Source organism: Oxyura jamaicensis, chromosome 21 (assembly GCF_011077185.1).
Source record: "Oxyura jamaicensis isolate SHBP4307 breed ruddy duck chromosome 21, BPBGC_Ojam_1.0, whole genome shotgun sequence".
NCBI lineage: Eukaryota > Metazoa > Chordata > Aves > Anseriformes > Anatidae > Oxyura > Oxyura jamaicensis.
The window spans coordinates 5,403,486-5,541,003 of NC_048913.1; the positions used below are offsets into that span (position 1 = coordinate 5,403,486).

General features: G+C 49.3%; 6 protein-coding genes and 2 long non-coding RNA genes across 20 annotated transcripts in view; 6 read left to right on the top strand and 2 right to left on the bottom strand.

Annotated features, from left to right (window-relative positions):
• The first annotated feature begins 13,098 nt into the window (after positions 1-13,098).
• On the top strand, positions 13,099-54,460 carry DISP3 (dispatched RND transporter family member 3). 3 transcript variants are annotated; one of them, XM_035344610.1, is made up of 22 exons: positions 13,298-13,433; positions 24,994-25,370; positions 32,683-33,619; positions 35,334-35,553; positions 37,169-37,305; positions 37,735-37,869; positions 38,102-38,262; positions 38,650-38,789; positions 39,550-39,695; positions 41,202-41,363; positions 41,776-41,937; positions 42,385-42,507; positions 43,124-43,260; positions 43,907-44,088; positions 44,503-44,633; positions 44,743-44,918; positions 45,507-45,633; positions 46,140-46,285; positions 46,606-46,765; positions 47,166-47,279; positions 48,286-48,452; positions 49,193-54,460. In XM_035344610.1, the coding sequence occupies exons 3-22, from the start codon at positions 32,692-32,694 to the stop codon at positions 49,553-49,555; spliced, it is 4,017 nt and encodes a 1,338-aa protein (XP_035200501.1). In that variant the 5' UTR covers positions 13,298-13,433; positions 24,994-25,370; positions 32,683-32,691; the 3' UTR covers positions 49,556-54,460. The 3 variants fall into 3 exon arrangements, with proteins under 3 accessions (XP_035200502.1, XP_035200501.1, XP_035200500.1); XM_035344611.1 differs by lacking the exon at positions 24,994-25,370 and having other exon boundaries at positions 13,099-13,433; XM_035344609.1 differs by lacking the exons at positions 13,298-13,433; positions 24,994-25,370 and having other exon boundaries at positions 44,746-44,918.
• Positions 54,461-56,527: 2,067 nt separating this feature from the next.
• Positions 56,528-73,466, top strand: LOC118177159. 4 transcript variants are annotated; one of them, XR_004755694.1, is made up of 4 exons: positions 56,528-56,565; positions 56,729-57,339; positions 63,691-63,856; positions 63,944-64,596. It is a non-coding gene; the product is annotated as an uncharacterized LOC118177159 (long non-coding RNA). The 4 variants fall into 4 exon arrangements; XR_004755695.1 differs by adding an exon at positions 73,169-73,466 and having other exon boundaries at positions 56,535-57,339; positions 63,944-64,118; XR_004755696.1 differs by having other exon boundaries at positions 56,535-56,873; positions 57,253-57,339.
• A 9,891-nt stretch (positions 73,467-83,357) lies between these two features.
• On the top strand, positions 83,358-88,657 carry LOC118177238. 2 transcript variants are annotated; one of them, XR_004755717.1, is made up of 4 exons: positions 83,358-83,437; positions 84,995-85,126; positions 87,281-87,391; positions 87,886-87,939. It is a non-coding gene; the product is annotated as an uncharacterized LOC118177238 (long non-coding RNA). The 2 variants fall into 2 exon arrangements; XR_004755716.1 differs by having other exon boundaries at positions 87,281-88,657.
• A 12,499-nt stretch (positions 88,658-101,156) lies between these two features.
• FBXO2 (F-box protein 2) lies at positions 101,157-106,586 on the bottom strand. Its single transcript, XM_035344465.1, has 6 exons — positions 106,419-106,586; positions 104,755-105,030; positions 103,938-104,064; positions 103,737-103,832; positions 103,200-103,335; positions 101,157-102,780 (listed from the first exon to the last, which is right to left on the bottom strand). The coding sequence occupies exons 2-6, from the start codon at positions 105,002-105,004 to the stop codon at positions 102,646-102,648; spliced, it is 744 nt and encodes a 247-aa protein (XP_035200356.1). The 5' UTR covers positions 105,005-105,030; positions 106,419-106,586; the 3' UTR covers positions 101,157-102,645.
• Positions 106,587-106,681: 95 nt separating this feature from the next.
• On the top strand, positions 106,682-110,838 carry LOC118177077 (F-box only protein 6-like). 2 transcript variants are annotated; one of them, XM_035344464.1, is made up of 6 exons: positions 106,682-106,699; positions 106,836-107,157; positions 107,795-107,921; positions 108,641-108,736; positions 109,064-109,199; positions 109,888-110,838. In XM_035344464.1, exons 2-6 carry the CDS (start codon positions 106,899-106,901, stop codon positions 110,032-110,034), a joined length of 765 nt encoding a protein of 254 aa, XP_035200355.1. In that variant the 5' UTR covers positions 106,682-106,699; positions 106,836-106,898; the 3' UTR covers positions 110,035-110,838. The 2 variants fall into 2 exon arrangements, with proteins under 2 accessions (XP_035200355.1, XP_035200354.1); XM_035344463.1 differs by lacking the exon at positions 106,682-106,699 and having other exon boundaries at positions 106,809-107,157.
• Positions 110,839-111,289: 451 nt separating this feature from the next.
• On the bottom strand, positions 111,290-117,066 carry MAD2L2 (mitotic arrest deficient 2 like 2). Of its 2 annotated transcripts, none has more exons than XM_035344467.1 (9): positions 116,843-117,066; positions 115,183-115,234; positions 114,838-114,956; positions 114,325-114,396; positions 113,381-113,481; positions 113,163-113,257; positions 112,974-113,047; positions 111,966-112,058; positions 111,290-111,800 (listed from the first exon to the last, which is right to left on the bottom strand). In XM_035344467.1, exons 2-9 carry the CDS (start codon positions 115,220-115,222, stop codon positions 111,759-111,761), a joined length of 636 nt encoding a protein of 211 aa, XP_035200358.1. In that variant the 5' UTR covers positions 115,223-115,234; positions 116,843-117,066; the 3' UTR covers positions 111,290-111,758. The 2 variants fall into 2 exon arrangements, with proteins under 2 accessions (XP_035200358.1, XP_035200357.1); XM_035344466.1 differs by having other exon boundaries at positions 116,854-117,002.
• An 89-nt stretch (positions 117,067-117,155) lies between these two features.
• On the top strand, positions 117,156-130,681 carry DRAXIN (dorsal inhibitory axon guidance protein). Of its 3 annotated transcripts, none has more exons than XM_035344470.1 (7): positions 117,156-117,385; positions 124,071-124,549; positions 126,013-126,200; positions 126,715-126,826; positions 127,204-127,293; positions 127,531-127,620; positions 129,647-130,681. In XM_035344470.1, exons 2-7 carry the CDS (start codon positions 124,093-124,095, stop codon positions 129,757-129,759), a joined length of 1,050 nt encoding a protein of 349 aa, XP_035200361.1. In that variant the 5' UTR covers positions 117,156-117,385; positions 124,071-124,092; the 3' UTR covers positions 129,760-130,681. The 3 variants fall into 3 exon arrangements, with proteins under 3 accessions (XP_035200361.1, XP_035200359.1, XP_035200360.1); XM_035344468.1 differs by lacking the exon at positions 117,156-117,385 and adding an exon at positions 117,594-117,743; XM_035344469.1 differs by lacking the exon at positions 117,156-117,385 and adding an exon at positions 121,117-121,171.
• A 5,884-nt stretch (positions 130,682-136,565) lies between these two features.
• Positions 136,566-137,518, top strand: part of AGTRAP (angiotensin II receptor associated protein) — a 9,404-nt gene continuing 8,451 nt past the window's right edge. The window contains exon 1 of one of the 3 annotated variants that reach the window (XM_035344460.1): positions 136,566-136,754. In XM_035344460.1, coding sequence (XP_035200351.1) covers positions 136,728-136,754 — 27 coding nt within the window. In that variant the 5' untranslated portion in view covers positions 136,566-136,727. The remainder of the gene's footprint in view (positions 136,755-137,518) is intronic. The other 2 variants (XM_035344458.1, XM_035344459.1) reach the window with 2 other exon arrangements.

Here is a 137,518-nt window from a genome sequence, read left to right on the forward strand (position 1 = left end):
TTTTTACTTTTTTTTTGACATCTTGTCACTGACAGAGCTGAAACGTTGCACATTGCTGAGATTTCAACCTTTTGCAGTCCTTCCCCTGTCAGTAACATAATCCCCTCACGCATATTCAATTGCTGCCTTGGGTGATAATTTCCTTGCCTTTAATGTATGTGCACATAGAGGTTGAGTTACAGTTGCTGTGGGAACCATAACTTTGAGCTTCATGATTTAAAAAGAAGAAAAACTGTATTTATAGACTTTATTCATTTTGCTTATGAATCAACATGTTAATATTGATGCAATACAAGAAGAAAGAGAAACAAACTTCTAAACAGAAAGCATAACATCGAATACTGATCTGTTTATTTTCCAATCTCTGAAGTTCCCTTAACAGGCAGAATCCCCAAAATAAAAAGGGAAAAATTACGAACAAGGAAGCAGACAAGGGGGAAGAAAGAAAGCAGCAGATAGCTGAGAGGTTAAATTAAGTTGTTGAGAGATAAAATGTGTACATTTGCCAGCCATAGATCACGACGTGTTGGGAACCTCTGTTTAAAATCACTAATTTGAGACACTGAGATCAGCAGAGCTTAGACCTTGGTGCAGGCAGATTGAATCACTCTGTTGTTCTGCAGGAGGTTTGTAGGGAAACAAAACAAACACTGAAAGTACATGGAGAAACCTACAATCTGTGTATGCTGTCTCTCCCACTGCTCTAGGGGAGCTCGCAGGTTTACCAATTGAAAGCAGCAAGGTTTGTTCCCCACAGACCGAGAGGAGCGGGAGGTGTTTGTTGCAGACCCTAGCAGGCGGCTGTGGCGCCCACCCTTTTGCCCTATCTCAGAATGAGGAACCCGGCCGTGATCCCGTGCCGGTGTAAGTCAGAAGGAACTTCATTCGGGTTGGTGTTAGATGGCATAAAGCAGGAGTAATGGGCAGAGCCAGGCCCTGTAGCGTACTACACCGGTGTCTCACTTCCCAGCGGTGGCCAGTGCTGTGTCCTAGTCACACGCTAAGGATGATGCAGGAGGCTAAAGTGCAGTCTGTACATACTAGTTCCTTGCCAGCATGGCTACTTCTGATGAAGCCCCAAAGTTATCTTCTTTCCATTTCTCTTTAATTTTAAAAAATACAAGCCCTTTTCCTCTCGCAGCCTACAGCCACTCTTCCGCTGGTCTCACTGCTTACCGTGGTTTAATTTGTTATTGATTTTTACTGAGGTGGTGGCCGTAATGGAAGCGAAGCTGCCCAAGTCACAAGTCACTTTTGAAAAGTGTGACCTGCCTCTTGCCAGCCCGAGAAGAAGATGATTGAAAATGACTGGAAAGGCAAAATCAGTCAGGCCCCTTCAGAAAGTTGTTTGGGTGCACAGAAATAAAAAAAGCGAACATTAGCAATATTAAAATCAGATTCTTTCAAAAGCTTCAGCTGGGCTCCTGGCTGACAGAAATAGCATCGGTTCCTAAACACAGAGCAGGGATTTATTTCCACAGCAGACAGTGGTGGCTGAAGAGGAGTCACCGTAATGTGTCAGATAAATAACGTGTGTTTCTAACATTATTTTGCACTCTAAAGCCCACAAAAGTCATAACGACCGTCAGCACAATAAATCTGGAGAGTAGGTTATAGATTTAACATTTTAGCTCCTGGATAGCTACTGCAAAAGAGATATTAAATGGGCACTCTGATGGATCAATGGGCTCTCAGGAGACACGTGTCCCTGCTCGGGCAGCCTCTGACCTGCTCTGACCAAGGCGCTCAGCAGACTCCTGGGGAGCTCATTTATAGCCCCGTGCACTCACCTGGGACTGGCTCCAGCTCTTGCTGGGGTAAAGTGAAATTTCAGTGATACATTCACGGGGTCACCGGATTCCTAGGAGCATGGATATTTACACATATAACCTCAGAGCAACCTGTCGGCAGCAGTGATGTGTTAGCATACCCATGTTTTCACCAGGGAGCAGGCATTATGTGCCTTACCTGGTGCTGCACAAGAGTCTGAAGCAAGGTAAGCCCTCACATGGCAACTTCTGGTGTGCCAGGGAAGTGTCTTGGTTTTTTTCCTTGAAAAAAAATGGATCAGTAAATTCCTTAGAAACTTTGGAAATTCTCCCTCTGGAACCTCTCAAGCTATTTTCTCGAGCTGCCTGTACCCGAAGGAGAGAAGTAGCAGTGCTTTCTATGCAACACTCCTTCCCCGAGGCAGACGGACAGGCTGGGGACCGTGCTGCTGTCTGCTGGCAGTGCACAGAATGAGCCCGCTCTGGGGAGAGAATGCTCCTCACAGGCCTTGAGAATGGGATTAGCGATGAAGGCTGTGCTTCTAGAGCTTCCCCTCCACGAAACATAGAATACCAGATAAATTATGAAGAAACTTACAAGGAGATAAACCATCTGATAAGCAGCCCAATGTCTCACTCAGCACTTGCCGTCGAGGTCCTCATGGGCCATAAATTGGTCTAACACCATCAAATCCACTGGCAACACACTCACCTGCACCATGAGGGTTGGGATTTTGGAAGCTGTAGTCTCAGGTGGGGTTACCGTTGTTGCTGACTGTGAGAGGTATCTCTCCTTGGGCTGGGCTGGATGAGATATTGTGGTATGCTGAAGGAGCAAGTGAGGGGTCCAGCAACATCTCTGCATCTCCTCTTGCCAGGCATGAGCAAGGTTTGGCCGGGGCCATTTCTGTTCTTGTTTGCCAAATGTGCTACTTGTGCATTTCCATTGCAGCAATTATAGCCACAGCAAATATTTGATTTTGGTGAAACGTGAAAGGAAAGGAAACTACTGTTCCTTCCTGGCTGCAGGTGGGCTGGATGTGAGCTGGAGTAAAGATGTGGAGAGAGCCGGGCAAGCAGCTCTCAGCTAGTGGATGAATCGACATGAATATGTATGAGTCTGTAATTGGCTCCCACACGTAACCAAGGTGCCTGAAGGCCCAGGCGTCCTGGCTAATTGTTGTAGACAATTAATAACTTAGATTCTGCTAATTCCATATCGTGCTGTGCAGCTCATTACAGGAGCACAGAGTGAGACTCTCTGCAAAAGCTGCTTGGAGACAGCGTTCGGGGATCCGGGCTCAGGGGCAGAGAAGGTCACAGCTGGCCTGGCACCATTCGTGCCTCAAACAGCACCGAAGAGTGGTTGTAGATCACAGCCATGGCAGGAGACAGTGACCCTCAGCCCGTCTGCCTGCCCTTGGCTCCGTTTTGGAGTCATGGTGAAGGAGAGCTTCTTGTGACAATCCCATAAGTAATGAGACTCCATTGTGTCCCACCCACAGGGGTCTCCTCCCAGCTGGATGACTGGTGGTGGTGTACGACTTCCTGAAGCCCGTTGCCACTAAAACCAAGTCTCCTTGAGAGGAAATACCAAAAATTGTAGGAAGGGGATGTGGCAGCTCCTCGGTTTGCTCTCTGTTGCAGGGCCTGGAGTAGATCAGACAATGCATGTGGGAGGGCTTGTGCTGGTGTAAGCGAGGCCTCCTGCATGCCCAGGGGAAGGCTGCTATTGTTCTCAAGCCAGACAGTTTTATAAGTAGTTTGAGTGGTGATGGACCGTGGTTTTCAGAATCTAATAAGGCTCACTTTGCTGGGTTTAATGCTGCATGTGTCACAGCAGCATTCATCAAAAGCAAACAGCACCTAGGAGAGTGTGGCTCCCTGGTGCCAGAGCGCCCAGGAAATGGATGATGCTCCGGGCTGGGACTCTGCAGGCAGCATGGCTCACATTCGGTCTGGGAGTAGCTGGTTTCTTACAGTTTTTGAACAAGCATCTCCATTAGCCACCTCTCCTGGCCCCTGTCTCTGGCGTTCGTACGCCTGGGCTTGCTGGTTTTTTAAGTGCACAACTTCAGTGGCTTTCCGTCTCCTATTCCTACTTTAACTTTCTCTTTTTTCCATCCTAATTTTTTCCCCAGAGTTTCATGCTAGATATAAGATATTTCTCCCTCTGCAACTTTTCTATCCGGCTTGCTCAAATCCTTCAGCAGGGATTATGGGGGCTGGTGCTGTGCTCTAGCTATCCTCTTCTGCTGTACCATTTTTAATCCCCTCACTTCTCTCCTTCACTCTTGTTCTCTTTTGGCTGTACTCCCTCCTGTACCCACAAATCCCCTTGCTTTTTCACTTTCCTTCCTGCTCTTCTGGACAGTCAGACCAAAGCAGAAGAGGTTCTGCAAGACCACAGTCCTACCTCTGAGGGCTGCGATAGGCTCCGTGTCCCACAGATTGGTGCCAGGGCTTGGATTACAAAGAGGATCCCGAGTAATGACAATTCTAAAATGTAACTGCAGGGAGAAATGGGAAATAATTATAAATGAATGAATGTAACAGACTGCTGATGGGCACTGGTAGAACTTTAATCTCTGGGCCTTATTAAAGTAAACATCCCCGCCACCCACCAGTTCTGGCCATTCTCGCTGCTTTGCCATCTGTTGTGGGAAGGCTGGCTGGACAAAATGTCCATAATTTGCAGAATGTCCTCACGCGAAGCACAGTAAGAAGGCCGCTGATAGTTTTTGGTCTTCTGGCTGTGAGGAGGCAAAGCTGGGCTCTCACTACAGGGCGGAGATCTAGACGACTTCCTCTGTAACTCCTTCTCTTTTGAGTTTCAGAATTTGTGAAACTTTGACAGGATTTTATGAAGCTCTCCTCATTTTTCCCTGGGGACGATAAATTTCCAAAACCTCCCATGGACTGCAACTTCGACAGAATAATTCTCTGCCAGCACCTAAGGCAGTCGGGGAAGCAAAATAAACAAGTAAAACCCAAGCCACACACACTGCCTGAGCTTAATGCAAATAAATCACAGAAGTATTAAGTTCAGTTCTAAATCTCTCTCTCCATCTTCCTGTTTTTCATGCTGTCCGTTTCTTGCCTAAGAATATTTCATCAATCTACCAGTCTGGGTTTATCTACAGTTCAGCTTTTTCCTGTAGCTCTGTTTTGTCTGTCTGTCTGCCTGCTTGGACTTCTCACTTTACCTTTCCACTAATAACACCGTGTTTGGAAATAGGGGCACGCCACCGAAAGCAACTACAAAAGATATTCCCCCAGCTTCACCTCCCAAAGGACACCTTTTCCATTTTCAGTGACCAGGGGCTGTTCTGCAGTGATGGTTTGAGTTCTCAGGTATGTGCCCTGCCTTCGGCCAGCAGTCCCTCTGTCCACCCTGGAGGCAGCACAGCTGGGTCTGTCCCCAAACTGCTGTGGCCCCAGTTCACAGCCAGACATACGGACCCAAACCCACTGACACGGGTGGGACAGGCTCTAGGAAATGAGCCAGAGCCTGAAGCCACCCTCTTTGGCAGAAACCAAGCCACATCTCCCCTCTGCCTGGGCTGAGATGCTCAGATACGTGCATGGCCCCTGTGCCAGGCATTTTCTTTGTCCGTGGGAGAGAACCAGCACAAGCACTAGCTTCCTCACCCATGATATTCAGATATATCCAGGCTGATATTCAGAGGGAAACACCTGCATGAAGCAACGTACAAAGCGCTGCTGTGAATAGGTGGAGGGTTTCAGTTGTGCTCCCTGTTTGCTTGGGGCATGAAAACAGCACAAGTTTTATTTCTGGGACAGCACCTAAGGCAGGATGCAGAATGCTAGGTGCAAGGGTCCGGAGATGAAAGAAACACTTAGCTGCTTAGCTTCCCAATGTATAAATAGCTGATGCTGAGATAACTACATGCACTATTTTAAAGTGGGGACAAAAGATGTATTTGCCAAGCGGTTACCGTACAGAACCCCCTACCACTGGGTGTTTGCATATTCAGCCATATGCTCCACTGCTAGGAACCAGCCTACCTGTCTGAGGTCAGAATGGAAGGGAATTGATTTACAGCAGCTATGAATCTGGCCCGTGTTTCCCCACACACACTTTTATTTTATTTTTTTTTCCAAAGAAGTGACATTAACAGGAAAAATACCTGATATAGATGTGTGGAATTGGAGTGTCATCTTCTCTTGCATTAATCATTAGGCCAGAATGTGCCCTGGGTTTGTACGTGCGTGCTGGAACATTTCCCACACACTGCTTATGGTGATTTACACCAGGAGAAAAAGTTGCTGCTTTCCAGAAATCGTTTTCCTTGCTAGCAATTTCTGACCTAGAACCTTCCTAGGAACATTTTGTTTTCCAGGAATTTTCTGACCTAGCCCTTTGCTTTTTTTTTTTTTTTTCTGGGAATTTTTTCTGTTTTATAGGCATTTTAGCTTTCAGGTAATTTTCTTACCCACAGTCACCTTTGCAGGCTCTCCTGGTTCTCCAGTAGCCAAAGAAATTGGTAACATTTCCAAAGCGGCAGTGGGTACGCGTCCTTATTTCAGCATGTGAATGGTTTAGTTTGATTTCTTGTCCTCCTTTTTCTGATTCTTTTTCTGTTCTGGCTTCCTGAACTGGGCAGGTCTTCCACCTCATTCTCAGAAGCATTTTTATACAGCCACTGCCACTATGCAGAGCCCGCTGATTGTCCCCACTGCAAAGCTGGTGGGAAAGGAGTAAGAAAGTGCTTTGCTTAAGCATATTTTATTTTTATTACATCAGGAAGTAATATCTGAAACCCCAAATATTTCAGCTTAAACTAATATATTTTGGGTTCCAGACAGTGCTTCGTAAAGATTTGTGTTTCCTCTGAAGAGTTGAATTTTTTTGCTGGCACAGTAAAGCATTTCTTGAGAAGCTCTTTATTCCCATTTAGGTATTTGGAAACAAACGGCCAGGTCTGAAAAGCTTTGAGCACTCAGAAATTCTGTTACAGGTGATGGGAGCTGCAGGCCTGATGCTTAGGTGTTTAAATATGGATTTGAAAAACTACCTTTGGGCATCTGGATTTGAAAATATTGGCTTTTTATTACCAGAATGCCCTGACTTTTCCCCGGTGTGACTGCTGCTCCTGTGGCGCGTTCCTCCTGCAGGATTTTGCCTTCAGCTGGCTGCTGAAATGCGTCAGGGCACAGAAGGCTTTGCGTGACTTCTGTCAGTGACACAGCCGCTGAGGGGACCTGCGAGTGGTGCTACACGGAGGTCAGGCAGCTGCCAGGGCAATTTCTGTCAGCAAAAAGCGGTGGAAGAGCTCAGCTAACAGTGCTCCCTCCGCGGTGTCAGGGGACTGGCAGTGGAACACGGCGCTCTTTGCCTCTCCTCACCGGTTAATATTCCCTCTGGTGAGACGTAAGTGAAGGCTAGTGCGAGCTGGCTGTGATTTTTGGCCTCTTTGAGGTGACCTTGCAGAATGAAGTGAAGTTTCTAAATGCCAGATTCTGCAGCCTTCCCTCGGTGCTGCACCCAGGGCAGAGCACGGCTGAGCGCAGGGGGAGCAGGCACCTGCAGGCCGCGGGTGGCCGAGGGCAGCTCTGAGGGGGGACATTGAGAAAACAGCAGCTTACCCTTTAGGGCCGAATTCACAGACGCTGGGGGCTGAGAGTGATGAAGGCAGCTGAGAAGGAGAGGCAGCAGTGAACAACTAAATGGCAACCCAAACCTCCCCCACCACCAGGCTTTAGGGAAGGGAGCAAAAGGCTAGAGGAAAGCTGAGGCAGAGAGAGCCAGGGTGACTTTTTCAAGGTCCCAGAGGGGATCTATGGCAGAGCAACAACAGGAATAGAGGGGTCCTCTGACTGTGATGAGCCTCAGACCATCCAGTCTACAGTATAGACTATTGTTTTTATGTATATCATTATTAATTTGAAGAAAATCCATCTATAGTAAAAGATCACATTATGTCTCCCTTTCTATGCTCAACTCCTATTATGATTTGTATGGTAGAGTCTATTTAGGAAGAGCTCTTTAACTAAGGGGCAGGTAAAAGGGTATTTGGTGCTCTACAGGTGGACGTGAAGAAGAAGAGAACAATTGTGGAGGGCCTTCTGCATGCTCTGGGGATCAAGGAATAGGAATAGGAATAGGAATAGGAATAGGAATAGGAAAAGTGGAGCAGCATTCATGAGAGGAAGGCCATTAAGAACAAGGCAACACTACCCTGATTCATGGGTCCCTGCAGGGAGACAGCTTCTGCATTTGTTCTGCTGGCTTCCACCTCGGAGTGACCTGTAATGTATAACGTCACCAGGAGGCATAGAAATGGCCTCATCCCTCTCCCCTTCCCTCTGTCCTCTGATGAGGACACTGAAATAAAGGAAAAGATGTCGTGTTCAAGGTTGCATGGTGAGTCAGTGGCAGAGCTGGCTGGGGACAAGCCTCAGGACTTCTCGAGTCCCTGACCTGCATCCACTGTGCATTCACTGGCACGAAGCAGCTCAGCAAATCCCGCATTCATTACAAGACAATAAAGCTTTGCTGCATGGGCCTTTTTTTTTTTTTTTTTTTTTTTTTTTTACAATGTCTCTCAAAACCCAGGACTGATTTGCATTTTAAAACCACCAGTTACAGCTCAGGAAAATGCTGTTCAGTAGTTCCCAGAGCTCAGGAGTAAAGATTCTCTCTCAGTTGTTCTCTCCCAGTTCTTCTGCCTAAAATATGTTTTTGTCCAAATTGCACGATACTCATTGCTAATGTTTATATCATGAATATTCAGGACATCCTGGGGCTTCGGGACTCTAGTGGAAAGGTGAGCACAGGAGGCACGGCTGCCCTGGTACTCCTACACTCAGGGTAGAGATGTCAGGGTGAGAAGACTTGTTTGGTTAGGATGCGAGCTCGGGGATCCTAATGCAGTCTGCGAGCCTTTGGGGAGTGCTGGTGAAACTCCATTAAACAGAGCAGCGAAGGCCTTTTAAACAAATAACTTCCATAAAACCATTAACTTCACTTAATTGCAAGGAAAATGCCCCACGCTCAGTGGGGGTGCCGAATACGCTTCACCTCTCTTTACTTCTCTTTCTCTTTTCTTGTGTAATCTGCAGCCCAGCTTTCCTTCCCCAGAGACCTTCCGAACTGGGGCAGCATCCTGCCCCCAAAGCTGCGGGGCTGCACCTGTCAGCAGCAGCAATTTAGGTCCGCACGTGCGAATTCCTGCTGCTGCTCAGCTGCAGAAAAACCTCACCCTCCCGTGCTGAGCTGCACCCCGAGCCTGTCGGGCAGAGCCAGCCTGCAGCTGCGCTCCCTGCCCAAGCCAGGGCTGCTGTGCATGGGGCCGGGGCACGCTTCCCTCCCTCTGCTGTGGCTGAAGGCTTCCTGGCTCACTGCTGTTCAGATGGTGCCATCTGGCTCTCGTGAAATGCATGAGAAATGGTATCCAATAAAAGAGGGGGCTGGCTGGCCGCGTGCCTTCGCCGCTGCGCTCTTTGGGGAAGGGATTGTTTCTGCATCTGGGAAATATTTAACATCATTCCGAGCGCTGGTGTTGCCTGAGGAAGAAAGAAGCGGCTGGCAGTTTGAATTCGGGCCCGACTCAGTGGCAACCAGAAGCTGTTTTGCTCGCTCAGGTCAGGGCTGAGGTTTATAAATACAGGGCCCACAGAAACAGTTGGCTTTCCCTAACGGTGCATGGGAAAAGGGAGGAAAAAGGTCTGAGTTCTTGACAGGAAGGCACTAGGAAACAAACAGCAGCACTTCAAAAGGGCTGCAGTGTGAGGGATATCTCCTACAGAGCATTTTCCCTCTGAAAACATGGTTTACCTGCTGCTGAGCATCTTTTAGGGACTGCCTCCAGGAGCTGCGGGGTGAGGGACAGACCCCCAGGTTCTCCTGGGACACAGCTGGAAACTGGTGGAGCAGAACCTCTCTGGCTTTGGGGGCTAATGCCCTTTCTTCCTGTTTTTTTTTTTTTTTGTTTTGTTTTGTTTTGTTTTTTTTTCCTTATTTCCTCCCCACTTTATTAAGCTTACTGATGTAGCCAAACAGCCTTGCTTTGAGCCCTGGCCTGAACTCCAACGTAAAGCAGGCACGTGGAGAACGCTGCTCCAGAGAGGAAGGTCTGAACTCAGCGGGCTGATGCTGTTCCCAGCTTTGCCACCTTAAACCCCGCTCATCCCTAAGCGCTTGATGTGCAGTGACATTTATGGGGTGAGCCCAGCCCCACAGATCCTGGCCCTCGCCGTGTCCCTGCTCCCACGCCCTGGGATCCTGACATTCCCCCTGCCAGCCAGGCATGCACATCCATTTACGCAAGCCCTGGCAGCCTGGTGTAAGCTCCAGGGATGTGCTGGCAGCCTCTGCCTGCACTCACACACACATTTCACCTCGCTGAGCCCAGCTCCCAAGCCAGCAGTGGTGCCTAATAGGAGTTCAGTTACACAGCCCCTCTGCATGGCGTGCCGTTTGGTGCAAACCGGGAAGCCTTTCAGGCAATCAGGCAGTAATAGACCTTGAAGATGCTGAAAGTCCCCCAGATAAAATTTACAAGGCCTGAGAGAGCCTGCCTGGCATTATTTAACGCTTTAGTAATGAGCACCTGAACAGGCAAGATTGCCTGGGTAGTTTTATTCTGCATAGATGAGCAGTCAGAATTTCAAAGAGGGGCCATAAATACAAGCGTGCCGAATGGCCGATGGTGTCTGATTTTGGCGTGGAAGGCGGTCGTGCTGAGGATATGAGAAGGTTAGAGAGTGGGAATAAAGGGGAAGACATTTTCCCTCAGCTTCCCGACTCCAAAAGACTTCTGTTAGCCAGGAATGCCGTTAGGTCCAGCAGCAATCCTTTTCCTGCCTGCCTGTGACCGTGTGCCTCTGCGCACGTGCCCAGGCAGTTGTGAACACGCAGCTTGCTCAGGCAGGCTGCAGAGCAGCGCTAATGCCTCCCGGTGCCACGTGTGTGTTGGTGTCCCCGCGTGGTTAATGAGGATGTGCATCCGTCTGCGCGCTAGGTGTTCGCCTGTGCACATCGCGGGGTTACTGCAAGCCACAAATTATGCTAATTCTTTGTATACGCGTTTGTATTGTTAGCAGAAGCTGTAACGGAGCCGTGAAACCATTTTGTACGGGCATGAACAAGAAATGTAGCTGCAGTTTGGTACGGGCTGTGTTTATGTGCACTGATATTGCCGCTCATGTATGGTTCTAACGTGGCTCTGAGTAAAACACATTCGGCGTTGCTGATGTCAACCAGTAATGATGCACTTTTTCATTTTGGCAACACACGCCGTTTTGTTGAACATGTTTGTGAGGCCCGAGGAAGGGAAATGATCGTGGTTAGAGGCTGACGCTGTCTGAGCACAGAGGGGCAGGGATGGAAGCGTAAAGCCCGCTGTGAGAATTTCCACTTTTTGACAATACGCGCACCATCCGGCATCTCCCATCTCCAAATATTTGAAACCTTTCCTGCCAGTGCAGAACAGGAAGAGACCAAAATCACAGAAAGGGCCATAGGGTGGGACTGGCGACCCTCCAGTCAGCCCCCTCCCATCCAGGTCAGTGTTCCAGTACGGGGCTTTTTGAGTGTTGTGAGGACTTCTGTGTGTTCCTGGAGGGACATTTAACAGTCGGCTGGCGTTCTGAGTGTGCATTGACAGGGAAGGGCATGCTTTTCATATAGGTGCTAGCACAGCAAGAGAAACCTCCAGTCCAACTAAGGGCTAGCATAGCTCTGTGGCATGAGTGTGGCGGAGGAAGGTGCCGTGTGCGTTCATGCTGTAGGAAAATCATGAACAAGTTCTAAAAACTAAAGCTGTCAAGTCAGCGTACTTACGTGTGCGGAGAGGAGAGTGGTACGGATCGTGTGTAAGGTGTGCCGGCACCGTTGTGCCTGCTAGCCCGTGTGGGCATTGCGGGACTTCGTGCAGCACGTGCTTGTGCGATGAGGGGAGCAGGAGCTGCCGTGGGTTCACGCCTGCGCCTGTCTGTGCCTGGAGGGCTGGCGGAGCGCTGCCGAGGAGAACGGTGTTATTGTCTGAGTGCTCGCATGCCAGCACCGACTGATAACTCCCTGCTGCTTGCTGGCTCTGCCCTGTGATTGATTGAGCGCTGTCCCTCACATCAGCGTGGGCTCCGCTCGCATCACTGCCAAAGTTAGGAAAAGCCATTTTTGCCTTTACTGTACACTTGCAGTTTCCAACAAAATTGCTAACCCCTCACCACCACCTTCTCTGCAGAAACCCCCGTCATTGGCAGAAATGCACTAGGCTGGTGGAATGCAATTTTCCTTCAGGAGCCTCATTAAATTTGTATTCCTTGGAGCCCTACAAGGAAGATGATGGTCTGCCTTTGTCTGCCTGGCTTCCTGCTCTCTTCAGTTGATGCATCAGGATGAACACAATGCCTCTGGCACCAGCCGCCTGCCTGGAGACAGACGCAGGTGACAGGCCTTTTTGCTGTGCTATCCCCTATTTGTTATTTAATTGACAAATCTGTCTCAAAACCGGAGGTTGGGTGGGGGGGACATTTTTCCTAAGCACCACCAACACTCAAATAATAAGCAAGAGAACTGGGCAAAGTGCCCTTAGGTCACCTCCGAAAGGCAGTCTGATTAAAAGCCATTCCCATCAGGTGGTTGTTCAGCAATTTACCGACATAACCCAGCGCTTGCAGGGGTCCACGCTGCGGTAACAAGGGGTCACTCGGGCGAACAGGGCGAGGATGGGGGAGCTGACACTCGGCTGGACTCTTCTCGCCTCCAAAACCAGAGTGAGTCACAAAGAGCGCACGATAAATAAACGCCAGACCAGGTTTCCAGCAGTCATTAGAGACCTCCTGTCAACACAAAGCGAAGCCCCCGCAGTCGGGGATGTCTTCATCGAGGACTCTTTGGGAAGCCGAGGTCTGTAGTCCCGTTAAGAGGTCCGGCTGTGCAGAACACCTCTGTGTATTAGGGCCAAGCACGAACACAGAGGAGTTTCCCCAGCACCCGGTGGACAGCCCTGCCACCTCCCATTTAACCACTCCTTTAGCTCAGGACCACAGCCCAGCACAGCGCACCCCGCTGCTCCCCACCCGGAGCACCCAGCCGGCCACCACCAGCCCCAGCAGCACCGCTCCCGGCTCGGGACCGCCCGCGCCGCTTCGGGGCCGGTCCTGCCGCAGGGATCCGGGCTGCCCGTCCCGCTGCCCCCCGCCGGGACACCCCGAGCCCCCCCGGGTACCGCCGGGCCCCGCAGCCCCTCTCTCTCCGGAGGCCGCGGCGGCGCCGTACCGGGGCCGGGGCGGGCGGGGGCCGGGCCCGGGGCCGGGTTTTATAGCGCGGCCGCAGCGCCGCCCGCAGCCCGCAGGGGCGACAACGACGGCGGGCGGCAGCGGGAGGGGAGCTCCGGCACCGCTCCGGCACCGCTCCGGTACCGCTCCGGGTTCCGCTCCGCAGCCGCGGGGGCCGGCGGCCGCCCCTCGCCCCCCGGGGGGGTGGGGGGGCTACGGCGGAGCGGCGAGAAAAGGCGGCGGGGTGAGGGCTGCGGGGTCGGGGAAGGCGGCGGACGGACGGACGGGCAGACAGACACACAGCCGGACAGACAGACAGCCGGACAGACGTGGTGCTGCAGGGCGGCCACCCGGCCCCGCGGTCCCTCCCCGGCATCGCTGCGAGCCCCCGGCTGCCGCCACCCCCCCTGGGCGGAGGTGAGTGCTGGGGGACCGGGGGGGGACCGAGGGAACCGGAGGGGGACCAGGAGGACCGGGGGGACACCGAGGGGACTGGGGGGACCGGGGGGCAGAGCCCCCTCCCGCTGCCCATCCATCCCCTCTGTGCCCGTGCGGTGCCCCCCCGGGTAGGGCCGGTCCCGGGGCGCTGCTTCCACTCGCTCCACTCCCCCCCCCCCCCCGCCCCCTTCCTCAGTTTACTTTTTTATTTTAACCCACACGCACTTTTTTTTTTTTTTTTTTCCCTTTTTTTTTTTTCCCTGCGAATACAACAGATAAATCCCTCGGTTGTGTGTTTAGCCAACTCTCCCTGGAAGCTCTGGAGAGTTCATGAATATGCACAAAGGAGAGCGTTTCCCGGGGAGGCTGCCTCTATAATGAGCTGATTGAGCCGTGCCTGCAGCAGGGTTGTTCTCCTGGGGGAAAAGTTGGGCGCCACAACTGAGCAGCTTTGTGTCCCCGGCTCTGGGGAGGGTTGGCCTGAGTCCCTGCAGAGGAGCAGAGCCAGCGGAGGCGTCCTCCCTGCTCGGGGGTGTTAGCGCATCCAGCCCGCATCCCATCCCTCACAATAGCTGGTGTCGAAGCTTTTTCCAGAAGATGTGTAGAGAATTGTGTACCACGTGCATGTAAGGTAGCCTTTCCGTTTCATACTGGCTGGTTTAGAAATTGCCTTTTTCCTACTTAAAACCCCCAGGTCACTTAGCAGGGGCACCACACGGCTTGGCAACAGTCCCCTCTGCAGCCCAGCCCAGGACCCTTCTTGTTCCAGGTGCTCTCCAAACACACCAGCAGAAAATGTCCCAGAGAAAAAACAACCACGTTCCTTCCTACTCAGCGATGTGATGGCCAACCGCACGAGCAGGGCATGGTGCCCCTGCAGACAGATCTGAAACCACTTCAGGCACTTGGACAGGGTGGGAACTGCTGGGATCTGAGTGTTACCGAAAATCTCAGGGACAGAGGAATAAAGGTGGGAGCTGCAGGTCCCTCGGGCAGGCACAGGACCTTGCACCTGCGGTGCCTCCGCATCCTGTGTCGCCTGCACTTTTGTTTTGTGCACAGGCACAGCAGTGTGCTGGTTAGCAACCCGAGCTTATGCAATTATTAGGATAGCATTTTGACAGTTGTGCTGAGTCTGTTAAGATTTAATGTAATGTGCAAGCAAGTTCTTTTAAAACGGGGCTGATGCATGCCCGCTTTTGTGGCACAAGACAAGCCTCCAGTTAAGTGGGCTGAGGAGCTGTGTACTGGAAGAGAAGTCCTGTTACAATGCTAATGATAGAATAAACACACAGACTCTGTGCCCACGAAGCTACGCATGCATACACATCAAGGCCGCTACCCAAAAAGCTCGGGGTTTTTTTTTAGAACAATTTTCCCTTGAAAATTTGGGCGAGCTTTTGAAACTAGTTTTCTATTCTCACCAGTAAAACTTTGCTCAGGGGACCCCTCTCCCTCTCCAACAACCTTATGAAGTGTTGATAAAGATATTATCCACAGCATCAGCTCCCTTTGATTGCTCTCTTCAGCTGTGTGTCTAGATGGAAACCTAGCAACACAATAACTGTATTGAAGGGAGATGTTTCAATAGCTACACTTCTTTTATCACGTTGGATGCATCTTCAGAGGTTAGAATCATCAAGTCAGTCTCTTTACCCCTTTGGAGCCTTGTAGTTTGATGGGGCCCTGAGCCTGAAATAAAACAGACATGAGCTAGTGAGAAAGACAACCGAAATGGAAAGGAAATGCTTAATATGATAAAAAGATCCATCCCCCTTTTCCTCCTGCTGCCCCTTTGAAAACCTGCTGTATTCTCATGTGGAAAACACTCCTCTAGGAGGGGAGAACGCCCGTTTAATAGGAAGTGATTCAAGGGGAAACTCGCCATCAGTGTTTGTGACTGTTTCACCTTTACACATGTGGGGAAAAGCTGAAGGACAGCTGGCCCAGAGCAGTTTGTAGCAGCACGGTGTGGGAGAACCAGCCTGGCGTTGGGGAAGGAGCATCAGCATCATTCCAGCCAGCCACTGGCGTGAAGTTTATCACTCAGTTCCTGCAAAGTACAGGGCCAAATTCATCCTGGGGTTAAATAAATACATAAACTAAAGGCTAGTCTATCTAGCTTTACCTCGCTGGCAGTATTCTGGTGGTCTTATCTCTGCTAACAAATGCTCTTGTGATGCCTGCTGTCTGTACAGCAGTGGAGTAAGTGACAATATCTGACTGGCCCTGTGTGTTGTGGGGGACACAGAAATGACGGGCTTCAAGCTGGTGACACCTGTTAGTTTTCAGGTGTTTGGGGAAAACGCCTTTGCTAGCTGTGAAAATTTCTCAAAATACCCCATGTTTCCATGGCTGCTCCTCCCCAGATCTTGTGCTTTTTAAGCGGTAATGAATTAAACATCACAAATACCTTTGTCAGACCGAAAGAAAAAGTGATTCTGCTACAAGATAACTTTGAACACTTCTGCATCTGTCATTCCTGAACTGTCAGCGAGAAGTGTTTTTAACATGCTGTATTGTGCAGGAGTTTGTGGGGGCAGCAGGGATATGCGGGTACGGGTATGTAACTGTAGAGCTTGGGAGCGTGGTAGGATGTGTGCATTTTGTATGGCACTGCAGGAGGATACGAGTACAGTGTTACCATTCTGCATCCCAAAAAAAACACGGCACATCTGAAATCCTCTTGTGATGCCAGTGCTCTGAGATAAGTGCTGCTTATACAAGACTTGCCTGTTGGGTACGAGTACTTAGTAAGTAAGCTTGACTGAAACTGGAGAGGGATCAGAGTTCATACCCTGACAGCATATGGAAAATCTGGATAAGCTGTGATTTTTATTTCTGAAGTTTGAGCAGGTCCTGCTGTGAGTCCCAGGGCCTCTGGGTGATGTTGCCGTGATCTCCACGCATACCAACATGCAGTAAATCCTGGCAAGGCTCTCTTTAGCACGGAGCGTTTAGCATTCAGTTGGTTTAATCCTCTAATCTTATCAAGCACAGACATAAATGAGGGCTGAACAGATTAATTCATTTGAAAAAATCAACCCCCATTTTATTCCTCCATGTCGTGGACAAATTTCTCCTTTCACTTACCTGATTGGCTTTTTTTTTTTTAAAGTCATTGTTTGTGAAAAGTCTCCAACTATAGATTTAGGATCAGTGGTGAAAGGTACTCAGTAATTGGCTCTCCTGCGACGTGACTTTATCTGCTGTCTGTTTCTGTAGCCTCGGGGGATTTCAGGATCCGGCCAGCGACATGGTCTGGGAGCCTTGGTGCTGAGAGGTGCAAGGCTGGCACAGGAGGGAGCTGCTGGGGTGCGTGGGCACTTGTTACATCCTCAGTGCATTTGCTGTTAGGGCCTTTGGTGCCAGTGAACAGTGGGATGTGTCCTTTGCCTTCCTCCTCCTGCTCTCCTCCTGTTCCCTGTGCGAGGTGTGTGCAAGCTGCCATCCAGCTCCGTGGATGTGTGGCCAGGGGCAGCGTAATGTGTTTCCAGGCCTTGTGATGAAGCTGAACGATGAAATATTAGTTTCTAGCGCTCCCTTACGTCTCCCCTGTGATACCACAGAACAGGCTATCTCTTTAAATGATTGATTTCACACAGATTTACTCGAGTTCATTCATCCCGATGCAGCTTTACCAGGGTGGATGTTCTCTGAGGTCTAGCCTCACTGCTGGCTTTTGTACGGGCTGGGTCCTGCCTCCTTTTCTGTTGCAGAGGAGGGTTTCATGAATAGCTGTGCTGCATTCAGTGAGATTGTTTAACTACAGTGCTGTGGTGCCTGTGACTCAGACTAATGCAAGTCAATTTAAAGGACAGATTAAGCGCAGTGTGGGTATGGATTGCAGTGTCTGGCCCTTGATGAATAATTCAGGAGTGTGGAGGAGACAGCGCAAGAGTTAAGTGCTTCATCCAGCTGTAGGTGCAGTCAGCAAGAGAGTTTCCACTGACCCCAGTCCATAACATATTTCAGCTCGTGGTAAACTGCGAGTTGAAGTTGTCCTACTGATGGCAGTGAGCTTCGAGTGCCAGCTACACCCGCCTGGATTAGCACCCGGCAGAACAGTATTTCTGACCCTACAGCCGCTCACGCTGCCATTAGCTGTCCTCTGCAGCACCAGGAGAGAAGTTTTGAGATCTCAGCGCTGCTTCTGAGTCATGCTCTTCTAGTGTTGAAAAACAGGAAAGATTAATAGTGCTGGAAATACAGATGGGAAAAAAAAAAAAAAAAGTTTGGCAAAGCAAGTTGCAGAGGTGTAATGTTTGTTGCTCGGGGTTGTGGGTGATGTCCTCCTTTCGCATGAACCAGGCGCTTGGGTTTCACCAGACCTGGCTGCACTTTTACACCCTAGGGTCCACTTGTGCCTGTTCCTGCCAGGGGCTGAGTGCAGGCTGCCTTCCTGGGGGGTTCGCTTTGCCCTGATCATAAGCAATGCTGATTTTTTTGATGTAGCATCACTGATTTTTTTCTTCCCTTAGAGGGTCAGAGCATCTCCTCTTTCCTGCTGGAACTCTGGAAGCCTAAACCCCCGGGCAGTTCATGTTCTTGCTCTCAGCCGCAGCCCCGGCAGTGCAGCAGGGCCGTGGGGACACAACCCCTGCAGCACCCAGATGGGGGCTGCCTCCCGCGCTGCGAGCAGGGCCCACAGATGGCTGCAGCCTCGAGCACCCGGCCCTTTTTCCTGTTTTGAGCTCTCTCTGTTTGCTGGGAGAAGAGATTTGGGGAACAAGGCTGGGATACTTTCCCCGCCATCTGCCTTAAGGCAGCAGGCTTGCGAGTTGGCACAGTCGGTTCCCGATCTTTGCCAAGCTCTGTTAATAGAGGAGGACTCCTCCGGAATAGAAGGCACGTTGCAGAAATAGTGCAGGAGGGGGAGAGGCCAATGTGGTTGGAGGGGGGTGAAAGACATCCTGACAGACGTCTGGTTTTTCAACTGCTGCTGCTCCTGTCTGTCTGCTGCTTTATGTGGGAGAGTCAGAGGTGAGAGTCGTTTATTTTCTGCCTGGACCTCAGGGTGCAGATGTCATTGCTGCTGGGGTCTGGCTCGGTGCTGTGAGCTCACTCCCTCTGTGAATGCAGTCACGACAGTGAAGTCACTTTGCATTTGTTGCTGGGGGCACCAGCCCAGGATCTACCTGCTCAGATGACTGCATGGATGAGCTGTGGCAGGTTCCAGGGCATCCTGTCAGCTGCTGCCACACGTTTCATTCCACTCTTACTTTGCACAGCAGGAATTTCTTTGACTTGAACACAGAGTAAACAGCGTGCTGGGAGATCTTGAGTTTTACTGTGAGCTCATTTGGCTGGCTGATGTTGGGCTATCAAGTCAGAGTTTCTGCTTATTCATCTATACCTAGCAATATCTTTTTTAAAAATAGTAATAATACCCTGCATTAAATTGTACTTTCAGTTCCAGGATTATTTGGCCCAATACGTTATTTCTTTCAGTCTGACTACAAAAATACATTCTAGCAGCCCTGTTTCCCCCTGCTTCCCCATGTTCTTAATAGATCTACGTCTGCAGACCAACAGCGAAGAAGGAGGTTCATGTGTCAGCACTGGACTCCACTGAAGTTCTCCCTACTGAGCATGGGAGGATCTGGGGAATCTGGTAATCATAGCAGGAGATTGGGAAGAATTGGGTCTTGTTTTTGCTCTGCCATGAATTTTGTGACTTTGAGCAGATCTGGAAGGTCATAGCAGTAAACATGACTGGGTTTTGGGTGCTTCAGTGTCTGGGTGCCCAGCTTGTGTCAGTGTTTGCTGGAGACCCAGGAGCTATTTAATGTTAGTTGTAACTTGCCTGGTCTGTATTTAGCTTCTGTTAAAGTCAGCAAAACTTACGGCTGAATTCCAGCAGAGCTGGAGCTAGATTGTAGAACCTTGCTTAATTCATTTGTAAACTTGCATATAATCCGACCCATTTCCCTAGAGGAATGAGAGAATTGGATCTGATAGGTGTTTGCTAAGGCTTTATGCAAGCTCTGAGGGAAGCCGGTATGATGCGCAAATGCAAAGTGCTCTTTGTTCCTAGGGGGATGTGCTATATGTTGACTTGTTTCTTGACTCTGTTGTATACCCAGGAGCTGGGAATGAATTGCTTTTGAGTGCAGTATTAAGGTCTGTGGAGACAATTAAAAAATATATATATAGAAATCCTAATCCCCTCTACTGCTTGGGGTACTGCTGAACATGCAACACACCTGATTGCCTGAATCAAATCATTTGTCTTTTTGTACCTCTTTTTAACAAGGCAAATGAATTCCCGAAGAAGATGGGGCTGCAAACTCAGATTTGAATTAGAGCCCAAAGGGGCTTTTTAACTGTGTCTGAGAAAAGCCCGGAGCAGCCCTGCCTCCTGCCTGTAAATCAAACCTGGACATACACTCTGTCCTCACATTTCCTCTGCTGCCTCTCCTCCCAGCCCTGCACACCCTCCCACTTGCTTTCCAACTAACAGCTTGTGCCAAGTTTCATCTCCAAGCCAATTTTTATGGCTGAGCTGAAATGGAAAGGTGGTCAGGCCCACAAGAGCGTGAAAGTGACTCAATAAAACAGTGGGTTCCATTTAAACTGAGGGTTGTGAGTCGGGACAACATAGACAACAGCTTGTTTTGAAAGCTAAATCTATGTTGCTGGAAAGGCTGGGCTAGTTCTCGAACCATGCAGAACGCTGCCCTTCCCAGTGCAGCCTGCCAACAGTTGCAGTTTCCAAGCTCAAGGCCCAGGCACTGCAACCTGCGGTTTTGCAGGACCCACTGAGCATTTGTCAGTGCTTTGCACTCCACTGACTGTCAAATCTGCAGGTGTGCTTTCAAATGGAGTGCCTCAGAAACTCATCTATGTGCTTAGAGCCATTTTTTTCCCACATCAAAATTGAGTTTTTATTTCCCAAGCCACTCCTTCTCCCCACCCTAACCCTTACATCTTAGCTCTGATGGTTCCTGTGGGGCTTTTTGGGACAGGGCAACTCACCTGTGATTCTTTGGTTCCTTTCTTTTTTCCGTCACTGATGTCAATATACTTGTGCACAGAGCATGGTAGAAACATTGCAACCTCATAGGGAGCTATAAAACACTGTCCTATGACAACTAGGAACAAGATCCATCAGCATGTAAATGTTTCATCCCCTGTGGCACTGCTTAAACTGAAAATAAGGAGCTTCGTTCCTGTAAATCTGCTACATGGAACCAATTCCTTGGTGAGAATTGCCCTGCAGTGACTGCAGAGTTCATAGCTTAGGTTTCTGTGTAAGTGGTAAAGCATTGACCCTATTTAAATTCCAGTAAGAGGGAGCTATCCTGTAAGCAGCGGAGACAGATTAAGTTAAGGCTGTGATGACTTTTCCTTTACAGACCTCTCGCTATTCCTTGTGTTTCTCCGGTAGCATACAGTGATGTGTTGTGGGGGAGATATCCCTTCTGGATCCGAATCTTGGCACACACGAGGCCAAGTCATCCTGCGTATGCACCACCTGCCTACATTCCCATCAAGTCAGCTCTGCTGCACGCCCCGGTGTGTTTGCATTTCCATGCCTCTGACTCATCTGGGAGACGACTGCAAAAAGTTTGCTCTCGTACTCAGCCAGCTGGGCCAAAGGCAGTTTCCACAGGACCAGAGGCAGTTCCACTTCAGCATGGGGCAGCGGAGCTGAGTCCCTCTGGAAAGCATTTTCCAAGTGCCTGGGCAAGAACAGACCATGGTTGTTTGTGGAGGGGGATCCCGGGAGGCTTCAGGACAAAGCCTATTGTGAAAGGATGGAAGATCAGGTGTCTCAGGCTGAGGGATGCGAGAGCCATTCTGAAGCAGGTGATGTGATTTGCCCCAGGAAAGCTAGAAAAGCCAATTGCCAAGACACAAATCCTTCCTGCGATTTTGTCTTGTTTTAACTGCAGGACTTGCTCCTGCAATTAGCACAAGTAACATCTCAGCTTGTGAACGTCTGGCTGAGAAGTGAGGGAGGCAGTAAGGAACTGGGAACCACTGCTTAAAATGCTCTGATCATTTGCCAGATGGCAATCCCTTGGTAGCCTTTGGGCTGGATGATTGCCCTTCACAAGTTCCTGAGCTCCTGCAGCCTGCACGGCTGATACTCTCTGAATTTCTGATGGCACAAAGGGACAAGGGTGGTGTCTGCCCCTTTCTGAATGCCTGTGCATTAATCACACTCCTCAGGGTCTGTGCTGGGAGGGAGAAGGGGGGAGAGAGAAGGGACACTGCCACTGCCAGCTCTGTCCTGGTGGCCTACATCTGTATCCTGTACACACAGCTTCGCTGGCAGCTGCTGGCAGCAGTATTTCCCTCCATTGCTCAGGGACTAACAGGAACCAGCTCTTTGTTGTGGCTGCTGTCTGCATTAGGAAGCATCCTGGACTCTCCCTGAGATTAATGTGTCATTAAAGCCTGTTTGCTTATTCCGAGAGCCTGCCCCCTCCTTTGCTAACGGTCTGCAGGACTGTGCTCACTGAGCTGTGGTAACATTTAATGTGAGTTTCTGCATGGTCGGTGCAGCTGGCAGCACGCTTTAAGTCCCTGTACTGGCAGGGGACCTGCTGACGTGCTGCTCAGGCACGGAGGCATCTTGTCTCGTCTTTGCAGCCTCCTCTTCCCCGCAGGAAGTTTTCCCCCTGCTCTGAAAAACCTTGTGCTCACCCAGGTCCTGCTCTGGAGCCGTCAGCTCTGGCACCTGCGACTTTTACAGCCTTTGGGTTTTACATTTCTGCTTCCAGAATCCTGGGAAGATGAAAAAGCGGTGCTAATTAATCTCGTTTCAGAAGCGCCAGGTTTCAATGGGGGGAGAGCAGTTGGCTGCATACATTTCAGGGAAATGGAAGTGAGGAAAGTAGGAAAGATGTATACCTGTTGAGATCCAACTTTCAAGCACCTACCAGCAACTTTGTGAGTCCCTCCTGATCCAGCAGTAACTGGTACATGAATGGTACATGAATGGTACATGGAAGGTACATGAATGACCTAAGTATGCCTTCTGCTCCCTCTTTTTTTATGGAGGAGACTACAGCAAGGCTCATCCATCTTTCCTGCCGCTGTGTGGAAAGCCCTGCTGAAGAACTAAGTCTGACTGAAATGCCGTGTTGCCGTGTTCCCACCACAGATGGCAGTCCTTACAGCCTTCCTGTTGTGAATTTGGCATTTGCTGATGTCAGTAAATTATAGCAGCAAAAAGGCAAGACCTTTAGATCCACCAGGGTGAGGCAAGGAAGCATCTGGCGCGAGGCACTCTGACCCATATGGCTGGGACATGTGCAGATGGGACTTTTTGCCTACACCTCCTTTTCCCTAAAGGCCAGAGCACGGCGAGCAGAGCTGGCTGAGGACACTTCAGGTAGAGGGGAGTGCTCCTGACAACACGTTCTTTTAACCTTAATTGTACTTTTTATGTTGGAGGGGCAAGAAGTGAAAATAAAATAACTGCATGGTTGGCACGAAGGGCTGGCAGCATAGCTTGGTGTTCACGGGGCTACTTTTCATCGTGCTGTTCACACAACCATGAATGGGCAGAAGGAAATCTCCTTCCTTCTCAGGAATGAACTAGCAGCTTATGGGAGACTGGCGAGGGGCCTTTAGGAGCGTTTTGCTTAGTCCCAGCAGCACAGCGCGCACAGGCGTGCTATTGCTGAGGAGCTGCAGATGGAGCAGAGCGCACAGCCAGCCCTTGTCTTCAGGCTTCCTCCTGGTGCAAGGAGCAGCTGTGGGGAGCAGGGGCAGAGCTGGGATCACGCAGCTGAGCACAGAGTGGTATCAGTGCCCACAGGGACGTAAACCGGGGAGCCTGAGCGCAGGGTGGGATAATAACTGAACGGCAGGGGCTGACAGCAGGACCGTGGTGTGGGAAGCTGGAGTTTATAAAAGAGCAGCACACAAGCTTTGGGGGTAGCAGTTTATTCCAGGGGCTTGGGAACTCGTGAATGCTCTCTGTGGTGTGAGATTCCTTCCTGGAGCAAGTGATGCTCTTTAGGATACTAATACAGGGCCCTGGTTTGTGGCAGCCGTCTGTATTTAATGATCTGTGAAGCCTTTGTTATGAACACAGGTGCTCAGTGGCAGACAGCGGAGCATGGACACCCCCCCAGCTTTAACAAGCTTGTTATCCTGGGCCCCTGGTCGGTGGGACCCAGGGTGCTTCTGAACCCTGCATCAGGATGCCCAGAGGCACGCAGCGCATCCAGAAGCCAGCCCTTCACTTAGCAACAAGCGGCTGGGGCTCAGACAAAATCTAAGTCAGATCTGTAGTGGGTAGGGAAGTCCTGAATCATATCAGAGTCTCAGCTTGCTTGGTGCCAGTGTGCAGAAACCTGTAAGTGCCACATGCCTGAGTGCCAGCAGGGCCTTGTCATTAGCACAGGCAAGTAGCTCGAGTGGTAAACGTGGTACCGGGCTGCAAGGCGTGTTTCATGAGATTGTAAGCAAGAAGCTGTCTTCCAACACACTCAGTCATTAGTTACTATAATCAGGAGGAAATTATTTTATCAGGAAATGAGTTTTCTTCAGCATTGCCATGCATGTTAGCCACGTTCTTGTCTAGGTTTACCTCTGCGGCAGCCCTGGGATGGCAGGACCCCAATACGTGTGGTTTGATGCAGACAAACCTTGGTGACCTTTTTCTTTAAAAAGGAAGAAGTATTTTGGGCAAATTTTTATGTATTTTTGGAGTTCTTTGAAAACTGTTCTGCGTAGTGCTTCTTCCTGGAGTCATTTAGGAAGCAGTGTCTAGGGCAGACCTCACAGATGGTACCTGCTGGAGCCCTGGTGAGGCTGCCTTGATTTCCCAAACCAGTACCATAAGGTGTCCTCTAGCTCCAAGGCAGTGGGACCGCCAGGTTTCCTCATTAAACCATTCAGGAAAAACGTGGTGTTAAAGCAGGATACTCAGGTGGCAGAGCTAGTTCGTATTTGCAGTCATCTTACTCCTGACGAAGCACAGTGGAGTTACTGATAGCTGAAAGCAACAAAGCCTTTGCTTTCGCTGTGCAACCCAGTGTGGATTCCAGCCCCAGTGCTACCTAGCTCTTCTCTCCGCTTAGGCTGTTCTGCATGCAGGTAGTGGCTTCTCACATAGCAAACAGCTTGTAAACCTCTCTGCTTTTTCCCCAGATGTTGATCTTGCAGTCCCTTTCTCCAGCCTGTTCCTTGCCCACGTGGCTGGGCTGGAGGTAAAGAGAGCTGAGGGAGCTGATGGTCCTTGCTATCTCTGTCACCGTTAGGCCTTTTGGAGCTATCCCAGGTACTGGCAGGCACGCCGGTGGTTCACAGTTTGCATGAAATTGGCTCTCATTGCAGAGGTTGGCTTTTTCCAGCACAGAGGTTATGTTGCACAGCACTGGATCTGCCTGATGCTACAGCTCAAATGATGCTTGCAGAACAAAGTGGAGTTTGCAGCTTGTTGCACACAGCCCCCATCTGTGCCGTTTTGTGCACTCTAAGAAATTAGGTATTTTGCTTGCCTCAAACGAGGCACCAAAATAAGTGTCTGTTTTTTTTTTTTCCTTCTGATCTCCTGAACACCTGCATCTGTCAGATGGGTACTGCACCACCCCCTCCTCGGAGATGCTTGGGGAAGATTCAGCTCAGCCCTGTGTGTTCAGCCCTCAGACGCTGTCGTGACAGGCAGCGTTGAAAAGCTCATGAGGAAATTAATAATTCTGCCTCTGAGCGCCAGGCTTGAGCAACGTGCAGGAAATGAGGCATGAGACCACACGCTGAACAATGAGGAGAGAACAAGGTAGCGAATTGCTGCTGGGTTGAGGAAGCATCATCCATCGCATGCACTGGCAGAGGTCAGAGTCCTTGTCTTTGGATACTGGGCTTGGAAGAAAAACTGCACTGCAAAGCATTTACAGAAGGAGGGCAAATTAAGGATGCTGTGTCAGCCCTGAATTTGGCATTTCCTGACTGGTGAGTGCTTGACTTTGCAGCTAATCTTTCCACGCTGTTTTTGGCATGTAATTATGAGTAGACCTAATCAGTGCTTGTCAGACACCTGGAATAGAAGGCAGGTGCAGGCAGGAGATCCTCGGTGTCAGGGGCTGAGAGTGCTCCAGCCAGCCTTTGTGCCTCTGAAAGCAGGTCAATAGATATGACCGGCTCCTTCCTCTTCCAGCTGCTCTCCTCTTAGCCAGCCTGAAAGTGCCTGCGAGGGTAAAGAGGGGCAGGACAATCGGCAGCCTGAAAGAGGACACCTCAGGAGTGAGTGTGCATGAATGTACTTGATCTCTTGCATAAAGCTGGGGAGCTCAGCCAGTCCTCCAGCCTCTGTCTATTGTCCTGGCTCCTCTGGGAATGTGAAATTGCAGAGGATAGAGTTTTAATATACATATATCTTTAAAAACAAAGAAGTTGAACCTTTTTTTTGTTCCCTCAGCAAACATATTGACATCGTTGGAATGCAATTCCAACAGCACTGTGCTGCTGGAGCGTCTTATGTCGCTCTGATCTGTGAAGTGCCGGGGGTCTGGCAGTGGTTTGGTGTGTCTTTCCAAAGGAGCAAGTGGGAAGGGAAATGCCAAGGGCCCACAAAGAAACTAGATTAAAGCCTAGCTGCTGCATTGTGCTGTACAGCTGGAAAAGATTTGTTTGGTTAATAATAGAGGAGCCAGCCCAGCCAGCAGTTTAAACCCGTACCTTTAAGCAGCATGTGCATCTCTGGGCTTGTGTCCCACTGAAATGGGTTCTAAGCCGTGTCCTCAGGCAAAGGGCAATGGCTGAATTAAGTCAGTGTTTTCAGAAGGGTTTCAGGACATTTGGGGTCGGGTGCCCAGACTGAGGTGTCCTGAGCCTGCTCAGCTTTTCCAAGAGTGCAACGCCTTTGAAAGTCAGACCTCCAATTAGGGGCCAAGAATTATACCTAATACCTCCTGCCGCTTCATTTTTCCCCCTCCTGAAAGGCAATGAGACTTGTCTGCATTGGCAGAGGGCAACACATGGCTAACTGTGCGCTCAGTTACAGCTGTGTTGATAAAGAGAAAGCAGGGACTGGAGACAGCCCTTCGTTGTCTCTGAAAATGGTACTTTTGGACTGGTCTTAGGGATTCAAGTGCAGAGGAGAGGGAAACTCAAGGTCCTGAGCCTCAGTGTTGCTGTGGAGCACTGCTGTAGAGTGGATAACGTTAATGATGCCCTCCAGCCACGTTACATGGCCAGGGCTATGTGCAGCATTCCTCAGCATGACAGGGCCTGGGAGCACTTTGTCCATTCCCACTACCAAATGTACATCATTACAGAGATGGGGCTTTTTACAGGAGCTGGATGCTCTTAGGATAATTTTGCAAGCACAAAGCCCATTTCTCTCCCTCTTAGAGGAACTTTATACAGCTCATACAGGGGCCAAAAACTGCCTTTGGTAGAAACTCCAAGAGTTTTCAGGAACACAAAGAGGATCACAAAACTGCTAGCTCTGCTTTGAAAGCTTTGCTCATGGGAGAAACAAATGTGAAGTTTAATTATTTTGTCGATAGGAATCTCCCATATTACAGAAAATGTCTTTTCTCCCCGTCTAGCCTTGTGCTTTCTTTCCTTTTTTCTCTCTAGCTTGCTGATGCACAAGGCTTCCTTTTTTTTCCTGTAAGAAGGAACAACTGAGTAATTGAAATGGAACACTAGTGAGGATTTTTTTTTTTAATCTGAAAGTTGGCATTAATTAGTCAGGTCGGGTGTAATTAGCTTCCTCATCTGTCACTGCCTCTCCCCAGCTTGTCAGTGACTATTTTCTATCCTGGAATCCAGCAAAAAGAGAGCTGTTTGGTGGGAGCTGCATGGCTGTTGTGCCTGGTCGGGGTGCAAGTGAGTGATAATAAAAAAATCCTCAGGGCTGGTGGGGTCTGAGCTGGATACCACCTTCTGCAGTCAGGAGCAAAACTCCTGTTGATCTTGTTGATAAGGTCTCCCAGGTTTGGCTCTGTCCCTTCACTTTTGTTGTATGCTAGGCTCAAAGGAGTTATAATTATTCCTACCCCCAGCCACATCTCTGCAGTGCTGCTGTGGCCTTGAAGAGGCAAAACAAGTCGTCAGCTGGGTGCTGGCATTGTTAGCCCCTCTGTAGAGCTGTGTGTGTCTGTGCCAATGGAAGATGTGAGTCTCTTCATGGCTGCGTGTCTCCTCGCTGTGGTGGTTTTTTGGAACTCACATCTTCAGATTAGGCTTTGTAGGCGTCCTGGGAGGGTGCTAAAACTGCCCAGAAGGCTAAATGGGAAAGGAGGAGGGTTTTTTGTGTGTACTGTACTACAGACTCCTCCTTCCGTTTCCCTCCTGAATCCCCCTCCTACCCTCCCTTTCCAGCTCCATTAGTTTTCTACAAGGTCTCCCCAAGCTCAGCAGTGCTGCTGAGTCAGCAGCTCGCCTGCCTCTCCCTCTTCCCTTCCCCATCCCAACCGCAAGGGGTTTTCTGCCGGCTGAATGAGCGAGGCAGAATGAGCGAGGCAGCACGGACAAAGATGCCAGGCTCAGAGGTGGGTGAGCTGAACCCGAGCTGTGCAGGCCCAGCTCTTCCAGAGGGATGCAGGCTCTGTGGTTCCTCTGCAGCCGTTAAAAAGCTTGAGATGTGCCCCCTTTTGCTCTGTGTAGGCAGCTCTACAGACCCTGCTGGTGAGCTTCACCCATGCCCTGGCAGCACGGGGAAGGGAAAAGGCCCACATCGTCCCCATGCCGGGTATCCTGGGGAGACCTGCCCGTTGTCTTGCCCCCGTTTCACTCTGTGAGCGTGTCCCACGTGCGCAGCCTGCCCACACAGCCTGCCTGGGCTCGGCCGTGCAGGAGGCAGGAGCGGCTGCAGACTGTGTGGGCAGGCCCGCGAGGCGAGGGGAAGGAAAGAATCGTGATGGAGGAGGGATGCATATTCTCAGCAGCTTACGAGAGGCTGGAGGGGTAGAGAGAGAGCTGCCGGCTGATCAGGGAGCCTGGGGCTATGGCTGCACTTCAGCACTGAAAGGTCTCCTTGAGACCTTTGTGGGTTAACTCAGCAGTTGTTCAACAGCTGCTGCCGGGCTTCCCCTGCAGCCCCTGAGCTCTCCGTGTTTGAGAAGCTGGTTCAGGCTCCGTCTTTCACTGGGACTGCACACTGATTTTATGCTCCTTGTGGAAAACCCCAAAGGCAGCAGGACAGGGTCCCTGCCGTGGGGCACCCCATGGGACCACAGCTGGGGCTCTTGCTTCTTTCTGGGACCAGGCAGCATTGTAGGGTCCTGCCAGCACTGGCTTCGTGTGGTGCAACTCGGGAAGCAGAGGGTTCTGAAACAGAACCTGCCGCGGAGGGGGTGGTGGAGGTTTCCAGTTAATGTACTTATTTACTAATTACTTTGCCCAGTTTCTTTTAACTTCATCTGACTTCATAGGAGCTATGTTTGTAGGAACACCTTAAATACAAGTGAGCAACCGTCTTCACAAGATGTTCTGCCACCCTACAGAGCTGTGGCTGTTTCTGACCAGGTGTGAGCCTCTTTGCTTACGATGGGAGCCCAGCAAACCTGAATGCCTACCCCAACAGGCTGAATGGGTGCCTCTTCTGCGAAGAAGTGGATCCAGGACTCCTAGGAGTGCTCTTCTCCTCTACTCCTTCCGACCTGGAGCAGGCTAAGCGTGCTCAGGAGTGAGACAGAGCTTTGGTTAGAGCAGCAGGATTAGGTCCACTCTGCAAATCCTGGAAGTGGAAAAGTAAATGGGCCATGCTTCGGTGCTGGGAGACCCTGGGTAGTATGGGAGGTGGTGGAGGGAAAACAGGCCAGCCTCCAGGTAAAATTCAAACAGAGAAAATGCATTTCACTCCCATCCTGGCCGATTTCAGGGTTTATCTCCCCCAACAATTCAGCTTGCTGTGGTTTGGGTTGGATAAGCTTTCATCCTGACCCAGGCAGGATCTGACGAAGGCAGTAAAGCCTGCCGAGTCCCAGGTGCAATGCGAAGCGAGCTGTGTCTGGCTTTGCAGCCAAATCATGTGGTAAACTCCTCAGAAGGGAGTTCGGAGCTGTGGTGGAACTAGGGCAGGAGGCACACACCTGCTTCCCCCACACGCAGGGGGAGGCTGCCACCCTCACAGACCAGTGTGGCCCAGGGGTCTCCCTCCCTGCCACCTCCCTGCCCTCGTCCTCCTGCCTGCCCCACATCTGGATCCTTCCAGAGCCCTGACTTGGGCCTGATGTGAGAGCAGATGAACCTGGGGCTTTTCCAGTGTTTGCTGTGCTGGGGTTTACACCAGAGTTTGTGCACAGTCGTGAGCTAGGGGATAGCATGCCTTCGCCTTCACGTATTGTGGGGCCCATCTGTTATAAGGCAGATAATGTGACCGCCATGAGAGTGAAGAGGAGAACCACAGGGAAATGCCTGAGGTCTGATCCTCTTCCTTGAATTGAGGATTTAGGTTTTGGTTAAAAAAGATGATGGTATGATTCTTTTTTCTACTGACTTAATACTATCTCAGTCTCTCTTGCTTCCCTTTCTTGTCACGTGCAGGCTCTTCTGTTTCAGGATTACAATCTTCTTCCTCCTTCTCCTCAGTAGCTCAGTAAATGGGAAATGATTATGGCCCTTTACCTCTCTTTCCTTCTAAAAGGTGACTACATTTGCTTGGTCACAGTGACTCCATTCTCTTGAAGGGGAGCCCAGGCCCGTGGGAGAAATAGCAGCTGGGTGGAGCAGGAGTTCCCACACGAGCACAGCACCCAGCCCAGGTGGGACAGGCGAGGTTTGCACCTAGGTCTGTGCAGCACCCGTCTGCGCTGCTGGTGTCAGCTGGAGCTGATGCTTGGCTGTCTTTTTGTGTGTGCTGAGCGTCTGGCTGCAAAGCCCAGCGGTGTGGGATGGCCCCCGAGCTGGGGCTGGCATCAGGCTGTGCGTTAGGGGCTGGCGTGCCAGTGGGCCTCGGACAATGGATGACGTTGCTGCCATCCACTGCTTTGTCAGCACTGGTGGGATTGTGGCAGCTCTGCAGGGAGGGCACAGGAGTGCTCAGAGATTGGAAGAGAAGGCAGGACTGCAGTAAGGAACAGCTGGGAGGGGATTTACATGCAGACACAGGCTTGGGAAAGCCTCCTCTCTGTCATGATGCAAGTGAGGCTCTCTGTAACAACAGCAGTGCACCCTGGCGCACGTGCCCATGAAGTCAATGCACCTGCACACCAGTAGCTGTCCTGGGCGGCATTGTTTGTAGGCTCTTGGCTCATGCAGTGATGCATGGCTGTTCAGGGAAACCTTGGGATGCTTCCTGGCTGTTCAAGATTATGCATCCTGAATATTAAAGGAATCTTAATGGAGCCTAAAGCCAGCCAGCTTCCTTCTAACCTTTCTAGAGACCCGAAAAGACCCCCCTCTGCTTTGTTCTTACTGTGTGACAGCCCTCCATGTGAAGGGGTAAACAGCACAGCAGAGTTTTGTGATCTGCCCTCTCCTCACCCTAATTCTTCGCCTCCTGAGGATGTGGAGATCTGGCAGCAGAGGGACTGTGGCCATCTGCCATCAGTGATGCCCATCTGTTTTCACACTGTGAGGCTGCAGAGCAGGAGGAGGATTCAGCACAGGCTTACATGTGCCCGCCCGCACAGCTCCCTGCAGCCTGGCCAGGGTGGGTGAGGCAGCAGCAGGAGCCTGGCCCACGGTGAGGCGACAGGGACAGTCCCTGCTCTCCTGCTGCCAGGAAGGGTGTGATATCCTGAGACAATTCCAACTACAGATTAAAGCCACTGATGAGCATCTGCACTTTCCTCGGTGTGGGCAGGAACACAGGGACCAGAACTCAAAGGTTCTCCCACAGCGCTGGAGCATTCTGTCCAGCTTGCTGGCACGGATGCTCTCCAGGCCAGAGTAAATCCCACAGGAGCTGCTGTGGTCAGTGTACAAAGCCACAAGCTTCACCCGGGGTTACCAGAGCCAGGGAGATTGCTGTGACCCTTGTCACATCACTCCTCTGCCAGGGAGTTTTTCTGTCCCCTTGCTTGGCCTCTTGGCCCAAATTTCGGCAGCCCCCGGGTCTTCTGGGGACCTAGAGTTAAGGGGCATTGGCAATTCATCTTTCTGCAGATAGAAGTCCTGTTAAAATAAAACACTGGCTAGGAGTGAAAACTCTCATATTGCTTCTGGCCTGCGTGTAAATTGCTCGCAGCTATCAGGGTCAAGCCATGAATTGAACATGTTCATTCGGGAGAGGGGGCTGCAGGCTTTGCTGCTGGAGACGTAAAGGCAGCGACCTGTGCTGGCTGTGGAGCTGCTGGGCTTTGCTTCAGGGACCACCACCTGGACTTCCCAGCTGGGGGGCTCCCATGCGACAGCAAAGAGGGGTGCGTGGAAAAGCCTGAGACCTTAGCAAAGGAGAGGAACTCCCAAGCAGTCTCCCTTTCTTTCCTGCCCAAGTGTGAGCTGATCAGGGAAGGAGTTTCCTCCTCTCCCTGGGAGCAGTATCTGCTTTCGCATCCTGGTTGTTCTGTGAAAACCAGGAAAACCCACTCCATAAACAATAGCCGTAAACAAAAGCAGGGCTGAGGTGCTCACACAGCTGGGGAAGCACTCGAGGCACTCAGAGCGGTCACCCCAAGCACCAGCGGACTGCACTTGTCTCTGGGAAAGGTGAAGGACTTCTGTGGAAGATCCCTGCCCAGTCCCAGGGCTGTTGAGCCCTTCCCCTTCCCATTCTGGTGGTGGATGGCCCTCCAGGGAATAGGGCAGGGTCAACAGTCAGTGCTCTGTGGGAATTGGCATGTGCAAGTGCATGCATACGTGTGGGTCTGCAAGCATGGGTGCTCGGTGGTTCTGTGTGTGCATGCATGGGAAGATAAACACAGCTATAAATACCTGGGGGAAAATCTATTGTCAGTTTTAATGAGAGGAAGATAGGGTCTCTTGGATTTTCATCTGGTAGCTAATTAAGTGTTCCTGCTGCTGTGATCTGAGGCAGGGCTGCACAGTGTACTGCAAATCCCCTGCTGTCTCCATGCCTGGTGCTCCAGGAGTCCCCAGGGCACCTGGCTCTGTGACTGTGGTTTGAACTTCTCCCCTCTGTGGTTCCTCTGCCAGGCGAGGTGTGGGATACTCCATGAGGAGCCCGCCCTTTCAGTAAATGTAAATCTGCAGGGTCCAAAAGGAGTCATGCATGGCTGTTGAGAGGGCTGGAGTGTGCCTCCCACCCCAGCTCCACCACTGAGACCCTTGGGTGACTGCTCTGCATCCCCAGCTGTGCCTCGTGACACCCAGAGCCTTGCTAACTGCTTTTCTCTCCCCCTTTGTGCAGGCACTGGACATGGACACGGAGGATGACCCCTTGTTACAGGACTCCTGGCTAGACGAGGAAGATGAAGAGGTTGCCTTCAGCTCACGGAAGAGGCAGGAGGGTGCTCTGTTGTGTGGTAAAAGCCCATGCAGAGCCAGGCCACTGCATGTCACGCTGCCGGTGACTGGCTTCTGGAATATTGTTGGCTGGATATTCACCAACCCGTACTGCGCCAGCTTCATCCTTTTCCTTGGCTGCGCCATCCCCGCTGTGCTTGCTGTTGTCATGTTCCTCCACTACCCAGCCCTGGACATTGACATCTCCTACAACGCCTTTGAGATCCGTAACCACGAGTCCTCCCAGCGCTTCGATGCGCTTGCCTTGGCCCTCAAGTCCCAGTTTGGGTCGTGGGGGAGGAACCGCCGGGACCTCGCTGACTTCACCTCTGAGACCCTGCAGAGGCTCATCTTTGAGCAGCTCCAACAGCTCCACCTCAATGCTTCCCACCTGGGGGGTGGTGCGCGGGCCAAGCGCAGCACCCCACAGGGCAGGACTAGCCCCTCCAAGCCCCATGCCCACCTCAACCTGGGAAACCAAACTTCCCGAGTGGAGAGAGGCGCCCCGCGCTGGGACTACTCGAGCACTTACGTTAGTGCCAACACACAGACACATGCGCACTGGCGCATTGAGCTCATTTTTCTCGCTCGGGGGGACGCCGAGAACAACATCTTCACCACCGAGCGCCTGGTTACCATCCACGAGGTCGAACGCAAGATCATGGACCACCCTCGCTTCCGGGAGTTCTGCTGGAAGCCCCATGAGGTCTTGAAGGACCTGCCCCTGGGCTCCTACTCCTACTGCTCCCCTCCCAGCTCCCTCATGACCTACTTCTTCCCCACTGAGAGAGGAGGGAAGATTTACTACGATGGCATGGGACAAGACCTTGCAGACATCCAAGGTGAGCTGAGTGCTGTGGGCCGGGGTTGGCACTTTTGAGGCACACATCTACAAGTTCAGGCAGTTACTTAGAGCTGTGCAGCTAGGAGGGGTGGCTGCCTTGTGTGGAGAGGAAGATGCTGCCTTGTGGTGCCTTGAGGAATTGTCTTTTCTGTGCTGGGGCTCCTTTTCCACCCTTGTAGCAAAGCCCTTTCTGCAACACCAGCCATGAGTCGCGCAGGCCCTGACAGGTGAGCATCAGGGACAAGTGCGGGGAGTTCTGCATTGTTCAGACGCCTTCCACTGGTCCTTGGCTCCTGCGAATGACTCTGATTCATTAGAAGAATGTCAGGCCTTGGACAGACAATAGGGATGAGCTTTCCTGCACTTTGGAGCAGATGAAAGAGGTTTGTGGGCTGCTCTGGAGCTTGAAAGGCAGCTTGTGAGTCACCAGCTGGAAAGGCTTCTATAAGGAGAAGAGGAGGAAGGCCCTGCTTCCTCCTCCCAGCTCTGTACCCTGCATGATGTCCCTCCAGAAGAGCAGAAGCTCTGTGTGGTGAAGAGGTGAATCATGAGAAGTCTGTGGGTGAGACGTGGCTGTGGGATGAAGCCTCCATCTGTCTCCCCAGCGCGTGCTTTAGATGATAGCTGTCCAGGAGCCACACTGGGAGCAGGCAAAGGCTTAAATGCATCTGCTCCAGTGTTATAGCTCTGCTACTAAAACAAGAAAGAGCCTGGTTTCTGAGTTCTTCTGGCATGAACTCAAGGGAACTTGGATTTTGGGGGCAGATAGGAAGTGTCTCTTACTGAGAACTGACTGGCTCTGGTCTTTATGGTGTGCTTAAAGAAACTGAGTCTGCTCATTAACTCCATGGTCTTCTGCCTGTGCAGGTGATCATCTTACCATAGTCAGTGACTTGTTGCTTGTTGGCCTGGTAACTCTTCATATGCATGCTGTTTGCCTGCCAGGAGTAAGAGATCAGCTCATGTGCTCATGTGCCTGCCTGCAGCACTGGGGAATTCAACTCACCTGGGAGTCTGCTGAGCAGCAGTAAACAGTGCACTTGCAATCACTTCTGTGTGATTTTGCTTATCAATATGCATAGGAACGCAGAGTTCTCTCTGCCTTGAAGAGAGCTCAGAACCTTCTTATTGCCATGCCAAAGCCAAGACAGTTGGTCACCGTAAGTTATATTGCATGTGATGGTACTGAGGGTGTTGTTACAAGCATCTCTTTGAGGAGCGTGTGCTCATCTCCTTGTCCCTGACTCTGTCAGATGGCAGGGCTAGCAGGTCACAGCAGCACCAGGAGTCCTCATCCTCCAGGGGTGTTGTTTAGCTCTTGTGCTTCCCACTGTGATATTTCAAATATTGTCCCAATATAAGAGAGCTAAGCGCGTTCTGCAGTGGGGGTGTTGATGGGGGTGTCGCATGCATTGCTGCTGTAGCTCAGATGCGTGCGTGCAAGCTGTGGCTGAGATCGCAGTCAGGGGAAGATGCATCCCTGAGGGGGATCTGCACATAGGCAGCATTGCAGGCAGAGTCACAAAGCAGCAGGGCAAGGTGAGTCTTTGCAAGCCAGCTTTCCCCAGCCCTCCTTGCTCCCTGCAAAGCAGCAGCAGTCAGCATCGCTCTGAAAAACAAGATAACTCCCGGCTCTCCTTTGTCAGACTGTCCCTGTGCCTTGCCAGGTCAGCTAAGCAGGGCCTAACAGAAGTGGCACTTTTCTCCTGCAGGATCCTTGGAGCTGGCCATGACCCACCCGGAGTTCTACTGGTATGTAGACGAGGGCTTGTCTGCTGAGAACATGAAGAGCTCCCTGCTGCGGAGTGAGATCCTCTTTGGGGCGCCGCTGCCGAACTACTACTCGGTGGAGGATCGCTGGGAGGAGCAGCGCCGCAAGTTCCAGAGCTTTGTTGTCACCTACGTGGCCATGCTGGCCAAGCAGTCCACGAGGTGAGGGTGTGTTCAGACAGGGTGGAGATGAAGGCAGGAAAAAACAGAGGCTGGAGAAGACGGTGCTTGCTATGGCACTAAAGGAGTGGCTGGAATAGATCCTTCAGGGTGTAAAAGGTTTACAAAAGGGCCTTTGTAAAGGCCCCTGTGGGACAAACAGGTCTGCTCGATTCTGATAACCCTGAACCATCCAGTCTCACCTGGAAGGCTCAGAAGGTTTGCCATGCCAGCTCAGACTGCTGGTCGGTCTCAAACAGTGGCCAGGGTGGAATGCTCTGGAGGAAGGAGAAAAAGGATCTTCAAAGCCGGGCTCTGGCACAATGCTGTGAATGAAGGTGGGGGACATATGGCAGAAAACCACTCATATGCTTCCCTTTAATGTCACTTCCTACTGCAGCAACATGCCAGAGACATCAGTAGAGACACTGATAGGAAGCCAGAGATGGAATCCAGTGCCTGTCTTTCTGCTCAGTCGCTGTCTGGCATTGGGTCTGTTTGCTTCCATCTCACAAGTCCAATTCCACTGTCTCCGGCAGAGCTGTGGCTCTGCCTTCCTGGTCTGAGTTTGGCCCCAGCTGATGTGGTGCTGGGAGTGACATGGCCCTTATTCAGGGCATCAGCCTGTGCGTCTGGTTCTGCTTTTGCTCATGCCAACAGAAATCCTTCCAGAAGTGTCCACTCTATGCACAGAGGGGTGAGGAGGGGAATGTAAGAGCAGAATCAGTTTCAGGAAGTACAGACTTGTTTCACCATCTGGTCTGTATGGCGCTTGTCAAATAGAGCTTTGCTCAATGCTTGTGGAAGTGAAAAGGTAAAACAGATCAAAAGGAAAATGTAGCCCAGTACCCAGAGAGCTGGGGGAAGGCAGTACAGTTTCTCAGTCCCCAGCTCTCTGCTGCTCTGAGTCTCAATAGGTCCCAGAATGAGAGGACACTGATCTTCAAAAGCAGAGTGAAGTGCAGTCAGCCCTTGTTAGCCCTGAAAACAAGCATCCACCGAGTGTTTGTTCTCAGCAACAGGCTGGCAGAGTGGGCTGCAGCTCTGAGAAGTCAAAAGGGAATTTGGGGCCAAGGCTCAGTTCTAAAGCTTGGATTCCTGGTAGTCTCCTATGGTGCACAGCTATTGTACTCCTGTTTAAATTATCTTGGATTACTTCCGCTCAGAGTCTGCTTCCAGAAGCAGAGGCTGGTAAATCATATGGCTCCTGATAAGCTCTAACTCTGCCTGCATCCGTTGGTTATTACTTTTGTGCTTAATACAATAAGCAATGATTAGGATTCTAGATGGAATTGCCTTTTGAGGCTTCAGAAGCTGTTTGCTGACAGCAAGAAGTCTATTAGTGTCACAGACCCATCATGCACTGGAGGAATTTTAAAAATATTGGACCTGCTCTTTTATTTTTCTTCCTTCATGTGTGAACTTCACCTCCAGTAGCAATCTAGTTCAACCTGCTTTCGCTGCTCTAGGTTCTCCGCTTCCTCAGAGAACTGCCAAGTTTGTCAGAGCAGTGACCTCCTTTGGCTCTGGGGGTGATGATGTGCTTTAAATCCCCTGGCTCTGCTCCCTTTACACTCAACGCTGCCTACTCTTCTTCCTTCGTATCTTCCCACCCTAGCAAAGTCCAGGTGCTGTATGGAGGGACGGATTTGTTTGACTACGAAGTAAGGAGGACTTTCAACAATGACATGTTGCTGGCCTTCATCAGCAGTAGCTGCATAGCAGTGCTGGTCTACATCCTCACCTCCTGCTCAGGTAGGCTGCAGTCAGAGCTGCTCTGTTCTCACGTAAACCCAAATGTGCCGTGCCTTCCCCTGTCTGTGGCCAAGCCCCAGGAGAGGCTCTGATGCCCTGGCCCCAGCCTGGCTTTGTGGCACAGCAGCGAGCAGAAGGTCATGCAAGTCTGATTCTGCAGAGCAGAGCTTTCTGGGCAAGGTAGGGGGAAAGCTCACAAAAGAACAGGAATGAGATATGGGTTCCTCTCTTGCTAACTCTGGTGTAAAGCTGATGTGGTTTCGTGGATGGGGCTCATGGGAAGGAGTCTTCAAGCTGTACTCCTACAGCCCTGAGCTATTCTTTCTCCCAGCACACACTCCTGGGAGCCAGTAGCACAGGTGGGAGGTGTCTGTTCTCCCTGAGGGTGGCCAGCAGTAGTGTTTTCTCCACGTTTCTTTCCTCCTACAGTGTTCCTGTCATTCTTTGGCATTGCCAGCATCGGGCTAAGCTGTCTGGTGGCTCTGTTTCTGTACCACGTGGTTTTTGGGATCCAGTACCTGGGCATACTTAATGGTGTGGCTGCCTTCGTCATCGTGGGGATCGGTAAGCACATCCTTACTCAAACCTACCTGGGTTGCCTTGCCATAACTGCTGCTTGCAGGAGAGAGGAAGGTGAAGGTGACAAATGCAGATGAAATTTTCAAGCCTGTGCCCTCCATTGTCTGTAAGGGGAGGATTTTCAGATCAGAAGCTCAGGGGAAATTAGATTTTAGATTAGATTACACGTGTCCCTAGTGTGAGTAAAGTATCGAACTCCCCTTCCTTTTTTCCCTAGGGGTTGATGATGTCTTTGTTTTCATCAACACCTACCGCCAAGCCACCCACCTGAAAGATGTGCAGCTGCGCATGATCCACACCATCCAGACAGCGGGGAAGGCCACCTTCTTCACTTCCCTGACCACAGCAGCTGCATATGCTGCCAACATCTTCTCTCAGGTATGCTGCAGTTTTGGGATTTGAGGCTTTCTGTTTTTTCCAGAGGCCCTAAAAGAGAGTGAAGCTGCCAGTATCATCTTTTTGCCCCTCTGAGCACAGGGGCACACCACACTTGCTTTCCCTAGATGGCCCTCTCTTGGCTGCTCTAAGGCAGTACACACTCTCTCTCTATCAGCATCCATGCCACTATTTCCTGTGCCATTGATCAAACGGAATCTAGTGGCTGTCAGGCTCTGACTCAACTCAGTTCCTGCCCGGTTTGCTGACTACCATGACTGAGATCAGTATGAGCTATTCTCAGGTTCCTCCAGATATCTTTCTGTCTGTCTAGGTCTCCTGTCCCAGCACTTCTCTGATCCCAACCCCATGTTCTCTATCTTCATGCAGATACCAGCTGTGCATGATTTTGGACTTTTCATGTCACTGATTGTGTCCTGCTGCTGGGTAGCTGTGCTCTTCACCATGCCAGCTGCTCTTGGAATATGGACCCTTTATGTGTCCCCACTAGAGAGCTCCTGTCAAACCAGGTGAGTTCTGGAGCCTCCATTTGTCAGCGGGAAGTTGTGGCTGGAGCCCATGGCCAGAATAAATCCTTGCCCAATCCTCTCTGTCATCCTCATTCCCCCTCAGATAGCTTGGTTTTGCCATTCTCTGTTCTCTAAGTGTAGAAAATATAACTGCTGCCCTTCCAGATCAAAGCAAAATGGAAGGGCCAGGTCCCAGTCTCATTCCCCCTGCTGGTGCCACCCAGCAGACAGACTCAGCAGTATCAGTCATACCTCTTTGTTGAATCCCATGAAGCGCTGGAGCCCTTTGTGTCCTCAGAGCACTTACTGCACAGCCACAATCCTCAGGCTGTGCAGACGCAAGCCCAGCAGACGGATCAACATTGCTCCTGCCTGCAAGCACAAGCAGTGCATGCAGCTTTGTGTTTGGAAGTCAGCACATTTCCCTTCCACTGCTCTTTAGCAGTGCAGATGACCTGGCCTGATTTAATTCATTAGCAGGGATATGAACTGCTGAAACTGCCATCACTCAGTGCCCAGTGTTTGTGGCTCAGCCCTGCTCTGTTTATTCAGCCCAGCCTGCTACTGCTTTGCCATAGCAGCTCAGCCCCTGACCTCTCAGCACTTAGCAGTGGAAATTGCTCACGGCACTGCCTGTTGTCTTTCCACGTAATTGGAGCAGGCTGTTGCTGCTTTCCTTGTTGCTGAAGGAGACCACTGATAACTTCAGGATACATGACTTAAAGCTCATTCCTTTGTTTCCTCCTCTGCCCCAATCTAGCTGCAGTCAGAAGTGCTCCAAAAAGAGTGCTTTGCACCTGGCTGAAGATCTCTTCATTGCCTCCGAGGCCACCTCCAGGGCAGGCCGAGAGACACTTCCCTATCTCGATGATGACATCCCACTGCTCAGCGTGGAGGAGGAGCCTGGTATGCGCCTGCTGTGTTGTGCCTTCAGGGGGACCATGCTGTTCTGTCCATCCTGGAGCTTTTCCTGTCCATGCTCAATTCAGCTACTTTTAAGGAGGAGGTGATGCTGTCACAAAAGTTGTAGGTAGAAGTCTGAGTTCACTGGTGGCTGCAGGACGCTTTGAGATCTTCAGTGGCTGCAGATACGTGCTTGCTAACTGCTTTGCTAATCTTCTTGGGTCTAAAGTGGATTGTACTTGGTGTTGGGAATCACTAATTGACACATGGATGTAGCCATGAAACATCAAATCCGTAGCACCAGGACAGCTCACCTTCAAGTAGAGGATGTTTACCCTTCTTCCCTGCCATTCAGAGCACTGCATTTAGGAAGCAGGCGAGAGAACACGCTGTCATTCTCCAGCATGACCTCCTCAGAGCACTTCCTCCCTCGTGGCAAGGAGGGGGCAATGAGTTGCCTGAGACGGCACAAGCAATCTAGAAAAAGAGCCCAGAAATGCCCTACCACTTGTTAGCAGGAGATGTTCCTTCTAGCTCTGATTGGAGATATGAGTGCTTATGGGCTCATGCTTAGAAGCATGTTTTTAAAAACTTGCTTCTAAATCTTCCTTGGATCTCTTCCTTTTAAAAATCACAATGGGGGTGGGTCTGGGCAGAGTAACTTTTGGGCCTAGCAGCAGAGTGGAACTGGAGGCAAATATATCCCTGGCTGAGGGCCCGTCCATCCCATGGCAGTGCCCAAACCTTCCCCCTGCAGGGTGGGCTCCGAGCAGCATTTGATACACAGACAGTTAAGCATGGCTCTGCACTGCAAGAGCTGTCTTCTTAGTATGCTGGGGACACATGCGATGGTAATGTATGGAAATCACTCCTTCCCCTCTGAGCAGAGTAAACAGCAGGATGCTTTTCTCTGGGGGCCCCTGGGCATCAGGTAACTCGTGAAGTAGCAAAGCAGCTTGTTACAGCTGGTGATCAAGCATGGTTTGCGGGTCAGCTGTACAGCATGCCAGGCATAATTTGACTCCACTAGAGCAAGTGAGCACTTCTCACCTGCAAAGAGGGCAGTTCCCTGGGCATCCCTGAGCGTGGAGGGATCATGGGAGAGCCAGGCTGTAGTCAGGAGGAGGTGTGCTGTGTGTCGTTAGCTTCAAGATGTACTCAGTGGGACAGAAGGACAAATTTGGCTTGGCTCAAGAAGTGTGCAGTGTCCTTGTGCCCATATCCACAATGTTAGTGGGATCTGGCAGAGGAAGAATAACCTGAAGCATAGGCTTTCAGCTGAGCCATGGATTTAGAAGTGTAGCTGTCACATGTCAGTGAATGGCCAAAGGTGCTTCCTATTGCATCCTGGGCAAGTCACTGCCTCTGCCTGGGTCTTATCGCATCACCTTAGCTTGACTGAGTTGTGCAGCACCTCGCAGAAGGAGATTTTATGAAGGAGAGCAGGAAGCTACGAGAGGCACTCATGAGACTGATTACTGAGACTGTCTTTGATTTCTCTCTTTCTAGTCTCCCTGGAAATGGGGGATGTTCCCTTGGTATCTGTGATGCCAGAAAATCTGCAGCTCACTGTGGAGAAGAGCAACCGAGGTCACTTGATAGCCCATCTGCAGGAGCTGCTGGAGCACTGGGTGCTGTGGTCTGCAGTAAAGAGCAGATGGGTGATTGTGGGTAAGCAAGGAGGGGGGATGTTCCATCTGCATGGGTTTTAGAGGGTTTGACAGCATCTTAATCCGTCTCCAAGCTTTGATTATTAGTGACAAGAGACTGAGAAAGGGGTGTAATAGATGGCTTCTAACACAGTTGATGAGTATCCCCAGAACAGATGGTCCCTAAGGGGACTGCATGAGGAACTTGGAGATTTTTCCATCCCTCTCCTTTCACTCAGGTCTGAAATGACAGGTCCTGATGGGGTTATCCAGGCATGGGGCTCAGTACAAGAAAGCCCAGCTGCCACTGTGCTTTAGGGGCTGTTCCTTTCTCCTCTTAAAAATAGCATCCTTCCTCCATGCTCTTGCTGACTATGTCCTAAGAGCAAGATGGTCGCAGGGTCCCATACACTTACCAGGGCTTCTCCTTGCAGGGCTCTTTCTCGTTGTTTTGCTCCTATCCATATTCTTTGCCAGCCGCCTCCGTCCAGCAAGCCGTGCCCCAGTCTTGTTCCGGCCAGACACAAACATCCAGGTGCTGCTAGACCTGAAATACAACCTGAGTGCTGAAGGCATCTCCTGCATTACCTGCTCAGGTGAGAGTGCTGGTCCCCAGAACACAGGGGCTGCAGCCTGGCCCAGACCCTGAGCTGGGGGAGCTAGAAAATGAAATAGAGGACTAAAATTCTAAAAATATCTCATTGGATATTGGATGGATCCTGCTGAAGGAAGGCACATACTGGGAGTAGGATGGTGGAGTTGTCCGTAGGAGTAGAGTACTTTGAACAGCTGCTTTAGCCAGGAACTGCCTGAGTGTTTCTGCTAGAGCTAATTCCTTTATGGTCTAGGAACATGATCTATTTTTACTCATAAGGGACTGTGCCAGTGACCAGCTTGGGGTCTGTGGCTCTGTGCTCAGGGTTTGGTGTTAGATGGCAGAGTCCCTGATGTGTTACCTACTTCAGTGAGTGGCATGTGCAGGGCTGGTAGGTCTCTTTGGCTTGCCATTCACTCTTTCCTCCCTGAGTAACCTTGTGGGACAGGTTTGTTTCAGGAAAAGCCTCACAGTTTGCAGAACAACATCCGAACTTCCTTGGAAAAAAAGAAGAGAGGCTCAGGGTCACCTTGGGGAAGCAAAGGGAGCATAAGTGATACAGGGCAGCAAGGTAAGTAGGACATGATGACAGATTTTTGTCCCCATCTTAGAGGAAGAAAATCCATAAAGCAAATCATATGACCTCTGATGAGGAATAATTTTCTTTGAACACAGCCCTGTTGAGCCCTGGTTTGGTGCTGGATATAAGGGTCATCATGACCATCCCCCTTCGAGTGAATGCCTACTGTTCTCCAGGACAGGGCCCTATAGTCCAGGTGGCAATACAGTCTAGCGACAAATCCCTCTGGTCTGCCTAGTTTGAGCACTAGGAGGACTAGTTTGAGGGCTAGGAGCTCAGAGTTTTTGTATCTCTGTCCTGTATCACAGCCTTGTTGGCAGGCCATGAGGAGAGTAAATTTAGCCTGCTTTGCAGGGGATTTTGAGAATAAAAGAGTTATTGGGCCAGTTCCTGAGCTGACATGAATCAATAAGCCATCAGGAATTACTGCAGCTCAGGATATATTTATGAAATCCTTTGAAATGTGTGCTGTGCTGCTAGAAGGCAGAGGCTGTGCCTGCTGCCCCAAAGGAGACAACAGACCAGAGGAACCCTCCTTCCCAAGTCTGTAGGATTTGCTGATTAAGAAGTACCACTGGCCCTCATGCCCTCTTTCTCTTTGCTCCAGATCTGCAGGGGACTGTGTATATCTCCAAGTCCAGAAGCAAGGGAAGGCCAGCCATCTACAGATTCTCTCTCAACGCCAGCGTCCCTGCCCCCTGGCAGATGGTGTCACCAGGAGACGGGGAGGTGCCTTCGTTCCAGGTGAGTCAATCCAGGGATGTTGGACCCCTATATCAAGAGTGCAGCACTCAGCAGGTGAGCACAAGAGCCTCCTGTCTCTCCACAGGGCCCTGGGTAGCTCAGGGTGAAATATCCAGGGCATTGCAGTAAGGTAGCTAACACAGAGGGTGCTATACCTGGCATTGTTAGAGATTATGCCTTGCACTGCCACAGTACTGTCAGCAATAGGAGAAGTGTGGGCATCTCTGGGGATCAGCTGAGGCCTGCCATCACCAGCTGGTCTTATTTTAGTAGAACTGCAACTGAAACAGCTGAATTCCCACTGCCTCCTTCTGCCCAGATAGCTGGTGAGCAGGAGACACAGTTCACAGGCCACGTTGGGCATAGGCACCCCCAGCAGAACTGCCTTTCATGTCACCCTCACCCTGGACAGAGCAGCCAGCACCCAGCCTAGGCCACAGAGAATGGGGGTGGCGAGGGGCTCCGTCACACGCTGCCCAGCACCCTGGGAAGGAGGCAGGCTGGGGACTGGCTGGGTTTGTGCCTGCAGCGCTCATTCCGTGTGGTTGTGTCAGTGCCCTGGGAGGAGGGGAGTGTGTGATGCTAACATGTGACAGGCTGCAACCTTGTGGAGTTAAGTGTCTGTTTTCATTAATCCATTGCTTAGGTGTATAGAGTGCCTTTCGGTAACTTCACCAGGAAGCTGACAGCTTGTGTGTCCACAGTAGGGCTGCTTAAGCAGACGAGCCCCAGGAAGTGGATGATGACCACCTTGTCCTGTGATACCAAGAGAGGCTGGAAGTTCGACTTCAGTTTCTATGTGGCCGCCAAGGAGCAGCAGCGAACGCGGTAACCCTCCCAAACCCACCCAAGGCCAGGCAGCAAAAGCAGTACAGCTGAATGGCTGATATGGGATGTGTAGTGTCCAGTGCCAGTCCTGACCTCAGCTGGTGGCATCCGTGGCCCTAGGTCTCTTTGCACATGTGCCCCATCTTTGTAATGTTATTTTTCAGGCCCATAACATCATCAATATGCCAGGGGCTTGCCAGATGCAGAACTGTCACTGCGGGATTCTTTGGGTGGCAAAAAAAATTTGCTGGTCTTTGTCTTGCCCTTACCCACCTGAAGTTTTGGGCTGAACAGGCAGCACACAGCACACAATGGTTAGGGATCCAAGCCTGGAGCTGCTCACCTTTTCCTTCCCTCTGTCCCCAAGAACGTATTACACCTGCCTTCCCGTAATGAACTCTTTTTGTTGCACAGGAGACTGTATTTCGCCCAGTCACACAAGCCCCCCTACCATGGCCGAGTGTGTGTGGCACCTCCTGGCTGTCTTCTCAGCTCTAGTCCAGACGGACCCACCAAAGGCATCCTTTATGTTCCCAGTGAGAAAGGTAAGGCTGACGAGTACCTGTTCAGCCACGTCTTGCTGCTGACTGGGCTAGAGTCAGCTGGGTTGTTGCCTTCTTCTGATGTAACTATTCTTTCTTCTGTATTTGATAGCAGCACCCAAAGCAAAGCTGTCAGCGACTTCTGGATTTAATCCTTGCATGAACACGGGCTGCGGGAAGCCAGCAGTGCGGCCACTGGTGGACACAGGAGCCATGGTGTTTGTGGTCTTTGGTATCCGAGGGATTAATCGCACAGGACGCTCAGACAACCACGTCATTGGAGACATGGTACACAAATCCTGGCATGCCTGGGGCTGATGGGTGAAGGAAGGTCTCACTGGATGGTATCTAGTTAATCTCTGCGGCCCAGGTAGTATGGTCCAGCAGTCTGGGCAGATGGAGTAGCAGAGGTGGCAACTTTGTGATGAACCAAAAGCACATTTCTGTTTAGCAAATTCCTGAATAATGGGGTTGAAGAAGCCCTTTACTGAAATCACTTCAAACTTTTCAGAAAATCCTTTTCTGAGCACAATATCTACCTTCTAATTTTTAGTCTAAGTCTGGCTTTCCTGGGCACTGCTAGGGAATCAAAAATTCTCCTTCGGCAGACCCTGATGTTTTGGGGCATGCCCTGGTAGCCACACACTCATCAGTGCTTCATTAACACAGACTCATTATTTTTTTATTATTTTTTAAGTAATTTTTCCTGGGTTGTCTGGTGAGGCAAAGATCTCTGATGTTCTTTTCACTATAAAAACCTGTGGTCTGTATAAGATGGTCCCGGGCCGTGTGCCCAGGATCAGGTTCTGCCTTGTGCCGGTTGCTGTGTACATGCCTCATGTGTGGTGCTCTTGTTGTTGTGTCTCCTTGTGAAAGGGCAGCGTTATCTATGATGACAGCTTCGACCTCTTCAAAGAGATTGGCAACCTGTGCCGCCTCTGCAAAGCCATCGCCAGCAACACCGAGCTGGTGAAACCAGGAGGGGCTCAGTGCCTGCCCTCTGGTACGTAGGGTCCTTGGGGAGGTCCTGGGTTCCTGGGCACAGACTGCTTCTCAGCCTCCAGTCTGCGGAACATAGCAGCGAAGGACTCTTAAATGTTCAGATTCCAGCTTGATGAAGCAGGAAAAGGAAATGAATGCACCAGTCAGTTATAAATGCATACGGTGCAGGGAGGAGAGGGATTTCTCAGCAGTCAGCTCTCCTGAGCTGCCTGCAGCATGGCTCTGCCTGGCTGTACTGCTTCCTGACAACTGGGGACAGCCGTGGGCATGTCCTGTTTGGTGCTGATGGCACCAAGTGTGCCCTCTCAAGCTAGCAGCAGCTGAGGGCTCCAGTGCTGAAATCAAGTGCTTTTGCAAGTCAGAGTTGCAGGGGCAAGCAGCTGCTGACAAGTTGGACCTGGAGCTTTCACTTGTTTTTTTTCACCTTTGTTCCCACGTGCTCCCTTTCCCTGTCCTGTCCTCCATCCCTTGCTTGTCCTCCATCCCTTGCTCTTTCTTTCTCTCCAGGTTATAGCATCTCCTCCTTTCTGCAGATGTTGCACCCTGAGTGCAAGAACATCCCTGAGCCGAACCTGCTGCCTGGACAGCTCTCTCACGGGGCAGTGGGCGTGAAGGATGGGAAGGTGCAGTGGATCTCCATGGCGTTTGAATCGGTGAGCACATGTCATCGCCATCTATCCTTGTGACAGTTTAATCTCATGATTTCAGGGGTTTTAGCTCTGCTCTTTCTGCACTGGCCACTTTCATTTGCAGCCATAATTGGTGCTTGCTAGTGTTTGTGCCTGGCTGCAGACAGACGCCTCCACTCATGAGTTGCTAAGAAGTAGCTGCTTATGCTCTTACTGTGAGAGCTTGGGCAAGAGCTGGTGGCAGATCTGCTCATCTGCTCTCCAGCTGGCTTGTTCTACCTCTACCCTTGCATACCCTGCTTCTGAGAGCAGGACACAAGAATAACATGTTAATCTTCTTACAGACAACCTACAAAGGGAAATCTTCCTTCCAGACGTATGCTGACTATCTGAAATGGGAGACATTTCTGCAGCAGCAACTCCAGCTTTTCCCAGAGGGCTCGGCTCTCCGACACGGTTTCCAGACCTGTGAGCACTGGAAGCAGATCTTCATGGAGATTATAGGCAAGTGACTGCCGTAGTTCTCTCCCTGAGGAACCCAGGCTCTCTGTATCTTCACAGCACTCTTCGCTCCATTTTATGGACAAGCGTTATATCCCTTATCATCGCTGTGCTAAGTCTCTTATCATTGCTGTGCAAAGTCCTAAAGCCTGTTTCTACCCCAAGCAGCATATACTGTCAAAATCCTAAGCATGGCTCAGGGCAATAGAGGTGAGGGAATTTCCCCTGTTGATGGGGGAGGCAAGAATAGGACCTGGATCACTCACTTCCCACTCTCATCATCCCCTTTCCATCTGTGCCAGCAGGAGTCCCTGCCTGTCTTGTCACCAGCAGGGACACGGTGCCCCCCTCACTCCAGCTGTCACCATCCCAGACTCCAATCAGCTGGCTGTTTCTTTTCCAGGAGTGCAGAGTGCCCTGTATGGTCTCATCCTCTCGCTGGTTATTTGTGTGGCTGCAGTGGCGGTGTTCACCACTCACATCCTCCTCCTACTGCCGGTGCTGCTCAGCATTTTAGGTAAAAACACCAATCCCACCGTGCCAAGCTTTCCCTTCCTCTGAAATTGCTGGGTTGTGGCACTGCTGGGTCTCCAGTGATTTGAACTGAATTGCTCCTACTTTGTGTAAACTCTTCTGGCTTTCCTGGACTCAATCCTGATATACCTAGGTGAATGGGAGAAACTCTCAACAAATGCACAGGAACCTCCTTGGGTAAACAGATTTGTGTGTCTAATTCCCAGTGTCTTTTATCTACACAATCCCTTCTATTTGTTTAAATAAGGGGTTTAGCTACCCAAATGCCATCCCTGCCTGTTATGTATAATAATGTGATTAAGTCCCACATGCTCTGAATAACAATTGCACTCATTCCCAAGGATCTGCACCATGGCTGCTGTTTCCAAGCAGTGGGAGATTTTAAAAGCTGAATATTTTAGCGGTTTTGTTAGCATTTGAAGCAAATTTGTAAATAGCTCCCTCTCCCTGGCTGGTGATTTGACGATATTATGGACTAAGTGTGTTGCTAAACTTCCCAGTTTAAAAATCAAATCTATCATTTTAAAACCACTTAGTCTCCCACACATGACTCACAAACAAACATCACTCTTGCCTTTAAGAAAAATCTGTACATGTGCTCAGGCTGTGTGTAAACTCCGGCAAACAAAACAAAGGGCCTTCTTTCCTGTAGAGCGCTTAGGCACGCTTGCTTGTGCTTGAATTCTGCTAGCAAGCATTAGTTTGGATTGGCATCAGCCTGTCTTTTTTTGCCTAATATTTCAGTTCGTTGCTTTGCTGTTCCGAGCACGTCTGAGTGCCTTTTTGAATGGTCCCTTGGCCACTGGAAGGTGAGGAAGGTGTTTGCCTTTGTGGGCAGGACATGGGCAGGACATGTACAAGATTCCAACTGGCTAGCATGGAGACCTGCAGGGCTATGATCTCAAAATCCCTAACGGAGCTGTAGCAGTAGGGCTGGGCAGCATTCCCTGCGTCCTTTAAACTTGCCTAACACAACCTTTTTCACACAGGGGTGGTCTGCTTGGTGGTGACCATCATGTACTGGTCTGGCTGGGAAATGGGGGCTGTGGAAGCCATTTCTCTCTCCATCCTCGTTGGCTCCTCTGTCGATTACTGCGTGCACTTGGTGGAGGGCTACCTGCTGGCAGGGGAAAACCTGCCACTGCACCACACAGAGGTGAGCTCTCTTCCTCCTTCAGCCTTGCATCCACTCCTCTCATGCCCTCTGTACCACTTGGCTGTGATGCAGGACACGAGGGCAAGGGGGGATATCTTGCCAACCTCACAGCATGCTGGAGCTGCTTGCTGCTTTTCCAGCTGTCAGAGACTGATGTGAGCTGGTGTACCTGGGGACAGTAAGCAGCTCAGTGTCCAACCCACATGGTCGTACATTAAACCCAGCTGAGGGCCCAACCCACATGGTTGTCCCTCTCACTGGCCACTGGAGACACCTGTGTCCAAAGCAATGCCCTTTCCTGCCCCACTGAAGACAGTCCTGCACTAGAACAGTGCCACACTCATCCTATAACTTCAGCAAATCATTTTGGCTTGCTGTGCTGGACCTCCAGGCCTCCTCTGGCCTTGTTAACATCTCCCTCTTTGGGAAGATGGATGCCCCAAAAGCTTGGGGATCTCTGTTCCCCAGGTACAGTGTCTGTCATGTGGGCCCAGCAGTCAGCCTGATACGGCTGAAAGGAGGCACTGATGGAAGCACAAAATCCAGCAGCCTTTGCCTCTGATGGATTTTTTGCCCAGCATGCTCAGAGACTGCATGAACCATGAGATCCGCACTCACACAGCATCTCTGTCCCAGACTGGGACCCCACAGGCTAAACCACCTTCTCAAAGGCTAAAACACCACTGCAGACCCATGTGCTTGTCTTTACAATCCCTTAACGCTACCGTCCCTCCTGCCAGGACCCCACAGCGTGCCGCCAGTGGAGGACGATTGAAGCAGTCCGTCACGTGGGAGTGGCGATCGTCTCCAGCGCCGTCACCACGGGGATCGCCACCGTCCCCCTCTTCTTCTGCATCATCGTCCCTTTCGCCAAGTTCGGGAAGATTGTGGCCCTCAACACGGGAGTCTCCATCCTGTACACGCTAACTGTGAGCACAGCCCTGCTGAGCATCATGGGGCCCGGCACCTTCACCCGGAGCAGGACTTCCTGCCTCAAGGCTGTGGCAGGAGTGCTCCTCGCCGGCCTGCTGGGTCTATGCATCTGCCTTGCCCTGCTGAAGAGCGGGTTTAACATCCCCCTCCCTAACGGGACAGCCCTGTAGACCTTATGCCAAGAGCCACACGCTCTGTCCTCTTGCTCCCTTTTCTTTTTTCTTTCTTTTTTTTAAAGGATATTTTTTGTAAGAAAAAAAAAGAGGAAAAAAAAAGCCCTTTTTTTCCAGAAGTTTTTCAACTCCAGATGCACTTTATTTTCTAATAGGTTTTGCTCTAAACTTGTATTTATTTCAGTAGTGATGGATGGATGACGGACAGTGAGGGCTGCCCAGGGAATTCCTCAGCCCATCAGCAGGAGGGGAGGAGGTATCCTTCTCTCAATTTTCTTTCTGCTTTTCTTTTTTTAAATGAACAGAGCTTTCTGGAACCACAACGATAAAGGGGAGAAGTCAGGCCCGCTGCTCCCTTTCAGAAACCTTCCCTTCTGTCCTTCCCCTCTTCTTGGCCAGGGTCAGCACTAATACAGTGGCTCTGGAGGTGATGTCCTGCTCCCTGCCAGGCCAGTGCATCATTACGTGAGCCTTGCAGCAGCAGTGAGCTGATGGACAGGCCTGAGGGATAACAGTGTCTGGACCCCTTTACCATGTCCTGTGCCCAGCAGTGAACTCAGTGCACAGGGCACATTTCCCAGCCAGCTTATTGGGGTTGTTGTGGGATTAAAACTAGATATCTTGGGCAGTCCCAGTTCCTGCTCTGTGTGACCTCACCAGTCACTGCCTCTGCTCTTCATGATGGAGAGAGAACTGAAGGCCTTCAGCTCCCTGCAACGATTTTTGCTCCTGGACCTGGCAGCCAGCTCTTAACCTGAGGGCAAGCTAACCCTTGTGTGCAGGCAGAGCCCAAAGCTGGCAGCATGCATGGACACATAGCAGTGCACCCTCTGTGACAGCTCCGAGCCCCCCTCCCTTGTGCAGACATGAAGGCAGAAGAGCTTCAGCCTGCGGCTGGTGCCTGCTCACAGCAGATGGTTTATATTAAAGTAAAATGAAATTGCAAACTAGTGCCATTAACAAGTACATTTTAAGCATCACTGATTCCATCATATTCTTAAAATTGAAATAACTAAGTGTGTGCATTGAGATGCAGCGCATCTGGTCCTCGGCAGAGGGGGAGGGGTCAGGCCCACTGGGAGATGCATTAAACATTATTTACAGGGATGCCAGCAGAGGGAGGTGGCCAGAAAGCAGCCTGAGTCCTCATTTGTTTGCAGATACCGTGTCCCTGGTGGCTTTGCATTCTCTGTCTGGATTGACCCCCTTTTAAAATGGAAATGCCAGGATGCTGGTCCCCAGCACCAGCGATGTTCTGGGACTGTGCTGCTGGGACAGACCAGCAGCTGCTTCTGTGCAGCTCGCTGAATCCCTGCTTTGATCCCTGGCCATCTCTTACTACTTCACATCGTGCCATCCCTCTGAAACCAGATCAAATGTTTGTTCCTAAACTAGGTTCCCGAAGGTATCGGAGAGAGGAGTGTGAGGACAGGAATCTCCTTGGGTCTTGTTGATGCCAGGGAAAATCCAGAGCACTCCTGCTGCAGGCAGTGAAGGTGGTGAAAGCATAAGCAGACCGGGCCTGGTTTCTTCCTCACCACCCCACAGCGCAGCTGAGTTACCTTTTTCTGCAGAGTGTTACATGTTTCTTGGCCCTTACCTCTGATCTGCCCCAGTTCCTGCAGGATGAACCTTGTGCCCATGGATAAATGGTTCTGGGAAGTATTTTTAACTGTCCTAAACCTGTGCTTCTTTGATAGCTGCTGTGTGCAACACAGCACAACATTGATCTGCAAGTCCTGCTTTCCTTGATGGCTGTTCTCCAGATTTAATTACTGGTGGTGCCCTGAGCACCGCTACATGGGAACGAGCATGGAGGGCAGTGTGCTGATGATATACAGAGATCTACGTGGGTGCTCCAGGGGGAGAGCAAGGGCGCCCCGGTGCTGCTGCCCAGGATGCTCTGGCTGCAGCTCGACCTCCTTTGGGTGATTAAAGCCGATGGATATTTCCAGGTCAGCAGGCAAGAGAGGAAGGTGCTAAGTGCTGCCTTGCAGGAAGTCCCTCCTTATGTGAGCACGGAGAAGTCTTGAAAGGTCTTTAAGGCATGACATAGATCTGCTTTAGTGCATTCAAGCCCCAGGTGTCCTCTGGTTTTGATCACTATGAAGAACTATATATGTCTCTCACCTCCAGAGTGATGCTGGGCACACCATGCTCAGCCACACTTGGAAAGCAAAGATTAATTTCAAAGTAGTGGAAAACCTTTGGTGTCTCAGGTCTGATCTGGCACTGTCTGATCTCAGATAAAAATAACCGAGTTATTAGCACCTGGCAGAAGCTGTCCCATTTTCTGGAGCAGGCCAGGGAGAGGAAAGGCTGCCGTTTTCCCTCCTCCTCCCTGGCCAGCCCAGGCGCAGTCGGTGCCGTAGGGCTGGCTGGCACTAGCAGGAGCAGGAACATCACCTTGCCCTTGCTTTCTGAATGATTTTCTCGTTCAGAAAGGAAAATGAGAGAGCCTGAGGTAAGTGCAGAGCTGTAGCAGATGACTCACAAAGGCATACTGAAGAGGTTGTGCCCATCCAGCGAGGAGAAGGCGGCAGAGAAAGGAGGAGGAACTTCTCCAGACTGTAGTAAGATGCCAGAAGAGCCAGGAGATGATCCCAGATGATGCTTTTCAGTGCAAGGACCCACCAGACATTGGTGAGCTGACTTCATGGTCATGGCACTTGTCTTTAAGGTCTAGGTAGGTATTTCCCCTTGTCCCCACTTCACTCTGCACAGCTCTATGGTCAGGGCGGGTGGTGTTTTCTCCACATGCTATGGAGTGAAAGAGACACAGAGGCAGGGCCCGTCCTTCTCCAAAATGTTTGCAACACCCTGATCTCCCCAGCCATCTGTGTAGACAATAAATCAGTGGCAGATGTGTACATCCGTCTCCATGTAGGCAGCGTCCCCCTTGACATTAGAAAATATTCATAAAATTATAGGGGTAAGAAAATGGATGGGTTTATCTGAGCAAATGCGAAGGTGGGGCTGACAGCCCTACTGGGAATGAGTGCTCTGAGGCAGATGCTCACAGCAATAAAAAGCAAGGGCTCACCTGTCTGGCTCTTTTCCGGGAGCAGATGCTTGCCCTAAATTAATTCCTCCCACATCTCTGCCTATCTTCTTTCTCTGATGACTCTTCTGTTGCCCAGACCATCTCTTGGGCCCTGTCTTGCCGACCAAGGTTCGGCCTTCTCGGTGGTAGCTGCTTTTGCCTAAGATGCTCGTGGTGGCTGGACTAAAACTGTCCAGAGATTTTCTCAGGGAGAATTTCTTGGACAGAAGAAGTGCAGGTGCTAAAATGCTTCATATGAAGCTGCCAATTTTGATGTTTTTAAACAGTTGAACACAGCAGCCCAGTGTCATGGAAATATTCGATCCCAGCCTTACTTGGAGGAGAATGTGCTGTTTTTCCATTCCAAAACAATCTTACTGCTGCACTTAGAAAGACATGTATACAAGTGCTCAGTTACAGCACACTGCAGTGAAATATTTGGTAGCTGCCCACTCTCTTCTTTTTCCTGGTAAATCCTGTTTTGAAGGATACCTTCTGAAAAGTTAATGTTTCAGGATGGGGGCCATTTGGAAAACGCAGCTTCCTACAACATGGAGTGGGTCCTGTCCTGACCAGAAGCCCTCTCCTGTGCAGCTCTTGGCAGTCCCTAAGGGCACTGCTCCCCGTTGTTGAAGCACTGAGACGTGCAGAGCTGCTGGGGCTCCTTGCCCTCAGGAGAGCAGCCGAGTGAGTTCAGGGTTCCCCAAAGACACTGGTGAGACAATAGAGCCCCTGTTCACAACAGCCTTGTCTAAATCAGCTTTGTAGTGAGGAGGAACAAAGTTGATGTGCTTTGCAAAGATCAGCGTCAGAGGAAGAAAGAGACCCAGGTCTCCTTGCTTCATTTTTTACCTTTTGTTGCAGAGGCTCTTGAGGTGCTGGGCTCCTACAGAGTCTGTACAGGCAACAGGGACATCAGGGCTGGCCACCAACCCTGGCAATTTCAGAGGATGCAGATCCTGGAAAGGAATCAGTGGCTGTGCTGGGCTGTGTTCTCTATCCCTGCTGGACTTGAAATGGTGCCAGAGCAAAGCCAGCTTCAAATTATCCCCAAGAAGGACATGGGGCTTGCTCACAGAGCTGCTGGGAGCACTGATTTGGTAGTCTGGGTGCAGGGGTCTCCAGAGACCCCTGGCTTTGTCTCTGCTGGAGCAAACTGGCATGTTGCTTTATGTCACAACATCTAATTCTTTTTGCTTGTCCTGCACTGAATTTTCTTACCAGAGTGGCCTGCCCTCCTGGAAGGTTATAAACCCTCGAGACACATATAAATCCTCTGATGCTGTCCACCAAGGAAGCTGTGCTGATTGATTTGCAGCCAGGCAGGGCAAACACAGTCTCTCGGTTATTCCTTCTGAAATCACTGCTCACCCCGCATAGCATGCAAGCCACAGTTCACAGGTTATGCTGTCTCAAAGGCCTCGGCCAACTCCTCTGCCCTAGCTTAGACCCAGGGTCCTGGAGCTGGAAGTCTCTCACGGCCTGTCTCCATCCCCAGGAGGTGGTCGTGGGGTGTGGGACCCTTCCTCTCCTCCGCTCCTCCTCTGGGGAGGATGGGAGGGCGATGGCCAGGAGCAGAGAGAGCAAGAAGCAGGAAGGTTTTCAGGGGGGGAGCAGAAGAGAGCAAACGTGAGGGAGGATGGGTCGGGAGCTGGGGAGAAGAGGTTTGAGCACCCCGAGGCGCTGCCCTTTCACCGCGTCGTGTGCAGACCTTAGAGTGTTGGTTCTCAGAGTGATGTAGCACAATTCCCAACGGTAACGTACGCGTGTTACTTTTGTAAGTCGTCTCCTACCCTCACTATTTTCAGTGTTCCTTGATTTTTGGAGACTGTTGTAAATAAAAGATTTTGGCATTCGCTCGTTTGGCTCCCTCACTCATCACCCTGTCACTGTTGCACGTCAGACAAGCCAACAAGCAGTCCAGCTCCCACACGGGCCTGGAGGAGGGCAGGCTCAGACAGAGCTTTGTCCAGGTTTTCTGAAGCCCTTTTACTCCTCCAGTCCCTATCATGCTGCTGCCAGCATATGAGGATTGTGCTGACCCCACAAGAACGGGATTCACCTCCTTGCTCCTGCGGCACCACAAGGCCTAGCATGAACTTCTGGCTGAGGATTTCCATCCATGCCATGTTGCAGCAGCAAAGTGCTGCCGTTTGAACCAGTGCACACAGAGGAGTGCCAAGCATTTACCTCTCGTTGCAGCCGTGCTTGAGTGAGGTTTGCTCCCAGCACCCTCCCCTGGGTGTGCGCACACTGGGAAGGACAGCACGCTGCAGCAACCTCCCACATTTTCAAGCCCTCAGATTGAAAAGCTTCTACAGACGTGGCCCTAGTTACAGGCAAGGTTTCTGTGGCTCCACAGGATATAGCTGCTGGGCTGGGAAGGGCTTGGGAAGGGGGAAAGGGCTCAGAGGACAGATTAGATGGGGCAGCAGCTGCTTGCTGTTCGTTTCAAGCTGGCAGAGGCAGGAAGGAATTGCCTTCTGGCTGCGGGAGCCTGTCCATGGCGGGCTGTTGGCAGAGCCCCTGTGCCAACGCTGACAGCCCGTGCTCTGAGACCTGCTGCCTGCCATTTGGCACGGCCCCATCTCTTCTTCCAGGTGAGCGTGTCTGGTGTGAAGTCTTCATCACCTGCAGCAAATGCCCCCTGGGCTTCAGCTGAGCTGCAGCACAGCAATGTCTGCGTTACCTCCCCAGCACTCCATAGTGCTCAGGGCTGGGCACCCTGGGGTGCTGCAGCTGGTCCCTCCCACAGCTCCCCTCCACCCCAACTCCAAACCCCGACTCCACGGTTCGGAAAGGAAGAAAGCCACCTCCTCACTGAAAAACCATCGCAGAGCCTGCCCGTTACCACTTGGACGGGGGGTGCGGGCACTGCTGCTGCCTATCAGGGTCACCGGCCGGTGCCTGACAGACTTCAGGGGGCATGGGAGGCAGGTGGGGGGCTGCAAACGTGCACGATGCATGATGCCTTTGCACAATGCATTGGTGTGTGGAGAGGCATGAGCCCAGGTGCAGCTGTTGCCCCAGGGTCTGCCCCAGGCTGGTGCCCAAGGACTCGGGTCCTTTTTCTTGAACCCACTCCTGATCTGTTGGCTGGCTTGTGCTGGCTCCTGGGGGCCCTTCTCAAGGTATGAGCCTGGGCTTCCCTTGAGCTATTTGCAGATAACAAAGGAGAAGGGGGGAAAAAAAAGAGCTGTGAGCTGATCAAGAAGTCAAAGCACAAACTAATTGCCTACAAATGCCTGAGTCTGGACCCAAGTTTGTTGTCTCAGTGTTGAGCACAGCTTGTCAGAACTGCTCCATGCTATGGGAGAGCAGTAAGAGGCTTGAGCTGTCCCTTGGTGGTGTTCAGGAGTGTGATGAGTTCAGTGCTGCTCTGCTCTGCTTCAAGGAGGTTGCTTGACGGACAACGTAGTTTCCTCGGGAGAGGGTGAGCAGCTGTGGTTCATCTCCTTGAGTGTCACCTGTGATTGTGATAATCTCCTGAATGTTATGCTGCCCAAGGCTGCTGAAGGATCTGATGCCTGTGGGGTTTCCTTTCCAGCTCTGTTTGGAGAGTGGAAAGTTCCTGGCCAGGCAGAGTCCTTATGAGCTGCAAGGCTGCACGAGAGAAGGCAGTGACATTGTGGTGCTGTGGTTGTGTTTTGTGCCTTTATCTGTTTCTGTCTAAACTCAGTCCAGGTCCTTGGGTGCAGTGACACTGTGCTGCCTGCAATCAGCTGAGACTGTGGGTCTGATCAAACTCTGAAAACTCAAGGGGCTTTTTCTCCTGCGAGTGCTGTTGAGCTAGCTCTGCTGCTCTGGATGGTTCACGGTGCTCCCACTGAACACTCTTTGGGGCTGAACTGCTCCTGGTGGCAGTTTCTCTAGCTGCTGCAGTGACTGGAGGGCTGATTTCTTTTTTTTTTTATTTTTATTTTTGCAGCCTTCCTGAAGGATTGAATTCCTCAGAGACTTAGAGGTGGGACCTGTCCCCTGCCCCTATTGTTCATGTACCTCTCGAAGGAGCTGAAGGGTAAACTCAGGCTACTGTGAATTCCTAGAATGACAGCGATGATAAATCAAGGCATCTTGCCAGTGCTTTGTCTGTGTGATTTTTTTTTTTTTTTTTTTCCCTGCTGTAGAAATGGAAGTTGACATCTGTGTCTAATGTGTGAGGCTGTGACCTCTGAAATCCACTGATGGATGCTGCCACAAGGCCCTTGTGCATCACTGAAGGCTGCTCTGCAGAGGCTCTGCCCTTGCTGTGCCAGCTGTTGTGCAGCCAGGGTGAGAGCACCACATGAGCAGGCACCCTCACGGTGTCCCAGGGCTCTCGCCTCCAGCTGGGAATGCAGGAAGGCTGCTGTCTCCTTGGGGCAGAAGCTAGGCTGGCCATGGTCAGGCTCATGTGGCAAGAGAAAGCATGCTGTGAATGTACTTAGGCATGTGGCATGGTGTCAGATCATCTCTGACTCCCCCCCGCCCCCCAGTATGCTGTTATCAGATTCCAGCTGCTGCCAGTAGCTGGGCCTCTGCTTCTTTGGAGCTTTAGGTTTAGGGCTGAGCAGTTGGTGAAAAGAGTAGTAGGCTGGAGATAAGAGCGTGCCTCCAACTCTGGAAAGATCAGAGACCAAGCTAAGCATTTAATTCTGTCCTCCTAGGTTAGCATCGTATGCTCCTGGAGAAGTCCACCAGTGCTTTCTGGAAACCTTTCTCCCTTCTGTCTGATCTGCTGAGGCTGCTTCTGATAAAGGTGAGTGCAGAAAAGCAGACACAGCTCCTTCCAGATGCATGCTGACACCAAAGTTCCTCCTCCAGCACTGCTTCGCTGACCCCATGCCTGCCAAGCTGAGGAAGCAGCTTCACCCTGCTGCTCCGGCACCGAATCCTCCTGGCCCACGCAGCAGCTGGCCAGGGACATGGGACGGGGCAGGGATGGGGCAGGCAGGGCCACGCTCCCCTGTGCCACACCGTAGGGCAGCAGCAGAGCAGGGACTGCGCAAGGGACCCCGTGAGGGAGGGCTGGTGGTGACTAGCCACTAACCTCGTGTGTGCTCAGCAGCCTGCAGTCTCATTTATTAGCACTTAAAACTTGCTGTCTCTGCTCCAAATGGAGTGTTTACAGCATTGACACCAACAGCTGTCCCAGTCAGCCAGATCATAACAAATGGGAGCTCTGGCTGGAGTGTTATTTTGCTGCAAGGGGGTAATACATCTTATTACTAAACAATGAAGCGCGTGATGGATGGTGACGAGTCTCTTCGCTGTCTTGCTTGATGATCACACTGAAAAATAAACATAAAACGTAAGATGTTCCCAGGGATCTTGGCAAGGCCTTGCATTGTACCGAGGAAGAGACAGCTTTGAGGTTCCCTGGTGCCTTAGCTGCAAGGGGCTTTGCAGCAGGCTGGGGGTTATGCTGCCTTCTCTCCACAGTGGATTAGCTGGGAGGGATCTGGGGGTCAGGGAACAGAATTCAGGGATGGAGAGGAGGAGGAGGATGTGCTGGCCAAACACATTGGCTGTGGCAGGAGCTGAAGACAATTGGAACACTGCAGAGCTCTGGTCCTAGGTGATGTCTGATTATAAGGCAGTGTGGGGTCCAACAGTCATTTTGAATAGGGCTGCATTACTGGGGGAATTAAGGTTTGGGGGGGCTGGGGGTGGAACTGAGGACACAGTTCTCCAGAGGGCTGTGGGGGGAGGTATGGTTATGGGGGTGGCAAGGTCCTCCTCCTGCAGGAAGCAGCCACTCCTGCTGCTTCTAGTGACTTGTGTGGAGGACTGTAAGCCATAGCATAGCCTCTCTGAGCAGACAGCTGGAACAAATGGTATGCTCACTTAATGCCAGTGCAAAATTGAAGGAATGCTGTTCAGGGCAAAGGAGCTGAGCTAGTCTGATCAGCCACCTCTGCTTCTGAGCGCCTGCAGAGGCAAAGCTCGAGACGGTTCAGGTACATTACCTACGGCTTGGAGTCATTGCAGAGGTATCAGTGGGCTCTCGGACTGAGCCCTACAGGAGCTGCAGGGGGCTACTGGCTGGCTAAAGATTGTGTGACTCAGATCTACACGTGCCTTCACCCACGCGCCCTGCCCTTCATGGTCTCCAACCTCAAGGACTGCTGAATTTTCTTACCTGCTCTCCCCCACCACAGTGGTATTTTATTTTAAAATGGTAACTGTGAAATGATTGGAACAGGTGGTGCTGTGATTTCACAACAAAGGAAATTTATTCAGGTCACAAATGGGGCGAGCAGAGCAGAGCAATGGGAACTGGCATCTCTTCTTCTGGGGGCTCTACAGCAGAAATGCAGGGTGTGAGGTGCAGCACAATGGGGCTGACAGCAGTGAGGACTGGCACCTGGTATGCAAGTGACACCGGTAGCGTTTGGAAGCCAATTAAAGCTTATTTAAATTATTAGCATATCAGCAGGCAGGATTTCTTCCGACCGGATTGATTTCACTAGGGGATCGGGGAATAGGGCCAGTGTTCAGCTGGCAGTTTTTCTTTCCTCGTGATCGCGTTCATCACCTGAGCTGCCAGGGCAGGGCTGCGATCTGCTGGAGGAGAGCAGCAGCGGGGCCAGCAGTCTCCCGGGGAGGGTAACGCAGCACTGCATGCAGCTGCAGGAGCTCCCACTTGGGAGCCATGAAGGCAGACAACAAAGGCGCTCTGTGTCTGTGCATGTGTTTCTTCAGACTAGATGAAGGAGGGAGAAGCTTTTAAAAAATCCCAGCCCTGTTTTTCCCAGCAAGTTCTCCCCGGTACATATTTATATTTAGTATCTATTTAGCAGAGGAGAGGGGAGGGCTGTCTGGGAAAGCGGTTTGCTGGAAGGGGGTGGGTTTGTAATCCAGACATTCAAAGACCGTCTTAAATAGAGCATTAATGGAAGGGGGAAGGTTGGAGACTGCAGCTTTCTATTTTGGTGAAAATGGAGCTTTCTGTGCATGCCAGCTGCTGCTCGAGTGCAGGAGTGGTTGGTCACTGCACAGAGGAGCTTTCATTTATGTATCTGTTCTCAGTGCACAGCACTCCTGAGAATCTTCCTGCTGTTTGGGAGGATTTGGGGGTCAGAACCTAAAAAAAACATGAAGATAAAAGAGTGAGCAGAGCTGGCTTACATGGAGTAAGCCTTGTGTATGTGCCAGTGCAACGAGCAGCATTGCAGCTGGACTGGGATCACACTTGCCTTTCTCCAGACAACTGTAAGCAATCTGACCTCGAGATCTGAAAACTGCTGCTGGACACCTGATCTGGGAAGCCTCTCATGGCTTTCCCGTTCTCCCAGGGAGCAAGCTGGGGCTTTGAGGCACTGCTGAGCACCACCTGTCCCTGCTGCCTGGCTGTCTCCTGGGCTGGACTGGCTCAGGTCTTGTTACCAGCTTTACCCACAGTTGGAAAATCAGGTGTTAAAAGATTTGCTGAACGTCAAACCACAGACACAAACAGTGCTCCCCCTTTTTTTCTTCCTGTTAAGGTCATCATGGTGCACTGGGAGACTTTTTTTCCCTGACTGTTGGCTTAAGGTGAGTGCTGGGGCTGAGCAACCCATCGGCCTTAGGTCTGTGCCCAGTGGCTCTGCAGGAGCAGGCTTCAGTTAGCTCAGGTGCGTTTGCTCCATGATTCAATCAAACCCCAAGCTCATCATGCTTGTGTTTTTGTTGGTCGATATCAGTCTTTGAGAATTACAGCCAGGTTGCCCTGTTAGCATGGGGTGGAGAAGTGCCATGCACTTGATTTCTGTGGGTGGCCGTGGATAAGTGTGAAAGCAATTCCCAAGCAGCTGCATGGGGTAGGAGCACTCCGGGAGTACTGCATGAAGAGATCATGGCTACACATCCAAGTGAATTACAAACCAAACGAGGAGCTGACTAGATACATCTCTTCTGGGCCTGGGTACATGGTATGGCAAAAAAAAAAATAATCTGCAGGTCTCTGCACACCCACACTAGAAGTAAATGTACTGAAGTTGATAGGGAAAGTTAGTCTCTAATAACCGCCTATCAGCGAAGAAATCACCGCCTGGTCCCCAGACACTGACTCTGACAATCATTTTGTGCTAATGCTTTAGCTGACGTGTCTGTCGCTCAAATATTTGCTGAGGGGGGTGAACTTCCCAGCTTGGAGGCTGAGCCTGCCAAGGAGGAAGATGGGAGAGGTGACCCGGGCTGGTGTCCGTGTTTGCACTCAGGGATTTTTGCCTCAGAAAAATGCAAATGTGCTTGGAACCAATTTTGTTCAAGAACGTGAACAGGCATTGAAAGGACCTTTTTTCCCCTCTCCCCATGCCTTCTCCTTCTCTAATTACCAGGATGAATGTGTAAACCCTCACGCTGAAGTGTTCACAAGAGTGGGTTTACTCATTTTACTCTCTTTCTTGGTGTAAAAGGCATCTTATTAAGGAGGTTTTAATGTTGTGGTTTTTTTTCCTCACCAAGAGACATGGATTATAAAGCTTTAGAAATAACTTGCATCTGGAAAAGCCAATTAATAAAACAAAAATTCTGATGTCATTTTCTCATAAATTAACAATTCATAGATAATTTACAGTGCTCATGTCATTAGGCAAATGGACTTTAAATTGATTTCAGATTAGTGGGTTAATGATTTCCCGCAGGTATTGTTTCTGTGGGCAGCGTGCATGGTGTTATTTTCAATGAAGGGGTAGGTGTGCAGGAGCAAACTCCTGCCCCGATAATTGAGGCGATGATGGGAGTGGTGGTCGCATCCAAATGCGGTATTGATCTGCGCAGAAAGTGCTGACCGTCCCCATCACTGTGGCAAGGAGAGGGTAAGGAAAGGACTCTGGGAAAGACTGCAGTCTTTGCATATTTCTTGTGTAATAACGGTTTTGGTATGTGTTAACTCCAGGTGGTGCATTAAGGTAGCCGATTGATACGGGGTTGTTAAATAACCTTGCAGTTTATAGTACCAGGGAAAAAAAAATTATGCAGCTGAGTTCTGATTATAGCTGTAAGGGAACAATATGTCCCCAGATTGATTAAAAACGGGGCGATGATTACATGGCTTCTGAGCTACTGGAGCCGGAGACCAACCCGAGGGGGAGGCGCAGTGCTCTCCCATCACTGCTGTGACGGCTGGGCTGCGTGCTGGGAGTCCTGCCTTACCCCCCTCTGCTGCCAACTTCTGTCCTTGCATGATTCCCCCCCCTTGTTTTAATTTTTGGCCTGCCTGTAAAGGTTGTAAATACTTCAGGGGACAGGCTGAATGTCTTGTGTATGTTAACGCAGGGAGCTAAGGTCGGAGCCCTGAGGTGCTGGTGGAAGGTCAGCAGTTGGTATTTCACCTTGGTCAACCTAGTTGCCAGGAGGTCCAGACTTGTCAGAGCAAACCTGGAGAACTCTAGGGGCACGGTTAGCCTTTCTGTAGGCACATGCTGGCATTAGTAAAGTGATCTGGATTTTCTCTCTCTTCACCCAGAGGCATTAAAAAATGCTAATGAATTCCTCCTCAGGGAGATGGACTTATTGTCCCAGGCCCGCAGCTGAGGTGGGGAGAGATGCCTGCCCAGGGTGATGGGATGAAATGGCAGTGCAGCAGGAAGGGGACATCCCTCTGTGGGTGTAGTGCTGCCTTCTGCGAGCCCTGCTTTGCATGGGTGGGTTTCGTAGCACGAGGCTGTCGATGCGGGACGGTGCCGCGCAAAGATTGCGGTCTAAATTGGCAACACCCTGAGCGATGCCGCAGGCTCTGCTGTTCACTGCCACGGATGGGGAGGCTGAGTGCTGTGGAGGATTATATTTTGAGCACGATGGACAGTAACTCATGAATTAAATGGCTGTGGAAATGGATTTTGTTGGCAGTACATATTTGTGGAGTGCAGTCTCTCTGTGGCTGCCTGTTTACACAAACTCTATTGCTTCCAAGCTTTGTATTACAAAATTAAATTCCTCCTGCATTAAAAATTTATGTTGGATGAAAAGATCAGTGTATTGAAACTTGGTGAGAATATCCCCCTCCATGCACATACACACATCATTTAGATGTACCTTTCCTCTGAATACCGGCTGATGATCCAAATCATGCGAGATAAAGTTTATAATTACCTTCTATCGGTGCTCTGTAAAAAGCGGAAAGGTGCCCTTAAATAGGGGGTGATCCCTATAAAGATGAAATTCATGCTAACTGATAAGTTGTTACTGCATCCCTTAGCATCTCCTGTGCTCCAAAGGTGTTGAAAAGACTTTAGAGAGAGATTTATGGGAAGGTGCCTTCTCACAATGTGTTATTTTGGCTTCAAGGACACTGAAATTCTATCGCTTACTGCACAGAGCTACTTGTGTCAGTACACAATTCAGCTCATAATTATAGCCTTTCATCTTATTAGCATATGTAAGAGTTTATATAAGTTTTATCCAAACATTTTTAATTCATTAGGTGTTCTCCTTGTATCTGCTATGCCCTGGGGCATAAGGAACACTCTGCAGTTGTTTTTTTATGGAAATTAGACCTTAAAGACGCACATAAATCTGTAGACATGCTTCTGCAATTTAAAAATGACTCTGTAAGATGCGTACAATGAAGGGAAATAAGGATTTAAAGCACCATCTTGATAGAATACAGTTTATTTTGTATATATTTTTCAGGGAAGCAGGATCCAGCAGCACATCATGCAGTAATCCAATTATGAGAAGTGGAGGGAGAAGGTGGAACGAGCGGCTGGGAAATGGCAGGGGAAGCTGGCTGATGGTGGCAGTGGAGGTGAGCAACAGCTTGAGGAAGGGACCCAAACCAGAGTAGAGATGGGGAGCTGGCCAGAAAGGTGTAGGCTGGAAAGACCAGGAGGGTGAGCTCTTCAGAATCCCAGTAACGTGGTCTTTGGGTAGAACCCTCATGAGTGTTGTAGGGCTTGTGTGGAGAAGCTGGCTCTGAGCAAGGAGTGATGACCATGCCCTCATTATGTGGAAGGAGCCCTAGCCCTCCTTGCAGAAAATCCTGTTGGTGCTGGCTGGCAGCAATGGTGCTGTGGCTTGTTGGCTTTTCCTGGTGCATGCTTTTCCCGTGGCCAGACGGCACCAACTTCTCTGTATGAAATCCTTTTTTTTTTTTTTTTTTTTTTTTTTTTTCATTAATTTTCAGGCTATTTAGTTCTGCCTTCTTGGCTTGGGCTGCATGCTGTGAGTCTGGAGGAGCCGTGACCTGGAGGGACCATCTGTTTCTCTGGTGGCAGGCAGGAGCGGTGGGTGCCAGGGAGGAAGGATGCAGTTCCTCTATGCTGCTGTTCCTGTGCCTCCTCGCTGTCTGGGTAATTAAAAATAAAAAATTTTTAAAAAGTATTAATAATCCTGGCTCTCTGGCAGTTGTAGTGGAGTCAGACTGTTTATTCCTGCAGATGGAGAGGCTTGGGAGCAACCAACTTCCCTCCCTGCATCAGAACCCCTCTGGTCACAGGAGCGTCCTGGCAGCAGCGTGGATTTCCTCCAGCAGCTGCAGGTTGCAGCAGATCCTGCTTGTGGGAGCCCTGGGGACAGGCCTGGGAATGCCAGCCTTCAGAAGGACTTGGTTTGGTAACAGACCTCTTTGATTTCTGGTGGTCAGAGCATTGGTTATGGTCTTCAGAAACCCAAGGAAAGGCTTCAGATCTAAACCCACAAAGGTTTCAAGCTCTCAATTTAGGAGCTCCAGTGGAAGGTTAATGTTTTTGCTGATAGCAGCCTGTGAATGAAAGCCCCTGCCCCGCAGTGCTATCTCTAAGTATCTGTCACTCTGCGTGCTTAGCAAGAGCAGAGAATGGGAGATACAACTTCTGATTAATGCCTCCAGGGAGCTTCCGCAATACTGTTTTGCAAGCAATTGTCATTTAACATTAAGGTAAATACCTTGCAGCTATGAACTAGAAAGCCCTTTTTTTCCTTTCCTTTTTGAAACAGCCTCTTGGCTTCACAAAGCTCTCGCTAATGTTAAAACCACTTCTTTTTCTCTGCCGGCACTGCAGCCGCCCTGCTGGTACCCCAGAGCTTGCCCCGAGCTGGGGGCAGCCCATGGTGGGCAGGGATGCTCAGTGCTGTGACCCTGCACTCCTGCAGGAGGATGCTGCTGGCTAGCTGGCACCGGGGAGTGCTGAGTGGCTGGGTATGTAAATGAGCTCACTTTCATTAGGGAGCTTGGCTGTAAGAAAACACCATTAACTCCATCAAGGCTCATCTCTTTTAATACCTGTGTTCCCCCTGGAGACATCCAAGTTTCTAGGCTAATAATTTCTTATCAGACTCTGGTGACTTTTACTTAAGGAAGTTGCTTCAGGCAGAGAGACCCCACTCCTAATATTTTTTCATTCATTTCTAAATGATTTGGAGTCCTCTAATTATTACTGCTTCCCTCAAATGTTTAACTTCTACCTTTCCTCAGTGCCTCATCTGGCTCTCACTGCTGTAACCCAAGTGGATTAATGCAGTTGCCAAGACCTGCAACAAAATATTTCTCATCACTGTGTTGGAAATCCAATGTTTTGGGGATCACTGCGTCGTTGCAGGCGATAATGGTGCTAGTACCTGCCCTGTGGAGGTGGTGGCAGTTTTCTCCTGTGAAGGACAGCACTGACTCCTTGTCCTATCACCCCCTCCCTGAAGCCAGCAGCATGTCTTGTTCTGGCTCCTTCCAGCAATGCAAACAATTACCGTTGTGTGAGAGCCACGACTGCCCGTGCTTTAACAGCATCGCAAATTACACTCATAAATTCAGAGTGCAGCTAATTGTTGTTTTATGGAGTAGATGTTCTTCAGGAAAAAAAATAAAAATTAATCTGTAAACACTCTGATGCCCTGCTGAGCACAGGACTGTTTATCTTCAGTGAGGAATAGCCTTCCAGAGCAACCTCAGTGCACACCGGATCATGAACTTTTCAAGGGCAATGGTGCTCCCCTGGTGTGGCTCTGGGCAGGCAGGAGCTGTGAGAAAGGTGGATTTTGTTTGCTTGGGTTTTATTCTGGGATTTCACCTGCCCCTGGAGCAGCGCTCTTTGTGATTATGATGATGTTGCTTGTTCTGGAAACCCCCGTGGCCTGGCTAAAATGAGGGCTCCCCTGCGCCGCCTGCTGCCCTTGTGAAGGGGAAGATGCAGCTGGTTTGAAGGATTACAGCCAAAGTGGATGTGACTGGCCGAGGCAGGGGACAGATGTAAACCTCACTGTGCAATGCTGGGCAGATTGCTCTGCTAATTTACAAGGATGCTGTTGCACCATAAGCAGGTGCCTTAAGAAGGTTTCTGCCCTTCATCCTTCTCAAGCTTGTCCAGAGGATGGATGGGGCACCCAGGAATGAGCTGCTCTGGAGTACCCGGTACCACTCTGCTCACAGACGTAGCTCTTTAAGGAGCCACTCGGCTTCCCTGGCACTATCATTCTTCTGAGCCTTCTCTGCTTCATTCCTAATTGGATCCTCTGTACTCAATTGTCCTGATCTGCGGAAATGTTATGAGGATGAGGGTTTGGGCTTTTTTCTTTTCTTACAGTGATTTATTGTATTTTAATTCTGGTTTCAGTGTGCAGGCTTCACTTGGCAGGAGTGTGATTTGCAGGGAGGCAGAGTGTGGGAGGCTTTATAAATAAAATACCTGCTCTGTCTCCCTTCATGACCAGGGTCTGATCTTCATTACTCCAGGGCAAACCTGGGAAACTTTCTGCTAAAATTCAGGGTGGCACTGGCACAGTGCTGGTGTAGCAGAGATAAGAATCAGGGATGAGAATCCGCCTGCCTGCAAATTGCTAAGGCTGTAGCTTTCGGGACTCTAAGCAGGTGATCTACGTGCATTTTAATAACCGTAACCTTCACAGCGAGCGTACATTCTGCTGAGTGTGCAGATTGTAAACCTGCGCTGCAATAGCTGGAAAGGTTGTTTGTGGTAGATCTTGATATACTGTTTGGATTGGGCTTTGTTTGCTCCAGTGAGGCTTTGGAAGGGAATAATGTGCTAATTGAGTATTCAGCAAATAGCAGCTTCCAAAAGGTCCTTGTCTGGTGAGGTAGGAGATGCCGCTGAAAACACACTTCCACCGGTTAGCATGTGTGACAATGCCCTTGTGAGCCAAATAGGATACTTTAATTATTGGTAATAATAATGCTTTGAGTTTTGCAAGTGCTCTGCATGATGAAAATGCTCTTGGCCCTATCTTGTAATGAGGAACCAGGTAACAGCAGGGAAATTTCCTTGGCTTTTGCCTTCAGTGCAGGGACGGGGCTGGTGGGAGCCGTGCTGAAAGCACCATCTTCTGCCCACGTTCAGCATCTGAAAAGGACTTGGACACCACAAGGAGCTCTGGCATAAATGCCAAGATTGGCAAATGCTTGCTGCAGCAACTGTTGCTGGACAGCTGGGCTGAGATCTGACACCATCCAATGTGGGGCCGGAGGGACTCGGAGCGGTGAGCACAGGGCCTGCGGTACGTGGCTGGGTGTCAGCTGGGCCTTTGTGCCTGTCTGTGCTGAACTCCTGCTGTCACAGCTGCTCTGTAGCCTTTCTAAAGGGAGCATTTGAAATGTAAACTTGATCCCTGCTTTCGTGTAAATAATGTAATTTTTCCCCTTTGTGGAAGAGCTACCAGTGACTTTTCTAGGAGGGGGAAAGGCAAGGTCTTCCCAGGGGGTGCAGTGCTGTCACCTTGCTGTAGTTGGGGCCTGATCCTGCCTCAAGAGCAGAACAAGCAAAAAAAGGGTGAGAACAGTCTCAGAGCACAGGTTCTGGTGTGGACGTGGCTGCTGGAGGGCTGGGGCCTGACCTCCTGGTGCTGAGCTGAGCAGCAGCACTGGGTCTCTGCTGCTAAACCCAGGGTTGTGGGGAGCCTGGGGTTGGCTGTGGGGCGAAGGATGCAAAGGCTTCAGTCTGCTGTCGTCTCCAGCCGAAAACATGCTACAGTGGAAATTCAGCTTATGGAGAGGCTGAGGGGGAGCCAGGCTCCTCCAGCTGGCTCTTGGCAGGTGGTCAGAATGACGTGAAGGGGAGAAAATCTTCACCCATCCCCTCCAATCCTATATGTGTTTTAAAGGAGTCAGCTTTTATTCGTGTTCTGGATGGGGGCTTACCCTGAATGCTGACTGTTAGTGTGAGTGTGCTCAGTCATGTTTTTGTGGGGTCCCTTTGCCGCTGTACTGAGGCCCCTCAGAATCCTACTGCTGTACGTCTGCAGCTGAAATACCTCAGCTGTAACCTATTTAGCTTTCCTGGCAAAAAGTTTTCAAGTAGAGCATGAGGCTTCTCAGGCTGCGCGTGGGTGAATGTGAGAAAAGCCAACAAGGTGTTCAACTCAAGTAGGTCAGAAGAGGGAACCTGAATTTTACAGGAAACACCGATACATGTACTTTAAGTGATTTTATTCCAAATGAAAGACAAATCATCTCTCTCTCTTTTTTTTTTTTCTGAAACTCAGGTTTTCTAGAGCTGGTTCAAAAAAAAAAAAAATCCCTTCCACCCCTAAAATAATCACCCAAAACCTTCAGTTTAATCAAAATATTTATCTTCAGTGGATTGGGTAGGAAGTGTTCCAAACTGATGCAATTTAAGCTCATTTCTGACATGAAATAAATGGTATTATTCAGCAGAGGAGTTAGGTTTGATACGTAACTCCTGGTGCCTTCCACAACCAGCACGAATGCAAGGCAGTGACTCCAAACCAAAATGCAGCGCTGTGACCTTGGTAATCCTGCAACCAACCTTCCCACCTGCTTTCATCTCTGTCTTGTGTTACTTCCTAATTAACACCTTGGAGCACGTGGTTCGGCTGCTGTAGGAATTGGGGCCCTGTGCATAAACCCTTTGTGGAGTTTATCCGTGGAACAAAAGGCCCTTATTATGCTGTCTTTGAGGCTGCTGCGTGGGAGTGCTACAGGGTGTGCAAGGCGGGAGGAAGAGGGGGAAAAGCGCTGCTGTGTGATCACAGATCTGAATGCGTTCTATGTATTAATGTAGCAGGTGCTCTGTTCTTTTCACAATAAGAAAGTCTGAGAAATAAGAGGTTTAGCTTAAGTCATCGATACAAAAAGAAAAAAAAAATGCCTCCAGTTTTACCACTGTAAACAAACGAAGCTGGGTGTATGTCTAAACAACTGCTGGCTTGCAGGCAAATAAATAAAAACCACTCAGGATGTGACATTTCCTCAACAGGACTTTGCTTTGATTTACCCTCACTGAAGAACAGAACGCGGTGGTGCTACTGCAGCTGCCCCGGCCCTGAACTTTTGCTGGCTACAGCAGGTTTGTGGGAGCACAAAATGCTGGTCCCTGGGGAAAGGGACACGGCTGGTGAGGCAGCTGCAATGTGAGTCACTGCAGAGCTGCCTCTGCCCGAGTCCCTCCTCTGTGCATCCTTTCTGGGGCCTTTGGGCTTTTGGGGGGTTAGGGAAGTTCCCGTGCACACCACAGCATTGGTGTAATTTGAAGCAAAAGGGCAGGAGTCGGAGCACTGCAAGCCAGGAGCTGGGAGCCCCCAGCACTGTTTCATCCCTGGATGCTCTCTGGTCACCCCACAGAAAAGGCTTTTGGCCAAGTATGTGGGAATGCAAACTTGAACAGACCTTTGGGGCTAGGACTGCCCGCAGAACAGGGCTCAGCAAGTGCAGGGAGCTGAAGCACAAAGCGCCTCCTTGACATTTTCCTTGTCTCCCCCAGAAACTGCTGGTTTATGGCTGTGAACAGCAGGAAGCGCAGAAGCAATTTCTCCTTTGACATTTAAATTGCAGACAACATTTCCAATTAAATTTCCCTTTTTTACTAGATGTTGTTTCAGGTGTATTAGCCGCTTTATTTTGTTAGAGTGGTTATTATCTGTTGTTGAGGCTGCTGGCAATGCAGAATCTGCTGACATTTTGGCAGGAAGGTCTCTGAAAGCATTGCCTGCTCTTAACCTTTATGGGTGCGTGGGACTCTGCTGTTGGGCCTCTGCCAGGGCCACGGCTGTCTTCAAAACTCTGCCTCTGCTGGAGTCTGCAACCCCAGCAAATCCAGCATGTGCTGGAAAGCACTGGGGCTCTTCAGCTGCCCACCCCTCGTAGGGTCTTTGCCTGGGTGGGAGACAGTGAGGCCTCAGGGAAGGATGTGCAGGGGAACACCAGACGTGCCCCCAGGTTTGCCTTTCAGAAGGATACAGAATTGAGCCTGGGTATTTCCTAATGGATTTGCTTTTCATCTGTTTCATGCTGCTGGCCGGATGAAGGTTTTCTTTTTGTGATGAGAGATGTTCCTTGTCAGGGCTCTTAATCTGTGAGGCTGTCCAGATAAGCTTACCTGAAAAGACAGGAGGGGAGGAGGATGCAGCTAGTCAGGTGGAGCAGGAGGCTGAAGGAGACAGAAAGAGAGGTTAGGAGAGGGTGAGTTATGTCACGCTGATCATGTGTGTTGATTGTCCTATTCTCCTAAATTGTTGTGAAGTAGAACAAACTGGGTGAGCAGAAATGTGCTGGTTCTCCCAGCATCAGGGGATGATGCACAGGGATTTAGCCCAATGACTTTTTTTTCCCAGTGCACTGGAGCAGGGTTTTAGTTTGGAATAGCTTTACTGAGCCCTGCAAGGCTGAGGCTGCAGCATTACCCAGAGCGAGCAGGAGATGTGCAGGGATCAGCTGCGTGGCTGTTCCTGGCTTTGTGATGAGCGTGTTGTAGGGATTTCACTTTGTAGGGAGCTGTGAGTTAAATCCCCTTCAGCTTGCTTGCCTGGTGCTGCTCATGTACGTTACTTTCTCTGCTGCTGGAGGCAGCTGTGGTCCTGGCATGCTAGGAGAGAGGAAAGCCCTATGCAGCAGCAGGGTGGTGAAGACCAAGGAAGGCAGCTGCCTTTGCTGGTTCCTCTGAAGGCATTTGGGTTGGGGGAGGAGGGCTGGCAGCACCCGTGGTGCTGGAGCAGCTGTCTCCAGTTCCTGGCAGGTCTGGAGGCCAGGGGCTAGGTGTGTAAATGGGGGATGCCTCTTGAGGGTCCCTCCCCACATGCCATGGGTGGGTGCCAGAGCTGCCCCTGTGGTCCTGCAGGACATAATGGATTTGCTGCATGTCGGCCCTGAAAATGTCCTGAGCTCAGTCAGCTCTGTGAGTGCTTCCTGCCTGGCTTAGATCTGGAGAGATGTCACTGGGCCTTGTTAAACGCACCAGCCAAGCAACATAAGGTATAATTCCTCTTCTGCATGTATCAGCTCATCCAGGTAATTGTTACCCAGGACAGGGGCAGACGCCTGCTGGTATTTAGGGCAAATGGGGCACCTACACCCACAGGATTGTCACTTGCTCTAATCAAACTTGGTGTTTCTGCTGACGTTCTTCACGTCTGCATAACATCTTCTGTGTCAAAGTCCTGGAGCACTGATGAGCGTTAATTATCTGCCTTTTTTCATCACATCCCCATGGGGTAATATTCCTCAGTTTAGAGATAGGAGCTTAGAGGCACTGAGAGACTAAGGTCAAGAGGAGAGACGTGTAGAGAATGGTAATGCAGACCAGTAAAGCATTTTCAAACATAAATTCATTCTGATTCTGAAGGAGGACCAGAATTGCTGAATTACCCATTCATTTACCAACTTCCCTAGCCACAGGAGCAGCTTGCTCCTTCCTGATACGAGGCAAACAGTAAGCAAGAGGAGCACTGCTCCCAGGTGGATCCCTTAGCAGGGCATGGGACTGGCCAACTTTGCATCTCAAGCCCCAAATATTTCTTGCTTAGCAAGAATGAAATGCAATTTATGAAGGCATAGACTTAAATGAATTGGTTCATTTATAAAAATCAACTTCTCCAGGCTACTTAGCTTTTTGATGTCTCACCAGTATTTAATTGTCTTAACTTGATCTTAATAGAATTATTAGGTTTTATATCTCTGTAGATCTTGAGATTTATTTCCCAGCTCTCAATCTATTGGCCTGTGGCAACACTTCTGCTTAGCTTTGATTTGCGGGGGGAAAAGTTATTAGGCCAGTGAGCGGTTCTGCATTAGCAAATGGAACAGTTCCTAATCAGCTCATCTGTTTTGTGCTTCAGACTTTAAATGAAACATTGCTCTGGCAATATTTACCAAAGTGGATGTTGTCTCAATGAGTTAATTATTCTCCTTTGTCATCTTGGAATGGCTTCCGTACCTCGAGATTGTGCCTGAGTTGTGCTGTCCCCCCTTTTCTTGAATAAAGCTTGAGCAGTGAGACTGCCTGGGGACTTGAGGCAATGCAGATCCAGGCAGGTTGTGTATGCTTGGGTCACAAAGAATCGCAAAATGAAACTTAGAGTGAGAGCTGGTGAATAGATGGCACTAGTGAAGTGAGGCAGGAAGATAAAGACTGTGGGTTTCAGTGTTTGTGTTTTCTGAAACCCCGAACTTTGTTTTGAAACCATCTTTCTTTGTTTTGTTTGCTCTGCTTGATATAAAACTGAGTTTTCTGGCCTCGAGCCAAGATGAAAAGCTCTCTTTTCATACCTGCCTTGGTCAATGGCTAAGTTAAAGCAAACAAACTCCCTGCATCAGCTGCATGCCCGGGCTGCCAGTGAGTGAGGTTTTGGCTGGGAAAGGAGAGATTGGCCCCATATCTTCAAGGATCCTGCTTCTTAGAGAAGGGGAAGGCATCTTGGGACACCAGTAGATTTAGCTAGCATTAACAGCAGGGGTCAGTGACAGGCTCTGTCTGTAGCTGATAAGTGAAAGAACAAGCTCAGAGCTGCGGGTCAAGAATCAGCAGTTGTCATTACCCTAGAAGCACTGATAACATAATCCTTTAATAATACCGACATAATACCGGCAGCCATGGGCAGGGAAAGCTACAAAAGCTGGCTCTGAATTTGGTGTGGAGTCCCATGGGAGGGGACGGACGGCCAAGTGCTTTGCTAGGAAGGATGCTCAGCTCATGCCCGAGTGATTTCCCTCACCCTAAAGCGAGCGTTACAGCCTGTGCTCCTGCCTGTGCCCCCAAATAATGCTGCAGCTGCCTGCTAGGAGGAGGAACCCCTTTGGTCACCCCCTGGCTGCTCTGTGTCTGAGCCAGAAGCACTCACTGCTTGGGGCTTGGATCCTCTTGCTGCCAAAGGCTCTTGGAGGGATGGGGGTATGCTTGGTCTCAGCAGAGGCCTGTGTCCTCAGGGCTTTGCAGCTCTTCAGAAGTGAGGAGTTTCAGCAGAGAATTCGATAAAAAATAAATGTGTAGCTTGCCTCTTGCTGGGTATGTTGTCCCTCAGCCCTCTGCCCCCCACTTAAGAAAATATTGCCCTCCAGATTCAATCCTGTCGCCCATTATTCATGAGGTCATTACTGTTTAATTTAATCACCAAATGTCAGCTCAACCCCATTTATTCTGCCAGCTCACTGGAGATTTACCTATTTATTTTACATTTCAAATGAATTGCTCATTATTCTGTCATTCTGGGATTTTATTCTGTAATTTATTTTGCGGGCCCTGACAAGTTGAAAATGAGCCCTGGTTCTCTCCTCTCTCTTGCATGTTAATCGTCAGGCCCATGGTTCAGCCCTTTGCTTGCAGGACCGAGGGACCTGACCCAATATTCAGCGAGGGAAGGGAACCGGGCCGTGTAATCCCACAGCTGCTGTTGCTGATTCAACTGCAACAAAGAGAGATGCTTTTTTTTCTTCCCTCACCTCTCAGGTCAACGTCAAAGGACAAATTATCCCATGCAACGTGCTCCTGAAATACACCCCGGCAGTTCAGAAGTGCACGGCATCCCTTCTGGTGCGTAGGCATGGGTGTGGATGTGCTGTTAGTCCCCAGAGCAAAGGCTGTGAAATGCAAGCGTTGGAGAAGGCACTCTTTCGGGGTATAAATCAGCCTTCTGGTTTAGAGGTTAGGATGAGATGGTCCCTGCTGTGGGACTGTCCTCACGTTGCCTACTTCCAGCTCTACTTTTCTTTGCTCTTGTTTGTTGTCCCATGTTGGTGCTGGAGAAGGCACTTTGCTCCAGTTACACCTCCCCAGGCTCCCGTGGTGGCCCGGTGTCCTGGTTAGGTCTTCCTGTGCCCTGTGGGTCCCTGTGCCTGCAGCTCAGCTCCCTGCAGACAGGTCATGGTGCTCGTAACTCGTCTGCGTGCCGCCTGGGTCCCATCCTGCCCCCACCCTGTCCAGCCTCATTCCGCTTCCTCGTGCAGAACACCATATTATGGAAAACCAATTTTCTGTCTGGATTAGTTCTTTATCTGCCAATTGAGCGCTCTGTGCTATCTCTGTTACCCTGTGAGCTGCTGGGACCTGTGGGCCCTGCACGTTGCCCCTTCATTATCCAGCTGAAGATCAGCTCTTCAGTGCTAGAGTGAATACTTAAGGAAATGCACAAAAGGCAAAAGACACTGGTAGGCACTAGAGAGAGCAAGAGGGAGAATTCAGAGGATACAGAGGGGGATTTCAATCTTCAGGCTCATTTCTTGGTGGAAAATAAGCCGAGCATGCGCTCAGCCTGGTGAGAGCCAAGAGCAAAAAACCCACCGGGTTTGTCTTTGTGATGCTTTCCCTGACACTGGCACAAACCCAGAGCGCCTCATTGATTTTCTGCTTTGCCCAGTCTGAAATGAGCAGTGTGAGATTGCTCCTGTTTGCTGGGCTGAGTTATTGCCTGCTGCCTCCAGTGAAGTTTCCTGGCAGGTGCAAGAGTTGGACGGGGTAGATCCGCCTTGTTTTGCTGGTTAATTTTCCCCTGAGATGCTGTTCCTGGCCATTGCATCTTCACACCCACCTGAGCCTGGGCCATTGAGGGCACGTTTGGAAAGTCTCTGCTTTGCAGGGCTGCAGTGGGAGCACTTGTAAGAGCACCTTAAACACAAAAAAGTGACTCTGGTGCTCTTCCCCGGGAACCCTACCGTGTCCTTGGGCCTGGGTCGAGCTGTGCCCTGCCTGGAAAGGAAACTTCCCTTGCTGGTGTGTGCAAAACGCCTATTTCTGGTGTTCCTCAGCGCAGGGAGGATGGGGTGGCTGATTGTCAAGTGCTCATTCTCGTGAACAATGGCTCAGAAAGAATAATTTTCCAACTGGATGTCAGGCGTGTTTATTCCTGGATATTTAAGTGCTCTTGACTTGGCCCTAACTGAATTTGTGTCCCAGCATTTTTCTTAATTATTCTCTCTGATTCCTCCGTGTCAGTGTGCAGTTGAAGATTAATTGGGGAAAACAGTGGTATGCATCCTGCTTGGAGGCCGTGGATCACTGCGTGCATCTTGCAGGCTCCAGGGAGGAGCCCAGCTACTTCTGCCCTTGTCCCCCCCCCTCCCAAGGTCACCCTTCTGCATCCCTCCCAACAGCACCCAGGGATGCTGAGCACCCCTCCCAGAGCAGGGTGGCAGTGCTGGGAAGTGTGCTGGGCTGAGGGGGCTCCCCAAACATCTCCCCACGCCCTGGTTCTTTGGGGTGTGATGGGGAGGGTATTCAGGCCACCAGTAAGCCTTTAGTGAGTGACTTGTGTCCTGCCTGGTTAGGTCCTGCCAGACGAAAGCCTCTGGAGCCCTGCTGAGTGCTCCTGGCTCTGCTCTCAGCTGAGCGTGGTGTGACAGATAGAGGTTATTCCTGCAAATGCTCCTTGCTGCCATTAACAAGTCGTTAATGGTGCAGAGAGCCAGTACCAATCCTTCAGCCTGGCTTGGGCGGTTGCGTGGCAGCATCCCAGCCGAGCAGCATCTCCTGCTTCCCCACATCTCCTGCTTCCCCTGTGGCTGGGAGAGCAGCGAGGGGCTGGGGGGCTGCTGAAGGCATTTAGAGGTTTAAGCTCCTTGCTCCAAGCACAGGCAGGGACGCAGCCGGTGTCCCTCTGACAGCCAGGGGATGCAGGGCTCTGGATCAGTCACGGTGCTGCAGGCGAGCACTCACTTTCAGCTCCTTTTCCCCAACCCTCAGCGTTCCCGGACAGATGAGGAGAGCGAGGAACAACCTCTGCTTGATTCAGCAGGCCAGGTGCTGGTGGGGTGGCCGTTTGATGTCACAAAGCTCCATGTACCTCTTAACTGTAAAAATGCCTGCTCCTTTTGAAGCCACGTAGGCAGCCGCATTACTGAGAGCACTAAGTACAAAATAAAGCCCCTCGACATCCTCCCTGCTGGTAACACATTGTGGGCAGCTTTGCTTTCATTTAAAAGAAGCGAAGAGCTTTGCTTTTCTGCCAATAGAAGATGCATTTCTCTGGCAATTGGCATAAAATGAATCTATTTAAATAGAGGTAATTTGGTGCAAAGAAATTGATTTTTCTATCACAGTAATGTTGAATAACGTTAGTTTCTTTAAGACTTAGAAGAAAAAAAAAAGGGGGGGGAGGGGCTACAGTTTGGCATTTGTCATTGTTGTATAGCTGTTTGCTTTCGTGTTTTCTGTAGCCTGTCTCAAGGGGATCTTGCTGTGCCTTTTTTTCTCTGGTAGATTTAGTTTTGCTGTCCTGTTTTGCATGAGAAATGCCTGGCTAGTTAGTCTAACCCTGAACTCCAGAAATGTTCATTTAATTCTGGACGATCCCAACTCTAGGAATGGCAGGGTAGCAAAGGGACGGCAACAGCAAGGGCTTGGACACTCATGAGGTCTCGTGGAGGATGAAGGGACTAAGATGCTTAAGTCCCTCAGGGGACTAAGGGACAAAGATGCAGATGAGCATTTTAAAAAGTGTCTAAGGTAAGGGGATACTTGGTCAGCTTAGGCTGTGGAGCTGTCGAGCTGGCTCATTCTGTCTCATTTATTTCCCCCTTTACCAACAGGGTGCTGTCACCTGCAAAGTGGCTTCGTCCGGTCTGCCTTAGGCGCTGGCTGGGGTGAGGACAGCAGGGAGCAGAGCAGCACCCACTGGGGAGAGCAGGTAGAGATGGAGCTGACCCTACTGTATCTCCTCTTCTGTCAGTAAAGAGCCATCATCAGAGCTTTGAGCTTGAAGGTAAGAAGTGAAGGGGAGGGTTGGATTAGGGCTGAAAAAACACCAGATTCCTTCTTTCTTTTTTCTATTGGCAAACCTTTCAAACTTATCTCTGTGGCCTGGCTAGTCTAATAAGGAATTGATTTTCCGTGCCTTGGTGGATTTTATGGAAGCCCTGTCAACACAAGGCACTCGATTCGGTTGACAAGAAACAGTCTGGGGGGTCCAGACTGGGATCCGATCATTGCAGCATCACTGACTTTTCAAGGGGCAGATTTCCCCTTAACCTGGGGAACCCTGCTCAGCTTGTTCCTGAGGTGCCCCCGATCAGCTGGTGTTTGGGGTGAAATCCCCAGGTTTTGGTGATTGTGGCTGCAGGAGTGGGGAGCTGGGCAGCCACGGGGAAGGGAGGAGCGAGCCTCCTGATCAGGATCATGCTGCTGCTGCCTCAGCAGATGTGCTGCTGGCTCTGGTGCTGACGTCCCACTGTCGGCGCTGAAGCTTAATAATGTTTGGCAGCAGCTAATTAACACACTAACAACCACTTTGTGCCAGGAAGCTGCACAGCCCCTGCAGATCTGGATGCTCTGCCCTGCAGGGGGAGGCCGGGGTCTCCTTGACTCCATGAGTGGTGAGGAACACCATGGTGCACCAAGGGTGGTGTAGGGCTCCGTCTGCTTCTGAAAAAAAAAAAAGGTCACCATTGCAGAGGGCCAAGGCTGCAGCCTGTGGGCACCATGGGGACTGGCTGAATGTGGAAAGATCAGTGAATGCCCTGTGCTGGGTTATCAGAAGCACAGCCTCACCGCTTGCCTTGTCTGTGAGCTGGCAGGGTTTTCATGAGCTGTCTGTGCTTGTGGTGGTTCTGACCTGTCCTACAGAACGGGGCTAGTGAAGGTGGGAATGTGTTCCCCGGTTGTACAGGGTTGATAGTTTGAGTGCTGTGTCAGTGGGTCTCCTGCAAAGCCTCTGAAGATGATGGAAACCTTCTCAGACTTGACCAGGTTCTAGTGTTATGGGGTGCCCAGTGAACCATGGACCCCCTTGCACAGCAGAGCTGGAAATGAAGCACAGCGTCCCTCCCTGACAGACGCAACACCTCAGATACGTCCTGCCCCATTACAGCATCTGGGCAGTGAGCTGCTCCATGCTTTGTTTCTGGAATGGCATTTCCACGGGGCTGCCCCATGGGGCTCAGCCCAGCTCCGTTCCTCACACCATCCCTCCGTACCCTTCCCCAGGCTGCTGTGGGGACAGAGGGCTCCTCCTTGCTCCTGTGGGGCTGAGATGCTGCCTGCTGCTCCTGGCCCTGAGGCAGAAGTTGCTGGCAGTGGGGTGCTGCCTCTCTGTGCTTTTCATGAGAGCCCTTTCTTCTCAGCAAGGCAAATAGAAAACCCATGACCCCCTCTGCTGGCAGTCATCACCAGCTGAAATATTATTTTAAGCCAATATAAATTCATTCACATCAGTGAAATGAGGAGGCAAGGGTTTTCCTCGCTTTTCCCATTAAGAATAAATCTGCCCTCTGAGACAGCGTTTTTACACCCTTTACAGAGCCTCTGCTGCCTGCAGCAGGATTGCTCCCTGTTCTGCAGGGTGAGCTGTGCTTGCTGAGCACCCTCTGGTCTTTCCTTCCTCCTACAAGAAGTGTGAAATGCTCCCGAGTCACCTGTGCTGGGCTCCTGGGACTGGCTGTGTTTCGCTTTGCTGCTGACACTGGGAACAATCTCATTTCTTGCTTAAGCATCCCTTTTCTCCTCCAGTGCCTGCAGGGTGCAGGGGCGACCTCTGCTCCAGCAAACCAAGAGTCAGCCTTGTCTGGGACAACCAAGGGATGCTGGGACACAACTTTTGGAGACTAGCTGAGACTTCAGAAAGATTTTTTTATTTTATTTTATTTTATTTTTACTGGAGCTATCTTACCAAAGGGGGTTGTTCTGTTAATTGATTTAATTTAGTTAATTTGAGGCTGGGAGCTGCGCTAATCTGTGCTGAGGGGGGAGGTAGCCAGAAGCACGAGGTCTGTGCTTGCGTGAGCCGGGCTGCAGGACAGCACTAACATTTTGCAGGACAGCACAAACACCTTGCATCCTCCTGTCTGCTGCGACAGACCCTCTGGCAAACTGCAGAAAGTGGTAGGAGCCTGGAGGGGGCTGCTCAGGGCAGAGCTTTTATCTAGAGAAAGAGGGGCTAAGTAAAAGGTGGTGCAAGGTATGCAGGAGCGTGGTCTGTGGTATGTTGGAAAAGGGAATTTTTGAAGAGGGATTTGGTTAATTTATCACAAGCGTTGTCCTAGTGCAGACCTGGTTCTGTCTTTTTTTTTAAGAGAAACTTTGGAAATTACAAGTCTCAGTTACCTTACTCCTTTGGGTTATTTTTAGCTCGCCCTGGCAGTGAGATGAAAGCATCCTCCTGGCCTCTCTGAACACAGAGCTGCTTGCTTCTCCTCGCTGGGTCTGTTTTGTAGGTGGAGGAAGAGAGTAACAGAGCCAGCGAAGCAATTATCTTTCTCTGTGTGGGGCTGTTTCATGGCAAGCCCTTTGTTTTTACCCTGGCGGTGAGGAGCAGCACTCAGCTGCGGGATTTCCACGGAGGAAATGATGCAGTCTGCAGCCTGGCCTTTCTGGGTGTCCTCCCACGTGCCCAAGCTGCTTTCTGCTTATGCTCCCGTAAAGGTGTTGAAGGAAACCACTCCACCTGCAGAGACGGTGTTTGTTTTTTTTTTATTATTTTTATTTTATTTTATTTTATTTATTATTTTTTCTCACATGTGCTCACTGGTCAGTGGGACTGGCTGGCCCTTATCCTCTTCTGCTGGCAGGGAGAGGAAGTCTCTGGTCTGAAAGCTGTGTGTGTGATACATTCGTGCTCCTTGGCACTGCCTTGGTGCTGACCTGGTAACTGGGAAGTGGTTTTTCTGTTAGAGGCTGGAACTGGACCAATTTGGTCTGTACAAAGCCGCTTTTTAATGCAGGTACTGCATTAAAAATCAGTGTTGTAATAAAATTAAAAAAATCTCCATAAGGAGAAGATTTTGAAGACTTTATCCTAATCGTATGAATGTTTCTGCATTAAAGCATTACTGTAATGAGAATGTGTCAAAGGCTTTGCTGGCAAACCCATTAAAACAGATTAGAGCATCTATCTGCACTATAAAAAGGTCTTTTGAGTAGAACTGCCCGTAATTCCAGCTGTCACAAAACAAGAGGCTCCTGAAATGCCCCCTGAGCAGCCATTGGAGCTGGGGAGGACTCAGCCACGTGGTCTTGCTTTGATTGCTTGCAATGCAAGAAGTACTTTGACCCTTGGGCTGTCATTCCTTGGGGGAATCTCTGCCTTGATGAATTAATGACCTTTCATTAAGCCAAGATAATTGTCACCTCAATTCCCAGCAGACTGGGGGAGGAGAGCAAGGGCACTGGCGTCTGATGTGCTCTATCCTGTGGCTTTCCCTTGGCCATCAGACCTGTCCCCAGCTCCCTGAGCACAAAGGCTCTCTGGGCAGACAAAGGTAAGGCCAGGTCAGAAGCTGCTCCCTGTGACCCGGAGAGAAATGGAGATAATGAACTTGCAGGGACCTGGCTGTAGGCAGAGGCATTAGACTAAGGTGGGTTGGGAAACAGACTTGGCACTGATAATCACAATGTATTGTTTTCATTGAAATCACTCGGATTTTTTTACCCCAATCCCCTCTGTTCTCTAGTAGACGTAGTTGTTAGTTTTGTTTAGATAAAATCCTCACCTATGTCTGAGGCTTTAGCTTAGCTGAAATGAGCAAGTTTTCACTTGAAAAGAATAGTGGAGGGGGAGAAATATCTAGCCAGCCACTTTGGTTATGACTTCCAACCCCAACACGCACCCCTGAATGGCAAAGTGGTGCTATGAGGCCACGTGCAAGGACTGGAGGAGCTGGCGAGTATCTGAGGGGGGACAGAGGCAGGATCAGATCAGCACCAATGCTTTGGGCTTTCTCCCCTAATAACAATCCAGGCTCCAGTCCCCAGATCCTTGTTTTGATCCTTTTGAGCTGGGATTATAAAAAGGAACGCTCTTCCATATTCAGCAGATGCATCTGAAGAATGTACAAAGGCGAGAGAAAACACCACATCTGACTTCTTTGAAGGGCTGAGCATATAAAAGAATCCTATTTATTAAAAAAAAAGGGGGGGGGGAGGGGTGGAAATGATAGGGTTTAAAAATTCATGAAAGAAAGGGGGGAGGTGGGGAGCATAACTTTAACCTGTAATTGCCATCTTCACGTGCTTAAAGCACTGCTGAGGCCTTTCGTTCTGCTGGGACTCCTCCTAGGTTTTGTCACTGTTGTCCCCAGTCCTAAAGGCAGTTGTACAGCACAAAGCTGCTTTGTCTCCTTTCCTCACCTCTGTTTTATTCCCTTCCTAAGAGCAAGGTGGGGAGACCTGACCTCGCAGTTGCACTCCTAGCGTTGGGCTTGTGCCTGTACAAACCTGTGGTTCCCATTGTTTGGGACAATTTGTCTTACAGGCTCCACATAGTGTTTCTTTCCTGTGCTGGTGTCCCTGGGTTGTGTGGGATGTAGAACAATTTGGGGTGGCCTCTCTGTTCCTCCATCCTTTAACAGATATGTCTGGCACCTGAAAAAATATGCACTAGATTACCAAGTAAATAGCCCTGGCTTTTGATGTGTGAAGAGGGGCACCTGTGTTTAGATTTGGGGGCACCTTTGGACCCCTTCCCCTCACTGATGTTAGTATTTGCTGGTTTAATCACAAGACTGCTGTGCTCTTTTCCCAGCGCTTTTGTTGTACATATAAATGATTTTATAGCCCTCTTTGATCCGCTGAGATCTGTAGGAGAATTCTGCTTTTGTTTGTCGGGTCTTTTAATGGCTGTGTAGGAGGGAACGGGCTTTTATTACAGCGAGTGCAGCCATGAAAGTGGTCACTTGGCAGCAGAGCGGTTTGCACGGGGTCAGGTTGCTTTAGCACACATGGAAATTGATGTTGTTTTTGCGTTGGATCCCAAAACAGGTGAAATCCTTCCTCAGGAAAAAAAAAAAAAGAAAAAGAAATTCTAGGATGAGGACATCGTAGCTTTGCTATTCCTGCAAAGCGCTGAGCAGCGCCTGCAGAGCGTTGTCGTGTTTTATTTGCTCCCACTCAGTCAATGGGCTGACCTCGCTTTGCATAGACGGCCGTGTGATTTGAGCTTAATGAGTCAGTGGCATGTGGGACAGAGACAGGTGGCTCCTCTAAGTGCGGGTAAAAGGCCCATTTATGTGCCTTATGAATTATGTTGAAATTGATGGGAGTATATAATATCCCAAGTACGCCGGCATTTAAAAATGCTCTGCAGCTGCTCCCATGGCTTTTGGTGCTCGCACACAAGCACCTCGTGGCTCCGGTACCCTCGGGGACCAAGGTGATAGGAGCAGAAGACATCAGGGGCTCCATGCCCATGCACAGCTTGTGTCCTGGGCTGGGCAGGACGCAGCCACCTGCTTTTGTCCCGTTTCCATCCCGAAGCAGCTCGTGCATCTGCAGTCCTCCGCTTCCATCCTGAGCCATTCTACGTGGCACCTGTGGTTTATGCCCACAGCAGCTTCCACTGTGAAGTGCGGAGCTGTGGGCTTGTTCCAGGCTTCTCCATTGGGGAAAAGGTACCAGGACATAGCCTCCAGAGACAGATCATGGTCACAGGGTGTCCTGCTTAGGCACAGTGCCAGACTGATGGCTCAGAGCATCCCATCAGGTAGGACCAGGCCAGCCCAGAGCTGAGACTGACGTAGGATCTCTCCTGGGACTGATGAATTACCCCCTTGCTACTACTGCTTTGTAACACGAAAATAAACCATTGTCTATATATGAAAGCCTGCAAGGTAATTAATATCCTAGCCATTAAATTCTACTGTAGTATACTCAATGTTAATAAGCTGGCTAAGAACTCTGCTTGAAATTAATAAGTTGCAAATGACCCAAGGGCCACTGCTTCATGCTTGCTTTTTTCCCCCCATTTACCCACCCAAAGTTACAGAATTTAAATAGAAAGACAATTTTCATTTATGAGCTAGTATCATTATTCATAACCGGAGAGTTGTAAGGAATAAAAAGCCTTTCCGGTTAATTAGAAACTTGAGCATCTCGGGGAAATTTGGAAGGGAAGTAAATCTGGGCTCGATGGAGGGTAAACAAATACAAAACACAAATCAAAAGGAAAGGTAATTTCTGTAGAAATGTGGAAGTGCTTGCTCCCAGGTGTCCAGCTCTCTTGTGCAGGTCTGTGGTCTCACTGCGGTGAGCGTGGAGCATGCCAGGAGGTGCCAGGAGCAGAATATCCATGGGTCCCCCTCTGATGAGACGTGGGAGAGGTGTTTGGAAGAAGCAGGAGTCTGTGCCTCCCGGAGCAGGACACGGTGATAATGAACCTCGCTAGTTAGCTAACTCCTGTAGAACCGAGCGTCTGTTTTAATGAGGCTGACGCTTGTTTTTAATGGTCTTAGGTTGTTGCCTTTAGCCTTGGATTGACAACTTTTTAAGATGATTTAAATGAGCATAAGGCTTTATATAATGAAGCCTTCTGCTGTAACGTGCCACCAGGGTTAGAACTTCTGAGCGGGAGAACTGAGGGATGCACGAGTCGCAGAAGTAATTGTCAGCCCTTCGAAGAGCATTAAGTGATCCTGGGAGTCGCTGCCTGTTACGTGGTTGTTGGTCCTTCTTTGGCTATGGGCATCCTGGGGAAGCAGCTGTGGCCATTTCCTTTGATACCAAGCTGTAAATAATAGCTAAAAAGGCTAGTACTTTCCAGACAAACTCTTATCTCTTCGTTGTTGGACTCTCCAAATTTCTGAATACTTGAGATTTTCTACAAGAGACCAAGCTCATGGAGTCCTGCGAGTAAAGGGAAGTCTTAGCTCTTATTAAATAAGGAGGGGAATGAGAAGGATTTTTCTTTCACTTTGCTCTTCTTTGTATTTTGGGGCCAACGTTCAAGCTGGAATCACTTCCTTCCTGACTTCCCAAATGTAGAAAACTAGGACCCTCCCCTCAGTGTGGTGAGGCCAGGTGAGACACGGTCATCACTAGTTGTGTGCTTCTTGCCCACAAAGCTGGACACATGGTTCCATCCTTGAGCACCTGAGACAGCAGCCAGAGCTTGTCCTCCAGCCCCATGCTGCTTTGTTGGACTTGATGATCTTGAGGTCTCTTCCAACCTAGAAAATTCTGTGATTCTGTGATTCTGTGATTTGTGAGGACCTAAAGTCAGTGAGCTGCACCCAAGGAGGGATGTTTTGGTTTTCCACTGGGGGAAAAGAGCAGGCTGGGAATCTGCTGGGAAGCAGGGTCCTTTTAATAAAGGCTCCTTGCCTTCAAGGCAGGAACTGGCTGATGATCTCTTGGAGAAGCCCTGCCTATTCAGGGAGTAAGAGGCTCCAAGAAGTGCCTCTGTTTTTGTGTGAATGGACAGCATGGTCCAGGCTGGCAGTGACCAGCCCTGGCCCTGAAGATGCTGGGGGAGGATGGAGCTAGGACTGGCAAGTCCTCTGGGAGACACAGAAATCCCCTCTCCCCCTTAGACAAGGGGCAGGGTGGGAGAAGCCTGCAGTGCTTGGTGTGTGACTGACTTTTCTTGTTCTCAGGGCTGTCAATCTGCTATCCCCTGCTGGCAGCAGAAGCTCTAATTAAAACAAATTAGAGGGAAAAGACCTAGTGTTATAGAAATGCTTTGCTAATTATGTGGCTTGCTCAGCAGAAGAGCTGGGCTGTGGTTTTGTTCCGCTTTTTCGAGGAGAAGGTGGCATTGCAGAGGTGCTGGGGGGGAGGGAGAGAGGGAGGAAGAACCTTGGAAACTTGAATTGTTTTGTTTGTGTCTGTGGTAGGCAAGAGGGACGCCTCTGCATCCGAAGTACCACCCTGATTCCTGTATTAATGACACTCTTCCACATTCTTTTAAAACCTGGTGTTTCTACCGAGCTGCTGTGCTCAGAAGCAGAAACATCTCTGCCGCTATGTACCGGTCCCCCTGTAGCTCCAGATGCTCATCTTCTTCAATCCCTACCCCATCCCTTAGGGACAATTAGGGAAGAGATTGTAAATTCATAATTATGGACCTTTTCAAACCTAGATTAGTTCCTCCAGTCTATCAGGTAAATACATATTTATAAGTGTTTTTAAAAATGCACCATCCTTCGCTCGATGAGGTGTAATGAATCCATCATGTAAATACATGCTCAGGTGCAGAATGGAAAAATCCTTAGGGTATTTTTTTAGGATTATTAGAGGGATGTTCCTTGAGTAGCTTGGCTTCTCTCAAAAGTAATAAGAAAAAAAGTGATTTAACTGTGTACAATGCACAGATCATTTACTGGATGTTTCTTTATCAAAAGTATACTGGTGCCCTTCAGGCAAATGGGACTTATGTCTGCAGCTTGGTTGATGTTAAGAGCAGAAAGTTAAAGGAACTTAAGGAATAGCACACCTGTGATGAGATCAAACTCTGAAGAGCATATCTTCAAAATACAAAACCAAAAAACTCAGCTACTGATGCAAGAAATGGTTTGGAGAGGTGCCTGAATCTGAGATTTCTTGTGCTCCCTTTTCTGCTCTGTTTTGCACTTCCAGTTTTGCTATGGAATATGGAGTGAAGGCTTTCTGAAGGTGCTGAGCTGGTTGCAGTTATCCCAGTGCTCTAATCAGGGGAAAATACCTGAAGCCAAGCTGTGGGGAAAGGGACTGGTGCCTTCCATGTCTGAGGTAGGTCTTAATGTGCTGGGGGCAGAGCATGGTGCATTTGCAGCACGCTGCTGAACTGCAGAGGCGTCTCCAGACAGCGAGCTGCTGGTGGCAGGTGAAGAGGAAAGTGTCACCTCGGGCGCGCTGGCAGCTGTGGCCTGATGGAGGAGTTGTGTGTGCATCCCAAGTCCTTCGCTCCTGCCTGAGCTCTGCCAGGCATGTGCTGCACGGGGAAAGCTGCTGCTACTCCATGCCCCAGCTTTCCTCGTAGAAATCCAGGTCCTTGAGCTAGACTAACTGTACATCCACATCCAGTATTCCCAGAGTCTCACTGGGCTCTGGTGGATGCAGACTGGTCGGCATGGCAGCCCTCTGACTTGTGTGCCTGGCGCTGCCTCAGGCACTGACCCACGGGTGGCCTTGAACGACCAGTTCTGCTTTGGTTTTCTTCTGCAATTTCTGACTGCAGAACCTCAACACTTCCTAATGCTTTGAGTATCCAGTTCACCGTTTTTCTACCGACAAATATTGGTGGGTGTTAGCATAACACTAGGGTATGTCTCCGGGACATACATGTGATCACAGTTAATCAGGGCTGTTAGTGCTTAGTGGGATTGATGCCAGGGCACTCAATCACACTCAAAATCAAACTTGCCTCTAAAATCCTCTTGCTGCTAGGCAAAGGAATACAGTTTCTCCAAATTACTGGGTGCACAGGGAAGGAAATATTCAGTATTGCAGCTGGAAGTGAGCTTTTCATATCGGAGCCAAGTTAGGAAAATTTCCAAGCTTCTATTCTGACCCTAATTAATAGAATCCATTCTACTTTCATTGCATGTCATTACTTAACTTCTTAGAAAGGAGACGATTATGCTGGAGTGCTAATAACAGTATCCTAATTTAATGTTGCATGGAATGGCTGATGTGGAGTGAAATCTGGGATTCCATGGCTACAACCCTCCAGAATCTGCCAGTCCCAAAGGCAGGAAAAGGCCTTTTCACTTTTCTGGGGTCCAGACAACTCACATGAACCCCACTCTCACTAAACCCATGCGCAGCTGAGTAGAAGCTGGACGTTACCAGCTGCCACCAGCCACAATCCAAGCCTGCACAAGTGTTTTTTAAAAAATAGGTGCAAGTACCTGAGTGTGGGACTGCTGGGCAGGAGGGTCAGCATGCAAGGGGACAGTGCCTCCTCTTCATGGCAGCTCTTTCTGTCCTAAATAACAATGCATCTCTCTGTAGGTGCTGTGTTTTAAGCCAAGCTGATGGTGTCCCCAGTTCTTACCGGGGCTCTCATGGGCTCTGCCACTGAGCTGTGACACAGAAAAATGACTTTTGAGTGCCTTTCTAAACCCTGATGGCTTGAATTGTAAGCAATTGTGGGACTGGGCATTAGGGATGCTGAAGCTGGGCTCTGCCAGTGGGGAGGTATTTGGGCTGCTCTGGTGCAGCTTTTCCAAGGGCTGTGTCTGTTCTGGTGAGATCAGCACACCAGGCTCTTGGAGGATCCTCTGAAATCCCCCTCAAGCTCCTGGGGAGGCTGCTGAGAGCTTTGGCTCTGTCACTTGTGACCGGAAGGTTGTCACGATGGACAAGAGCAGCTCCTGGCACTGAGAGACAGAAGATCCCTCTCCAGGGATCTTTCTCTCCTTGTATAATATCCTGTTAAGTTAATCTCTAAGAATTGCCATTTCTAATGTTACAGCCTGAAAATGACGCTGAAAAATTTCATTAATTGTTAACAGTTTATTATGGTTTTAATTACTGTTTTTAATGCTGGCTAGCTTTCTGTACTATGAATCTGTTGGCTTTCATTTTCTTTGTTTTTTAATGTAAAGCAGAGTGCTTTACCATCTAATTACAGTGGACTTCACAGAGTTAGCTGAGGGGCAGCATTAATTACCCTTTGCCCCAGCTCATCTCTTGATGCGTTTTCTAATTTTCTAATTATTTCTTTTTATGTTCTTTGCATTGCAAAGGTGAGGAATGGAATTAAAAACAACCAGGAAGGTCAGGGTTTGGGGCAGGGAAAATTGTGTGCAAAACATCACTGACTGCTTTCCCACACTGCTGACCTGGATGTGCTGGGCTGTCTCAGGAAATTCAGAGCCTTGGCATCGCTCTCTGCACTGGTTTCCCTCCTCTGTGTTCTCTTTCTGCTCCTCACATCAGAGAACTGATGGATTTTTACCCCCTCCACCCTGCCACGAGAGCTAAATCTAATGGCAAAGTGAGCAAGTAGAGGAAGATGGACAGAGGCAGCTGGCAGGATGCTGTGGCCAGGTACTCATTAAAGTCTCCAACTCTCTCAGTGACCATTAATGACTAATTAGTTGTGCTACTGGTGCCTCTTCTGCAGCACTGATTAATTTAAGCGTTCTCCACTGCATGCCGTGCCCAGACTGCACTGTGGGGGCTGCGTGGCGGGCAGAGGCCCCTCTGGCACCGGGTCGAGCCCTGCCTTGGCACCAGCCAAAGAGATGGCTGTGCTGTTGGCCCCAGGGGTGGCCACAGCTTTGTCCGTGGGTCCAAGCATCCCCACAGCTGGCCCTGCTGTTCCTAGTCTCCTCCTGAGCAGCGGAGGGTGCTCGCTGTTCCCCTGCCCTGCATGTGGAGGGGAGGCGGGCAGGAGATGGTTTGCAGGATGTCCTTGTGGCCCATGTGCTCCTCTGGCTCCTGCTCTAATTTACTGAGGCCCTGTGGTTTATTAACTGTGGTCTTGGCATGATGGATGGGGCTTGTTTAATGCGAGCCTGCCTTTGGTGCTGCTTCTTCAGCAGGTGCTGATTTGTTCTCTTCCCTCCTCTGTCTCAGAGCTGATAGAAACCTAGCTGGGATCAGGGTAAGGGTCTGTGATTTTTTTATTTATCTTTTTTCCCCTCTGACATCTGTATGGATATGAGCTTGTTCCTTTCCCTTCTGCTCCACCAGCCACCTCCTCACCCCCTCGCCTTGGTAAGAGCCTGGCCCAGTTTCGGGTGTAGAGGCACAGAAAAGCCAAAGCCTGGATGTGGGTGGGCAACATCGCGTGGGTGCCGGGGGGGTTGCTGAGGGCAGGAGCAGGCAGAAAGCAGCACGTTTGCCAGCTGGACGGAGCTAGCACAAGGACAAAGCTGCCCCTTCCACCTGCAGCTGCACCTTGAGAAGGGACCCCACATCCAGAGGGCTTCCTGCGTGCTGGAGGGGATGAATTCACACCCTGGCTGCCCTGTCTGGCTCTGCCTGCAGCCTCCAAGGAGCAACCAGGAGCTGCTGCCCTCCCAGCACAGTGCTGGGCACAGACCAGAGCCAGCCCTGCCAGGGGACAAGGAGAGTGGTTGTGGCTGTGGGGCAGGACCCAAACTGGGCTGGCCCCACTGGTGTGTGCCTGGGAGGGTGGTGCAGAGGCCAGGGGAAGGTTTATTAATTGCTTGGTGGTGCTGTGTTAACGTGGCCCATTTGCAGCTTTTTCTCTTCTGTTTTGAAACTGTGAAATGAGGCGCAGTAATCAAGGAAGGTTTTAATAACCATCCCAGCTCTGACATTTAAATTACAGATGGCATTTTCAATTAAACAGGCGCTCTCAGCAGGTTTAATTTAGCTATCAGTTCTGCTCTGTTCTTTAAGTGCTTTCTTAAAAACGGTGATGAATTCAAAACTTGCTCCAAAGGGAGGAGGAGCTGAGGAGGGATTGGAACCCGCTGGAGAAGGGGAAGCCCCAGAGGATGCTGAGTGTGCAAAGGAAAGCCAGAGACCGAGGAGTACAGAGGATGTGCAATTCCCCCAGCACAGATCTGTGCACAGGATGCCCCACATGCTGCTCTTCTCAAATGTCACTTTGTGTGCCTGCGTCTGTGCACAGTCACATGCAACTCCACGCTTCCCAATGCAGTGGGACTTGAGCACACCGCCTGTTCTGCGGCTGATCAGGTGCCTGCCTGCATACCTGCCTCCCTTCACTCCTCCCCTCGGTGTCCTACCTCTTTCCATCTTTCTGATGGTGATACCTAATGCATAGTATTTAAAAAAAAAAAAAAAAAAAAGGCCTGTCTGGCATAAATAATCACATGTTGTGCATACAGCGCAGTGTTGCCAGTTGTGTATCCTGTACTCCAGCTCCAGTGTGGATGGCTGTACCCAGGCCCCAGTGCTTTGTCTGGCAGGAGGCCTGATCTCCCCAGATGTTTGTATGTGTTATTGCACCTGTACTTCATGCTGTTCTGCTTCTGCATATGCATTATACACCGTCCTGTGCATAATGCACTCTCCCAGCAGCACATCAGCCTACAGATCTGGCCATATCTGTGTGCTCTCACTTCACCAGGACCCCCCAAATGCACTTCCCCACGAGCTCATACTATTTAGTTTGCTCGCTTCTTTCAAGCGAGGCCGAGGCTGTTTGAAGCCCTGCTTAAATCTGACGCTAGCAAGAAAAGAGTCGTGTGTCTAGTCCTCCATGGCAGAGCTCGTGATCCTCAAGGTCAGAAACATCTCCCGTTGTCTACATCTAGCTGAAACAGCTGCAGTATTGCCTAGCGCAATCACAGGTCAAGGATCATTTGTGATGCTGATGAGGGAAACTTATTTCAAGTAGTACAACTTGGGAAAATCCTGCTCGGGGCTGAGCTCCAAAGGGGGACAGGACTGGCAATGGTGCAGTTGACAGCTGGTTCTACACGCTGTGAGGCTACTTCTACACGCTGTGAGGCTACAAAGATTTGGAAGTCATGGCTCGCTGGAGGGGGTAGTTCAGGACTGTTCAGCCTGTGTGTGCTTATGGCAACTGGTGCTCAGCTGGAGGCTGATGCTACAGAGGTGCTGCATAAATTAAGGCTGCTGTCCTGGGCGTTCCTTTCTGGGGAACTGCCGTGGGACATATAGGAGAGCCTTTTCTGCCAAGGAGAGAGCCCGCTTCACAGCAGCTGTCGTGGAGCCTCCTCTGTTTCTCTCCAGTGTAAAACAGGGCTGGATAATTTCATCACCGCTAATAACATTTCTAGCAAGGCAAGCTACAATAATGATAAGGGTAATTGAATCTCATGCTTCAGGGATAAGCTGAGCTCTGGAGGGGGATCAGGGAGGAATTTATTTCCCCCTCCCCTGTGGAAGCTGCTTTGCACAGCCGATCATTTGTGTTGAGAGGCTGCTGCTTTCCCTGGCACAGAGGCTATGCTGACCTTAATGGGGGAGGGCTCCAGAAGACCCCGTTGCCTGCTGACTGTCCTCAGTCTTGGTGCTCTGATCTGGGGTTAAGGATGAGCTGCCAGCAGCCTCACGCAGGCCATGCCTCACCTCCCCATGTCACCACTCTCTGCTTTCTCCCCAGATGACTGCTGGCAGCTTACGGTGTGCTGGTTTCTGCAGGTGGGCGCCAGGAGGCTGCGGTCGGTGCCAGCTGTGGAAGGTCAGTGAGAATGGACGAGGCTGCCAGGAGGAACAGAACTGAGCTGCACCGTTAGCATGTCACGTACCCCTGCAGCTGGCTTGGAGTAGAAAAATCAGGTGAGCATCTTCTGATAATAGCAAATTGTTCATGTCCAGAGCACTGTTTTGGCTTTGGGAAGGTGAGTTAACCTACGGGGGCACACAATGACATGAAGGATATGAAACCAGGTTGTCCTAGGAGTCACCAAGAGAATAACGGTACCATCAGTGGCTAATGTCTATGAGATTTGGATCGTCTGCAGAACTTGGGAAGTCTCCTTTCACCTGTCTGTCCCATCGGAATTCCTAGGATTTCTCATATGTGCAATTGCAGGACAAAAGTTGTTTGTACTGTTTATGGTGGAAACTTAATTTCAGGTAGTATAAGTAGAGATCCTGACTGGGTCAAACCTTAGAGGGGGCCTTAGAAGCAGAAAGTGTTTCTGCATTACCACTTTGTGTTAGCTCATTTTCTAATCCCATCTAGAGGTGGATGCATTCAGTGGGGTCTGAGGGGATCTCTTAATACCCTTCTCTTACCTCAGAGGAATGCTCTTTAATTACTTTATTTATGCTCATTTGGAAGCTTAAAGCATTCAGAGCTGTGGGAATGTAAGGGGCTATGGAGGACAGTATGCTGTTATTTGGTAGGAATGAACCACGGAGTGCTGCAGCTCAGCTAAAGGGAACCCTGCATCCCTGGGGTCCTTTCACACCTATCTGATGGGGTGGGAGCTCTCAGTGAAAAGACCTGGCTGGGCAGGAGAGGGGAGATGCCTGGCGTGGGGCGGGAGAAGGAGCCAGCCGCCCTTTTTCCCTCCCTGTGCTCCATGACCATCCCTTCGGATGGATTTATTCCCTCAGTGCTTGGTCTGGCTGTGATCAGGCAGTAGTAGAGCTGTCTCAAGGTCAAGCGGGCATCTGAGACCTTGAAAATGAAGTGAGGTGTTCAAGAGTTGTGCGAGGAGACTGCAGAGCAGCTTATCGAGCCCAGAAGCACAAAGGTGTTAGGGATGTTCTGGAGTCTCCTCTCCTAGGAGAGAACCTCCAAGCTCAGCTGTGCTAGTCCTGGAAAGAGAGGCCCGAAAGGCAGGAAAGCATTGCTAGTCATTTTTTATTTTTTTTTTTCACCTTAGCAGCTGTGAATTATTCATTGAACTCCTCTGGCTGGGAAAAGGATTTCCAGTTCATTATTTACTGATTTCTTCAGAAGCATTACACTCTCTTCCTGGGATCTCTTTAGGGGCAGGAGAAATTTCTCCCCTTGAATTTTCAAGGAGTCCTCTGCCATGTGCCTCTGCTATTTATTCTTTATAATGAAGCTGCTAGAATTAATTCCTAAGAAAGACAATGTAAAGAAACATCCCTGTCATTAATCAGTCCTCAGAGCTGTGGTTAAAAGATTTCCAGGTGGCAAATGAATGCCTCAGTGAGCTCTGTCAATTGACTCATGATGTGATTGACTGATGGTGTCTAGTTTCATATCAAAGCTGTCCTTGATGGCTACCACCCAGCTCCTTTCCTAGCTGTGAGCACAGAATGAATTGGCTGCGGTGGGATGCACAAAAGGTCTGGTGACTGTGCTAGGAAGGAGTCCAGCAGAAGAGCTGGGGCCTCTGCTTGGTGGCCTGAGACTAGGTCTCTCTTTAGGCTGCCAGTCCCCTAAGCACCAAGGGCATTGGTGTTAACACCATTAAATTTTCTTGGTTGCGGATCTGTGCCATGCCGCAATGTCACCCCTTGTTTATCGGACAAAATCGTGTTTGTTGCCTCTGCATCATGGCATCTCCGATAGAGGCTGCTCCGTGCCATCATGTCCTGTCTGTCTGTCCTGGGGTGAATGTGACAGTGACACGTCTCCTGCCTACAGTCCCACAGGTGCATTTGCGCACCTGCCAGGAGGCACACTGAGGTTTTGGCTCAGGAATTTTTCTTTTTGTCAGCCCTAGTGCTTTGTACAAATGCATGCACTACAAGCTCTGTTGTTTCTACAGGGCACTCACTGTTTTCTAGAGGTGTTTCATCCTTATCTAGTAATTTCTAGGGTTACATGTAGGGTTATTTCTCTGGGTCTGCTTCCAGGGGGAACTGTGATAGTGTCAAGTAGTTAATTGGGCTCTGTGGTGTCCGAGGCCGGCTTCAGACTCCCAATGACCTGTGTGGATGAGCCAGATGACTGCTGCTGTGCATGTTGATGAAGACAAAAGTCTTCTGTGGGAGTCTGCCAGGCCGCGGGGGTGATGAGCAGAGCTGAAGGTAAGGCCCAGAGAGGCAGGGGGGGGACAAGCAGGGCAGTCGGCTGGGGCAGAAAGAGGACACTGGGGGTCTTTGTATGGTATCTCATGGCACGCTCGGAGGGCTGTGTGTTGTGTCCCATGTATTGTGCTGACTGCTTTGGTTTGAGCCTGCCTGCGAGGCCTGCCTCTTTGCAAGGCGTACAGTTCAGCAGGACTCGTTCCCAGGAGAGCCTGCAGAAGGCTTTTGGAAGTCCAGAGGAGCAAAGTGAATTAGATGAGCTGTGAAGTCTGTACTCAAAGTCACAGTCCAGAGAAAGGCAGCAGGAGTTCATCTAGACAGGAATAGCTCCCACTGCTGCTATTCCCACCTCCTCCTATCCGAGCCCATTAGAGCTATGAAGGAAGAAATGTGAGGAAAGGGTTCACAAGCAGCCTGGAAAAACTCAACTGGGGCTGCTGGGTGACAGTGTGTCAGTCATCAGGAAAAAGGCAGCACCTTGGCATTTCAGTCAGCTCGAATGCTGGAGATACAGGTCAGCCGTCTGGCCGGTCTGCGGTGTGGGGAGAGGAAAACAGGCCTGATTTAAATTATTCAGGTAGTTCAAAGGTCTCTGCAGGCAGCTGCTGCTCATGTGTGCATAGGGGAAGGTTGAGGCAGTGCTGATGAGTATAACAGGTAAGGGAGGAGACCCAGGGTGGGTTGCTGTGGCCCGGCAGTTCTTGGTTTTGGGGTGTTGGCTCTTCTGCATGGCTCCCCAGGGGCTCGGCAGGACAAGCAGCAAGGCAGATGGCCCTGCCTGGCAGCGTGCTGCTCTGGCAGGAGTCAGTGTGGCCGCTTTCTTCTCCTCCTGTGGTCGGCACCCTCCAGACACGCTCAGGTAGGGAGAGCTTGTGCGGATTCCCATCTGACGCCAACAGGATTTCGTTACCGGGGGAAGTAGACTTGATGCTGATGGGGCTTGGAAATGAAATGTCATTCATTTTGCATGCAGGCAAAAAGCACAGTAAATGAAAGGATTAGATAGAGTATGCATGAAGGGAAAAACTCTTGTCCTGATCAATAATTTAAAAATTCCCAAGCGAGAGTTAGAGCTGAATGTTCAAAACAGTTATTTGAGGCTTAAAAAAATAGGCAAGCAAATGAAAAAGCCAAAAACCTTCCAAGAAGCTGTTTAAGACTAGTTTGCTAGATTTACTGATTGCACCTGAGCTGAGGGTTGGAGTTAAATCCAACTCACTTATGCAGGTATGAGAATACACATTTACTTCTGTTCAAATTAACCTGGGCTCTATCCATGTCATGATAGCATCAAGAAGAATAAAAAAAATCAGGAAAGCACTGTCCAGTTATAGAAATGGCTTTGTCTTACTGAGATCACTGCACTTCAAATACTTTTTCTTAATGGATGCTGATGGTGTCTGCTGGAGGCTGTACAAAGCAGTGAGTGGCTTGGCTGGGGAGGCAGCAGGGTTCAGAGAATGGGGCTGTGGGCTTGGAAAACATCCCTGTACTTGCAGGCTTCCTGCATGACTCCTAGCTAAGGCAGTTTTATGTCTCTGCCATCCCTGTGATAAAACAGGGATGATAGCTCATGGAGGGTAAAAAAAATATATCTGCAGATGGTTCAGAAGTACCTGAGTACATGACAGCCCTCATTCCTGGAACAAGCACTGTCTAGATAGAGATCAGGAATCAATGCATGCTATGCTTTTTCCTTTTTTTAAGGATGATCTTGTCTTAAAGCCTTGCTTGCTTGTATCAAAGCCCTTTCCCCAGCTCTTTTCCATCCATACTGGATTCCAAGCTGTACGAACACAAGTACTGACCTTCATCGTTGTCCATCAGCTGCACCTCCTTTTTTGTAAGGAGCATGGCAGACCTTACCTATGGCAGCTTCTAATTTCTTTGAGCTGAAACACCCAATGGCAACAAGTTTATATATATATATATTTTTTTTTTCCTTACAATCACTGTTACCATTATTACTTCCAGACAACTACGAATTCCTCTGCTTCTTCAAATGTACCATATTAGCTTTTCAGCCCTCCTTAACCCCGACCCTCTCCCAGTGGTGACGTGGTCCCTGAGGGGCTGCAGCAGTGCTTCAGTGTCCTGGTGTCCTCTGATGGGAGCTGGCTCTGCAAACCTGCACTATGCAGGATGGGGCAGCATCTATAAGGGGCTGTTGGGGCTGCTGCCTGATTTTTTTTTTAATGTTGCTTAGAAACCAAACAATATTACCTAACTCTACCAGATCTGCAGTGCAGAACTCATTGCACAAGGGGAAAGAAGTTTTTTTTTTTTATTTTTATTTTCTACTTTTTTCCTTTTACAAGAAATAACTCATTTTTCAGCTGTTGGAGAAGGTAGTAATTGATCTAGAGCTTTGCAGCTTGCCTTCCGGAATGGTTTTATTCTTAATGTAGAAATAAAACTCTGTTAGGTCAAATACACAGCAATAAATACAAGAAGCACATTAGCTTTAATATATTGGATTATTCCACTTGGTGGTGACGGGGAAAAAAAAACAAGATTTAATTCCCCTGGCAATGCAGGCAAAGAAAATCACTTTCCCTGCCCATTTTTTTTTTCTGTTAAGTCATTTTTGTCTGTCAATGCCATTGCTGCAGGCTTTGACAGGGTTTAATTTTATTTTTATTTTTTTCAACCTGGTGTGAAAATAAGAAGTATTTTCTCCAAGTAAATCATCCACAAATTCACTCAATGCCTCTTATTTCTTGCTTATGAATTCTCTCCCTGGCAGGATGCGGGGAGCTGTCGCAAGCTGGCAGGGATGGGCAGCTCCCAGCTGAACCCCGCGGTTGGAGCGGGGCACTGAGCTGAACACGGCCACTCTTCCTCTGGGCATGCTGCTGTGGGTTTCTGTTCTTACCTGGACTCTTCCCAGCTAGAAGTAGGATTTGCTTCTGGTTTTGGGATGCACCACTACCCTTCAGTGCCACGACTGGCACACCTTGCCTTGTGCCCCATGGGCTGGCGGGGGCTGAGGGCTCCCATACAGCAGTGCAGGTTCCCTGCAGGGGGTTTTCCCAAGCAATGTGCCTTGCAGTGCTAAAGTTCTTCATCTGATCCCATAGTCACTGCTTGTGCCAAGCCTTCCTGTGTTTTCCTGCGAAACTAATGACATTAGACCCTTTTCCTACAATTCCTCCTTGTCTACGGATTTGTTTCCTGCCAGGGACAGGACAGATGGGAAGAGGCAGGGAGGAAGAGGCAGGAAAAAAATCTCCTTGCTTGTCATCCTGGCAACAAGATGGGTAGAAGGTGGCTCTGCCGTGTTCCAGTCAAGTACCTGAGACTGCATCAGAGATTTAGCTTGGATAACGGAGCTGAAGCATGTTGGCACAGTGAAAGACGAGATTTGCAGAGAGGGTAAAGCCTTCGTAGCTGAAATGCTCTGGGAAGGGAGCAGGTGAATGTCAGGAGCGATGTACAGATGGGGGGCATATCCTATAGGCAGGAGAAAAGGACTAGGCAAGCCTGTGTTTTGTGGCTGTTTGTGTGTGGGGTGCTTTTGTTTTTAAAGCATCTCCGTCCTGTGCAAATTGGCAAGGAAGCAGCAAGGCAGGAGTCTCTGCGTGGTGAACTGAGGCTCTGTGCTGTATTCATCTGTCCAGGCAGAGTTATCGCTCCAATAAGCAGGGCTCCTCCACCGGCACCTAGATGCTATCTGATTGTATTTGTCTAAAACGAGAGAGACTTCACAATAATCCTGCTGGCAATTAATTGGCTTTTGTTCAGCAAGAGTGAACAAGATCTCATCTTAATCTGCTTCATTATTTCTCCTTGTATAGCAGAGTCAACACAAGATTAGGTTTAATTTACAAAAAAATGCAAAGTCATTACTCATATCTGGATCGGGATTTTATCTGCTTCATTTTGCAATGCTTCATGTGTCAATATTAACGAGAGGAGCTGCACGCTGTGTGGTGAGGTGGAAATGGCACCACTTGACTTCAGGACCTTTTGGAAGGATCGCAAGTAGCAGAGCTTTGATATCAGCCCTCCTCTATCCCTCATCTCCTGCCCTTCCTCAGAGGGGAAGCTGCTTGCTTAGGAAAACTAGTGTCTTTCTGCAGGGCAGTGGACTTGGAGTTGGTGCTGTTGGCTCTTGCGTCCTGACTCTTTGTGCAACAGCAGCCTGGGGTGTGCGTCTGGAAGAGAGCTTTGGGAAGCCAAAAGGAAATGTTTGGGGTCCATGAGACAGGGTGGCTGAATTGATGGGTTCTGAAGTGTACTTGTACGATAAATATTATATATGTGAGTGCTCATACAACCCTCCCATTAGCCATGCTCCCCTTCCACCCAGTCCTCTCCAGGCAGCTGGCTCACAGAGCAGTCTGCAGCATGGTGAGCATCCCCTGGTCTCCCAAAGACACCACCTGCTCCTGCAACATGCTCGGCGGGAGGTGTCTCCTTGCTGACGCTTGCTCCCCACCCTGGGTAGTGCTGAGCTTCTGCTGCAGTGGGATGTGCTCCCCCATGATCCATCAATGCAACGAGCTCACTTGTGACTTTATTGTGGCCTCTCCGCCTTTCTGGGCGCACTGATTGCACTGCAGTTAATGGCTCTGCACAGATAGCAGCTCCAGATGAGTTGCTCTAAGTGCCTGCAAGGGAGGTTAGCCAAGGGCATGTGTAATGTAGCTGGGACTCTCCTCTTGTTAGGGAGGGCTGTGGAACTTGGCAGGTGAGGAAGGTAGCGAAGTGGCTGCAGGTGCCTGGGCACAGGGTGGATGGGAGCAGTCCCACTGCTCCGGGTGTGATTCTGCTGATTCTTGTGGGCTGGGTTAAGGTAAGAAGATGCTGTGCAAGGAAAGGAATGTTACTGATGTAGGTGATGGTTTTAGTAAATCAATGTCTTAGGATGGGGTTGGAGGAGCTGTGCTGCTTCTGATGGAATTTAAAAGCTAGGCTGTGTCCAAGAAAACTTTCCCTGATCTCCAATTAGAGTGTTACGGCTTAAAAGATGGCTTGCATCCAAAACAACTGTGCAGTGGGTGTTGCTTGCCCAAGAGGCAGCTGTGCTTCCAGGATGCACGGGGTGTGGGTGCCCCAGGTGGCAGAGATGAGCGTCAGGGGCTGGCAAAGCTGCTCTGCAAACCACGACAGCGGGTATTTAAACAGGACAGGAAAACACCAATTTGAGTCTAAGCTGCAGCCAGAAGAGATGAGGAAGAGTGGTCAGAAACAAGTCCCCAGACATAACGCTTACCGGGGAACGCTTGCGCTTCAATATTCTGCATCTCTCGGCACGGACTCGCCGAGCAGGAGCCAGAAGCACCCGAGGCCGGGGTGGCTCCCGGCTCGCTGCCTGCAGCCCGAGTGCCCTCTGCTGTCCCTGCAGCTCCGCGGCCCCGGCAGCGAGCCCTGTCCGGGGGCACAGGTGAGGGCTGGTGGCCACGGGGGGGGGGAGTTTGGACATCGACCGTGCCTGGACAGGTAACAGGGCTGTGGCCGGAGTGCTGTCCTCTTGATGCTGTCAGCTGGCTGGGAGGAGGAGGTAAGAGCAGTCCGGTTGCTCTGCTGCAGTCTTTCCTTCCATGAAACAAAGCTCTAGTTCTCAAAAAATAAAATAAAAGAGGGAGGGTGATCCACACCTTGTTTGGCTGTATCTGGCTTAATGTTCCAATGGCATTTCTCCCCTGGGCAGCAATATTAATTACACTTTCTAGGCTGCTCTGGTTTGTCTGGGTGCTCCTTGCTGTGTGTGCAGGCTGCTCTGCATGGAAGTGCTCAGCTCTCGTGCAGCTGTCTCATGCAGTAGTGATGTTTTCCAGCCTCCACGAGGCTTTTCCCAGTTGAACTCATTACGACTGTTACCTCTCTAATTCCAAAGCATGCCTCCCCTGTAGGAAAGCATCATTAGGCCCTTTATTCCTGACAGCACTGAAGAGGCCAGGCCCTAAGGACATCAGGAGAACCCAGCTGGATGGAAGGAGAAGCAGGCATCAGGTCAGCCCAGTCCCAAGGCTGCTCACCTGTGACCCCTCTTGCTCCCCAAGGTACCTGCATGTTGTGGGACAGCCATGAAGGAGAGGGAATGGCCACGTGTGGGCTGCAGAGGGGGACGTGAGCCCAGGGGCTGGGGGCTGGTGTTTGCCAGTTCTTAGAGGAACTCTGCTCCTGACAGGTGTGTGGGCCAAATCAAGGATAAGCCACTGGCTTTCCCTCCCATTTGGGACCGTACTTCTCTGCTTGATGCCCTGCTATCCTGGCTTTCAGGAACTGCCATTCACAGCCTCTACAAAGTGTTTGATTTAGGAGGAATCAATCTCCTAAATTATCCTCCCTTTTAAACTGGCTAGAACAGCTGGGCTGCAAGCAACAGGGAGTTGTTTTTCTCCTCCTCCCCCCATCTTCAAATGGTTTTTTGAATGTCTGGTGGGGGAGCAAACTCCTCCATCTGTCTGCAACCTCCCCAGGTGGGTAATAATAGATGCTTCATGTAGAAAAATTCAATTAGACTTGACAAGAGATCTATGTTAGTGCTTCCTTGCCAGGGCCCCATCTTGCTGTGTTCTGTTCCTCTGCTAGAGACCGACTGTGGAAGCTATTGTGGAAAAAGGAGGAGGGGGGACAAAAAAACCAACATGTTAAAAAAAAAAGAAATCAACCACCTTTTTGAAGTATAATGGCATTTATAGCCAGGACTGGCTGGGGTGGGCTTTGTAAAAAAGAAAATTGCAGAAGGTTCTTGAATAACTGCAGCCACCAAGACGTAATTGGCTAGGCAGGATGTCAGACACCACACATGGGAGGAATGCCAGCTGCTGAGAGCAGGAAGGGACCCTGTGGAGTGCTGCATCTAGGGCTTTTCTTAACGTCTCTGAGGGGCGGAGGTGTGTTCATGTGTCTTGGCAAAATATGAGTAGTTGGCACCTTTAAACCTTCACCAATTTCCATCATCCAGGTGTTTTGTTCCAATCGGGGGGCTTCAGAGGGCATTTCCATTCTTTATTTTGTGTAGCTCACTACTAAGCACAGCAATGAGCTACCCCAGAGATGGCTGTGGTGCACTGTGGGCTTGATGTGCAGAGGAAATATGAGCACATTGAACAGCTCTGGTTGCCATGCTCGGGACTGGGGGGAGAGCTTTTGCTGTGTGTATGTTTGTTTGTTTTTTCTTCTTAAGCTTCAACATGAATGTTCCAGCAACTCTTGGTTTTGTATCTAATACTCAGATTTCTAAATATTTTGCATCTGGCTGATGAAAACATCTGTTATAAATTAATTTCTGCACAGACCTCTTCTGTCTGTATGGCATGCGACATGTCTGCATTGGTAATAAGTGGTCCCAAAAGCTACTGATAGTGTCACACAGGTGTTTGCTCATATTGGCACAATGGGAAGCAGAAGGAACCCCCTTTGGTCGCTGAATTGCGCAGCCCTTTAGTGGCTGAGGGCGTTAATACATTTAAACTGTTTTGTCAGTTTTTGCAGAGCTCTCTGGAGCAGAAGTAGCTGTTCTCCTTAGTGAAGCTGTGAGACATCGAATGTTGTGGAAAGTACATCTTGGAGATGGGTGGGAAGGTCAGGGCAGCTCTGCAGGATGCCCCTAACAGTCAGTGTGAACATCAGGTCTGCTGGCATGGGGAGGGAAAGCCCCCAGCAGCTGCATTCATTGTAACGTTGCTGCTGGGGAGGCTGTGGGTGTTTAGTAGTTCAGCCTAGGTAAGCCTAAAGTGGGGACCATGGTCCCATCCTGTATTTACAAGGGCCACAATATCTGAAGGCTTAATCCTGGGGTTTATCCTGAGTGTAAGATGGTGGCTTAGGAAAGGTTCAGTTTAACAGTTGCATCAAGAGCATCAAGACCTGGTGTATTGATCCCATTGCTGTACTGATTCCTTAGGGACGGACCAGGGTCTTGTTTCTTCCGTGGAACAGGTCTCTGGCAGTGAGCTGAATATTAACTAGAAATTTGGTCGTCTGCACTAAAGGCTGTGCTGAATAAAACTGCATTGTGTGTCAGTGTGCAGAGGTAATGGAAAGGAAGGAACTGAACCGGTTCTACTCTCTTGGGTCAGAACCACAGCTGAGGTCACAGTCAAGCTGCAGATGACCTGAAGGGTGTGGGTCAGGGATGGATGTTGTAGGAGCCTTTCTGAACCTCCTCCATGCCTTGCATGAATTCCCATTACCTTTAGAGCACATCCCTGACCACAGCTGCTCTGCAGAACCATTGCCCATCAAGTGCTTCTGACAGGTTCGAGTTGCTGGGGTAGGGAACGAAGCATGTACCTTTTCCCAGGAGGCTCGTGTTATTATACTATATGTAAAGCCTCCTGTTTTTTGGATGGGACTAGTTGACACCTGACTCCACTGGAGAGAGAAAAAGCATGCTTAAGCACAAGAAAACAAATACCCAGTACACAAAGGAAGATCCACATACAACTGTGTCATTTTTTTTATTATTACATCTGCCTGAACTCTGGCTTGGCACAACTGTGGTTTGGAAGGCTAGTGTGCCCGAGGCATCTGGGTGCAGCAGTGCAGAAAGCCTGATGAAGCAGAATGCACACAAAGTGACTAGCTCAGAAGTCACTGTCTTTGGCTACAGTTAGTACCAGTACGCTGCACTTGTACCGGTGCGCTTTGCTGCCAGGTGGCATCTAAGTATGTGCTCTGCCTGGGCAGGCCAGGAAGAGAAAACAGATGGACATAAAAATGGAAGCACCTAGCTCTGGGCAACGTCTGAGGATGCTTTTCTGAGGGGACTGACTAGAAGGGACAGGCTTGGCTCAGGGAAGCTATGTTTCTGTTCACGATGGTGGCTCAGCCCTGAGCGATACCGAGAGGCACTGGTGGGCGTATGTACAAAGTGCTGTCTTGGTGAGCATATGGAGTGAAGGCAGGCATGTACTTCTTGCAGACACTGTTAGCAGGCAGGAAGAACTGAGATCAAGCAGAGTTAATGACAGCTTTCTGTGTGAAGAATATTCTGTGAATCTCCTGCCTGAAAAAGCCCCACTAGATTTGCATGAAGCATGCAGAGGCCAGGAAGGAGTAGACACATTTTCTTTTCACTTGTTCCTGGGCCCCTTCTGCAATTTGCTTGTGAGACATTTCCCCAAGTCCTCATCTTTCTCACAGCAATTATTCTCAGTTGCTGTTTGAGAGCCAAATGAAGCTCCACAGTGAACACCAGAGTGCTTTCAGTTCCCAACACTTTCCCTGATAAATAGATGCTGGGAAAGTTGTAATAGAGAAGGATCCAATCCCTATTGTTTGGCATTATCATCTCTCATAATTAAAATAGGGAGCAGCACTTAGCAGCCAAGCTAGAGCTCATCTAAGGCAGGCCATAGCATCTATCACTTACAAATGGGAGAAGCTACGATCCTCACCACAGGCCATGGAAGTAGTTGGTGATAGAGTTGTGACAGGGCTCTGGCTCTCCTGGTCTGTTCTCAGCACAGACACAATGTCTATGCTTTTTTTTATTTTATTTTTTCCCCCTTTTGAACTTTCTGAAAATATGCCCAGAGTCATCCTTAGAGTTAACAGTGCTCAAGTCTGGGAAGGAGGCCTGAGAGTATCTAGTGCAGGCTGGGTGTTCGTGGCTGAGGTGATACCTCTCAGGAGAGCAGCAAGGTCTGCTTCTCAGTAAGGATTTTTAGGTAATCTTATGTGCAGCAAAGAACATCAGTGCAAACATGAGGCTGTCTAATGTGGTTTCACCCATCTGTTCCTATTCTTTGCATAGTCCTCTTGAGGAGAGATGGATGGTGGCCCCTGGCATCTGGCACGCACATTCATACAGGAGTTGTATGCTCTACAGCCTGGAAGCAGCACCATGCAGAAGCCATCCAAAGCCCGTGGGATGGCCTGAGGGAAGTCAGCTCTGGCAAGCAGGCCACAGTTCAGCTTGGCTATGGTTCCACCGTGACGCTGCTGTTAGTAACACGTACACCATACCATCCCTTCCAGAACAGTGTGTCCTGGCCACCATGCTCAAAGCAGACAAAGCGGACCCCAGGACCATAGTTGGAAAAGGTGTGCGAGATCTTTAGGGTGAGAGAAACAAAACAGTTGTTGGTAAGTGTCAAACCACCACGAACCTACTCCCCAGTGCACAGGGCCTTCAACCCCACCTGCCCCAGCCGTACCTACCAGCCTGGGTAACCGTGGGAAAGGAGTTACTCGGAGTGCTTTGCCCAGGCTCTGTTCCACAAAGGCCACTGAACTTCTCCCAGATGGAGAAAATCCTACATACTTGTAGTGATGGCTCAGCAAGCTTCCAGGTTTTATCTAAGATACTTTTGAAGCATAATTCCTCTGCTCAGTCAGAGTCATGGCTCCACAGAACTTACAACAAAGCCTTCTCCTCCCCCAGGGTTAACTACTCCCTGCATGAGTTCGCTTGAAAATACTCCTTGTTCATGCAGGTTGGGTGTCACCTGCTGAAACTACAGCTGTCACTCACCTCAGTCCAGTTGGCATCATTGTCCTGTGGGATGGCAATAGTCTCAGTCTTGTACTCAGCCAGCACATCCTCGTTCTCTGAGAGCAGCTTCACATAGAGCTCATAAAGGCAGCCAGCATCACTGCGTCCTGCGTACCTGCAAGAGACCCAAGCTGCCAGCCTTGTCTCTGTGAACTTCACAAAGAGCTAAGAAGTAGTTGTGTCCTGTTGAATGTCAGCAATGTTGGCTTCAAACCAAGGTCCCAGGAACCTGAGGAGATTGGTAGAGGTAGAAGACTGTAACAGTTCTTACCCCAAATCACCACCTGCCCTTATTCCCGAAAGGAACCTGGACTTTAGATGTCATGGGTGCCAACGGCTTGAAGCCTGTGGAGGCTGCCAGTGATAGCCAAGATCTAGCCCTGTCCTACAACTAGAATGACACCAAAAGGGATGCAGTGGGGTGAGAACAAGGTTTTTAAGGCCCAGTGCAGGTATATGCCCTCCCTGCTCTTCCTTGACTTTCTGCTGGCCTTCTAGGGCATCTTTGCTACTTACCAGTCTTTCACCACAACTTTAGGCTGGGTTGTATCCATCAGCTCTTCCCAGTAGCCCTCAGCTCTAAGGTCAATGACCTGAGACTTCCGACACCACCTGAAACACCAAAATGTTAATTGATTAAAAAAAAAAAAACCTCTCCTGAGGCTAGGGGAAGCAAAATTGTACCCTTCCCTGAATAAGAGGAGAAAGCAGCCTTACTCATAAGATGTAACAAAGTATTTATGAACTCCTTCACTAGGGAATTCTTTTCCGAAGTCTCCAGGGAGCTCTTCAATTTTCCAGCCATCACCTCCATTATGCACTTCTCCCCAGTGCTGCAAGTCTTCTGTAAATGGTAGAGAAGAGATAATCTGTTTGGTCATAGTTCCTGTGGGCCTGGGGAATCTGACCATTTCCCACTGGGACCTTCCTGTAGCTTGTGACAGATGTGTTGCTACATGTAGTGCTAGTTTTATATGCGGATCGTGGAGATGTTTAAGTAGAGTTCTGGCAAAAACACTTAGTTTGGTTGAACATCAGTAAACTTTAACATTACCCAACAAAATGGCTATGTATATGTGGGCTTATTTAAGAAAATAATACAGTGAAATGACTTCGGCGTTCTGTTGTCCCAGCACTTTCATGTCCTATTATAGAAGCAGTCTGGGGAAAGATGATAACTTCTTTATTTCATTTTTGTTAACAAATAACCATCATATACTAAATTCCTTGTTTTCTGTTCTTTCTAGTGATATTTTTAAAACTTCAAGGAACATTGTTGATACATAGTTAAATAGTTAACCTATATATCTTACATAATATGTCAAATAGAGCTCTTTACAAAGGCTGATTTTGACAGGAGGCCACCTTGCCCATTAAGTTAATTGACTGCATGCATTAAGTGATATGGGTTTTGAGTAAGAAGAAAATGCTGCAACCTGATGGCAACTAAGATCTATGTTAAAGACTGGAGATGCCCAGTTCCTAATGACCGGCCTTCTCTTCAATACTGGGGCTTGTTATGCTTGTCTCTCACCTTCACCACACGGGTTTTTGATGAGATTTCTCCTTTTCTTACTCAGGAAGTAGAAGGTTTGCCAATTCTCTGCGTTCTCCTCTGATTCTGTTCCAGTGAGGCCTTCCTGCTGACACTTCAGGATCCAGAGAGCAGCTCCATCGACCAGGTTCTTCCACTGGCAGCAGACCAGGCGGCATGCCAACACCAAATCCACTGCAGGTATGGAAGCCAGGATTCTGATCAGGACTGCTTCAGGGAGGGACTCCATCCTTAGGTCAGGCTGGATGGAGCTTTCTGAGAGAGGAGGAAAGGGGTAGTGACACAAGGGACCACCAGAAATGGGGTCTCTTGCCCCCAGTAATGCCAAGCACTGAGGTGTTAGGGAAAATAATAATCTCTATCTGAAAGGCAGGTGCAGCATGATTTTGGGGGTATTCTTAACCTAAAGGCATCTGGACCCCTACCATTATTACCCTGAAGCATGTGGGTAGATTAATATTTTGTTGTAAGTGAAGACCTTAGTTAAATCTATCCATGAAATGCAACTACTTGACATATACAGCTGTCCACAACTTCAGTGTCCTAGACTGGAATCACTCCTTACCAAAATCTCCACTTCTTAAAAAAAATCAGCTCTCAGTAGTGACCTCCTCTGAGGAGGGAATGCTGCAGGCATCTGGGTTTGTTCTGCCTTTTTAAGAACCTCATTGATGAAAAAAATGCTGCAGAGCAGTACTTAAATATCAGCGGTGAGCATCTTGCCAAGCACTTGCAGTGGTTGTTGGTTCTATATCTGGAAGGCCTCCCCTCAAGGGGCTGGCACTTAATGTCCTTAGTCATAAGCCTGTATAAAGCACAGGTCTGAGCATAAAATAACTGCATTATTTTCAGTTAAGCTTCCTTTTTGTATGGTCTTAGTAATTGAGGTAAAAGCACGTGCTTCCTACTTATTTGCTGATTCTGCCCCTTGACTCTCAATGGCTCTCTGCTACCTGGGCTTTAGGGCCAGGCGCTGCAGAAATAAGGAAAGATGAGTGTGCAGGTTCAGAGCTCCATATCATTGGTGTGGGATGCGCTGTGACTCTGCTTTTAGCTCAGCTGAGTCCTGATGCTGGGAAGCTGTTGAGTCTGCAGTGAGTTGCACAGAGCCAGGCTCCTCAGGAGTGAATCATTAAGCCTATGAAAGCGTTATTAACAACGCAGCTGAAATATCCTGACAGTGCTACTTGATGAAATACGGGCAGTGCCAAATCTGGCAAGGAAGGGAAGAAATAGAAAGTCACTACTGTAACAGCATCCTAAATCTAGGTGCTCTAGAGGCAGAGCTATCTTCTCTATCTGCATTGCAGCCATCAGAGGGGAAAGTGTCATTTAAAACTCGCTGGCTTTTACGGGCAGAGAACTGGGGTTCTCCTATTTCCCCCTTTCTAGCCCTCTACTGCAATCCTGAAGGACAAAACACGCTTAAAACCCAACATCACAAGCATGCTGGCTAAATCCCCTGCAGGAATTTCCCGTGCCTCGCCTGCTGCCTTGTACCAGAGCAGCCCCTCTCTCCTCGCGTAGCCCTCTGTAAGGGCGAAGTCCCCGGCGGGCTCTCCTTTTTCCCGTCCCTATTCCCCGGGTGAAGCAGCGCCCCTCACCATTCCCCTCCGCTCCCCACAGCGCCCAGCGGCTCCTACCTCAGGCGGTGCGGGGCCGGGCCGGGCTCCCTTCATAAAGCGCCGAACAGCGCTGCCCCCGCCTCCTGGCTCCCTCCTCAGGGCCGGCGGCTGCCCGCCGTCCTGGGCTGAGGGCAGGTGCCGGGTGCTGGATGCCGCAGCCCGGCGCGGGGAGGCGGTGAAGGCCCGGCACGGCCCCACCTCCCCTCCCGGCTGCCCGCCCCGCGCTCCGCCCGCTGCGGAAGGGCGGCCGCCGCCTCACATCCGCGTCCGGAGGAGGCCGGCGGGCGGGCCGAGCCCAGGTGGGGCCGGGAGGGGGCGGGTGAGGAGCGGTGGGGCTGGGGGCGCTGCCCTGGGCAGGGCTGCGGGGCTCTGGGTTGAGCCCCGCGGCCTGGGGAGGTGTGACCGGTACGCCGGTAACCGGTTCCTATGCTGCAGGTGCCTGGAAGGCTTCCATCGCCTGCGCTCGCAATCCTTCGTCGCAGAGGCGGTGGGTCGGTGATGGCGACCATCTGCGAGCTCCCCGAGGACGTCCTGGTGGAGCTGCTTTCGCTGCTCCCAGCCCGGGACCTGATCCACGGCTGCAGGCTGGTCTGCTCGCAGTGGCGGTACGTGGTGGACCTGACCACCCTGTGGAAAAGGAAGTGCCAGCGCGAAGGGTTCTACATTCAGGCTTTGGACAGAAGCATCTCCGACTGGAAGATCTTCTATATGCTGTGCTATTTGAAGAAAAACTTAATCAAAAATCCCCGTGCTGAAGGTTGGTTTAACTACTTAGAGCAGAGGGTTAAAATCATTTCCCAGAAGTCAGAATGAGTCAGTATCCTGCATTACTCAACTGCTGCTGGTGGTGTAGGGCTGTCCCGCCTCTGATGGGTGCGTCCTGGGTCAGATCCACAAGTAAATAGTGAAACTATCATGGACAAGTAAAGAATGGGTAAATACACATCTGTGACAAACCAGAAAAAAACTCTGTGAGTCACTAAGGCCTCAGCACTGTGGACACTGACTGGCAAGTATGATACAGCAATAAAAGTGTCAGCCTAATAGACTAGTCAGGCAGCTGGGTCTTTTTGCTCAAGATGCAGCTAAAATGACTGCAGTTACTCTATTTCATTATTGACTTTGAGTTTCTGATTCGGGCAAAAAGTTGCTACTAATTGTCATGGCTGCTGACAGCCACAACAAACTAACGACTACATAGTGACAGAGGTCACTTTTAGCTGTAGGAAAGATACAGCATGCCTGACTATTAATCAAAGTAGATTCTTGGTATTTTTCTGTAGCTGACTTTTTAATGCAAGCAGGGATAGTGTACAAAACAAAAATGAGAGCTAGGGCCTCAGATTAATGTTTTTTTTGTTTGTTTGTTTTTTTTGTTTGTTTGTTTTTTTAAGAGAGCTTTAAGCACTGGAAACTTGATAAGAATGAGGGAGATAGATGGAAGATTGAGGATCTGCCTGGACCTCTTGGAAGAGATATACCAGACCCAGAAGTACACAAATACTTTGTCACTTCATTTGGGTAAGAACTGTATTCCTGTGATCTGGTGCTGGAAGAAAGCTGTTTCTTCCTCTGTCTACAAAAGCACTGTGGTTGGAGGACTTGAAGCAGGTCACTGAACCTTGACCCATCTATAGGAAAATGATGGCAATTTCAACCTTTTGTACTAGTTATTCTAAAACTACATATTTGGCATACCGCTGAGGAATTACTTAATCATAATATGTGCTAAATTTCTCTGTCCCTACCAGGAATTTCCTGTAACTTTTTCTATGGTCATTATCATTTGGGATCCCCGCTTCTCTTCCACCCAATGTGGTGGGCGGAGGTTAAGGTTTGGTGAACTGATCAGATGCACTTACCTCACAAGGTCAAACATCTTAAACCCCTAAGGGTGCCTGGTGCATTTGTCACACTAACAGCTTCCAATAAAAGCTGTCAATAGTGGAGGATTTACTGCTTTTACAAACTGTAAGCAGTAGTTTTGTCTTAACAACATATGCTATACAAGCACAGAAACTCTTCTTAATCCAGTTTATTTCTTTTTACATGGAGGTGAAGCTAACCGGTTTACTTCCTTGCTGGTTCTGTCTTTGAAAAAAGTCATGCCTTAGCCATGTCAGCCTTGTGGGCATTTGAGGTCTGGGTAAGCTTTTAGCAAAAGCAAAGGTGTAACGGAAACCATGGATGTTGAGAGCGGTGTGTTCTGTGAAGTTGCAACACTTTTATTTCTGTTGCAGGCCATGCTTTAAGTCTCAACTTATTACCCTGAAGAAGGAAGGATACTGGAACGAGCTGATGGATGAGAAACGGCCTGAAATCATAGTCAAGGACTGGTAAGTGTGTGCACTGAAATTGTGCATAGAATTTTTGCCATTGTGACCTAGATGTAAGCTGGGCCTCTGAAGCTTTTCATGCTATGTTGTTTATCCTTTGGGATCTTTAAGTCTTGAGTAAGGCATAGGCTAAATCTAGGTTTATGCAGTGGGGTATAAGAAGATGATTATCCTGTGAATAGAAAGTTAACGGGAAGTTTTAGAACTCCTCCGTAACCATGGGTATGACATTCCTTTCCTCGATCCACTTTGGAGACTCTTTCTGAAGGCTAAGGAAAATTGAATGCTGTGTACACAACCCTTCTTCATTACTCCCTGCCTCTTTAGGTATGCTGCCAGATTTGACTGTGGGTGTCGTTATGAACTTAGAGTGAGGCTGCTTTCTGAAGACTACATCGTGCTTGCGGAGTTCCATCCTGAGCCAGTGGTTATAGAGCAGTGGAGCGATGCAGCGTGGAAAGAGGTAAGCAGCAGCTCTCCAGACAGTAGCTTTACATCAGGCTTGAGACATGCATCTTTCAAACCTTACCTGGCTAAAAGTCACAAGTGGCCCTGCTTTCTCTGCTCTTCAGCCTCTTCTAACTCAAGATAAAATGTAAATAAGTTCTTGCTGTTGAAAGATCGAGGTTGAGTTTGTAGGTGTGTGAAGTTTCCTAAAGAGTATCCCCTCTACGTTTCTGTGCTGTTTCAACTTGGTCTCTTCAAGTGTTTGTTTTTCACTTAAGCTTTTGTCTTAAGTTAACTGAGTTATAGGAGCATAGCTCTTATTTGTATTGAAACTAAAAACTTAATTTTAAAAGCTACTGCTTGGATATAAGTATTGCAAACACTAATTTTCCTAAATTGCTAAACATGTTGAGCTTGGTTTGAATGGCTGTAGATTCCCCTTATGTTGTTCCTTAAACGACAAATGCTGTACCCAAGAATCGAGCTTAACATTGTTTGACTTAGCCTTCTGCCCTTTAATCATCTAAATAAGGCTTTTTATTTTTTCCTCCCTCAAAAAGGGGTATGATGCACTTTCATTAAAAGATATTTTGGAATGAGCCCTTCCTGAGACCAAGGCTTCCTTTCCTCACCATAATTGTCCTAGTTTGCAGGTCAGTGCTGGTTTATTTAGGCTAAATAACAAGCATTTTCTTTCTCTACAGATGTCTCACACCTTCAGCAATTATCCAGCTGGAGTACGTTACATCTGGTTTCAACATGGAGGCCAAGACACTCAATTCTGGGCAGGATGGTATGGGATCAGAGTGACAAACAGCAGCATCACCATTGGACCCCAGACATCGTCATAAAGGCACAATATAAGTGTTCTTTTTTACCTCAGGATTGTAACCAGGTGGTCTCAGGTGCACTTATTTGTCTGTACTCTCTGGGTGAATGTCCTGGCTTTGTTTTGCACAGTTGATCGGGAATACAAGCAGCTAGCACTCCTTGTTCACAGCAGACCTTCTGCAGGCCCAGCCCTTTGGAAGGACTTCTTCATCTGTCCTCCTGCACCATGGATGTTATGGCAATTTCTAGTGCCCTTCCGTAGGAGGAAGACTAGGACAATTAAATATGACAACTACATTTAGTTAATAGTGTTTGGCTGTAGCACCAGGACATAGTGATCTTAAATGGAAACGCTTTCCTGTTTTTGCAGCTTATGAAAGATACGGCTAAAAATGTATCCATTCAGATTATTAATCCTTTTTCTGAAAGGCTCTGCTACAGACAGACTTATTTAGTATTTTATTTTCCTGTTTAATTATGTATATAAATATGTATCTTTGATATCAGACCTACAGCATAAGGAAACTGTCAGGCCATTTTCATAAATATTGTGATGCTGATACCCAATTCCTGATACCCAATTCCTTATTTTTTGTAAGTATATATGATCAAAATGGTACATGCCTTCCCCGTCCAATACAGTCCATCATTGTTTGAATAAACAGAGAAAAAGGAGGTAAGGAATCCCTTAAGGTGGATACCTTATAACTTTAAGTGCCTTTTGATTGTGCTGTGCTTTCTCCATATTACCTTTGTACGGAGTACTTGGTTTGTACGGAACAGTCTAACCCTATATAAAACATTCAAGCAGCAAACAACCTGGATATGCGGTGTTCTTGTACTTTGTATTTGGAGGAGGCAGGGAGGTGCTCTGCTGGCTTTTAGCAAATTACCTGCCCAGCAAACTCAACTTAAATGCCATGAACCATCCCTTCCACCCCTGTATAAGCAGAGACAATACTAAGGCCCTCTTCCATCCCATTGATAAGAGTAGGATAGCGTGTTGTTTTTTTTTCCTTTTCCGCTGTCTGTTAAGAGCAGGACATTTGACAAGTGTCCTTGCTGGAGAAACAAATTCCAACATGCTACTAACGCCACTCATAGGTGAAGGTTCTCCGTGATTGTACAGCCTTTCATAGGAACGGATAGATTCCAGTTATGTCCTAGAGGAGGTATGGAAAAGTGGTGGAAGCTCCATATAGAATTCAAACCTCCATACAAAATTAAAATAGTTCTCCGGTAGAGGGAAGGTTGGTATAGACAGAACTCAGCCTATTTCAGCTGGGATAAAATTTGATATTTATTGAAGACTACTTGGGACAGTCACAGTGGACAAACGCTACATAAGGCCTCACTCACCCTTGGTATAAGACCATTGCTCTAGTGGAGTATACAACAGATCCCTGTATATCACTATTAATGTGCAATGGAGATGCCCTATTTAAGGCAAGAACTGGATTCATACAAAGCACTGACTGCACACTGCAGTCAGCTGTATCCTGCGCCCAGGGATTCACTGTAATGAAACCTATACTCACTCTCACACACGAGCGTACATGGGAACAGGCTCTGGCTCCACATTCCAAGTCAGTTCTATATACAGCGGTAAGAGCACTTGAAATAAAGAGGCAGCAGCTGCTCTACATTCATCCAGAAGGCCAGCTGAAGAGACTGGGTTATCAAGGTATGGTTTGTGAGAGATCTTGCTCCACTGGAAGATTGGATGAGGCTTGAAGGAATGGAATCAGGTGCCTTTGTGGGCTCGTTCTTCGACATACAGCTGCATCTGGAAGAGAGAAACAGGTGTCAGTTCTGTTTGATAGGTAGGTGGAGAAAAGTCTGCAACAGGCTAAAGAGTTTGTACCTTCTCCCAGGTTCCCTATTTTAATATGAAAAGTTTTCTGATTACATCCAGCTTCAGCCACCTCTTGGGCCAGAATGATCTGCTCACCTTCAAGATATCAGATGTCATAGTTTTCAGTGGAATAAGCCGGGGGTCATGCATGTGCACATCTTGTTCATCAGCAAGGATCCATGGGAAATCCTAGGGGCAGGACAACAAGTAAGTGAGAGCTCCAGTGACTGAGGGAAGAAACAAACAGTAATGCTGAAGGTAATTCTTCATACACTTTAAAAGTTTTTGCTACTATGCTTGGCCCTAAGGCCCAGAATATCACTATTTTCAGTTAGAGCCTAAAACTACACTATTAACCCGTTATACTTATCTACATTGAGCTTGCACTTCATATATTTATTACATCAGCATTTAATTGCAACTCCAAAATGTTCAGGGCATTGATTTCTGTCTTACCTTGCAAATGCAAAGGCTGTCCTGCTATAACATCAGTTCCAGTTACTAAGCACTATAGAGCAGAATTTGGAAAAAAAGATATATATTTCACATGCCTTATATATTGTGCCTTAAGACATAAAATAACTTGCCTCTGGAGGGAAAAAAAAGTTTCCCTGTTTTCCTAAGTAAGGATACACATAAAAAAATATACCTTGCTTTAAGATGTGCTCTACACAACCTTTTCCTGCAAGGTAAATGTATTTGTGCACCCGAAAACCGCAATTTTAATGTTAGCTTTCCTTGCTAGCTATTGCTAGTAACTGGCCATCTACACATGGTTGATGTGGGATGAGGGTTTTTTTTTTGTTACTTCGAGCGTTTATGTTGTACATTAGAGTACTTTAAGTGACTGAGCTGGCATTATGCAGTAAATAGTGTTACAGTCTAAATCAGACATCAAAGCGGCTACAACCTAAACTGCAGCTGGTGCATGGTAAATGTCACTTCACCACTGAAAACTCTTTAATGCATTCAAAACAAAGTTGTGAAGTGCATCACAAAATTAGCAATCTAGCACCCCTTAACCTTAGCGATAAGAAAATTCTTCAATTTCCATTCTTTGCTCTGCAGTTTGCTCGCACACAGGCAGCCAGTGCTATCACTCACTTTTATCACCTGGATCTTCTCCATGTTCCGCGTGGCAGCCTCCCGTGTGTGAACCAGAACTGTGAAGGTACAACCTGCAAGAAAAACAGCAGGCTCCAGAGCAGGGGAAAACCAACAGCAGCTCGGATACTACTCATAATCAACTCAAGTTGAGCAATCCATGCTCTTAGGCTGTATGGACCTGTCTACCTGGGGGATTGTTGTCAAGCACGGCATCGCACACACTGATCTTCAGGATGAAGGCACGCAGTAATTGCTCCACGTGGGACAGCAAGGACTCCGAACTGTTGAGGAGACAGCAATTGTTACTGGCATACAGCAAACTACTGAGGCCTGATACTGCTTCCAGAACACCTCTACAGATGCAGGGGTTGAATGTCATGAGCAAACACTAACGGAAACGTTACCTAATGGAAAGGAGAGGTGGCTGGGTGATCTCGAAGACAAATCTCTCCACTGGGTGGTGCTCTTTATCCAGGATTACAACTACAACTTTCTCCACATCATTCTGCAAGAATAAATATGGTTAGAAAAACCACTTACTTAAAACAAGCTTTCTTCTGTCCCCTTTATCTACTTCTGATAAAGTGGCAGTATGTTCACCTGCTGTGGAGCAGCACTAGCAGTTATCCAAACCTTGAGCGGTGTCAAATGACACTAGCTTATTAGAAAATGTATTTTTGCAAAGCTATTTTTCTATGGATGTTAAACTGATAGCTTATCTCAAAGTCATAGGGAGATGAAATTCACTAAATAGTGCTTTGGAACAAAGGAGGAAGTGCGCAGTCATCTCATTGCATCATTCAGCAATGGACAATGTAAAACTGTCCTATTTCTAGTCTCTAAACGTAGTATGATGTCTGTAAAGAGCAGAGAATGCAAACCCTACCAGCATTTTATATCCTGAAATGTTTGATATAGTCATATCTTTCTCTCACAAAACCTAGACTTCAAACCTACCTCTGCTTTCCGGCTTGCAGCCCAGCATTCAAACTATTCTTCTGCCAGATGGGTGCTTAAACCTAACATTCTGCTTTCAGATACATTTACGTTAATGTGTAGGATGATGCAACTGAAAATATAGAAATGGAACCTCATGTTTATGTATTAGATGCAACTAAATGCCAGCATTCAGCAGCAAGACAGCGCCTTAACTACAAGGAAAGGTTATGGATGTTATTCTTATTTTTCTTAATTCCTTTATAAGCCAGCATATTGTATATGGTAACTATGTAATAAAAGCTTTGCAATTAAGGCAGAATTTGTTTTCTTATTTTGTATCAAAACCCCCTGCAGTACAAAAACCCCTTGCAGTACATTGGGCCAGCCCAGGTCTTTGGTATGATCTCACCTTCTCAAGCAGTGGCTTTACACAGTGCAATGTGTCTTGGATGTACTGATTCAGCTCTGGGTGGCAGGACATCTGTAGCAAACAGAGTGAGGAGTCAGAGCTGTGTTCTGATATGAGCCAGGCCACTGCTAAACAGGAAGACTTAAACATAAGAGCGCTCCAGTCACACGTGATTTTTTCACGACTAACTTGCCAATTTAAACCACTCATTCTTTCATGGAAGGGTTAATGAGCTGAAGCAGATCACTGAACACACAGTTATATTACTCCCAATACTCTTGCTAGCTTGGAAGCTCCTACACAGCATGCACCATATACTGCAGCATACCACTTAAAACTGAACCATTTCATAGGAAGCACGCTTTCATGTTACGTCACTGCACATAGCAGGGGAAGCATTCTACTGTTATCTGTTAAAACAAACTTTAGAAGTGATTTAGTTTGGTGAGCATTAACTGACTGCTTCTATTTCGCTTATCTACATGGCTGTCATCTTCCAGGAAAATCTCCTACCTGGACAGGTACATTGTATTTTTTCCTCTTCTGAAAGATGCCAATAGGGTAAACTTCTCTGACATACAAGATAAGGTGAACGGCCACTTCTAGAAATTCTGAAAGAACATCTGCAACAACTGAAAAACAGAAGTAATGCTGAAGGTTGCAGAGCACTAGGAATTTTACTATTTTTTTAATTCATAGCAAAATTTTAAAGATATTTTTCCCTGTGTGAATTTCATCTCCTACCAAGCTGGAGGAAAGTTAGGGCTAGAACAATCTTCCAGCACCAATCCCATAAGCTCACATGCCAAAAAGAAATCCTGCGAGCACACCAGCTTGCAGCATAACACAACACATTACCTTGCCCAAAATTAAGGTCCTGTCGTGTCAGCGTGGTCATCTTGCCCAGAACCTGAAAGGCAGCACAGAAAGAGCATTTATCCCCTGTCTTATAAGTAAGACTTATCCAGTCTTACTACAGTCAGCTCATGGAGCCATCCGATTCCATGGTGCCACTGAGCTCAGGCCAACAAACTGCCCCCTACGTTCAGAAACAAGCACAGAAACACTGCTCTGACAAATCCAAAGGCCCGCTGTGAAAGATTTGAGCCCCCTTTATGACCAGCAACATGTAGTCAAAAATCCCCAGCAGGGCAAAAAAAATGAAGACGGCATCTTTGGTGTGTTCTAGTTTACAGCTCAAATTAATAGTTACGCATAACTTTATTTCTGATCTTTCTTTTTAATCATGTTTTACTTTAAAAATCTGACCTGTTCACAGCTTTTCACTGTCTCCCTCCCTTTTTGACACAGTTAATGGAGGATTTAAGATTCCTAAGACTTAGCCAAGTTTAGACAACCACTTCTTAGTAGCACAAGGAATACTAATTATTTAAAAGCCACATAAATGTTCTACTAACATATTAGAATGTACCCGTTTTCTAGGCTCTGTATCCTATTATAGCACAAGATCTCAGTTTTATGGGTTTATTCTCACACCACCACAAAATATTCCTTGTTCAGGCCAGGATCTGCACATTCCATCTACCCAACCCAGGTACCCATCCGCTATCCACCAACAACAGCTCCAGAGCCTCTCTCAAATCCCAAGGAATACAAACCCTGCACAGCCATATAATTAATTTGGAATTTGTCCTGCAGAAATTTGTGACAATTTGTGACAAGGGCAGCACATCAGTAGCCAAATAGAATATCATGTACCAAGAATCAATCAGCAGATGTTGGGGCTCAACTTGCCAACAGTTTGCTACGTACTGCAGTCAGGACCTTACATGTTTTAGGCTATAATGCATATAATATCATAAATTTTAGTGTGTTTCATTATTTTATTCATTCTCCATGCATGCAAACCCTAACGTACTCTAATCAGTAACTGATCGGAGCAATGCTGCACTTATCAGACTTGCACATATTCCTTTCAATGTTTTCCCTGTCAATGTATTTCCTTTCTTCATGGGGTCACTTCCCAGTAAAAGCAGTCCCACTTCCCCAGCATAACGCAGAGCACTGAGAGGTGGCTACAGCAAGCAAGGAGCAGGCACTAGGCTGCCTGCACGTCCTTCGTGATGCTTTCTGGGAGCCAGCAATCCCTTAGAGAAGAGATTTGGAAAAGAAAAGCGCAGCCCAGGAGGCAGGAACATCGTGTAATTGGCGATCTGTCATCTTGACAGAGGTGTCCTTTACGCAGGCTCCTGCACCAGCCCAGGGAAATGAGCACAGGCCTCCCGAATCAGGCTGCACCGCGCCCTGCCCCTTTCATGGCTTCAGAGGAGAGAAAGGAGAACCCCAAAGGAGCCTTCCTCTCCTCCTCCTCCTCCCCGGCTCTGTACCGACCGGCCCCGAGGAGGACAAAGCCTCAGTGCAGGCACGGCTACCGGGGGCGCCCCGGTCTCGCCCTTTCCGAGCGCAGCCTTCACACCTGCCTTTATTCCTGCCTCCCCGCGCCCACGGGGCGAGGTGCCGCCGCTCCTTCCCGCCGCAGGGCTCCCGATCCCCCCACCGGACTCCCACCGGGCTCCCACCCGCCCGTTCCGCGCCGAGGAACCGCCGGTGCCCGCCAGCCGCGTGCCGTACCGTGCCCGGCGGAGGGGAGCGCGGTGCCGGTCAGCCCCGTGCCGCTCCGTACCGCTCCGTGCCGTGCCCGGCCGAGGGGCGCCCGGTGCCCTCCCGCACCGGGCCCGGCCCCGCCGCTGCCCGGTTCCCGCCGCCCGCCCCCGCCCGGTGCCCAGCGCTGCCGGCCGCGCGGCGGCGCGCGCCTGTGACGTCACGCGGCGGGCAGGTGGCGCGCCCCCTGGTGGCGGGAAAACGGGGAGGAGGGGTACTGGGCTGCTCCTGCTGCCGGTCCCGGTCCTAGTCCCGGTCCCCAGCCCCGGGGATTCCCGGGGGGCGGGAGTCCCCGCGTCCCGCAGCTGCCCCCGCCGCCGCCGCGGGGCTGCAGGGAGCGGGGCCCGCCTGCCGCCCGTCCCCCGCTGCCCTAACGCCGGGGTCCCCCCTGCGGGGAGCGGGACAACCGGGCTGGGACCCCCCGCTCGGCGGCGGGCAGGTGAGCGGGGCCCGGCCGGGGCTTCCCCGCCTTTGTCTCCGTCCTTTGTGTGCCCCGCTGCCGCCGGCAGCCCCCGCGCCCCCCCACCTCCCTCGCACCATGGCCCTCGCACCGCGCACCCCTCCCCTGCACCCCGGTCCCCCGGGATTCCCGACGTCCCCGGTTCCTCCGCGCATTCCCCCACTGCCTCCCCCCCAACCCCGTCGTCTCCTCCTCCTCCTCCTCCTCCTCCTCCTGCCGGCTTTGCACACCCCCTGCCCCCCCGCAGACCCGTTCCCCTCCCCTCCTGCTGCACGCACAGCCCCTGCCGGCCCTGCCCTGCCTGCCGGGCTCGGCGCACGCCAGGAGCTGCGGACAGGTAGGCAGCGGGCTGCATGCTCCGCCGAGCTTTTTTTTTTTTTTTTTTTTTTTTTTCCCCGTTGTATTCGCGGGGATGGGGGGCGAGGGGAGGGTGGCACTTTCCCACTTTCCGTGCGCCCCGGAGGAAACAAAGGCTGGGGGGCCGGGGACCCCCATCCCCGCCGCCGGGATGCCCGCGGTGCCTCGGGTGGCGGCGGCGGCGGCATCGCGCGGAGCTGGGAGCTGGGGGGTTGGTGGGAGAGCCGGGCACCCTCCCGAAGTGCGAGTCCCTTCGGTCCCTTCGGCCGTGCCTATTGTCGCCGTGCCGGGGAGCAGCCTCCCGGTGCTCGCGGTCCCGCCACCCCGCTCGCCCTCGGGGCGCAGGATGCGCAGCGACACGGCTGGGACACCGCTGGCCCCTTCCCTGGCACCAGAGGCACCGTCGTTCGCCTAGGTGGGTGCTGAGCCCCCAGCGCACCCCGGGGGTACGTCCCGGCTCGGAGCTGAGGAAAGTGGCCGAGGGGTGAGGGAAGCTTTTCCCTCCGTCATTGTGTCTGCAGAGCCGCGCGTGGAGCCCCTGAGTACCCACGGGTTTATTCTCCACTCTTCCTCTGTTGATAAAAGTGAGATCTTCTTTCTGAATTAAACCAATTTGGCATCAGTTAATGGCTTATTACAGCCAGTAATTCATCATGTAGGATTTAAGTGACATTTATCCAATTCACACCTGAAGTCTTCCGTCAACTGGAGGATTTAATGGAAATGGTTTTGTATTTCCATCTCCTCTCCCTTGCAGAAGGAGGCATTAATCCTACACGTTTTGGTTCAAAGTGAGAATGACACACAAGGAACAACGTTGAAAGCACAGCCTAACTGTTCTGCCACTTGGGGACACGTCCACCGCTCCCCACAGTGAGGACTGGGCCAAACCTGCCCCTCTCCTCCCTGTCACACCGGCGGGTGCTTTCCAGCCGGGTGAGCAGTGACCTTTGCTATTGACTGTGTCTCATTTGTCACTAGGCATTGTGCATTAAACTGGAGAGTCTTCTCTGCTGTGCTGACAGCAAGCGACTATATCTTGGATGCTAATCTCAGCCTCATTGCTATTTTAATCTCATTATTGGGTAGAGGAGCCTCTGGTTGATAGCAGGTTGCCTGTGATGGCTGTGTCAGCCACTCTGTGAAGTCCCAGAGGGAAGCAGAGCAGAGGGTACTGCATATTCATTTGTGTGCCTCTCTTCCACTTCAAAACAGTGGCTTGCTGGGCTGCTCTGTCCCTGGAGGCTGCGCCCTCCCTGTCTGAGCACTGAGCTGTGAGCAGGGAAGTGCTCCATGCGGGCCAGGGCAGGCACAGGAGAAAGGGTGGCACTGCTGCGGTACAAGGTGAGAGGCATGGAGTGAGTTGAAGGATTTGCAAGGTGTCCAGCGATCATCAGAGCTAGGGTGCTAGAGCTCAGGGTGACTTACTACTGGCTGGTGTAAAACTGCCAGCTTCCTCACAGGTCTGGGCTGCAGGAGAGGGTGTTTCCTGGGCTGTGCTGGGTGAGTAAGCCACTTTGGTCCTCGGGGGTCGGGAGGGCAGAGCACAGTCTGCCAGCCAGAGCCGAGCAGTGAGAGGACAGGATCACCTGGGCCAGTGTGGCAGCAAAAAGAGAGTCCTAGTTCCAGCCCTTCAACTAATGGGGAATGAGCTACGTTTCAAGTGGGTACTGGATACGGGCTGCCTTGGGGAGATGTTTTGTGGAGGCACAGGGCTAACTACAGCTACTGCTTAACCCCCTGCGAGCTTAAGCCTGTGTCCTGTCTCTTGTGCCGTTAGTGCATGGAATAAACCTGAACTTAGCCCTTTCTACAGCAGGGCGCTGTTCAGCGATGGCAGAAAGTGAGAGAAAATAAGCAAAATGAAAGCATTTCAAAGGGTGATGGTGGGATTCAAGTAGCCGAGCCTAAATATCTGCCGAAGGAAAGTCTCTCACACCAAATGCAGTCGTGAGGGACAAGGAAACTGGAATCAGATAAGTATGAAAGGCAGGGTTGGGAGGAAAGGTGACAATGGATATAGGCAACCTAGGAGAGGAGGAGGACAGCTCTGAAGAGGAGGGACCCAAAAGGACTGGCAATCTGTGATCTGGGGACATTGCTGCTCCATCGTCCCAAATATGTCTGAGGCAGCAGGAAAAAAATATCCTTTACAAAGTGAGTGTGCAAGAAATGCTGGAGATAAAGAAAGCGATATCTTTACCTGGGGGAAGAAAAGAGAAGGGGACATATAAAATTTCCTGTTTGCTTTTGGAGACCCTAGAAAACTGGGGGGGGATGTCCCTTGGAAATGGGAGGGTCTTCTGGCAGGTTATGTATGAAGCTTCTCAGCATTTGCCTCCAGAAACAGAAAAACAGATGGAAAGAGACCCAGCAGGGAAGTGAAATCTCATTTATCTGCACAATGCCATCCTCCTGGCTCCAGCCAGCTCTCTGCATGTCAGCTACCATAGAGCCTACCCCTTCCATTCTGCTCCAGGCCTTCCCAAGCCCATCCATCACCCTATGGCTTCTTATTTACAGAGAGCCTGGCACACGAAGCTGGGTTTATTGTCTGTCATCTGTGCCACACATGCACATACACACAACACCCATGTTGATGCACGTACACTTTGTTGCTGCAGCTTGGGGTTATCTGCAGTCCAGGAAATCTTTAGGCACTCCTGCCAAAGTCTGAGTTTATCAGAGCCAAAGAGAAATCTGGCCCACAGTACGTGCTTGGGTTCGGCTCTTGGCCATAGAAACTGCATCATCTGTGGTGATAAAGGATCTCCATATTCTCTATTTCTGTGTGCGTTTTGTTCATCTTCAATGTGACGTGAAGGATGTATGTGAAAGGTTAAAGTCAGGACTATCAGGTACCATGTTTTAAGTCAGATTTATAAAAGATGATCTGATGTTAGCACTTTGTCAAATAAAAAACAAATACAGCAGCAGAGCCTGCTTCCACACCAAGGTGACAAAGCTGTATTTACAGGGAGAAAACATGGCCAAGTTTCTGGGTTCCCATTCAGTCCCTGGCTGCCTTGCAAGATTACAAGCAGAGAGCAGAGTAATAGTAATTATATCAGTGAGTCCACAGAAGGAAACTGCCCACGGGGAAAATTACCCAAGATGCAAAAAAAAATTTAATTTCCCTTACAGGGTTGTGACTATCCACTACCAACCCAAAATAGATCAGAAGTATTGGCTGAGAGACAGCACTGCAACTCATTCATCAGCCCCGAGCCTGCACCCCAGGTAGCTCTAAGCCCTTATCTTTGCTTTACACATTTTCTTGCTAGTAGGCAGATTTGCTACTTCAAGAAGCAGGTGGTTTGTAATCGTGAGGGCACATAAAGGAAGTGCAAAGTGCTGGGTTAAGTAAAGAGGTTGCAGGTCTGGTGTAGTGGAGAACTGCAGGAGCAGGTAAGTATGTTGGCTATTCCCTTTATTAATACCCTATCCCTAAGGATTTAGGGATAGAGGATTTTTGAATTTGATACAACGTATGTTTGGTTCAAGGCAATTTAGTAAAGGTGTCTCCTTACAAGGCCAGACATCTATCCTCCTGACATATGCCTCGCTCAGGGCAGAACTTCACCTTTTACAGAAAAGGTGCATCAGCACAGTGAGAACAGTGCTGTCTTCTCTATCTGCAAGTCCTGGGCTAGCACCGACTTCTTTCGTGGACTGCACTCCTGAGAGAGGACAGGGTGGAGTTCGCTTTGGTACTTAGACATTGAGGAACCTGAGCACTGAAGAGAAGAACCTGAGATGTTGTTTTGTCATCTAGCTGTCTTGTGGAAGCGTGAATTTTACAGCCTTTATAGGGCAAGAAAAAAATGAGGAGGTAGGAAGAGCTTTCTGAAGTTACAGACAGATCACAGCATAGAAGCACCTGTTAAAGAGAAGGCTGGGACCTCTGTCCCTCTAGCACAGGTCACATTAATACAAGGTAACAAAACTGGTCCATGCACTATTTTGGTTGGGCTAACAGCTCAGAGCTCCCAGGACAAAAGTGCAGTACAGGTGCATTATCAATGCGTTATTAGTCATTTATGTGCATTATTAATGCAACATTCCCAGCGACAGTCATGCATCATATTAGCCTGCCCTCTGAGCCAGCACAGAGCTGAGGCAACCCATGTGCTCTGGCTGCACTTTCATGCTGTGTCATGCCAACAAGCCAGCTGAGCAGCTTAAACGAATGCCCCCTGCACTTTGAAGCAGACCTTCTGTTTAACTGCCCTGCAGCATCTAGCTGTTCTCTGGCTCCTGCTGGAAACTAGGATCTGTTGCTAATGTGTCTGTCAGGTTCATCTTCAAAGGGCCTGTGTCTGTGTGCCTGAGATTGGAGGCACCTGCCTCGCATTTTCTTCACACTTGTTCTCTCCTGTTGGCATTTTGCCTATAGATGGAGATGTTTCCAGCTCTTTGAATTGGGCTGTGTGATGCCTAGATCCAGCTGATTTGCTCTGGTTTTTAAAGAGAAAATCCTAGAAGGAAAAAAAAAAAAAAAAGACTGGACGCAGAGCTTGGGTTTTGCTTGGCTGCTATTTGTTACACTGGTTTTGAAGCAGGAACTTCAAGTGCTCTGCTAATAGATTTAGCTGTCAGTCTGGTTTTCCTTTGTCTCAGGTAGCTGCCAATAAAATGCCATTTTTTAGTGTTATGCCTCAGGAAATGAGCTACTCAGCACCTCCCAAATCAGTTCTCAACTAGCAGTTCGTTGTCTTTTGTGTCCAGTGGACAGATCTGCTTTTCAGGCTCTGCATTAAAGAAAAGGCCCCTGTGCTGCCTCCTTCTTTCTGGAGGGGTCTGGACTGAAATTTTGCTCCCAGTCTCTAAGCAGTAGCAGAGATGTGTCTTGTAAAGGCAGAATGTGCTGGTGGATGAGTGAGCAGGCTTTTTGGTTAAGAGGATGGAGACATCTATAAGCCCTCCAGATGCTCCATGAAGCTGGGGCTGCTACGATGGCAGAGGTTCTACTGACTCAAAACACTTCACATGCACTTCATGGGTTGAAAGAAAAGAAGAAAGGATGTTTCCTGTCAGCTCTACAAAAAGGCAGTGAGATGGGCTTCAAAGGATGTTCCCCTTCACAGGTGACACAAGTGACAATGGCTGGTCAAAGAGAAGGAAAGGTTGGAGGAGGGGATTGAGTGAAGAGCTGGGGCTGTGAAGAGCTTTGTGACATTATTTCTCAAAGTAAGCAGAGGACTGCTTTTCTGAGTGTCATGGGGAGCTCTAGCTCTAAACATGCCTTCGTACTGCCTGGATTGGGCAGTACAGTCCAAGAAAGCTACCTGAAAGTGAAAGGCTCACTAAAAATGCTGAGTTATTTGCGGGAAAGGGCAGGGAAGAATGACCTAATTAGAGAAGTTTCTAACTTGTGCAATATCCCAAAGCCATGTCTCATAACACAAGCACAGGGATGAAGAAAGACCCTTGAAAATACTCTACTGAAGCAGAGTCAATGAGCATACTCTGTAGCCACTGTGATAAGGGACTTGGTCTCAGTGGTCTTTGGACTTGAGTTACCCTCCCAGTGAGAGCCTCACCTGGTGGGTGAGGTGAAGAGACTTGTGCGGGGTCAGGGAGGGAAGAAGCACGAGCTAGAGAAAATTCAGCCTGCCTTCCTTCCCCTTGACCAGCATCCCCTGCTCTGCTGACAGCAGATTTGTTTTTCTGCTCCAGAGATATCAGCACAAAATTTGCAGTGTTTTTTTTTTCTTCCCTTGACCGTTTTCAGGCAGCCTGAAGCGGTATGTGTGTGCATCACGCCTCTCTGTCTCGGGTTGCTCAGGGCTGTTGCTGGTCCTGCGAGGCCACCATCTGTCTCCGGTTCTGTTCGTCTTGACATCTTCATTGCAAGGAAGCCAGCTGTGGGGGGGCTGAGGGGGAAGACCTGGTGCCAGCCAGCCCCAGGATGCCAACCTGGCATCGAACTGGCCCAGCCTGACAGCTGGTGCTGTGCAGGCAGCTCGGGGGCTGAGGCCTGCAGGAGCCAGCCCCTCAGATGGCAGGCTGTGAATGGGAGGGTAGGGGAGCTAGTCAGCAATCAAAGGGAGATGTCCTGCTGATTGATGGCCCTCATTTGCACATGAAACTGGGACCTCTCAGCCCTGCAGGCCTTGCACGTGTGTCTCAGCTGCTGTAAACAGGGCTGGGAGAGGAGATAAGGGAGGAGGGAAAAGCTCTCTGTCAGCTCTCGACACCTTAAGAGTTGTCATCGAAGTTGTCCTAGGTTTGATTCTTGGTTGCCTTCACAGTTCCTTGAAGCTGGTTGCTTAATGTGTTTTGTTGTTGTTTGTTTTAATTACAGGTGAGGCAGAGCACCCAGGATTATGGCAACTTCTTCCACCTTCTTCTCCACTTTTCTTCTCCTGTGTGTGCTGGTTCTTTCTGACATCAGTATTACAGTCTCCCTGGACCCTGGCACAAAGCTAAAAAATGTTCCAGAGAACAAGAACCATCTTCAAAACCAAGAGATGTGGCTGCAGCAGCCCAGAAGCGGGCACCACCACAAGCATGGCTTGGCCAAGAAAGAGAGGGCCCATGCCATGCCTCCTAGAGGGCAGCCGGCTGTGGAGGAGGCCTTCAGGACCGGTAGCGGAGCTTCAGCCGTGGAAGAACCGGTGGCAGGACAGCCAGCAGCCCTGAAACAGGACAAGGATGTGTTCCTGGGTTTTGAGTTCCCACATCCCGAGAGGGAGAACCAGTCCCCTGGGTCTGAGAGAGGGAAGAAGCAGAACAGAGAACAACGGCGACACAGCCGCAGGGACAGGCTGAAACACCACAGAGGTATTTGAGCTCCGAGGGAAGCTGAGGTTGTTGGGTCGCTTGAAACAAGCCTCTGTTGTGTGCGGGCGCAAGAAGCTGCAACTGTGGTAGAGCCACATGGGTGTGCAGAGGGTGTGGGGTGTGTGCCTGCTCGGGGGAGAAATCGGCCAAACAAAAGAGGCACAAGAAAAGAGGGAACTCCAGAACTGGAGGTTTTTACTGCTGGCTGCAATTTTCTGAAAATGACCTGGTTTGCCTTACAGGGGAGAGCTCTGAAAGCTCCTAGGACTGGGGGGGGGTTGGTTTGGGGTGGCCTGCTTTGTTTTGTTGGCTTTTAAGCAAGTGGTTCAATTTATGAAGAAACATCTTCAAGCCATGCTCAGTCTCTCCACTGACTTCGAAACATGACCAGAACTAAAATAATTAGAACATCAACAAAAAAACCCTTAGCTTGAAGATCAATTTCTTTTCATCACAGCTTGTATTCTTCTGTGCTTATGCTGAACTATGAAAAATATAGCTTTTGCACATGTGAAATTGCAGTAATTATGTTAAAATACGGCTGAAAATGTTGCTAAAAGTTTTTGACAGGGACTGCTTTCCTTCACAGGTCAAGTTGTGGGTGTGTGTCTCTGCGGTATGGTGTGCTCAGTGTGGTAAATCTTTAGTTCTATTAAAGCCAGGCAATCTGTGTCAGTCCGCACCATTTGACAAGTTGGGTGTCAGTGTCCCTGCCTTCCAGCTATCACCCCTCCCTGCATCAGTAAGAAGAGCTCTATTGTTTTCTCAGGGGACTGAGTAAACAACTCGCATTAAGCAATGTATAAGAGCACGCAACAAAGCTGGTTTGAAGCAATATTTGCAGACTACAAAATAGGCCTCGTATCTTAAGTTGTATATTTAGGTATAACTTAAGATCTGTATTAAAATTAATACCTTGCAAAAGCCTGGATCAAGCTGTAAGGTTATTCTTATTTCAAGCTAGGTTGGTTCCAACTTGAGAGAGATAGAAATAACTCACTCTTAAAATGAAGTAAGAATGTGTTTACAGGAATTTGCAGAAGCTTAAACCATTGGTTTAAAAATGGTTAATCAGGTGCATTCTGTATTTCCAGGACCAGACAACAGGGGTTGTTATAAAATAATTGGCTTGCTATGCTTATAGCTTCAAGAAATCTTGAAGATTCTCATTTTCCTTAGGAAGAAATCAATCAATTCTTAAGTAAGAAATATACATAACTGCACTTTCTTGAAGATATGTCTGATTTCAGCATGTAAGAATCAAGGTGCATCTACTCTAGGCCTGATCTATCACTTTAATAGCACATGACTGCTTTACACAGGTCTCAGCAGCAGCTCAGGTTGGTAAAAAGCTAGGCAGTGGCTGGATGAAGTCTGGATTCCTTTGACTCAATTTTTTCCATGGCATGCAGAGAGGAGAGGGGTGAGCAAGCTAATACTGCTGTACCTGTTGTCCTCTGCAGGGAAGACTCCTGATGCTGGGCCAAGCTCCTTGTACAAGAAGCCTGAAAGCTTTGAAGAACAGTTTCAGAACCTCCAGGCAGAGGAAGCTACAAGTCTCACTCCTACCATGCTTCTCTTCACTGCACTGGAGCTAGTTGTTTCCACAGAAGAGCCTCCTGTTCTTCCAGCCACATCACCACGGTCACAGGTAAAGAGACAACAGGTAACTGCACTGTACCTCTGCAGACAGAAATCTCCTGCAGCTAAGGTCCAATTTCTTCTTTTTCAGTTAGAGGTAACACCAAAGCCATCCCTCAGAGGCAGCTCTCTGTCTTGGACACATCTAAGCACGCCACAAACAGTTCCTTCAGTCACTTCTCTTCCAGGCCCTATCTCTCCCTTAGCTAGCCATCTTCATCCAGCTTCAAGGAGTGGAAAGGCAGTAGTAGCACTTGGCAGGAGAGGCAGCATGTTCTAATGCTCCTTGCTGGCCTTTCTTCCTCATGTATAACCAGCTTCCCTCTTGGTTTCAGCTGGAACAAGAGAAGGCTCTTTTCTTCTGAAAATGAGATGCTAAGAATCCCCAGTGGACAAGATGGGGGTGAGGGTTGGGGAATTATGAAACCTCATTAAGGTCTGAAAGCACATGGAAAATTTGCAGATGCTTCAGTGTAACTACAGAAGTGTAATTCATTGTCTCTTTGGTTTCTCGTGGTTTGCAGGCCCGCCTCAGGCAAGATGGGGATGTGATGCCCACCTTAGATATGGCACTCTTTGACTGGACAGACTATGAGGACCTCAAACCAGAAATGTGGCCATCAGCTAAAAAGAAAGGTGCTAAACTTACATTGCTGAGCTCCCCATCTTCTTTCCCAGAAGTCGTTCTGTAAATCTTTGCCTATGGTTAGTGTTCACAGAAGGTGAATTGCTGAAGGATATGAGATCATAGAGGCAGGAAAAGAGCAAAAAAGCATAATGCTAATTGTATTTTGTTTATCATGTTTATCATTTTGGATGGACAGTTTTGGGGCGAAGGAAAAATGATTAGATGGAGGGTTGAGAAGCAGGGAGAAGACTAAACTATAAAGGCTTAGAGTTCAGATTCCTGAACTTTAAGGCTGTTTTCACCCTAGAATGATGTAGCCTCCAAAATAAAAACACTAGTGTGAAATTTTCTACCAGCATCAATCATCATCAATTCTTTCCCATAGAGAAACGCCGCAGTAAGAGCCCCAACAGTGGAAATGAAACCGTGTCATCAGAAGGAGAGCCGTGTGACCATCACCTTGACTGCCTCCCAGGTGAGGATCAGCCTGATAGCCATTTCTCCAAACACAAAATTGTTTGAAATCCAGCCCAGGCTCTAATATAAGTATCCTGATTTTTAATACTGTTAGAAAGTGGGGAAAAGAAAGCAGAGGGAAGGACAAAGGGCGTGTTGCAGGAACAGATGATGTCTGTAAGATGGAGCTGTCATGGATGTCATAGTTCTACAGGGGGGTAAACCAGCTATGCTGACCTTTGCTCCTGTGTTGCAGGCTCTTGCTGTGACTTGCGTGAGCACCTCTGCAAACCACACAATCGAGGTCTTAACAACAAATGCTATGATGACTGCATGTGCACAGAAGGTGAGTTCAGTTTCTTGCTCCCCTGCTTCCAGCTGGCTTAGTAGTTGGCCAAGTTGTCTGGGAATAGCGGTTTCTAGGCAAAAATAGAAGCCAGCTCTGCTGTTCTTAGCCTTTCCCTGCCACTGACTCACAATATGACCAGTGAGTCATCTAGGATATCTTGTTTTCTCTCTTGGAAAAAAAGAATCCTGATATCTACAAACCTATCTAACAGAAGAAGCCACTGTATATTAACACCTCAATGGGGCTTTGAAGTCTCTCATACTATGAAACTGTCTTACTATCCTTGTTTCACACGAGTTTATGCTTACTATGACATTTCTGACTTAATTTCAACTGAAACTGTAACAATTTAGTAGGTATGGGCAGGACATGGATTTCTGTTTCTTAAAACTGTTTTTTGGAGAATCCACAGCAGCCCTTAATAGACAGTTACATTATGAAGATGTTGGAAAGCGCTCTTCTAGTCTGAATATGTTCAGGATCAGCTCCAGGCACGGTGTCTTGTCTGCCAGAACACTGGCTGCCAAGTTTTGTGATCTGTCTTAAGAACCTAGTGACTTTGACCAGGTCATTCACCTACTTTTTAATCCAGTTAAACCAACTGATTTCCTGGAGCTGTAATGTTAAATGATAGTCTTCACCTTGGGCGTGTCATGCAACACTTGAAGGTCCTCATTAGAGAGGATATTCTGATAGATTAGCCTAGGAAAGTGTTTCTGCGAGCCTAATGAGTGCTGCCTCCAGCCCTGCTTTATTTCTAAGTTAGTTGTAAGTTGATGACAAATGTGAATCTTCTGTAGCACTAAAAAGATCCCCAGAGGCAGAAGGTCCAGATAAGACAGCCAAGATGCTTAGGTAAGAGCCAGAGCTCTGATCTTGTGTGCTCTCTTTCTGGGAAGCCTAACTGCCCTTGGGGGATTGGTAATGAGGGGCAGAAACGCAACTTCAAGGTAGCCTGATCTCAGCATAGCCCAGGGCATGCACTCCAAAAGGCTGCTCATTGACCTGTGACATCAGATGGGTCTCCTGTGTGCAAGTACTCAAGGACAGTTTATGGGCTGTCTTATTACAGAAGCTATAAATCACCAGCTTTCCCCACTCTGGAGGTGCTGGCACTGTTGCTGTCTGCTCTGGAAGTAGAGTTGCAGTTTCTGGGATGATAAGTCAGCTCTTGGCAAGAACTGCAATTATCAGATCCTGGGCTACCGAAAATCAAGGCTTTCATGGAAGTTGCTTGCACATACACTGTCCGCTCCCCTTTTCTGTTGTAACAAAGCATTCTGTTGTAACAAAGTCAGACAATAGGTACCACAAATATATCAGTATCAGAAACCAGTGAGTTAGCCTGACCAGAGGCTCCCATTGCCTTCCACTGCCATGGGAAACTATGTACTGATGTTTGGTTTGGGGTTTTAACAAATAAATCCCCGCCCAAGTATTCATCAAAGATATCTCACATGGCTTCCTTCAGACCCAGCACTTCTAGCATCCATAACAGAGAAATTGAAGGAGATGAGCAGTGAGCTTTGGATCAGACCCCCCAGCACTTCAGTCTCTTCCCTCCTCTCCTGAAGCTTCAGAGAAATAAATAGCAAGGGGAGCTCCCCAGCCGCTGCTGCTGCACATTAAGTCTATGGTAATTTCCCAATGGAGAGATCACTTAGACAGTAATGGGAAGTAATAGAGGGAAACCAAGCAGGGCTTCCATAAAATCACTGGAAACAATTGGGATAATTCATTGGTATTTCAAAAAGCCAGTGAAACCTTCTGCCAGAGCCAATGAATCCCAAACCAGAGCAGTGAGCCAAGCAGGATAAATAGCAGGGCCAAGGAATTAATCTGCCCTGCCCATGTGAGCCATTCCTCTGCCACCTCATTTGACACAACCCAGGCTTCCCAGGCCTGGGTCTGTGCCCACCGCAGCAAGTCTTGTCATGAACCGAAGCCGGGAGCTAACTGTTTGATGTTACTGCCCTAATGAGCCTCAGTCCCTCCTGCTCACGATGCTTGTTTTTTTCTACAGGGCTACGCTGTTACGCCAAATTCCACCGGAACCGAAGAGTGACCCGGAGGAAAGGGCGCTGTGTGGAGCCCGAGACGGCCAACGGAGATCAGGGATCGTTCATTAATGTTTAGGAGGGTGGGACTCTATCTCCTGCCTGGACGGTCAGTAGCTGGGGTCAAACTGCTTATAACTAGCAGCGGGGATTAGAGAGAAAGTCAAGCAAATGACTGAAGCTGCAGGACAGGCTCCAACAAGACTGAGGCTGGTGTTAATCATAAATAGAGTGGTCTCAGCCTTCTCCATACCAGGACTATATTCCCCTTCCCTTCCCTCAGCACATTCCTGGCCTTGACCTGGGTCCCCCTCTCCCAGTTGGCTGGAGATGATCCTGCCTGCCAGTCTGATGGCCCTGGCAGGGGAAGGCTCTGCAGTTTCATCTCCTCATCTCAACAGAGGCAAGATATGAAAGATCCTTCAGGACAAGGGGGAGAGGTAAAGCTTAAGCCTTACCTTTCAGCTGTTGTTTGAGAAGAAATGTAGATGCTCCTTAAAGATCACAGGTTCTTAGAGGATAGGAAGCTTGTAGCCTCCAGGTTGAAATAAAGATGGGAGATGAAGATGGATCAGCAGGATGCTGACTGCCTGGGTGAGAGGGGACCCTCTGACGTTGCTCTTGCTCTCTCCTTTGTTCACTGCTACAGGCAGATATTCCCTAGCAGTTACACACTACCACTTCCTACCTGTCTTCTTTGGGACTATTCACTCCCATCCCTTCCTGCCTCTCCTGTTCCCGCAGAACAACCTGGTTTCTGCAAGGACGTGACATCCCAGCCTGCAGCTCTCACTCATTAGTTATCCTGCCAAGTCTGTTATTTTTAATGATTATTTTTAGGAGCTTTCTGGGGAAGTGATAGTTTTCCTAGTGAGCCAAAAATAAAGTTTTTGGTAACAGGAGATAGGAACAGGCTGTTCCGTTGTAGTAAATCCTGTGACATGTTGCATGTGTGTTTCCATGATATGTAAATAAAGCTATGATAGATATTCTTTGTGCAACTCTTCTGCTTCTTTAACTGCACCTAAGGATGGGGCAGGAGCTGGAAGGGCCTATAGGAGAGTTGGCCAGCAGGTAATACTGATAACTTCAGGTAATCAAACCTGAGCAATTGTGTCACTTGGTAGAAAAATTTCTCTACCCAAACTGAGTATTTAGATTGCCCAGTATCTTCACTCAAATTGCAGCTAACAGTCTATTTCTGCCTGGTAGCTATCCAGATATTGAAAATTTCTTGAAATTTACTAAGTAACTACTGACTTCATCGATGTATCAAGGCAATGTGGGCTACCTGTGTTATATGGGAATAATGTTAATCAGTAAAGATGTTCTTTTCTACTGTTGTCATCCCCAGCACCCTGGCTTCTGATCAGAGACAGCTGTGACGCCTTTTAAATGTTAAATTCCATAACCTGGATGTTTACAGCACTTTGTGTAGGAGTAGAAATATTAATCCTGTTGCTTTGGTCAGAATCCTCTTTATGCAGCTTCCTTAAATCCCCCTGTGTTCCATTAGGGGAGGCAAACCTCCATTTTGCACTCTGTTGTAGTGTCACTCCACGTTGTGTATTCACTCAGATGCTGCTAGCATAATGGTTTATGCCTCTAATATGAGTGCCCAGTCATGACTACAGAGATATGCTATGAATACAGTAGTAGTTCTGACCCACATACACCTGCACTGCTAGGAGATGCATGAACAGAGGAATTTGTAAAGGAGGGTTTAGGCAAAATCTGACAGTCATCTGGCCATAGCTGTTTAGATTTTTATTTACAATCTCAGCCCAAAAATTAGGAGTAAATAAAGGTAGTTTGGCTCCAGCTCTGTGCCGTGACAGCAAGGATGCAATTTGTTAACCCAGAGAGAGAAATGCAACCCCTCCCTCAGCCCAGATGCAGAATAGTGGGTGGTACTGCCAGTGCTATTGTCAGTGAAAGCATAAAGGGAAAAAGGCCCTAATTGATCACAGTCAATTGCAGAGCTCTCAAACCCCAGTCTGTGTGACACCAATGAGAACCACATGCACAGTCTTTATCAAAGCCAGGTTTTAATACCACAGTGCTTTCCAATATAAGAGCTGAGGTCTGTGACGGACAAGTGCAAATAAAAGCAAAGCTGGAAATTTTGCAGGGATCTTTATCCTCAGTGAAGCAGGTATTCATTGCCCCACATATTACAAGAATCCTTGTAGGATCCTGGGCAGTGTTTTGAACACGGCTATGTTGCAAATCATGTGCAATACAAGCAAGTATGAATTTTGAGCCAGAGCTTTTAGATGTCAACAGGGGACCTCCTGCTTCTTCTGCTTCAGGTCTGCTATTAACTGAACATAAAGGACAGCTGATTCTTAATTGGTGGGATTAGTTAAATGTCTAAGGACAGTGAAAATGGAGTTAATTATAATGAATCAAGTCACAGGATTATTGGATTGATTGCTCACACTGGAGTTTCAGAAAGAGAGCTCATGACCAAGACTCATTCTTTCTGAATCAAAATGTGGTGTTACAGAGGTGAAGCAGAAAGGGTAAGCAGCAGTGGTGCATGTGCATGCTGCACTGCCACAGCAGTGCGAAAAGAATCAGGCAACCTGATTTATGTATCTGCCAGATAAACTACTGACTTCACAACTGCAGTGCAAAGGAAAGCTGTTGCGTAAATAACATGCCAAGATGTAAAATGCAAGACAAGCTCATGACATAAAACCCTAGGGCAACATTTGTAAAACAGCAAGTCCAACCCACTTCTGAGCATCAGAAAGCTTTTTAGTGCTGCTCTGTGCTGTCTCAGGGGCATGACAGCAGTTGCAGTGATATTATCACTAGGTTACATTTAGCAACTTTCCCCTTCCTTTCCAGTATATACCAGTTGCAATGCAGTCAGTGACAATTCTGCCTTTGGGGGCATTAGTTCTGCATAAGAGAGGGAGACAAATGTCAAGCAAGTCTTGTTTTATATGTTCTTCTCAACAGATTATTTGAGAAACTCAAATTAAGATTTCACACAAACTCAGCTTCTCTACTACCCCCAGAGAGCTTAATTCTCTTAGAAGATTTTACTATTGTCTTGAAAGGACTTTGGATCAGGCCCAAAACAGCCATAGCGGGGCTCTGTGGAATATATTTGAAAGTTAATTGCAGTACGTGCATGCAAGTAAGGTGAGTGACAGTCACACCCAAACTCCCGCTCTATAGCTACTGCTGTTAGCAGCCTCACAATGAGTCCGAGGGGTATGCATCATTTTAAACCACTTCTCCAAGGGTGAGAATCATTAGAGATGGAAAAGAGAGGACAGCGTGCTGATTTGACATAATCATCTCAGCAGCTGCCTGCTCTGTGAATGCTGTTGAATCTCAGGGATGTTGCTGGCAGTTGCCAAAATGATAACTGCAAGGGAGACGAGGAAGGGAAGCACAAATTAAAACACTTGGGAATCATTCTGTCTCAGGTCTGTAATAGTCTGCATTCATTTTAGCTTGGGGGTGTTTTATTGAAACCCTCTCTCTCCCCCCTCCCCCAGTAATTACTGTGTTGTCAATCCACAGCGTGTGAAGTGCTTCAATTTCAAACCCATGCTATACTAAATTGTTCACATCTATGCCAGTCAGACTCTACTACATAAAGCCCATAGAAAACATTGCTTTCACATTTTTTATCAGAAAGAATGAGGGCTGTTTTTTTCTTTGAACATTCAGAGTGCAACAGTACCACAAGTACCCCATAAACTCATTTCTGATATGTCAATTTTCTAGAGGGCCAGTCAAAAAGAGTAGTCCCTCAATTAGATCTCTAGTTAGATTTTAGAAAATCAGAGGAATAGCAATTCCTTGCTGAGATTAGATGGGACTTTTTAATTCTATCTTTCAAGATACCACATTAGGGTAATCCTCCGCACTCCCTACATGATGTTGCCACAGACTCTTTTACAGTGAAGTTCCTCCCAGCATAACAAAATGTCTTCAGTGTCCCCTCTGATCCAAATGATGTTTCTGCTTGCTGATTTCCTGCTGAGATCTAAATTTGCAGAGCCAGGACAACTTCTGTATGTCCTTACTCACTCCTTGTTCAGAAAGGCTCTGTTGATACTACATGCATTTTTGCAGAGCTCATGCTTTCAGTGCTCTTGACTCTGCAGGCAGGGCACAACTCAAAGACACCACGGCGGCTGTGGCTGCAATTATTAGTTACCTTCAGACTAGACCCCTAGTGAGTGACAAGAAGGCAGAACTATGAGTGGTGAGCTTGTCTCTGTCTCCATCGGCCAGATAAGTACAGCAGGAGGAATTGTGTTAATGCCCATACTTCCCCACAGAACTGCTATCACCTTGTACACCAAAGGCACAGTGTCCTGAAGAGGCAAAGGAAAGCATTTCTGCCCTATTTGCCTCACTTTCATCTGCCAGGAAGGGAGTCAGCTGTGTATTAGGTTTTTACTTGTTTTATGCAAGAAATACTAACAACACAATTGACGTAAAGCAGCTAATTGCTGGATATTAGTTGCAGTGAGCTGAACTCACCTAAATCAGTCTTCTAGTTAGGAAAATCTCCGTATCCTGTTTCCAGTCTCCTGGGGATGTCTGCTTCTCCCTGCAGATCTGCTTTAACTTGCTGCTTATCTTTCTCACCATGTTTACGTTGCTTTGAGTTATCAAGCCTAGGGAAGGGAACAGAGGCAGCAGGTTATACGGAGAGGCAATTTACAAGGTACAAGCAAAGCAAAGAAGAGATAAAAAACAACTAACCCCCAGATCAGGTAGGTGTGAGAGACGTGCAAATGCATAATGTCTATCATAGCTCTCATTGTTTTCATATCCACGAGATCATTAAGACATTTCCAAAGTCCCCTGAGTCCATGACATGCAAGCCCAGGATATAATAAGCAGGGCTGAATTAATTGCACAATACATTGATGAACAAAATGAAGTAAAGTGCTTTTATTGTACAAGGGGAAATGAATGCTTTGCATTAAATAGCAGTCACATCAATCCAAATTATGGCTCACACTGCATAAATGATAATGAGACTCCCTGTCTCACTCAGAACAAGTGAGAATGCTGAATGGAGTAAAGACACCCACAAACTGCTGCATCTGAACAGTGTAAGTGCTGCATCTGAAGTATAAGTGCTTATGCTTAAACTGGGCTGCTGCATAGCAGTGGAATTTGTCATTAAAACAAACCTTATTCCCTTGGTAGATACTTCTCCTGGTAGAAAGGGCATCTCTGTTGCAGCTTGTACCCAACACTGAGCCAGCAATATGGACATTCAGTTCTCTTTTTTTTTTTTTTTTCCCAGATGTCAAATCTTCTTTTTGCCATTTAGGGTAAAATCCAGTCCTCGACATCAGTGGGACAATTAGCACTGATCCCATTTGATACCAGTACTTCTGTGAATAGAGGCAGGGCTTCCCTGCAGGACACAGAAATGTAAATGAAGTCACAGCTGATGTGGCAATAGATGAGTTATATTTCAATCTTTCATCTCGTAAAGTGTCACAATAAGAGATTTCTGGGAGGGACTTCTGTGGCTTATTTTTACTATTTTTTTTTTGTGAGTCCTTTTTTTTCTGCTGCTTTTTCTGTTTAGCATTTTATAGATCATGTGATTTTAGCATTTAATATTTTGCCTTGGGAGATCTGCAAATGTATTGCACATTAGCAGCCACCAGGACTCAGGATGCAATGAAGGACAGGCCAGACAGGTCTTGGTTTTTCCTTGTGTGAATGTGTGAGTATAGATTCAACACTGCCTGACTCTTGTACATAACCTTGCACTGCACTGCTTGAACTGGAAATGGTAGTGAAGGGTGACTCATAACATTTCCACATTCAGCTTCTGCAATGAACTTCTGACTCCTTGCTCATTCCTGAGAGGCCTCATCTTTTCTGTAAGAGTAAATTACAATTGACCAAGTAAAATGTCTTGTTCTTACACCGCAGACAGTTAAAGCATACGCTGAGTGAGGAAGGGAGGGTTTGAGAGGGGTCACCCCTACTTCTCTTAGCTCATTGCCATACCTGGAGAGAAGACTGCTATTATGAACAGGGCAAGAGAAAAAAACATTATAGCTGTACCATGGGGGCTTGTGTTGGTCACTTACTTACCAGCTCTAAAATTGGAAAAGCTTTCTTTCAGAACAAAACATGGACAGCTCCTGATTTTACCAGGCTTTTGTGCAAAGATATCAGTCATCTTGTTCTAGGGAAAAATCTAGGGCCAAAGGAACCAGCTAAATACCTGCCAGCTGTTCTAGCACTCGACCACAAAGACTGACCTGAACATGACATGGTTATTGTGTGACACAGCTGAGTACAACTAGCATCCTGCATTATTTTTTTTTTTTATTGGTGTCTATTAGGAGCATCTTTGTCACTCCTCAAACTTACTCCTTTTTAGTCACAGCACTGGTGGGTGCACATAAGCTTCCTCTTTCCCCAGAACACATCTAAATCCTAAACACACATTACTAGCCTTTAGACTCTGTTGCACCAGATGATCTCAGAGCTCTTTTCCAACCTAAATGATTCTATGACTCCACACAGTCCAAGTACACTGTCGAACCTTCCCTCAGCTGCGTTACTCGTGTAACCAGCAGGAAGAACTGTTTGGCTGGATGTTAGGAGCCAACAAACTCACACATCTAGCCTAGTGGTGGCTTTCTATCGCGTTGTTCAATACATGTCAGGTAGCTACACTACCCAGGCTATTTCCTCACCTGGAATACAGCCGTCTGATAAGAGACCCCCACTCGCCATCCAGTCCACAAAGGCACCCTCCAAAATCCCTGTGCATGTGACAGAGGGCGCGGTGCGGGGCAGGGCCCCGGCCTCCTCCTCCCTCCAGACCCTACAAAGGACCTCCAGGGCCAAGGTTTTCCCCACAGCAGAGGGGCCGCAGGGGCGGTGGGGCCGGCCGGGTGGGTACGGGGCGGCCCCGGGGGCTGAGGCGAGGCCGCGTCCCGGCTGCTCCCGCCCCGCTGCCCTCCTCTGGGCGGCCCCACAGGGAGGCGGCCCCGCCGCCGGGAGTGCCAGGGCGGGCGGGCCGTGGCCATGGAGCTGCCTGCCGTCAGCCTCAAGGTACGGGGGAGCGGGGCAGAGCCGCTGCCGGGCTCCCCGGGGAGGAGGAGGCCGAAGGGAGCAGGAGGTGGAGGCCGGGGGTGAGGAGGCTCCCGCCGGGGTAACCAGCCGGGGGAGCCTGAGGAGCGGACGCTCGGCCCGGCCGCCCTCTGGCAAGGCACCAGCCTTGAGCCTGGTGGGTTGTGGAGGGGTTTGAGGAGGAAAAGTGGGGGATTTCTGAGCCTTCTTCATCACGCAGTTAAACGCTGCAAAAGCTCTCGGTCACCCAGGCCGGCAGGCGATGTCTCCTTGTCTCTTCAGGGCAGATGCTGAAGTGGCCGAGGAGTGGGCTGGAGCAGCTGCCTGCTAGCTTGTGTCCCTAAAACTTGTGTCCATGGAGGTTTCTAGCTCAGCTGACCGGGACTAATCCAGGATAAACATTACAGAAGAGCCTGAGGAGGCAAAGTTTTCGCTTGTCAGGCAAAACGTCTTAGGAAAGTGATCCCGTTTGTTTTGAGGTTATCAGCACGTAGATAACAGAAGTTGCTTTTCTGGTTTGGGGCAGGGAGGGCTTGAATGGGAGTTATTTTAAAATTTTCTTAAATATTTGGTAGACAGAAATGGGAAATCAGGGACTTCTCATGGTTGTACTGAATTTTAACTGTAGGAAGAAGCACATCCTTGCTGAGAAGCTGTAGGAGGCTAAAATCACTCATTTGCTTTTGACGTTGCTCTTTGATATTGAAGCCTTCCCTGATACCAGGCAGATGAAACTTTCCTCTATT

Coding starts and splice junctions, on each gene's coding strand:
- DISP3 (XM_035344611.1), top strand. CDS start 32,692: ATGGACACGGAGGATGACCCCTTGTTACAGGACTCCTGGCTAGACGAG. Junction 35,554..37,168: donor CTGGCCAAGCAGTCCACGAG/GTGAGGGTGTGT, acceptor TTCCCACCCTAG/CAAAGTCCAGGTGCTGTATG. Junction 44,919..45,506: donor ACCACGTCATTGGAGACATG/GTACACAAATCC, acceptor TCCTTGTGAAAG/GGCAGCGTTATCTATGATGA.
- FBXO2 (XM_035344465.1), bottom strand. CDS start 105,004: ATGGAGTCCCTCCCTGAAGCAGTCCTGATCAGAATCCTGGCTTCCATA. Junction 103,336..103,736: donor AAAGTTGTGGTGAAAGACTG/GTAAGTAGCAAA, acceptor GGTCTCTTGCAG/GTACGCAGGACGCAGTGATG. Junction 102,781..103,199: donor ATGATGCCAACTGGACTGAG/GTGAGTGACAGC, acceptor CTCACCCTAAAG/ATCTCGCACACCTTTTCCAA.
- LOC118177077 (XM_035344463.1), top strand. CDS start 106,827: ATGCTGCAGGTGCCTGGAAGGCTTCCATCGCCTGCGCTCGCAATCCTT. Junction 107,922..108,640: donor TACTTTGTCACTTCATTTGG/GTAAGAACTGTA, acceptor TTTCTGTTGCAG/GCCATGCTTTAAGTCTCAAC. Junction 109,200..109,887: donor GCGATGCAGCGTGGAAAGAG/GTAAGCAGCAGC, acceptor CTTTCTCTACAG/ATGTCTCACACCTTCAGCAA.
- MAD2L2 (XM_035344467.1), bottom strand. CDS start 115,222: ATGACCACGCTGACACGACAGGACCTTAATTTTGGGCAAG. Junction 112,059..112,973: donor AGAAGATCCAGGTGATAAAA/GTGAGTGATAGC, acceptor TCCTGCCCCTAG/GATTTCCCATGGATCCTTGC. Junction 111,801..111,965: donor TGACATCTGATATCTTGAAG/GTGAGCAGATCA, acceptor TCTCTCTTCCAG/ATGCAGCTGTATGTCGAAGA.
- DRAXIN (XM_035344470.1), top strand. CDS start 124,093: ATGGCAACTTCTTCCACCTTCTTCTCCACTTTTCTTCTCCTGTGTGTG. Junction 127,294..127,530: donor TCACCTTGACTGCCTCCCAG/GTGAGGATCAGC, acceptor CCTGTGTTGCAG/GCTCTTGCTGTGACTTGCGT. Junction 127,621..129,646: donor TGACTGCATGTGCACAGAAG/GTGAGTTCAGTT, acceptor TTTTTTCTACAG/GGCTACGCTGTTACGCCAAA.